The 144179-nt window shown below is 39.4% G+C and overlaps 2 protein-coding genes across 2 annotated transcripts; both read left to right on the top strand.

Moving 5' to 3' along the window:
* Window positions 1–6145: 6145 nt before the first annotated feature.
* LOC128641645 (signal-regulatory protein beta-1-like) lies at window positions 6146–53687 on the top strand. Its single transcript, XM_053694180.1, is given in 6 exon segments — window positions 6146–6284; window positions 7278–7604; window positions 31016–31260; window positions 31262–31316; window positions 31718–32008; window positions 53545–53687. Coding segments are annotated over 6 exon segments (1200 nt in total).
* Window positions 53688–93334: 39647 nt separating this feature from the next.
* Window positions 93335–141637, top strand: LOC128641646 (uncharacterized). Its single transcript, XM_053694181.1, has 3 exons — window positions 93335–93626; window positions 127320–127652; window positions 141306–141637. The coding sequence occupies exons 1-3, from the start codon at window positions 93335–93337 to the stop codon at window positions 141635–141637; spliced, it is 957 nt and encodes a 318-aa protein (XP_053550156.1).
* The last annotated feature ends 2542 nt before the right edge of the window (window positions 141638–144179 follow it).

The following is a 144179-nucleotide window of genomic DNA, read 5'->3' on the forward strand; positions in this document are numbered from 1 at the left end:
TTACATAAAGTCTGTGCTACCTTGTTACACCTTCAAGATTGTGCTGCCTAATCTCTTAAAAGGAACAATAAAGTCAAAATTAAATTATCTTTATTGAGATGGATCATGTCATTTAGAAAACTTTCCAATTTATCTAATTTGCTTAATTCTCTGGGTATCCTTTGTTGAAAAGCATAGCTATGTAGACTAAGGAGCAGAAATGCACTTCTTGGAGCTAACTGGTGATATTTGTCTCACTCTGTCCCCTATACCACCATAACCCCCAATGCAAACACTCCCTAACCTATTAACTCCTATACCGCCATAACCCCCAACGCAAACACCCCCTAACCTATTGACTCCTATAATGCCATAACCCCCAACGCAAACACCCTCTAACCTATTGACTCTTATACCGCCATAGCCCCCAATGCAAGCACCCCCTAACCTATTAACTCCTATATAACCCCCCAACGCAGACACCCCCTAACCTATTAACTCCTATACCGCCATAACCCCCAATGCAGACACCCCCTAACCTATTAACTCCTATATAACCCCCCAACGCAGACACCCCCTAACCTATTAACTCCTATACCGCCATAACCCCCAATGCAGACACCCCCTAACCTATTAACTCCTATACCGCCATAACCCCCAACACAAACACCCTCTAACCTATTAACTCCTATACCGCCATAACCCCCAACGCAAACACCCCCTAACCTATTGACTCCTATAATGCCATAACCCCCAACGCAAACACCCCCTAACCTATTGACTCCTATACCGCCATAACCCCCAACGCAAACACCCCCTAACCTATTGACTCCTATAATGCCATAACCCCCAACGCAAAAAAACCCTAACCTATTAACTCCTATACCGCCATAACCCCCAACGCAAACACCCCCTAACCTATTGACTCCTATACCACCATAACCCCCAACACAAACACCCCCTAACCTATTGACTCCTATAATGCCATAACCCCCAACGCAAACACCCTCTAACCTATTGACTCCTATAATGCCATAACCCCCAATGCAAACACCCCCTAACCTATTGACTCCTATAATGCCATAACCCCCAATGCAAACACCCTCTAACCTATGAACTCCTATACCGCCATAACCACCTAATGCAGACACCCCCTAACCTATTAACTCATATACCGCCATAACCCCCCAACGCAAACACCCCAGATTAGGGTTTAATAGGTTAGGGGTCTTATTGCAATTGGGGTTATGGAAGATTAGGAGTTAATAGTTTAGGGGGTTGTTAGGTATTTAGGTTATGGCAGATTAGGGGTTAATAGTTTAGGTTTCGTGTATAATGCATATTATTTTAAATATTATATATAATTTATAATGTAGTTATTTTTGCATGTTTATTGTATTACTTTAATCATAAAAAATATAATTTAAATGATATATTTGTGTTTCAAATAATAAAATAAAAAAGCAAAAATAACTACATTTTAAATTTTGTACAATACTTAAATAACATGCACTATACATGACAACGTGTACCATTTTAACATTGTATATAAATGTGGCAACATAGTTCCTATAGTTATAAAAGGGAGGTATATTTTTGTATACTTTATTAGTGAGGTAGATTGCTGACATGACGTAGGTGTAGGCGCTCTGTGGTAGTTAGCTGAACGTTCCAGGCGAGTATAGCTAAAACATGAAGTAGGTGTAGGCGTTCTGTGGTAGTTAGCTGAACGTTCCAGGCGAGTATAGCTAAAACATGACGTAGGTGTAGGCGTTCTGTGGTAATTAGCTGAACGTTCCAGGCGAGTATAGGTAAAACATGAAGTAGGTGTAGGCGTTCTGTGGTAGTTAGCTGAACGTTCCAGGCGAGTATAGCTAAAACATGACGTAGGTGTAGGTGCTCTGTGGTAGTTAGCTGAATGTTCCAGGCGAGTATAGCTAAAACATGAAGTAGGTGTAGGCGCTCTGTGGTAGTTAGCTGAACGTTCCAGGATAGTATAGCTAAAACATGACGTAGGTGTAGGCGCTCTGTGGTAGTTAGCTGAACGTACCAGGCGAGTATAGCTAAAACATGAAGTAGGTGTAGGCGCTCTGTGGTAGTTAGCTGAACGTTCCAGGCGAGTATAGCTAAAACATGAAGTAGGTGTAGGCGCTCTGTGGTAGTTAGCTGAATGTTCCAGGGGAGTATAGCTAAAACATGACGTAGGTGTAGGTGCTCTGTGGTAGTTAGCTGAACGTTCCAGGCGAGTATAGATAAAACATGACGTAGGTGTAGGTGCTCTGTGGTAGTTAGCTGAACGTTCCAGGCGAGTATAGCTAAAACATGAAGTAGGTGTAGGCGCTCTGTGGTAGTTAGCTGAACGTTCCAGGCGAGTATAGCTAAAACATGACGTAGGTGTAGGCGCTCTGTGGTAGTTAGCTGAACGTTCCAGGCGAGTATAGCTAAAACATGAAGTAGGTGTAAGCGCTCTGTGGTAGTTAGCTGAACGTTCCAGGCGAGTATAGCTAAAACATGAAGTAGGTGTAGGCGCTCTGTGGTAGTTAGCTGAACGTTCCAGGGGAGTATATCTAAAAGATGACGTAGGTGTAGGCGTTCTGTGGTAGTTAGCTGAACGTTCCAGGCGAGTATAGCTAAAACATGACATAGGTGTAGGCGCTCTGTGGTAGTTAGCTAAATGTTCTAGGCGAGTATAGCTAAAACATGATGTAGGTGTAGGCGCTCTGTGATAGTTAGCTGAACGTTCCAGATGAGTATAGCTAAAACATGAAGAAGGTGGTGTAGGCGTTCTGTGGTAGTTAGCTGAAAGTTCCAGGCGAGTATAGCTAAAACATGACGTAGGTGTAGGCGCTCTGTGGTAGTTAGCTAAATGTTCTAGGCGAGTATAGCTAAAACATGATGTAGGTGTAGGCGCTCTGTGATAGTTAGCTGAACGTTCCAGATGAGTATAGCTAAAACATGAAGAAGGGGTAGGCGTTCTGTGGTAGTTAGCTGAATTTTCCAGACAAGTATAGGTAAAACATGAAGAAGGTATAGGCGCTCTGTGGTAGTTAGTTGAACGTTCCAGACGAGTATAGGTAAAACATGAAGTAGGTGTAGGCGTTCTGTGGTAGTTAGCTGAACGTCCCAGGCGAGTATAGCTAAAACATAACATAGGTGTAGGCGCTCTCTGGTAGTTAGCTGAACGTTTCAGGTGAGTATAGCAAAAACATGACGTAGGTGTAGGCGCTCTGTGGTAGTTAGCTGAATGTTCCAGGGGAGTATAGCTAAAACATGGAGTAGGTGTAGGCGTTCTGTGGTAGTTAGCTGAACGTTCCAGGCGAGTATAGCTAAAACATGACGTAGGTGTAGGCGCTCTGTGGTAGTTAGCTGAATGTCCCAGGCGAGTATAGCTAAAACATGATGTAGGTGTAGGCGCTCTGTGATAGTTAGCTAAATGTTCCAGACGAGTATAGCTAAAACATGACGTAGGTGTAGGCGTTCTGTGGTAGTTAGCTGAACGTTCCAGGCGAGTATAGCTAAAACATGAAGTAGGTGTAGGCGTTCTGTGGTAGTTAGTTGAACGTTCCAGGCGAGTATAGCTAAAACATGAAGTAGGTGTAGGCGTTCTGTGGTAGTTAGCTGAACGTTCCAGGCGAGTATAGCTAAAACATGAAGTAGGTGTAGGCGTTCTGTGGTAGTTAGCTGAACGTTCCAGGCGAGTATAGCTAAAACATAACGTAGGTGTAGGCGTTCTGTGGTAGTTAGCTGAACGTTCCAGGCGAGTATAGCTAAAACATAACGTAGGTGTAGGCGTTCTGTGGTAGTTAGCTGAACATTCCAGGCGAGTATAGCTAAAACATAACGTAGGTGTAGACACTCTGTGGTAGTTAGCTGAACGTTCCAGGCAAGTATAGCTAAAACATGACGTAGGTGTAGGCGGTATTAGGGAGTTAGCTGAACGTTCCAGGCGAGTATAGCTAAAACATAACATAGGTGTAGGCGCTCTGTGGTAGTTATCTGAACGTTCCAGGCGAGTATAGCTAAAACATGACGTAGGTGTAGGCAGTATTAGGGAGTTAGCTGAACGTTCCAGGCTAGTATAGCTAAAACATGACGTAGGTGTAGGCGCTCTGTGGTAGTTAGCTGAACGTTCCAGGGCTAGTATAGCTAAAACTAACAACCTATCCTGTAATCTATGCCTGTCTGTTGCCTGTATTTAGCCATGATTTAACAGCAATACACGGAAACTAACGCAAGTAAGCCAGAGTCCTGTCTTTTATTCCTTCTACTTTGCCTATGACAGTTGCCGGGTGCATGGAATGTTGCTAAACTAGTATAGCTAAAACATGACGTAGGTGTAGGCGCTCTGTGGTAGTTAGCTAAACGTTCCAGGCGAGTATAGCTAAAACATGACATAGGTGTAGGCGCTCTGTGATAGTTAGCTAAACGTTCCAGTCGAGTATAGCTAAAACATGAAGTAGGTGGTGTAGGCGTTCTGTGGTAGTTAGCTGAACGTTCCAGGCGAGTATAGCTAAAACATGACGTAGGTGTAGGCGCTCTGTGATAGCTGAACGTTCCAGACGAGTATAGCTAAAACATGAAGAAGGGGTAGGGGTTCTGTGGTAGTTAGCTGAATTTTCCATACGAGTATAGGTAAAACATGAAGAAGGTATAGGCGCTCTGTGGTAGTTAGCTGAACGTTCCAGACGAGTATAGGTAAAACATGAAGTAGGTGTAGGCGTTCTGTGGTAGTTAGCTGAACGTCCCAGGCGAGTATAGCTAAAACATAACGTAGGTGTAGGCGCTCTGTGGTAGTTAGCTGAACGTTTCAGGTGAGTATAGCAAAAACATGACGTAGGTGTAGGCACTCTGTAGTAGTTAGCTGAACGTTCCAGGTGAGTATAGCTAAAACATGACGTAGGTATAGGCGCTCTGTGGTAGTTAGCTGAACGTCCCAGGCGAGTATAGCTAAAACATGATGTAGGTGTAGGCGCTCTGTGATAGTTAGCTAAATGTTTCAGACGAGTATAGCTAAAACATGACGTAGGTGTAGGCGTTCTGTGGTAGTTAGCTGAACGTTCCAGGCGAGTATAGCTAAAACATGAAGTAGGTGTAGGCGTTCTGTGGTAGTTAGTTGAACGTTCCAGGCGAGTATAGCTAAAACATGAAGTAGGTGTAGGCGTTCTGTGGTAGTTAGCTGAACGTTCCAGTCGAGTATAGCTAAAACATGAAGTAGGTGTAGGCGTTCTGTGGTAGTTAGCTGAACGTTCCAGGCGAGTATAGCTAAAACATAACGTAGGTGTAGGCGTTCTGTGGTAGTTAGCTGAATGTTCCAGACGAGTGTAGCTAAAACATGACATAGGTATAGGCGCTCTGTGGTAGTTAGCTGAACATTCCAGGCGAGTATAGCTAAAACATGACGTAGGTGTAGGTGGTATTAGTGAGTTAGCTGAACGTTCCATGCGAGTATAGCTAAAACATAACATAGGTATAGGCGCTCTGTGGTAGTTATCTGAACGTTCCAGGCGAGTATAGCTAAAACATGACGTAGGTGTAGGCGGTATTAGGGAGTTAGCTGAGCATTCCAGGGGCTTATAGCTTAAAGGGATAGTATAGTCAAAATTAAACTTTCATGATTCAGATAGCGCATGCAATTTTAAGCAACTTTCTAATTGACTCCTATTATCATTTTTTCTTTGCTCCCTTGGTATTTTTATTTGAAAAAAGCTGGAATGTGACCTTTGGAGCTGGTCCATTTTTGATTCAGCACCCTGGTAGCGCTTGCTGATTGGTGGCTACATTTAGACACCAATCAGCAAGCGCTACCCAGGTGCTGAACTGAAAATGGGCTGGTTCCCAGTAGTGCACTAAAAGAGGATTATTAATGAGGTCATCCTAACACTTTACTATGCTTCTTGACCTTTTGCTTCCTGCCTGTTCTACCTGACTTTAGTATCAATCAGGTCTATGCTACCGGGTTTCACATATAAAGTCTGTGATCTCTGGATTCGTTATCATGCAGGTTTGTTCTTCATGACATTCTTTAGTTAACCTGTATAACTTTACCTCCAGGAATGGACTGAAATCTATCAGGGCGCCCAGGCAAGCTCATTTGACTGTTAGCAAAAGCAGTGCACCAGGAGCAGCTTTTGGGTGACTGGGGGGCCACAAAGAGAAACACAACATTATGTTGGAGGGGCAGGTGTGCTCACTGGGTGACACCACTGGTGGGGGCCCTAACTGCTGGGTCCAGGGCCAAATTGCTCAACTGCTCAGTCCATCCCTGCTTGCCCTTAGGATAAAGCAAATCTACCTAGTCCTCTACAGTGAGCCCAGGTTGTCTTGACATCAAAAGCTACCACTAGTTGGGCTTCTAGAGCAAGGCTGACTTCAGTAACACACCAATCTGCATTACCTGGTCTTCTACACTGTGTTTCCTTATTTCTGTAAAATCTGTTTCCTGCTTGTTCCTCTGCAGCTTGTCTGTGCTACTTGGCTTCAATAACAAGTTTTTTCTATCTGTCTTGTTACAGACTTGTCCTTCCTGTGCTGGCTACAACATAATCTGTTCTGCTTTACCTCTAACCTGTGGTTCTGCTAGGTTGACCACTATCCTCTACTTACTGCTTATCATTTGCAGTGTATTCATAGAATCCTCTGGACTCTTGGTAAATAGCTTTTACTTATGCTAAGAAGCTTTCACATATTTATTGTTTGTCTCAATATTACTTTTGCCTTTTATACTAAATCCTTTAGATTTTATGGGGACGATTTATTAAGCCCCGTATAAGCCCCAATGCCTCTGTTTCTGCCGAGTCTTAAGGCCACTGCTCCTTAACTGGTCCCCACCTCTGAGGCGGCGGACAGCAATCCTCCCAATTGCATACGATAGGGTTGATTGACACCCCTGCTAGCGGCCGATTGGCCGCAAATGTGCAGGGGGCGGCATTGCACAAGCATTTCTAGTGAAATGTTTGTGCAATGATAAATGCCGACAGCGTATGCTGTCAGCATTTTTTGATGTGCGGCGGACATGATCCGCTACAGTGGATCATGTCCGTCCGCCATCCGCACATTGTTAATTTGGCCCCTATATCTCCATGCAAGTTTATTTTATTGGATTTTTCTGCAAGGTCAAGAAAGACCAGAATTGTTTTTACAGATCCACTTGTGTTTTGTTTGTCTACAACTCCAACTAATGTGAAAATAATACAACCAAGATACAGATCTAGAAAAGCCTTTGACTCTGTTCAAAATATCTTTTATATTTTCAAAAAACAGTATATCCTGTGTGTATTCATCTTGTCTACTTCCTATAGGTGCAGTTCTGGAGCCAACGGAATATTCACAGAGTGCAATACTGGGAGCCAATACCATTATCCCTTGCACATTCCATGTGGGAAACCTCCCTTTAAAAACTGAATTTTTGGCTATAATTTGGTACTTTCAAGGAAAGGAGATTTTGAACTCTGATGATATTGTTAGAACATCACATCCTAGGGCGTCCTTAAACATAAATAAGTTAACAGATGGAATTGCGTCTTTGTTGCTTACCAATGTAACAATATCGGACAGTGGAACCTACAAATGTTCAGTGATTTATAGTCCAGAAAAAAAGGAGGAGGAAGTTATCCTCAATGTTTACGGTAAGATTGTAAACCTTTTTTTATAGTTTATATTGCAAAATAGGCCTTTTATGAGTACCTGGAAAAAATGGTAAATAGTTAAAGGGCCATAATACCCAAATGTTTAAACACTTGAAAGTGATGCAGCATAGCTGTAAAAAGCTGACTAGAAAATATCTCCTGAACATCTCTATGTAAAAAAGAAAGATATTTTACCTCAAAAGTTCCTCAGTACCCACCTCCCATTGTAAAGGATTTCTAAGCAGCATTTTAGTGTGTCTGTCCTGGGACATCTGAAAGGATGAGCCTCGTGCACTCTCATATTGTTTCACCAATCAGGTAAAGGAAGCTTACTATGAAATCTCATAAGAGTTAAGTCAAATCTCATGAGATCACAGTAAGAGTTCATGACCTCAGCACTGCTGATGCTGATTGGCTGCTGTTCATTTCTTCATTTTTTTTATTTTTACCTGCAGCTGGGAGCAGGTGAAGTATAACTTTTTACACAGAACTTACTCTGCTGAGCTGAGGAAGTTGTGAGGTAAAATATCTTCCTTTTTTACATAGAGATGCTCAGGTGATAGTTTCCTGTCAGCTTTTTATAGTTATACTGCATCAGTTTCAAGTGATTTAGCATATGAGTATTATGTCCCTTTAAAGGGACACAATACCCAACATGTTTCTTTCATGATTCAGATAGAACATCAAATTTTAAACAACATTCTAATTTACTTTTATTATCAAATTGTCTTTGGTCTTTTGGTATCTTCTGTTGAAAAGCAAGGATGTAAGCTCAGGAGAGTGCACGTGTTTGAAACACTCTGGGGCCTATTTATTATGGTGTGGGAGGACATGATCCGATATAGCAGATCGTGTCCACTGCACATATGCTGTCGGCCCTTATCATTGCACCAGCAGTTCTTGTAAACTGCTGGTGCAATGTCACCCCTTGTGGATTCACGGCCAACCAGCCGCTAGCAGGGGTGTCAAGCAACCCGATCGTATTCGATCGGGTTGATTTCTGTCCGCCGCTTCAGAGCAGGCTGACAAGTTATGGAGCAGTGGTCTCTAGACCGCTGCATCATAACTTCTGTTTCCAGCGAGCCTAAAGGCCTGCTGGAAACAAGGGGCCTAAATCTCCATACAGAGCTTGATAAATATGCCTCTATGTGTTAGCAGTTTTGCAAGAATATTATCCATTTGCAAGAGCACTAGATGGCAGCACTGTTTCCTGTCATGTAGTTCTCCAGATGCCTAACTAGGTATCTCTTTTAACACAGAATATCATGGGAACAAAACAAATTTGATAATTTAAGTAAAATGGAAACTTTTTTTAATTGTTTACTCTACCTGAATCACAAAGACATTTTGTTTGGGTTTCATATCCTTTAAAAACAAACAAGTAGAATTGTTTACAAGTAATTCCATTACGCTTATATTGGCATTTGAAATAGTTGATTTAGCCTGTTGTAGCCCCACCCATCCCGAAAGTTTTTGCCCTCAAGGCCAAGCTGCGTTAACACAGCTAGTAGAAGAAATTACACTCCCAGTGGGTTACAGAAGAGATAGGGTAATACAATGTTAATTTTCCATTGTTCTTTCCAAGTATTGGTGATTGGTTTATGGAGACATATAAGATAAAGAAGCAGGTATATGTACACAATGTGGTAATGTAATTATTATTATTAATATTGGTTATTTGTAGAGCGCCAACAGATTCCGCAATTAGATCTGATTATACCTACAGATATAAGATAAAGAAGCAGGTATATGTACACAATGTGATACAGTAATGAGATCTGATTATACCTACAGATATAAGATAAAGACACATGTACTGTATATGTACACAATGTGATAAAGTAATGAGATCTGATTATACCTACAGATATAAGATACAGACACATGTATTTGTACACAATGTGATAAAGTAATGAGATCTGATTATACCTACAGATATAAAATAAAGAAGCATGTATATGTACACAATGTGATAAAGTAATGAGATCTAATTATACCTACAGATATAAAATAAAGAAGCATGTATATGTACACAATGTGATAAAGTAATGAGATCTGATTATACCTACAGATATAAGATAAAGACACATGTATATGTACACAATGTGATACAGTAATGAGATCTGATTATACCTACAGATATAAGATAAAGAAGCAGGTATATGTACACAATGTGATAAAGTAATGAGATCTGATTATACCTACAGATATAAGATACAGACACATGTATTTGTACACAATGTGATAAAGTAATGAGATCTGATTATACCTACAGATATAAGATAAAGACACATGTATATGTACACAATGTGATACAGTAATGAGATCTGATAATACCTACAGATATAAGATAAAGAAGCAGGTGTATGTACACAATGTGATAAAGTAATGAGATCTGATTAAACCTACAGATATAAGATACAGACACATGTATTTGTACACAATGTGATAAAGTAATGAGATCTGATTATACCTACAGATATAAGATACAGACACATGTATTTGTACACAATGTGATAAAGTAATGAGATCTGATTATACTTACAGATATAAGATAAAGACACATGTATATGTACACTATGTGATAAAGTAATGAGATCTAATTATACCTACAGATATAAGATAAAGAAGCAGGTGTATGTACACAATGTGATAAAGTAATGAGATCTGATTAAACCTACAGATATAAGATACAGACACATGTATTTGTACACAATGTGATAAAGTAATGAGATCTGATTATACCTACAGATATAAAATAAAGAAACATGTATATGTACACAATGTGATAAAGTAATGAGATCTAATTATACCTACAGATATAAAATAAAGAAGCATGTATATGTACACAATGTGATAAAGTAATGAGATCTGATTATACCTACAGATATAAGATACAGACACATGTATATGTACACAATGTGATAAAGTAATGAGATCTGATTATACCTACAGATATAAAATACAGACCCGTGTATATGTACACAATATGATAAAGTAATGAGATCTGATTATACCTACAGATATAAGATACAGACACATGTATATGTACACAATGTGATACAGTAATGAGATCTGATTATACCTACAGATATAAGATAAAGACACATGTATATGTACACAATGTGATAAAGTAATGAGATCTGATTATACCTACAGATATAAGATAAAGACACATGTATTTGTACACAATGTGATAAAGTAATGAGATCTGATTATACCTACAGATATAAGATAAAGACACATGTTTATGTACACAATGTGATAAAGTAATGAGATCTGATTATACCTACAGATATAAGATAAAGACACATGTATATCTACACAGTGTGATAAAGTAATGAGATCTGATTATATCTACAGATATAAGATAAAGAAGCATGTATATGTACACAATGTGATAAAGTAATGAGATCTGATTATACCTACAGATATAAGATAAAGACACATGTATATGTACACAATGTGATAAAGTAATGAGATCTGATTATACCTACAGATATAATATACAGACACATGTATATGTACACAATGTGATACAGTACTGAGATCTGATTATACCTACAGATATAAGATAAAGAAGCATGTATATGTACACAATGTGATAAAGTAATGAGACATGATTATACTTACAGATATAAGATAAAGACACATGTATATGTACACTATGTGATAAAGTAATGAGATCTAATTATACCTACAGATATAAGATAAAGAAGCAGGTGTATGTACACAATGTGATAAAGTAATGAGATCTGATTATACCTACAGATATAAGATAAAGACACATGTATATGTACACAATGTGATAAAGTAATGAGATCTGATTATACCTACAGATATAAGATAAAGACACATGTATATGTACCGAATGTGATAAAGTAATTATATCTGATAATACCTACAGATATAAGATAAAGAAGCATGTATATGTACACAATGTGATAAAGTAATGAGATCTGATTATACCTACAGATATAAGATACAGACACATGTATATGTACACAATGTGATACAGTAATGAGATCTGATTATACCTACAGATATAAGATAAAGAAGCATGTATATGTACACAATGTGATAAAGTAATGAGACATGATTATACTTACAGATATAAGATAAAGACACATGTATATGTACACTATGTGATAAAGTAATGAGATCTAATTATACCTACAGATATAAAATAAAGAAGCATGTATATGTACACAATGTGATAAAGTAATGATATCTGATTATACCTACAGATATAAGATAAAGAAGCAGGTGTATGTACACAATGTGATAAAGTAATGAGATCTGATTATATCTACAGATATAAGATAAAGACACATGTATATGTACACAATGTGATAAAATAATGAGATCTGATTATACCTACAGATATAAGATAAAGACACATGTATATGTACCGAATGTGATAAAGTAATTATATCTGATAATACCTACAGATATAAGATAAAGAAGCATGTATATGTACACAATGTGATAAAGTAATTAGATCTGATTATACCTACAAGCTCAACCAATTTTATTAGGTTGTGGCTTCAAAACACAAAATCAGCTAATTCATATACAAAAATAAACCTTAAAAAGTAAATTCTCATACATTTTATACTCTGCAGCTGGTAAAAAAAGTAATTGGCAACACATTAAAGGGACATGAAACCCAATTTTTTTCTTCCATGATTTAGAAAGAGCATACAATTATAAACAACTTTCTAATTTACTTCTATTATCTAATTTGCTTCATTCTCTTGATATTCTTTGCTGAAAAGCATATCTAGATATGCTTAGTAGCTGCTGATTGGTAGCTGCACATAGATGCCTCCTGTGATTGGCTCGCCATGTGCATTGCTATTTCTTAATTAAAGGATATCTAAAGAATGAAGCAAATTAGATAATAGAAGTAAATTGGAATGTTGTTTAAAACTGTATTCTCTACCTTAATTATGAAATATTTTTTTGGGGTATAGTGTCCCTTTAAGGTAAAAACTATTTTACAGTATACTGTCCCTTTAACTCATTCGCCACCTCTGAGGTTGGCCGCGAATCTGCAGGGAGTGGTATGCATTTATTGATGTGCGGTGGACATGATCAGCTATATCGGATCATGTCCATCCGTACATTAATAAATGGACCCCTATGACCGAAAATACACTATAGTTTTAAGAAGAGAAGAGAATAAATAAACTTGGTAAAGTATATACAATGGGGCTGATTTATCAAGGGCCCCCTTAACAGCAGTTAAGAAACAGTGGTCTTAGGACCGCTGCTCCTTAACTGGTCCGCCTGCTCTGAGCAGACAGCAATCAACCAGATCGAATACTAGATTACAAGTGGAGCGCTAACTACCGCTTGTGCTAGAGTGATAATTGTGCTAGCAGTAAACCATTTTCACGAGTCGTGTTTCACTGGTATTACAAGTTGAAAGTTAAAATGTTTTGCTCTAGTACAAACCCGACTCGTGAAAAATGTTTACTGCTAGCTCGATCACCTACTGCTCCTACTTGTGCTAACCCAAATCACTATAAGCATGCAAATAATTGCAGGCACTACTCAGTTAGTGAAAAATAAAAATACAAAATGTATTTGTTCCAGTTAAAACATAAAGGGTTCCCAGACAGGGGGCAACACAAAAGTGAGGTCTTACGCGTTTCATGCCCCCTAGTGGCGCTTAATCATAGACTATAGGTGCAGGAGAGGGGCTGCCATTTTATGCAAAAAGCCACAAAGAATTAACCCCTAACTGACCACAAAGAAGTTAAAAACATGCTCAATACAGAATTACAAAATAAAAAAGAAACATTGCTTAAACTATATAACAGTGATATAGTGAAGGGCAAAAAAGTGTGCATAAATATACAATATTATTAAATTATCTTCAATTGATATTCATAATGAATTTATATTTTGCACTTTACCCTTAAATAATGGCAAGAACAGGAAAGGATCATGATAATATTAGTGATCACAACATACTAATCTATTAGTCATAGGTTCAAATGCTGAAAGTAGAAATCTAATACTAATAAGAAAAATTATATTTCTGTGTTGATAGCAAAATAGGTATTAATCATCAATGAAATAACTGATGTCAAATTCTCTATTCATACCTAAAGGTGTTTTAGTTTGTAGTTTCAAAATCCAAAATAATTCTTTTTTATCAAGGATTACCATTAAAATAGCTAGCAACTGCGGAGTCCTTAACATACGGCTAGATTACGAGTTTTGCGTTATGAGTGAAAAAGCAGCGTTATGGCTCTTTTTCACTACCGCTGGTATTACAAGTCTTGCAGGTATATCTGTACCGCACACTTTTTTGGCTGTAACACAATGTAACTACCGCAGCTTTCATTGGGACTTCCACAGCGCCGGTATTATGAGTTTGCCTGGCAGGCCAAAAAGTGAGCGGTACAGTCTATACCGTCAAGATCCGTACCGTAAACTGAAACTCAGTAGTTATGGCTTTTACGCTACAAAGCTGTAGCATAAAACTCAAAACTAAAGTGCTAAAAAGTACACTAACACCCATAAACTACCTATTAACCCATAAACCGAGGCCCTCCCACATTGCAAACACTAAAATAAAATTATTAACCCCTATTCTGCCGCTCCCAACATCGCGGCCACTATAATAAACATATTAACCCCTAAACCGCCGTAATCCAGCATCGCAAACAATAGTTAAATATTATCAACCCCTAATCTGCTTGCTGCCCCCAAAATCGCTGCAACCTACATTACTGTTATTAACCCCTAATCTGCTGCCCCCAAAATCGCTGCCACTATACTAAAGCTATAAACCTCTAAACCTAACCCTAAGTCTAACCCTAACACCCACTAACTTTAATATAATTAAAATAAATCTAAATAGAAATTACTATTATAACCTAAATAATTCCTATTTAAAGCTAAGTACTTACTTGTAAAATAAACCCTAAGATAGCTACAATATAACTAATAATTACATTGTAGCTAGCTTAGGTTTTATTTTTATTTTTCAGGCAAGTTTGTATAGTTAGTAAATAGTTATTAACTATTTACTAGCTACCTAGTTAAAATAAATACAAATTAATTTACCTGTAAAATAAAACCTAACCAGTCTTACTCTAACACCTAACCTTACACTATAATTAAATACATTACATTAATTAAATACAATTAACTAAATTAAAAAAACAAACAAACACTAAATTACACAAAATACAAAAGAAATCAAATATTTAAAGTGAATGTCAATTTTGATGCTAAAGTGCCCGGTTTTTTAAAAAATTTGATTCAAAACAGGTGCACTTTAATTCATCAAAATTTACATTTCACTCCTGTTGAGAAAAAAAAACTTACCTTTTAATCTTCACAGCAGCTCCAGCTTCCTCCACCCGTCGCAAAGCCTCTTCCTGGGTCTAAAATGAGAAATCCGGCTTCCTCCAATCACGGCGTTGAATCAGACAATGATTCCCCCAGGGAGGAAGCCGTGATTGGAGGATGACCTGTCCATCATTTTTGACGTCAGACATGCTTGCAACGACCGGAGGAAGCTGGAGCTGCTGTGAAGATTAAAAGATAAGTTTTTTTTTTCACAACTGGAGTGAAATGTACATTTTGATGAATTAAAGTGCCCCTGTTTTTAATCAAATTTTTAGAAACTGGGCAATTTAGCATCAAAATTGACATTCACTTTAAACTAATTACACCTAATCTAATAGCCCTATCAAAATAAAAAACCCACCCCCAAAATAAAAAAAAACCCTAGCAGAAACTAAACTACCAATAGCCCTTAAAAGGGCCTTTTGTGGGGCATTTCCCCAAAGAAATCAGCTCTTTTACCTGTAAAAAAAAAATACAAACAACCCCCCAACAGTAAAACCCACCACCCACACAACCAACCCCCCCAAATAAAATCCTATCTAAAAAACCTAAGCTCCCCATTGCCCTAAAAAGGGCATTTGGATGGCCATTGCTCTTAAAAGGGCATTTAGCTCTTTTTCAGCCCAAACCCTAAGCTAAAAATAAAACCCACCCAATAAACCCTTAAAAAAACCTAACACTAACCCCTGAAGATCCACTTACAGTTTTTGAAGACCGGACATCCATCCTCAACAAAGCCGGGAGAAGACTTCATCCAAGCAACAAGAAGTCGTCAACAAAGCCAGGAGAAGTCTTCATCCAAGCGGCAAGAAGTGGTCCTCCAGACGGGCAGAAGTCTTCATCCAGACGTCATCTTCTATCTTCATCGTTCCGACGTGGAGCGGCTCCGTCTTCAAGACATCCGGCACAGAGCATCCTCTTCTTTCCACGGCTACTGAAGAATGAAGGTTCCTTTAAGGGACATCATCAAAGATGGCGTCCCTTGAATTCCGATTGGTTGATAGAATTCAAAGTTGGGGGGGCCAATCGGAATTAAAGTTGAAAAAATCCTATTGACTGATTGGATCAGCCAATAGTATTGAGCTTCAATCCTATTGGCTGCTCCAATCAGCCAATAGGATTGAGCTTGCATTTTATTGGCTGTTCCAATCAGCCAATAGAATACAAGCTCAATCCTATTGGCTGATAGTAATTTTTATTTAGATTTATTTTACTTATATTAAAGTTAGTGGGTGTTAGGGTTAGACTTAGGGTTAGGTTTAGGGGTTAATAACTTTAGTATAGTGGCAACGACGTTGGGGTTAATAAGTGTAGGTAGATAGCGACGACATTGGGGGCAGCAGATTAGGGGTTAATAAGTGTAGGTAGGTAGCGACGACATTGGGGGCAGAAGATTAGGGGTTAATAAGTGTAATGCAGGTGGCGGCGATGTTAAGGGCGGCATATTAGGGGTTAATAAGTGTAATGTAGGTGTCGGCGATGTCAGGGCGGCAGTTTAGGGGTGTTTAGACTCAGGGTTTATGTTAGGGTGTTAGGTGTAAACATAACTTTTCTTTCCCCATAGGAATCAATGGAGCTTTACGCTCCTTTATTGCAGGTGTTAGGCTTTTTTTAGCCGGCTCTCCCCATAGATGTCTATGGGGAAAACGTGCACGAGCACATAAAACCAGCCCAAAGCAGTGCTGGTATTTGAGTGCGGTATGGAGCTCAATGGAGCTCAATGCTGACATATTGCCTGCTAACGGCGGGTTTATGAAAACCTGTAATAGCAGCGCTATAGGGAGGTGAGCGGTGGCAATAGCTTGCAAGTTGGCACTGAGCCGCTCATAACGCAAAACTCGTGATCTAGACATATGTTGTTTACATCTTCATTTTGCAAACAAAGCAGATATATCTGTACAAGTAATAGACCTAGCACGGGTACCTATCAGGGGGGGCAACAAACATAAAATCCTTGATAAAAAATAATTATTTTGGATTTTGAAACTACAAACTAAAACACCTTTAGGTATGAATAGAGAATTTTACATCAGTTATTTCATTGATGATTAATACCTATTTTGCTATCAACACATAAATATAATTTTTCGTATTGGTATTAGATTTCTATTTTCAGCATTTGAACCTATGACTAATAGATTAGTATGTTGTGATCACTAATATTATTATGATCCTTTCCTGTTCTTGACATTCTTTAAGGGTAAAGTGCAAAATATAAATTCATTATGCATATCAATTGAAGATAATTTAATAATATTGTATATTTATGCACACTTTTTTGCCCTTCACCATATCACTGTTATTATATAGTTTAGGCAATGTTGCTTTTTTATTTTTTTATTCTGTATTGAGCATGTTTTAACTTCTTTGTGGTCAGTTAGGGGTTAATCCTTTGTTGCTTTTTGCATAAAATGGTAGCCCCTCTCCTGCACCTACAGTCTATGATTAAGTGCCACTAGGGGGCGTGAAACGCGTAAGACCTCACTTTTGTGTTGTCCCCTGTCTGGGAACCCTTTATGTTTTAACTGGAATGAATACATTTTGTATTTTTATTTTTCACTAACTGAGTAGTGCCTGCAATTATTTGCATTCATGTTTTACCCTTTGGCCTGATCTGCCACTTGCTATAGCACTCCGGGTATGTTTAGGCTACAGTTGTTGCTAACTTTTATCCCACTGCATGATCTGGAGTCTTTGACCTTGCACCAGTACACCCCTCTTGTTCAAATCACTATAAGCCCCTACTGTAATAGCCCCTAAACGCCACTTAGCTCACCACAAAGTTCCCACTACACTAGTAACCCCTAAACCACCACACACCTCCATCGAAAAGTATCTGAATAAACTATTAACCCCTAAACCATGAGCCCCCAGCATCGCAAGCTACCTAAATAAAATATTAACCCCTAAACAGTCATCGCCCACATCGCAATGTACCTAAATAGACTATTAACCCTAAACCACCATCCCCTAACATTGCAAAGTAACTAAATAAACTATTAATCCCTAAAATTGTAGTGGGTCTTGGTACCCCAGACTGGGTATACCCGCTAAAGTCAGCTTCCTCCTACCAAATGCCAACCAATGAACCTCCACTGGAAACCTGCTGCTATTAGAATAATGGCCGCTGCATGTTGTTATAGCTACCCCTAAGAACATTAGCCGAGGCAAAATGCTTGAGGGTCAAAATAGGAACTGTTTTATTGCACAGAAAACACAGCTTTTATACATGTACAACAAAGGGGGTAGTCACACCATGATCAATAGACACAAATAGTATACAATGGGACAAACATTAGACAATGGTTAGTTAAACAAGACTATAATCACATGCTGACTTAGAAAAGGACAATTGGTGACTCACACAATAACAGAAAGACACTTCATACCTAGACTAGATAGACAGATGCATAACAGCAGGAGGTCCCAGCATTAGAGCAGGAGGTTGCAATCAGCTCAAACATTCTGAGTCTGGGGGAGGGGGGGGGGTTGGAGCAGGTAATGCTCGATTGGGCTGTCAACTTATACTACAATAAAACACAGGAACCTCAACTCTGTATCAGGGCCCTCCAGTTCTCAGAGTCTCTGGGAATTCATGGAAATGGTGTAAACTTGAGTCCAGGGTAAAAGTACTCCAAATGTACCCTGGGCACCCACTTCCCAAATCATAAAATCCCCTCAAGTTCCTGGTCCATAGTTGGTGGGGAGGAGGCTGGCCTGCAGTCCTCTCCAAGTATAAAAGTAAAAGAAGCTTCCGTTACATTTCTCCACCCCCCACCCCCCGGGGTAGACTAACCCGGTACCAAACCTCCCACTGGTTTGGACCTGAGTTAGTCGGATGGCCCAGCCCAAAACTCTCTTCCATTTATGTTTTTGGCCACTGCCACTGGGGAGCGAGAATGCTGACATTCTCTTCCTGGCACACGCTAAGCTACTGGGGAGAAAGGTCGGCTACCTCCTCTCCCTTGGACATGCTTTGTTGCTGGGGAGAGAGTCTGGCTACCTCCTCTCCCTGGAACTGGTTCTGCTGCTGGGGAGAGAGGTTGGGTACCTCCTCTCCCTGGAACTGGCTCTGCCACTGTGGAGAGAGGTTGGCTACCTCTTCTCCCTGGAAACCGCTCTGTTGCTGGGAAAGAGGTCAGCTACCTTCTCTGCCTGGAAACCGCTCTGCCACTGGGGAGATAGGTAAACTACCTCCTCTTCCTGTAACTGGCTCTGCAGTTGGGGAGAGAGGTTGGCTACCTCCTCTCCCTGGAAATTGCTCTGCCTCTTTGGAGAGAGGAAGGCTACCTCTTCTCCCTGTTACTGGTTCTACCGCTATGGAGAGAGGTCAACTACCTCCTCTCCTTGGAAACTGCACTGCCGCTGGGGAGAGAGGTCAGCTACCTCCTCTCCCTGGAACTGGCCCTGCTGCTGGGGAGAGAGGTCAGCTACCTCCTCTCCCTTGCTTCCCGGAGCTGCTGCAGGTGCTGGGCAGAGGCCAGCAGTGCTCTGCCCTGTTGCCATCTCTTCTGTTGGATGCTCACCAGTCTCTCCCTCCTCAGAGGAAAAGTCTATTAAATGATCATTCTCTGGAGCCTGTGGTTGTATAGAGAAATTGACTAACTCCTCTCCCTGGGACTCCAGAGATATCAAAGGTGCTTGGCAGAGGCCATTGGTCCTCTGCCCTGTTGCCAGGGCTTCTGCTGGTGTGGCAAGCTCAGGGACAGGCTGCTGATCATGGTCTAGCAGCTCATGGTAGCTCATTACCGGTTGCCACTCCCCTGAGGAAAAGTACAGTACTGTTTGCTGCACCATAGCCCTCTGCAGACTCGGAGGCAGGCTGCTGAATGAGATCTAACAGCCTTTTATATGCCTTTTGTAGCTCCCATTCTTGGGCAGTTAGGTTCTGTAAGGTTCAGCCTCAGATCTGAGTGTTCCAGTATGTCCTCCTGACGCCACTCTGCCGTACTCCCGCAGTTCGGGTCCTGTGTGAGACTTTCAAATAGCAATCCAGGGCCACTGAATTCATAGCACTCTGTAGTATCATCCGACTCCATCTCCAGACACACCTGGGTCGCATACCACAGCAGTGCCCGGTACCCTTCGTCCATCTCCATCTCTGTCTGGACCAACCCTTCCAATTTGGCCATCCATTCCTTCCAGGGATGCTTTCCCAGGAATGACATTCATAGATCCATCTGGAGCCAATATTGCTGCTCTGGAGTAGGAAGTGACTTCCCCTGGTAGACCAGTTCAAACTGTAGAGCCTCGTACCAGAGTTTGTCAAACCATATCCTTCCAGGCTAGTTCACCCTCTGCCAAGACAGGGCCATTGAACAGGGCCAGAGCTGCCTGCAATCTCCACTGAAATTCAGCCTCTATTTCCATCGAGGTCCCACTGGTGGTTTGAAACTGCTCCATAAGGAGGAAGCAGATCTCACCTCTGCCAGCCAATTGTAGTGGGTCTTGGTATACCAGACTGGGTATACCCGCTAAAGTCAGCTTCCTCCCATCAAATGTTAACCAATGAACCTCCACTGGATACCTGTCGCTATTAGAATAACGGCCGCTGCAAGTTGTTATAGCTACCCCCAAGAACATTAGCAGAGACTGAATACTTGAGGTTCAAAATAGGAACTGCTTTATTGCACAGAAAACACAGCTTTTATATATTTCCAACAAAGGGGGGTATTCACCACATGATTAATAGATACAAATATTATACAATGGGACAAACATCAGACATTGGTTAGTTAAAGGGACAGTATACTGTAAAATAGTTTTTCCCTTAATGTGTTTACAATTGCTTTTTTTACCAACTGCAGAGTAAAAAATACATGAAAATTAGATTTTAAGGCTTATTTGTGTATATTAAAGCTCTGATTTTGTGTTTTGAAGCCACAACCTAATAAAATGGGTTGAGCTTGTAGGTATAATCAGATCTCATTACTGTATCACATTGTGCACATATACCTGCTTCTTTATCTTATATCTGTCCTTAAAACAATCACCAGTACTTTGAGAGAACAATGGAAAATCAACATTGTATTAACTTATCTCTGCTATATCCGACTGGGAGTGTAATTTCTTCTGCTGGCTGTGTTTACAAAGCTTATCTATAGCTGGTACGCGCGGCCACAAACTTTCAGAATAGGTGGGGATACCACATGCTAAATCAACAATTTTAAATGCCAATATAAGGGTAAAGGAGCTACTTGTAAACAATTTAATACACCCCAGCAGGTAAAGTGGATCATTGGGAACAAATTAAAGGGGAGAAAATTTTTAAGTAAACTGTCCCTTTAAACAAGACTTTAATCACATTCTGACTTGCAAAAGGACAATGGATGACTCACACAATAACAGAAAGACACTTCACAAATAGGCTAGATATGCAGACGCATAACAGCAGGAGGTCCCAGCATTAGGGCAGGAGGTTGCAATCAGCTCAAACATTCTGAGTCTCTGAGTCTGGGGGGGGGGGGGGGGGTTGGAGCAGGCAATGCTGGATTGGGCTGTCACCTTATACTCCAACAAAACACAGGAACCCCAACTCTGTATCAGGGCCCTCCAGTTCTCAGAGTCTCTGGAAATTCATGGAAAAGGGGTAAACCTGAATCCAGGGTAAAAGTACTCCAAATGTACCCTGGGCACCCACCTCTAAAATCATAGAATCCCCTCAAGTTCCTGGGTCCATAGTGGGTGAGGAGGAGGCTGACCTGCAGTCCTCTCCAAGTACAAAAGTAACAGAAACTTCTGTTACACCGACATATCCCCACATCGCAAAGTAATAAACTATCATTTAAACCCCCTAACCTAACACCCCAAACTTAACCAAAATACCCCTAAATTTACAAAAAAAAATCCTAACTACCTTAAAAATAAATTAAAAAAATGACGTGTAAAATTAAATAAAAACCTAATCTTACCTTAAAAAACCGTAACATTACAAAAATAACATTATTATTATTATTGATTATTTGTAGAGCACCAACAGATTCCACAGCGCTATAAATATATAGGCAGTATACAACGTAACATTTAAAGGGATAAATGGGTAGATAGCCCTGTCGAGAGTCGCACTTTTGCAGTCAGCTCTTATGAAGCTGATCTGCAAGCAGGTGGACTCTTAGGCTTACATGCTAAGGGGGTTCTTGGCGTATTGTAATGGAGAGGAAACTGATATTAGGAGAGGTTAGTATAGGTTGTATGCATCCCTGAACAGTAGAGGCTTTAGGAAATGGGAGTAAGTCTGGAGAAGTCCTGTAAACGGGAATAAGAGGCGGTAACAAGAGAGGAGGAGAGGAGGAGATTGTGAGCAGAGTGAAGGGGAAGGGTATGAGGAGACCAGGTCTGAGATATAGGGGGGAGCAGTGCATTTGAGGGTCTTGTATGTCAGAGTGAGAATTTTGTGTTTAATCCTGGAGGCAAAATAAAAAAGTAATTACCAATTATTATTTTTTTAAATACTATTTTAATACCCCAAAAAATAAAAAACACCCTATTCTAAAATTGCCACCTGGATGAGGGCTTTTGGTAGTTTAATTTTAGAATTTTCTGCATTGGGTGTACCAGCTTGAAGGTCTTGCAACCTATGAGACAGAGTGTTTGGAATATTGGCCTATCAAAGTGAAGTGAGTGAAAAGATTACCACTCCTACCTTCAACGTCACATCATTGAACCGGAACGGAACGGGGAAAAGAAGGTGAATGGCGGATGTGTTACAACTCGCTCCTTTGAGTTAAGAGGTATCTTATGCTTGCAAGCTACTGCTATCCTCTGGGGACTGTGTGAGTAATTTGACCTTGAGTGCAGCCACTTGGCTGCGGTTGCTCCTCCTGAGGACTTTTGTGCAATATTCTGTGCCCATATAATGCAATAGGGTTAGTTTTCTATTGGTCTTGCTTTTTAGTTTTATTTAGTCGTGTGCTATAAGTTGCTTTTTTTGTTCTTTTCAGGATTACTGAAAAATGTGATCGATAGTTTTCTAAAATAAATAAATACATTGTATTAAGTATATCTTGTATGCAATTGCCCCTTTCTTTAAAGTGACAGTACCTTATGTCACTTTGTTCTTTCTTTTTCTTGGTGATATATAACTTTTTAAAGGGATGCACCTGATTTAAATTCTAAGTAGTATTAACTCCTTCCTCCTCTCTTTTATAAGTATATTTAGGTACTTTGTGATGTAGGGTGGAGGCGGTTTAGGGGTGATTAGTGTAGTTTAGTGTAACTGTTTCTTCTAGACAAACATTTTACGCAACCTTTAAAGTCCCATGCAATAGTGCTCGTGTGATTGCATTTACTTTCAACTTGTAATAAAAGCACAAATTAGCTGTTTAGCTGTTTACGCACCCCATAGAAAATATGGGGAGTGCAAATTACCGCGAGTTCACTCAAACGAATTTGCTGTAATTTATATTGCGCTGCGCTTGTAATATGGATTTGAGCGTAAAGAACACTGCAGCCTCGCGATCATGTTTACGCTCCTAGCACTAAAAATAGTGCTCCACTTGTAATCTAACCTTATATGTGTCAAAATGCATCAATTTGCAGTCATAACTTTAATTCAAGTGAGGTGAGTTATATATTTGAAAGATAAGAACACAAAGCACATCCCAGATTTAAGGTAAAATGTTTTCAACTTTATTTGTGCACACAATCTATTGCACTTATAAGAGATCCATTTAAAAATGCCTTATAAAATGTCTTATACGATAGTCTCTCCACTCCACACGATTCAGCAGGTAGTGACCTCTGCTCCTCTTGTGGCTCTGTACATTCACGGACTCAGTCCAATAAAATTAAATATATAAAAAATTCAGCTTAAAAGTTCAGCTTAAAAGAAATCTCTTCTTAAATGTAGAGTCTTGGAGTTAAAAATAGACCATCCTGTCTACGCGTTTCGTTTGTCCTCTGCAAACTTTCTCAAGACAATGGATGTACACATTTACATGAGAATCCCCATGTTAAATAGAGCTTTACCTGCTCCACCTCTTCCTGTTGCTACGGAGACTAGAAACAAACCAAACCCGCCCACTAGCCATGTGCTGCTACGGCATATATGCTGCCATATAAAGCTGTATAAAACAAAAATAAAGTACATATACCAGAACAGCGTATATAAAATAAAATATATGTTACACTACTTCGCACACCCCCTAACACATACGGTTTAATGAGCAGGTATCTTTTAATAATCAACACAAATTGCCTCTATCTCTTTCTAAGTAACAGCACGGCATGTATCTTGATAGGCCCACCTCACCTTTACATGATTAACTACGTAACCGGGCATTCATAAGGCCATAATAAGAATGTCAAGCTATCCGCCTTTCCTATTGCGTATATATTTACACAGCTTTTGAATCGCTATCTTCCTTTTCCTATATATTACCTCATCATCTGTCGTGGACATTATTCCTTTTCTGCTGCCAATGACTACCTGAATGGCTAACTTCATGTATATAACCAGGACCCTATTGAGCGGCGATACTAGCTTTTGTTTACTACGCTCCTCTCTCTACGTAACTGATTACGCAGAGTGTAAACACTAGACGCACATTTTCCAGCCAATGGCTATTATTTACTTACTATGTCTGTGTTTTATTAACCCTTTATAATGAGGTGAATTATATATTTATTAATAAAATATTTGGAAAAATAATCTCAAAATTTATAAATTTGTATATAATGCCTATCCCGTTTAAAATATGCTATAAAAAACACAATTGAACTATATGTACAAATGAAAGGTTTACCTTTAGGGACAGATTTATCAAAGTAAGCAGATCATGTCCGCCGCACATCGATAAATGCCGACAGCATACGCTGTTGGCATTTATCATTGCACAAACATTTATAGTGAAATGCTTGTGCAATGCCGCCCCCGGCAGATTTGTGGCCAATTGGCATGCACTCACACACACACACCACACACATACACACACACTAATGCACACACACCACACACATACGCACGCACACATGCACTCACACACACACACATAAGCACACACCATGCAAACACATGCGCACACACACATGCACTAACACACACATAAGCATACACCACGTGCACACATGCACTCACACACACACATAAGCACACACCACACACATAGAGGGATATTTATCAAGCCGTCAACCGCAAATACGCTGGAATTCCGCAGCATAATTGTGGCAAGGCTGATTCGACCCATTTATCAAAGCCTACAGACCGTCAAAAATTGAAATTTGTGACATAACATACGATCCGTCGGTCTCTATCCGACACAGAACGATGCTTACGTCATTACAGATGTTCCGAATACAAATTCAGCACTATCTGACAACTTTTGCAAGTTATCACATTTCTAACAGGTACGCTCGCCACTATTCCGGCCCAGTGTACCTAGTTTTATATCCGCCACCCTGGAGGCTGCGGATTCCATAGGAATCAATGGGAGTCGGAAAGCAGCAAAAGTTTATGTTCGCTGCTGCCCGATATCCCATTGATTTCTATGCTAGAAAACTAGTAAAGTTTACATCTAACACCCTAACATAAGCCCCGAGTCTAAACACCCCTAATCTGCTGCCCAGACATCGGCGCAACCTACATAAAATATATTAACCCCTATCCCGCCGCTCCCGGAGCCCACCACAACTAAATAAAAGTATTAACCCATATCCCACCGCTCCCGGACCCCACCACAACTAAATAAAAGTATTAACCCCTATCCCACTGCTCTCGGACCCCACCGCAACTACATAAAAGTATTAATCATTATCCCACCGCGGAGCCCACCGCAACTAAATAAATGTATTAACCTCTATCCCGCCACTCCCGGACCCCGACGCAACTGTAATAAAATTATTAACCCCTAAACCCCCGGCCTCCCACATCACTACCACTAACTAAACCTATTAACCCCTAAACCACCAGCCCTAACAACCCGCTAACTTTACATTAAATATTAACTCATCCCTATCTTATAATAAATAAAAACTTATCTTTAGAATTAAAATAAACTATATTAAACTATTAAATAACCTACCCTAACTAGTATACTAAAATTACATTAAACTATATTAAACTATTAATTAACCTACCTTAACTATTATTCTAAAATTACATTAAACTAACAATTAAATTAACTATATTACATATTTAAAAACCTAACCTTACTCAAGTTATTTAAATATACTATTAAAAATGACTAAGTTACAAAAAATAAAAAAACACTAAGTTACAAAAAATAAAAAACACTTAGTTACAAAAAATAAAAAACCACAGTATCAAAAATAAAAAAGAAATACACCTAATCTAAGAGCCCTAACAAAATAAAAAAGACCCCCAAAATAGAAAAAAAACCTAGCCTACAATAAACTACCAATGACCCTTAAAAATAATCAGCTCTTTTACCTGTAAAATAAAAATACAAACACCCCCCAATAGTAAAACCCATCACCCACACAACCAACAACCCCCCCAAAAAAAACTAAGCTCCCCATTGCCCTGAAAAGGGCATTTATATGGACATTGCTCTTAAAAAGGGCATTTAGCTCTTTGACTGCCCAAAGTCCCTAATCTAAAATTAAAACCCACCCAATAAACCCTTAAAAAAAGCTAACACTAACCACCGACGATCCACTTACAGTTTTCGAAGACCGGACATCCATCCTCATAGGTTTTTTTAGATAGGGTTTTATTTGAGGGTGTTGGTTGTGTGGGTGGTGGGTTTTACTGTTGGGGGGGTGTTTGTATTTATATTTTACAGGTAAAATAGCTAATTTATTTGGGGCAATGGCCCACAAAAGGTCCTTTTAAGGGCCATTGGTAGCTTAGTGTAGGCTAGGGGTTTGTTTTTTTTGATAAGGCTCTTAGATTATGTGTAATTCTTTTTTATTTTTGATACTGTGGTTTTTATTTTTGTAACTTAGTGTTTTTTTATTTTTTGTAACTTAGTTGTTATTTTTTTGTAATTTAGTAATTTTTAATAGTAGATTTAAATAATTTGAGTAGGGTTAGGTTTTTAAATATGTAATTTTAATATAATAGTTAGGGTAGGTTAAAGGGACATAATACTCATATGCTAAATCACTTGAAACTGATGCAGTATAACTGTAAAAAGCTGACAGGAAAATATCACCTGAGCATCTTTATGTAAAAAAGGAAGATATTTTACCTCACAATCTCCTCAGCTCAGCAGAGTAAGTTCTGTGTAAAAAGTTATACTTCACCTGCTCCCAACTGCAGGTAAAAAAAAAAAAAAAAGGAAGAAATGAACAGCAGCCAATCAGCATCAGCAGTGCTGAGGTCATGAACTTTTACTGTGATCTCATGAGATTTGACTTGACTCTCATGAGATTTCATTGTAAACTTCCTTTACCTGATTGGTGAAATAATATGAGAGTGCATGAGGCTCATCCCTTCAGCTGTCCTAGGACAGACATACTAATATGCTGCTTACAAATCCTTTACAATGGGATGTGGCTACTGAGGAACTTTTGAGGTAAAAAATCTTTCTTTTTTTACATAGAGATGTTCAGGAGATATTTTCTAGTCAGCTTTTTACAGCTTTGCTGCATCACTTTCAAGTGTTTAAACATTTGGGTATTATGGCCCTTTAATTAATAGTTTAATATAGTTTAATGAATTAACTCCATATATATCAGTGTGAGTTCTCCTATGTATTCCTGTTTAGAGTCTCCTGTGTGCTTTTATCTCTAGAGCTTGATGTGAAGCTCGGGAATATGTGAGTATATTACTTACCACTTGCCTCCCTTTTGAAGTTTCAACAGAACTTTACTATTTGCAGTACTTTGTCTTTTCCTTTGAGGTTCAACACTTGGATATCCACGGAGACCATCCCCTTCAATCCTGCACATTATAGTGTTTTGGGACTGATTATCCCCTTCTTATGCACATATCCTTTTTGCACTGAACACATTCACCAAGATTACAAGTTGTGCGCTAAACCGGGTGTGTAAATAACACAAAAAAATTAGCGGTATCACACTCTCCATAGCGCTGACTTTACAAGTTACTGAAAAACCTTCTTTTGTTGTGCGATATTGGTGAGATAAGCTCCATACCACACAAAAACCCAAGGCCTGACTTATAGGCCCCCTATAGACATCAATAGAGAGAAAGTGTTAGAAAAAAACTAACATCTGCATCTGCTATCGTGGAATGGCGATCGCCGTAACGCATTCCCCAATTGATGTATATGGGGAAAGAAAGTTATGTAAAAACCTAACACCCTAACATAATCCCCTAGTCTAAATACCCCTAATCCACAGCCCCCGACATCGCTGACACTAAATAAAGTTATTAACCCGGTAAACTGCCTCCCCCCTGCTTTGCTAACACCTAAATAAACCTATTAACCCCTAAACTGCCGGCCCCCATATCGCTACTACTATAATAAAACTATTAACCCCTAAAACACCGCCCCCCCCACATCGCAACACCTGTGAAATAAAAAAAAGAAAAGAAAAGAAACTAAAAATAAAAAAACTAAATTACAAAATTAAAAATAACTAACATTACCAAAAAAAAAAAAACAAATAATAAAATTACAAAAAATAAAAAAACATTAAGATTACAAAAAACAATAAAGGAAGTATCCAAAATAATAGAAATTAAACCTAATCTAATAGCACTATAAAAACAAAAAAAGCCTCCCCAAAATAAAAACACAACCTAACAATAAACTACCAATAGCCCTTAAAAGGGCATTTTGTAGGGCATTGCCCTAAGTTAAACAGCTCTTTTTACCTACAACAATTACAATTTCCCCCATAAAAGTAAAACCTCCCACCCAACCAACCCCCCAAAATAAAAAACCTAAGTCTAAAAAAAACTAAGCTACCCATTGCCCCTAAAGGGGCATTTGTATGGGCATTGCCCTTAAAAGGGCATTCAGCTCTTTTGTGCCCATTAAAATAAAAAAGCCATACAAAGGCCCTTTTAAGGGTTATTGGTAGTTTATTGTTAGCTTAGGGGGGTGTTTTTATTTTGGGGTGGCTTTTTTGTTTTTATAGGGGTATTAGATTAGGTTTAATTTCTATTATTTTTTTATAATTTCCTTTATTATTTTTTGTAATCTTAGTGTTTTTTTGTAATGTTAGATTTTTTTATGTTTTGTAGTGTTAGGATTTTTTAATATTGTAATTTTTTTTTTTTAGTTTATTTTATTATTTTTATTTTTTTTAAATAGTTATTTTAGGTTAATTTATAGTTTAATCTAAGGTTTTTTTTTATTTCGCAGGTAAGTTTTTATTTATTTGAAGGTAGTTCATATTGTAAGTTTAATTAGGGGGTTGTTAGATTTAGGGGTTAATAGTTTAATTTAGTGTGCTGCGATGTGGGGGGCCAGCGGTTTAGGGGTTAGTAGTTTAAGTTTCATATTAGCGATGTGGGGTGCTGCTGGTTTAGGGGGTTAATAGTATTAGTTTAGTATTAAGCGATGTGGGGGACAGACGGTGTAGGGGTTAATAGGTTTATTAAAGTAGTAGCAATGTGGGGGACCGGCGGTTTAGGGGTTAATAGGTTTATTATAATATTTGCGATGCGAAGGGATGGCAGTTTAGGGGTTAATACTTTATTTTAGTGTTGGTGATGCGGGGGATGGCGATTTAGGGGTTAATAATGTAGTTTATAGGTGTTAGTGTACTTTGTAACATTTTTTGTTAGGAGTTTTTGTGTGAAACATTTTTGTTTTGCAAAATCCATAACTACTGGTCTCAGATAGCGGAATGGACCGCGGGTGGTATAAGCTATAATGCCAGCGTTATAGCCAGACCGCATAACCTGTAATACAGGCGCAATTAAAATCCTGCGCTCAAAAGCCATTTTTTTGAGTGCGGAATGGAGAGTTGCATAAAGGCTAAAATGCTAGAGGTATAGCCGTATGGCTGCAACTTGTAATACGGGGAGACCTGCATATTCCACGCGCAATGGCCAATTTTTCAGCGGTATAGCTGTAACCGCAAAACTTATAATCTTGCTGATTTTTGTCAAACAGTATATCTAGGATATTCATATTTTCATGTCGGATTAGCTCACTTGAAAATATGCGATCGGGGGTTTGCGTGCGATTATGGGTGTTAGTTTTATTCTTTTTTTGCTCCATTGATTTTTTATCAGAGAATACGTTAATGCGTGTGCAATATCCAAAGTTCACCTTTTTATGCATGTCGGGTTTGCAATTGTGCAAAAACTGTTTACTTTTAACTTGTAATATGAGCGCTACCCAACGGATGCAAAACGCTTACTTCTAACAGAGTTAGCGTACGAACGGGAGCGTTAAATACCACTCCACTTGTAATCTGGCCCTTATTGTTCTAAACAAGTTAGAAAAACTGCCATTTTGACAAAACACTGACCATGTAATAACCAGAAACAGTCCTCTTTCCAATAAAGCGGTCACATTTCTTTTTATTGAGCCTATTTTTTATTGCTAATCATTAAGACCATACTATAGACAAAGAAATGTAGATTTTGATGGCAGGTATGAATCATAGGCCCCAACAAGTCTGCCCAAAATTTCATTTAAAAATTAACTAGTTTGTAAGGTAGCCTTTTTCTTATCTCATGCATTCTAGAAGTCCCTCACAGTGTTTGTCCTTATGATTGCTAAAGAAAGTTTATTCCATGAATCAACCACCCTTTCTGTGAAGTGCTTCCATAAATTACTCCTGAACCTATTACCCTTCAACTTGAGATTATTTACACCTTGTTCTTGAATAGCCCTTTTTGTGGGTAGTACTTATTTATTAACCCCCTAAATATACTTGAAAGTTTCTACCATGAATTCAAGTAAGGACATTTGTCCTCTAATGGGAAGACCCATTTTCTATAACCTCAAATTTTGCCACCTGAATTCCACCTAAACCTTGTACAGCCTAGGATGATGCTCTATAAGTGGGTGTCAATAGCCATTTAATTCACTTATTGACATTAGTAATGGAAAAACTGTTGATACTGAGAAAATCAATAAGTCAAAACTGCCAATTTTACTACCTACAGTGTAGAAAAATAAAAACAAATTTGTTCCTATTATTTCCAACAGCTATTCCAACGATCATAATCACAAATAAAGTTGTTGTAAAGAATAAGGAGAGCTTTCTCAACAGCACAATCACTGGATTCTACCCCATTGACATTGACATTAAATGGCTCAGAGGCAATGAGGTCCTGGAATCTGTTACTCATTACCCACCTCAGAGACATTCTGATGGGACATACTCAGTGAAAAGCTCTGTCAAAGTAACACCCACTAAAGAAAATGAAAAACAGACCTTCTCAATCAGGGTCCTACAACGCATCTCTACATGAACCTCTCCAGAAAGATTTCCAACTTGTCTATGGAGGTAATAATCTTTATCTTATGTTATCAAACAAAAGTATAAAAGTTATTCAAATTGAACAAGTTCAATGAACAAGGTAAATTGAACAAGGTCAATTTAAATTGAACAAGTCAATGACACTAACATTTCTGTAGCTTTAAAGAGGATTTTATAAAGGGGGGATAAGGGTATTGGAAGTCTGGTGGTTAAGAGGTGATGCTAGGAATGGGGTTATGGGGTAACTACAGAAGCACATGATTATGTATAGACAGAAGAAAACAAGTTCAATGCACTGGTCACCACTTTCTACAAGAAATATAGTCCATTGTGAGAGCCAGAAAAAGAAAGTGGTTTTAGGGTCCGCAGGGGATATCAATGACTTCTTTATTTCATATTTATAATATTTGTTTTATGTCTTCTCACAGATTCTCCAAGGATGAGAATTTCTAATGAGGTAACCAATGGGAATGACAATATATTGCGCTGCTTAGCCACTGGATTCTATCCAGATGACATTAATATTACTTGGATTAGAGATGGAGAAATCCTCCAGAAGTCACTATTGGGTAAACTTGAACAGAATCAGAATGGTACATACAATGTGGAAAGTTCAGTGACAGTGACAAAGGGCCCTAAGGAACAGACATTGTCCTGCAAAGTCCAACACGCATCCCTTAAAGAGCCTCTTCAAGAAAACTTCATACTGATGAAAAGAGGTAAATATCCATAAGTATCAGTCATTTTATTAGTAATAACTAGCTAGAGAATATAAATGTAATATTATTTATTGTATGTTATTCATTGAAATATTTCCAACTGAGGAAATAAATGTGCACAGAGCCAGTTAAACACACTTATTTGTCACTTGCTACAAAAAACCATAGACATTCACCCATTTCTTCTCTCCTCTGCTTCCATGACTATAGACATTGATCAGAAACTTTGATAATTAAAAAACATGCTATGCTCAAACTTAAATTCCTTTACAACAAAAGTTCAGGTTTACACTATTCGGTAGGAAAGGTTTCAGAAGTTCAAATTTACACTATTTAATTTACTATAACCATCAGTTTCCTGTGTCAGCCAACAAGTATGTAAGCTTCACCAATCCTGACCACATCAAAAATACATTTCTGCTCCTGGCTTGCAGCAGTAGCACTAAATACCATGTTAACTTTATTTAAGTTTAAGCTTCTGTTTCGCTGCTCCTCTGCCTCCACCGACATTCTCCATAAGAAAAAAGGAATAAAACAAATTTCCATTAGTGAATGAATAAAGTTTTCATAATTTAGTAAAGCCAAATGTCCCCAGGAAACTAATCTTCTTCATCACTAGTACTAGTCCTATTCTCAATCACGATTTGAAAGTAATTGGTTTAATAGTTTTTTATCTTTCAGAAAAAGCTATATATATATTTTTAATTCCTTATGGTACTAGGTGTTGTTTTGTGTTTATAATGGTACACATAAAAACTGGCTTAATAGTTGTGTTTGAGATTTGACATGGAGATGGGTTTACGTGCTTAATTTTTGCATCCTGTATATGTTTATAACCGAGCAGTTTTTTCATTTTTTTATTTCTGAAAGTCCAATTTTTTACGAAAAATATCTCATACAGATTGACAAATTAGTTGATAATAAACGTTATTCTGCAAATCCATAGATGAGTCAAGGAAACCTTGCGTTATAAAAAGGCTTTATAAAAACTTGTACTGTAACAAAAGTATCTGAAATGTTGTAGTTGCATTTGATTTGGTAAAAAATATCTTCTGAAGGGTTAGCATGCGATTAGCAGAGCCAGCACAGAGTAATAAAAATTAATAAAACCCATGTGAAAATGGGTTTAATAATGTATAAAACGTTTTGGAAAGCAAAATTTGTAAAGCTCTTTAATGGATTGAAATGCACCCCATAGGTTACAGTGCATTAAAATTGTCTGTACAAAACTTTGAACTCAACTTTGACCTTTTGCACGGATTCTTTGGTTTCCAATCCATTAAAGTTATAGTTGTTATAATAAGCAATGAGGGTTGAATTAGATCTACAATATTTGATGTTTATCTGGGAGTAATTTGGTTCAAATTGGGTAAATGCATACTTATTGTGTAATTAATAAAGTTTTCAGGCTTTTTGTTGACCTTCATTGTGTGTTTATATGTTGTAAAGTAGTGTTCTGATTGTATTCTAACCACCTCTACACTGCGAAAATTTAGTACAGTTAATTACACTGGAAAACAAGAACTTTGCATTAAAATGCATAAGGACTCACCCTAAGGGGCCGAATTATCAAGGGCCGAATGGGCCCTGATGCCCCTGTTTAAGGCTCGCCGGGAACAGCAGTTAAAAAGCAGCAATCAACCCATTGAATACGATCGGAATGATTGACACCCCTGCTAGCGGCCAATCTGGAGGGGGTGGCATTGCATAAGCAGTTGCGTATGCTGTCGGCATTCAGCAATGTCTGTCGGACATAATCCGCTGAGCAGATCATGACAGACAAACCGATGATAAATCGGCCCCTAAATCTTCTAATTTTAATACTTTTGGTTGTGTTATGTTCACGTTGTTACAGTTTTGTTATTGAATTTGTCTTTTAAAAACAAGGAAAATATAAGTTAAAGGATGGGAAAGTCAAAATTAACTTGCATGATTCAGATAGAGCCGGTCATTTTAAGACACTTTTAAATTCACTTCTATTTTCAAATGTACTCTTGGTATTCCTTGTTGAAAAAGAATATGCACATATCCTACACTAGTGGGAGCTGCTGCTAATTGGTGCCTGCACACAATTGTCTCTTGTGATTGGCTAACTAGATTTTGGGGATTTCTATCCCTTTAAAGGGACAGTCTAGTCAAAATTAAACTTTCATGATTCAGATAGGAAAAATCAATTGCAAACTGCAATTGAAAGAGTGTACTGGTAGCACTCAACAGCAAAACACTGGTGAATTGGCCTGATATGCCTAGGTACTCGGCCCCAGACAAGACGATTTAAAACTTAACTTTTATTAGTTTTATGATAAAAAAGAAAAAGGGGTGTTAAAATTCCAACTAGTGTTAAAAATGGGAGAATGTGACTCCTAGGGAGAATATTCTGGCAAATAGGTGATATGCTCTCCAGGTTGTGTTTACTTGAAGGGGAGGAAGAGATAATTACACATATAATAATTCCCAAAATTATAGGATGGTATTTCTTCCTTGTAGCTACCCCCCTCTTTTAGGTAGATTCCTCACACAATACAGGGGTGAGTGAGACCACAAAATAGGGAACCCCTAATTATAGTTTCCGAATGGAATATACTTGTATAGGAGTCACGGTTGTGGATATTGTACTTTGAAATATCATGCAATAGTCCCCATGCACCACAACAGGTATTTAATTCGAAATAACAAATAAACTGAAATTGCTCTAATATGTATCCCCCTTAAAAGGGCACTGTATTTACAGTTCTTTACTGTTGAATGGACTCAAATAGCGGTGTCCTATCGGCTGTTCTAACTTATAATCATACCACCAGTGAATCAGAGTCAGCTCTCACTCTGTGAGAGTGTAACAAATATCTTCAATCCTAGATTCTGGTTACGTTTTAATATTGCACTATATTTGTGCTTAACTTGTCTGTATTGATGATCTTAGATAGACAACGCGTTACCATATTTCCTAATAGGGAGCTATTGGTAGAATTCTAAAGGTAGTGTGAAGGTTACGTTAAAGTTATTAAGCCTAGGGGAAACCCCTTTTAAAGATACCACCGGTTATATAGAACCCGCTATTTTTATATTATTATCAAAGTAGTTTACTTGAGTATACAATGTTAGAGCAGTTCTAATAAACAGTAGAATTCGTGTCTGTTCAGTGTGTTTGGTGCACTATATAAATCTCGAGATAAATTGTTACTCCAGGGTATTTATTGCTTGTATATTTGCAGTGGAGTCGTTGTACCGTTTGTAAATGACTCTCCGGTATTGTAATCAGTGTATTCCAGAATACCGGTGTTAGTATTAGCAGGGTCTCTATGTATTAGAGGCTTAATGTAGTTTAAGCTGAATCGACTCACGGCTTGGGTCTAAAGTACTTCGTATGCGGTTATGCACTATATATTTAAAGACCAAATGTAGTTTAAGCTGAGTCGGCTCACCGTTTCTGTCTAAGGTGCCTGTTTGTTATTGGACACCGTTCGGTAATTACATTAAAGAAGGAATTCCTTCATTAGTAAGGCTACATAGAACTGAAGCGGCTCTTTTTTCTAGGTCTCACTCACACGCAGGCATACCATTTAAGTTAAATTCTAATAAAACATTCTGCTACCATTCCACACAGTTGTTTAAGTTTAAAAAAGGAGAATAGTCTCCAGCTTCCCTGACATGTTTCGCCACTAAAGGCTTTGTCAAAGGGGCGGCCCGCCTTTCTGAGGGTCTTTTATTGGCTGGCAATTGAAAGGCTGGACTCTATCTTCGTTTCTGATTGGTTACCTTCTTGCAATGTTATTGCTGGAAGAAGGAGGTGTGTTTGCCTGCCGTGATCTGATAGGCATCTGTCACTTGTATCCATTGTTTGCTATCATGTAGCTGAGTAGATGAAAATCTATCTATGTATATTTTGGAATGAGAACCGGGGAGAAAAAAGGGGGCACAAAGCTTGGAAAGTCAGCATTTATGGAGTTTACCGGGTCATGAATGCAGGACACCGATGGTGGGGAAAATTACATAAGGCATCGAAAATAATAATGATACTAATAACGTGGTGGTATAAATATTATAGCAAAATCAACTGGGTGAAATAAGGTGCAATTTTCGCTAAATAACGGTCATCCTTCTAATTTGAATAGTGATTGGTTGCTGGATGCATGAACAAGTGCCCTAGTGTGAATGAGGAGAAAACGAAAAATCGGTGAAAAATAAATAGATGAAAATAAAACTATAAACACAAACTGTGCTTTCTTAATTCAATTTCTAAGTGTTGAATGGTGCTAGTTATGACAGGTATTTTGTGAATAGAAGTATTTTACTATGTTTAAATTTACCGTGTACAGTAACGTGAAGGGGGAGGAAAAATGTTTGAATGATATATTTCCAATTCAATTTAATTGCTAAGCATATGTGGAATGTGCTGATGTGCTTGGTCCCTATGGGCTGTGTCTGGGTGCTAATGTACTAAGGTGTCAAAGTGAACGTTGTGCAAGCCTTGACCTACAGTAAAAAATAATAATAAATACAATGAAAGTAATCTTATACGTGCTAGTGATCAACACTATGGGGAAAGAAAATCCCAAAAATAGAAGAAGGGGGTGTATGTGATTTGATCAACCATGAAAGGTTAGTTGAATTTGCTTTGTAGATTTATTAATCTACACCCACGTGCATAGGTGTTCTACTACTATGTATTGGTAAATATATTTTTTCTACTTTCCAATTCCCAAAACTCCGGTCAGGTTTTGAAATTTTATAGAAAACAATAATAATTGTTTTGTTCATTTAACCCCCTTGGATGTACACTGTCCAAGAGGTAGATCCACCTGCACTCAGCTCTTAGTAGTGCTTGTTCTGTATTCCCTCCTCTTATGCTAGAGATATTTTTTCTACTCCTTGGCATTTCAGCTCTCTCGGATTAGCATGGTGATTAGTTAGAAAATGGGATGCCACTGAAGTTATCATTTTTCCGTCATCCAAATCTTTAGGGGCATTTTTGATGTTTCTTACATGCTCCTGTAATCTGACTCTGAGTTGTCGGCTAGTCATCCCTACATAGAACTTGCGGCAGCTGCAGGATAGTACATATATTATGTTTCAGATGTGCAGCTGATATAATTCTTCAGTTTGTGTGTACAGCCAAACCGATCTTGAATCATGTCTTTTTTACAGATATATTTACACGTTGAGCAAGTTCCGCAAGGGAAACATCCCGACTGTCTAGCAGTCCGTGTTCTCCCCACTTGGTAGTGGCTGCGAGAAACCATGTCCTTGATATTCTGAGTTCTTCTGTATCCTATTTGTATCTTATCTCCAATGATGGGCTTAAGATCTTGATCCAAAGTGAGAATATGCCAGTGCTTGTTCAATATATTGTTAATTAATTGTACTTGTGGATTGTAGGTCAGGATCAGTCTGGTTTGTTCATCTTTCCTTTTAAACTTTTTACAGAGTAATTCTGATCGATTAGTTTGGATTGCTCTATTTCTGGCTTTTTAATGGTCCTTTTTACTGTACCCTCTGTCTTGCAGTCGTTTCTCCAGTAGTTTGGCTTGTTCATTGAAGAGAGATGTATTACTGCAATTTCTTTTTATCCTTAGAAATTCACCAACTGGTAGTGATTTCGTTGTTCCGGGTGCATGAGAACTGGTATTGTGTAGTATGCTGTTGGTGGCTGTTCCTTTCCGGTAAAGATTGGTCTGGATATGTCCCTTCCTGATCTTTGAATATCTTAAGATCCAGGAAGTCAATTTCTGTTTGACTCATTGTGTATGTTAATTTTATATTCAGATCATTCTGGTTTAATTCCTGAAGGAAAGTTTCTAGTTCATTCCTTAGTTCCTTCCCACATAAACAGAATGTCATCTATGTACCTTATCCAGAAAGAAACTTTACCGGAAAGAAACAGCCACCAACAGCATACTACACAATACCAGTTCTCATGCACCCGGAACAACGAAATCACTACCAGTTGGGTGAATTTCTAAGGATAAAAAAGAAATTGCAGTAATACATCTCTCTTCAATGAACAAGCAAACTACTGGAGAAATGACTGCAAGACAGAGGGTACAGTAAAAGGACCATTAAAAAAGCCAGAAATAGAGCAATCCAAACTAATCGATCAGAATTACTCTGTAAAAAGTTTTAAAAGGAAAGATGAACAAACCAGACTGATCCTGACCTACAATCCACAAGTACAATTAATTAACAATATATTGAACAAGCACTGGCATATTCTCACTTTGGATCAATATCTTAAGCCCAATCATTGGAGATAAGATACAAATAGGATACAGAAGAACTCAGAATATCAAGGACATGGTTTCTCGCAGCCACTACCAAGTGGGGAGAACACGGACTGCTAGACAGTCGGGATGTTTCCCTTGCGGAACTTGCTCAACGTGTAAATATATCTGTAAAAAAGACATGATTCAAGATCAGTTTGGCTGTACACCACAAACTGAAGAATTATATCAGCTGCACATCTGAAAACATAATATATGTACTATCCTGCAGCTGCCGCAGTTCTATGTAGGGATGACTAGCCGACAACTCAGAGTCAGATTACAGGAGCATGTAAGAAACATCAAAAATGCCCCTAAAGATTTGGATGACGGAAAAATGATAACTTCAGTGGCATCCCATTTTCTAAACTAATCACCATGCTAATCCGAGAGAGCTGAAATGCCAAGGAGTAGAAAAAATATCTCTAGGCATAAGAGGAGGGAATACAGAACAAGCACTACTAAGAGCTGAGTGCAGGTGGATCTACCTCTTGGACAGTGTACATCCAAGGGGTTAAATGAACAAAACAATTATTATTGTTTTCTATAAAATTTCAAAACCTGACCGGAGTTTTTGGGAATTGGAAAGTAGAAAAAAAAAATATACCAATACATAGTAGTAGAACACCTATGCACGTGGGTGTAGATTAATAAATCTACAAAGCAAATTCAACTAACCTTTCATGGTTGATCAAATCACATACACCCCTTCTTCTATTTTTGGGATTTTCTTTCCCATAGTGTTGATCACTAGCACGTATAAGATTACTTTCATTGTATTTATTATTATTTTTTACTGTAGGTCAAGCGTAGCACAACGTTCACTTTGACACCTTAGTACATTAGCACCCAGACACAGCCCATAGGGACCAGCACATCAGCACATTCCACATATGCTTAGCAATTAAATTGAATTGGAATATATCATTCAAACATTTTTCCTCCCCCTTCACGTTACTGTACACGGTAAATTTAAACATAGTAAAATACTTCTATTCACAAAATACCTGTCATAACTAGCACCATTCAACACTTAGAAATTGAATTAAGAAGCACAGTTTGTGTTTATAGTTTTATTTTCATCTATTTATTTTTCACGATTTTTCGTTTTCTCCTCATTCACACTAGGGCCACTTGTTCATGCATCCAGCAACAATCACTATTCAAATTAGAAGGATGACCGTTATTTAGCGAAAATTGCACCTTATTTCACCCAGTTGTTTTGCTATAATATTTATACCACCACGTTATTAGTATCATTATTATTTTCGATGCCTTTTGTAATTTTCCCCACCATCGGTGTCCTGCATTCATGACCCGGTAAACTCCATAAATGCTGACTTTCCAAGCTTTGTGCCCCCTTTTTTCTCCCCGGTTCTCATTCCAAAATATACATAGATAGATTTTCATCTACTCAGCTACATGATAGTAAACAATGGATACAAGTGACAGATGCCTATCAGATCACGGCAGGCAAACACACCTCCTTCTTCCAGCAATAACATTGCAAGGAAGGTAACCAATCAGAAACGAAGATAGAGTCCAGCCTTTCAATTGCCAGCCAATAAAAGTCCCTCAGAAAGGCGGGGCGCCCCACCTTTGACAAAGCCTTTAGTGGCGAAACATGTCAGGGAAGCTGGATACTATTCTCCTTTTTTAAACTTAAACAACTGTGTGGAATGGTAGCAGAATGTTTTATTAGAATTTAACTTAAATGGTATGCCTGCGTGTGAGTGAGACCTAGAAAAAAGAGCCGCTTCAGTTCTATGTAGCCTTACTAATGAAGGAATTCCTTCTTTAATGTAATTACCGAACGGTGTCCAATAACAAACAGGCACCTTAGACAGAACGGTGAGCCGACTCAGCTTAAACTACATTTGGTCTTTAAATATATAGTGCATAACCGCATACGAAGTACTTTAGACCCAAGCCGTGAGTCGATTCAGCTTAAACTACATTAAGCCTCTAATACATAGAGACCCTGCTAATACTAACACCAGGTATTCTGGAATACACTGATTACAATACCGGAGAGTCATTTACAAACGGTACAACGACTCCACTGCAAATATACAAGCAATAAATACCCTGGAGTAACAATTTATCTCGAGATTTATATAGTGCACCAAACACACTGAACAGACACGAATCTACTGTTTATTAGAACTGCTCTAACATTGTATACTCAAGTAAACTACTTTGATAATAATATAAAATAGCGGGTTCTATATAACCGGTGGTATCTTAAAAGGGGTTTCCCTAGGCTTAATAACTTTAACGTAACCTTCACACTACCTTTAGAATTCTACCAATAGCTCCCTATTAGGACATATGGTAACGCGTTGTCTATCTAAGATCATCAATACAGACAAGTTAAGCACAAATATAGTGCAATATTATAACGTAACCAGGAATCTAGGATTGAAGATATTTGTTACACTCTCACAGAGTGAGAGCTGACTCTGATTCACTGGTGGTATGATTATAAGTTAGAACAGCCGATAGGACACCGCTATTTGAGTCCATTCAACAGTAAAGAACTGTAAATACAGTGCCCTTTTAAGGGGATACATATTAGAGCAATTTCAGTTTATTTGTTATTTCGAATTAAATACCTGTTGTTGGTGCATGGGGACTATTGCATGATATTTCAAAGTACAATATCCACAACCGTGGACTCCTATACAAGTATATTCCATTCGGAACTATAATTAGGGTTCCTATTTTGGTGGTCTCACTCACCCCTGTATTGTGTGAGGAATCTACCTAAAAGAGGGGGGTAGCTACAAGGAGAAATACCATCCTATAATTTTGGGAATTATTATATGTGTAATTATCTCTTCCTCCCCTTCAAGTAAACACAACCTGGAGAGCATATCACCTATTTGCCAGAATATTCTCCCTAGGAGTCACATTCTCCCATTTTAACACTAGTTGGAATTTTAACACCCCTTTTTCTTTTTATCATAAAACTAATAAAAGTTAAGTTTTAAATCGTCTTGTCTGGGGCCGAGTACCTAGGCATATTCAGGCCAATTCACCAGTGTGTTTTGCTGTTGAGGCTACCAGTACACTCTTTCAATTGCAGTTTGCAATTGATTTTTCCAGTTTGCCTCTTTTAGTGTACAGCACCTAAGTCCCCACATATATTGATTTTGTGTTATTTCTCAAATTCCAGGAGAATACAACATACTGAGGGACACAGCTAATGTAGTGCCGTTGTTGTTTTTCTTTTTTGTCCTTTCAATGATTCAGATAGGGCCTGCAATTCTAAACAACTTTCCGATTTACTTTTATCATCAAATTTACTTTGTTCTCTTTGGTATTCTTTTTTGAAAGCTAAACCTTAGCTTAGCTCTTATCTCAGTGCATTTTGACAGTTTTCACAGTTAGAGAGTGCTAGTTCACGTGTGTCATATAGATAACATTGTGCTCACTCCCATGGAGTTATTTAGGAGTGAGCACTGACTTGGCTAAAATGCAAGTCTGTCAAAAGCGCTTGAAAATAAGGTGTCAGTCTGCAGAGGCTTAGATACAAGGTAATCACAGAGGAAAAACGTATATTAATATAACTGTGTTGGTTATGCAAAACTGGGGAATGGGTAATAAAGGATTATCTAACTTTTAAACAATAACAATTTTCAAGTAGATTGTCCCTTTTAAGAAAAGAAGAAAAAACATGGACAATAATGCCAAGGTTTAAAAGAAAGGGACATTAAAGTTAATGTTTTATTTATGCATCAGAAATTATTCACTATGTTCAAAAAGTTCAAAATAATTGTTTTTCAAGAATTTCAAATTCTCACTTTTTTTTAACAAAAATATATACTTGTTTTCAGGGCCTAGAATATTGTTTATATTGTTTTCTTTGCTGCAGCCAATTAGGGAGAGATATTAACAAGCCCCATCACAGTAGCAACCAATTGCTGTGCAGTTTCTGAGTATCAAGGTACTGCCTTACATAGAATGAAACTCCAGCCTCTCAAGAGGAGTGTAGAGCAGTTAAACACACAGTACTGCAGGGTTGATTGTGCTACTATTACATGCTGTAACAGGTTAGAGCATGTCATTTTTTTTCTAATGTAATGACCCTTATGTCGACCCGTAAGTTCAACACGCAAATCCGGTGTATTCACATATACGGCAAATGATAAACTGCCGTAAGTCAAATAAACTGGCGAATGTACAGAAATGCAAGGAAATAGACATTTCTGGAGTCGCCAGTGACTTACAGCAGTTTATCATATGTCGGCGCCTAAGTAAAAAACAAAAAAGTTAAATCATCCGTAAAAGTCTAACCCGCCTCCCAAAAATAAACCCAACATGTCAAAACCCCTATATCCGCCACCCCCCACATCATAATCTACCTAATACAGTTATTAACCACTAAACCACCAAACCCCCACATCGCAATCTACCTAATTAAAGTGATTAACCCCTAATCCGCTATTCATCCACAATGCAAAATAAGATAATTAAAGTATTAACCCCCTAACCACCAACCCCCACATCGCAATCTACCTAATACACAGTTATTAACCACTAAATCTCCCTCAAAAAAAGAATTAGCAAAATAAAAATATTCTAACTTCCTATTAAAATAAAAAAACTAACATTACAGAAAAATAAAAAAAATAAATCTAAGATTTACATAAAAAAAAAGAAAAATCTAATATTACCAAAAATAAAAAAGGTTTTTTTTTTATTTATTTTGGATAATTTGGTTTAATATTTTTTATAATCTTAGATTTTTTTATTTTTGGTAATATTAAATTTTCTTATTTTATGTTATTTAGGTTATCTTTTTTTATTTTTACTGTAATGTTAGATTGTTTTATTTTAATAGGAAGTTAGGATATTTTTAGTTTGCTATTATTTTGTTTAGGGAGGATAGTCTTTTTTTATTTTGATAATGGTAGTTTATTTGGGGTTAAGTTAGGGTTGTTAGGTTAGGGGGCTTAGTGATTAGATTGATACTTTGCATTGTGGGGGGTTGGCGGTTTAGGGGGTTAACACTTTAATTAGCTTATTTGCGTTGAGGGTGAATGGTGGATTAGGGGTTAATCACTTTATTAGTTAGATTGCGATGTAGGTGAATGGCAGATTAGGGGTAATCACTTTCACCTAGATTACAAGTTTTGCACTATTGGGGGGGGAAACGAACGCAAACAAAAGTTGCGTTATTTAACCCTTCATAGCGCTGCCATTACGAGGTTTGGAAAAGCCGCCTTGTGCGTGCAATATGGTTGCGTTAAGTTTCCATACCGCACAAAATACAAGCACTGCTTTGACCTGCTTATCCACGCTATTCCCATAGACATCAATGGGGAGAAGAGTGTTAAGAAAAAACCCTAACACCTGCGATTGCAAAATAAAAAGCTCCATAATGCAACCCCATTGATGTCTATGGGAAAAAAAAAGTTACGTTTAACCTAACACCCTAACATAAACCCCACGTCTAAACACCCCTATTCTGCTGCCCCTGACATCACCGACACCTAAATAAAGTTATTAACCCCTAATCTGCCGCTCCCGACATCGCCACCACCAAAATACATTTATTAACCCCTAATCTGCTGCTCCCGATATCGCCGCCACTATACTAAAAGGGGACAACTGAACCCAAAATTTTTTTTTTGTTGATTCAGATAGAGCATGCAATTTTAAGCAACTTTCTAATTTACTCCTATTAATGAATGTTTCTTCTTTCTCTTGCTATCTTTATTTGAAAAAGAATGCATCTAAGCTGTTTTCTTGGTTCAGGACTCTGGACAGCAGTTTTTGATTGGTGGATGAATTTATCCACCAATCAGCAAGGACAACCTAGGTTGTTCACCAAAAATGTTCCGGCATCTAAATAAACATTCTTGCCTTTTAAATAAAGATACCAAGAGAATAAAGAACATTTGATAATAGGAGTAAATTAGACAGTTGCTTAAAATTTCATGCTCTATCTGAATCACAAAAGAAAAAAATTGCGTTCAGTGTCCCTTAAAGTTATTAACCCCTATTCCCCCGCACCCCAAACATCGCCCACACTATAATAAAGATATTAACCCCTATTCCGCCGCTCCCCGACATCGCTACTCACTAAATAAAGTTATTCACCACTAAACATCTGGCCTCCCACATCACTGCCACTAAATAAACTTATTAACCCCTAAACCACCAACCCCCCCACATCGCAAAACACTAAATTAAAGTAAATGTTTATGGGAATTGTCCCTTAAAAGGGCATTCAACTCTTTTTCATTGCCCTTAAAAGGGCATTTAGCTCTTTACAAAAGCCCAAAACCCTAATCTAAAATAAAAAATACACCCAAAAAAAGTTTAAAAAAACCTAACACTAACCCCCGACGATCCATTTACAGTTTTTGAAGTCCGGACATCCATCCTCATCCAGGTAGCGAGGTCCTCCTTCATCCATCCAGGCGGCATCTTCTATCTTCATCCCGGGGGGCGCGGAGCGGCTCCATCCTGAAGACATCAGGCGCTGAGCATCCTCTTCATACGGTCGCCGCCATACACTGAATCTTCAATGCAAGGGAGCCTTTTCAAAATGCCGTCCATTGTATTCCTATTGGCTGATTTGGATTTTTGAAATTCAAATCATCCAATAGGATGAGAGCTACTGAAATCCTATTGGCTGTTCAATCAGCCAATAGGATGAGAATCTACGGAAATTCTATTGGCTATTCAATTAAAAGCAAAAACTCGTAATATACCTGTTTATTAGTTAGATTGTGATGTGGGTGAATGGTGGATTAGGGGTTAATACTTTTATTTAGTTATGCTGTGGGGGATGGCGGGTTGAGAGGTACATATTGGGCAGCGTTAGGTGTTTGTTAAAACTCCAAGGATTTACGGTGCACCACATATTCAGTGCAAGGCTTTGCTGCATCTGCTTATGTGTGGCGAGGTGAAAATGGAATAAAATTTCTCCATTTTCGGCCGCGTAAGTCCTTGTGCTGAATATGTAATACGACTTGCTATGCCAGTTCTATGTAGTTTTATGGGAGTAAAAATTGTGGCGACAGGTGAAAATATATGTGCCACATTTATATGCGTTGCCGTATATGTGATAGCTTTTGCGGGCGATGCTGCATATGTAATTCTTGTCCATTGTCTGAATAATTAAAGTGTTGCATTGAATTTTAATAAACTGTGTCTGACTTACTTAACTCTTATGATACCATTTAACTCAGTCAAAAAGTGGTTAAAGAGGGAAGTGAAACAAGAATGATTCATCCAATCACCAGATTGTGTGAGGGGTTATAGTTGGGTAAACTTTTCTTTGCAAAATATGCAGTTTTGCAGTCCATAGACACCTACCTTGAAAAGCTTCTTAAATGTTGTTTAAAGGGACATTTGTAGTGTTAAAATTAAAATGCTTTAATTTGGTTAGGATATAATTTTAATGACTTTGTAATGGGGTCAAACACATTATTTAAAGTACAGTACAGGAACCTCAGATAATTGCTGGTTCTGAGCAGTCAACTCATTTTGTTGTAGAACATTGATTGGTTAAGTACAACAAAGTTGTTATAGTCTAGGAGGATATATATCTCAAGAAAGGGTCTGTATAACCCTCTGAATACAACCATATGAGTCAGAAATTGTGGTGACTGGGTGTAAACATACTGCACTATTAGTGTGTGTTTTTTTTTTCTTCACATGTTTAAAGGGATAGCAAAGTCTAAATAAAAACTTGCATGATTCAGATAGAGCATGTCATTTTAGGACACTTTTAAATCCACTTCTATTTTTAAACGTTTCTTTGGTATCCTTTGTTGAAACAGTATACACACATATCCTACACTAGGTGGGTGCTAGCTGCTGATTGGTGCCTGCACACATTGTCTCTTGTGATTTGCTAACTAGATGAGTTCAGCTAACTGCCAGTAGTGCAATGCTGATCCTTCAGAAAAGGATAAAAAGAGAATGAAGTAAATTTCATAATCAAAGTAAATTGGAATTTTGTTTTAAAATTGTTTGTTCTATCCAAAGCCTAAAAGAAAATGTTGAGGTTTCTGTCCCTTTAAGAAGTTTTTCCTGTTTTTTTTTTTTTTTTAATTGTTTGGTAAGCATTTATATCTCTGCTCCTGTGAACTTGGGACTGCTGTAAAAATATATTTTTCTTATGATTATCTCCCAGGAAACTATCAAACAGACATCACACAGTGGACTATATCCTCTAATTGTACTTAATTTGAATGTTCTATTATGTGCAAATTATAATTTATTTCATTGTCTTGTATAAAATTATTAGCTGGATTTTGCAAGTGTTATAGTGGTAATTTGACTTTTGTACACTGGAATAGGTAAATTTTTTTGGTTGAGTGTGGCCTGGAACCCGAAAAGTTTCTTTCGTGTTTTAGTAGAGCACAATTTTACTACTTCTATTATTACATTTGAAAAAAAAAAGGCTACAGGTCAGCACAATAATTTTGCAAACAACAAATATGTGTCTGTAATTATTTTTTAATACGTAAAAAATATTAACAAACGTTGGACTAATGTTTCAATGTCATTTTGACAATATAGACTGAAAGATGTTTTTTGCAGTTTGTTTTATCCAATATATCTAATAACATTTCTGCTATATAATTGTTTATCAAAATTAAACAAAAAATATAAGATATAAATATTTAATAAAAAGAAAGATGAAGTTGTACTAAACAATTTAATATGTGTGGGGGCAACATAAAGAGAGTATAATGTCTATATATATATAATAATAGTAAAGAAGCCAAGTACTTGCAATACCTAAATTGCTTAAACAATAAAGAGACTTCTCTGTTGACAATCAAATCTAGTGGTTTAACATTTTAAAAGAAAGATTAAAATCATTATAAAATATAAAAAAATAAATAAAATAAAAAAACAACTTCAAATAGGAGCTACAAACACTTGCCTGTCCAGACCGGGTATTGTTTCCCCAACACGTTTCAGGGACACAATATCGGTCTGGCCAGGCAAATGTTTGTAGTTCCTATTGTAAGTTTTTTTTCATTGTTTTTAATTATTTTTATTTTCTTAAAATGTATGCAAAATTATTGTGCTGTACTGGTAGCGGCTCTTGTTTGTTCTTTCATTACTAGTACTAATAGAATTATAGCATCATCAGCCCAACTTTAGACTTGTCTGTGGTTATTTTAAAAGTGAAATAGGGCCGATTAGCAACAATTCACCTTACAGGCTTTACAGCCTGAATAATGACATTTAAAATTATCCTTTGAGTGAAGCCAAGAAGAGGACCTGTGTTCCAAAATCATGCTTGGTGGTAATTCAGACCCAAAGTAATATTTTTTTGGTTTATACAAATTTACTATTTTTTTCCATTTGTACCAATGGCTGAATCATTCCCAATTAGATATAAATGTTTCTTTAAAATTGTGACATTTTGTTAAATTGTGGTAGAAATTGGGGGCAAAAAAAAAAAGGTATTCTTCTCTCAAGGTGCCGTTTAATACATCTAAAGGAAAATGTAGATGCTCATGAGCTGTTATGTGAGGTTGGTAAGTTCAGGGGTCTGAAGAATCCTGTTCTGCAGGAAGCAAAATTCACTTTTAATTTTTTTAATATTAGTTTGGAGTTTTGTTACCCTTGGTCATCTCCTCTAGAGTATCTTCTGTTTTGGTCTTTGTGAATACCTGGATCTTCTATAAAGTTGCCAGGTATATAACTTATTTGAGTCATGGGGACCATATTTATCAAGCTCCATACGGAGCATGAAGGCCGTGTTCTCTGGCGAGTCTGAAGACTCGCCAGAAACACAAGTTATGTAAGCAGCGGTCTAAAGACCGCTGCTCCATAACCCTGTCCCGCCTGCTCTGAGCAGGCGGACAGGAATCACCAGAAATCACCCGATCGAATACGATTGGGTTTGATTGACACCTCCCTGCTGGAGGCCGATTGGCCGCGAGTCAGCAGGGGGTGGCGTTGCACCAGCAGCTCTTGTGAGCTGCTGGTGCAATGTTAAATGCGGACGAGCGTATTGCCTCTCCGCATTTAGGCGAGGGTCTTTGCGGACCTGAGCCACAGTGTCGGATTAGGTCCGCAAGACCTTTAGATAATTGGGACCATAATCTTGGTGAGTCCTTTTCATATTTTGATCCTTTCTTTTCTTTTATCCTTTTTACGTTGTGTTATCTTTGTACTGATATTCTCATAAGAGTTTGTGAGCATGTAGTTTAATGCCTCACTTACATTTCTTCTATGACAGTGTTTTCCCAAACCCAGTCCTTCAGGACCCTTACTCAGGGCCAGATATTCATTATATCTTAACTGGAGCACAGGTGAAACAATTAGCTGATGTGTGAGCTGTTTATTTTTACCTGTGCTCTAGTTAAGATATAATGAGAAATATCTGTCCGGAGTAAGGGTCCTGAGCACTGGGTTTGGCAAACACTGTTTTATCAGGGTAGGATATTTGTTTAAACAAAGTCCCCTTGGGATTCTATTGGGACCTCCAAATAATAACCAAAAGTAAGTAAATCCCACATTAATCATCTGAGATCAGAAACTAATAGCTTCCCCAAGAGCTATAAATTTAGATTTTAAATCTGTCCCATGTTCAGGAAGTATAATCCTTTGGAGCTAAAAATTGTATTAAAATATGCCTTCCTCCTCTTACTAAGTTTGAAACACTATACTCTTCACCCAGACCACAAAAAGGTTTGATCTCTCTTTTATTCATAATGCTCCAGTCAGCTGTTCTTCCCCAAACACCATATCAAGGCACGGAATAGGGGACTTCCCAGATTTAATAAACACTAAACAATGAAAAAAAATGTGTGATTCCACAGCTAAACTCAGTTTCAGCATTAGAATCTAAACTGTAAAATACTTATACGATGGTACCATACTCCCCACAAAATTATGCATTTTTCCCTAATTCCTCAGACAAATGCTGGAACACATGTCCTACTAAGGCGATAGTTACATTTTTAATCGTCTTCCTTGTCACATATTTCGGTGGCCTTCCTGTGGTTACTCTCCTGTATTTACTTAATAAGTCTTGCAACTCTCGCTACTTCCCTTGTGTACTTGGTCTCAGTCATGTCAATCAAAAAACAACGTGAAGCTTTCTGGATCTTCACTCTACGTACTAGGGTGCCTCAGGCTTTAATATTGATGGGGATATAATAAACTTTTGGGAATAAATAAAATATAATTTAGATACTACTAGGGAGTTCTCCAACAGAACATATCTCTAGGCGTTCTAATATAGCATTGCCCATATATATATTTGTTTATATTGTGATTATTTACTTATATAATCTTTGCTAATAATATTTAATATTAGGTTTATTTTGGTGACTATCTATAATGTAACCCTATAGGAATACTGACGTCTTCTAATTTGTTATGATGACTTGTATTGTTCCTCTTTATTTATTATGTATTGCTAAGTTTGGACTTTGTATAGGCTTTGACATGCTTTAAGCTATGTGTCCCTTTAAGAGGGGTTGATTACTTTTAGACACTATGTGGAGGGGAGGAAAAAGTTGTAATTATAGCTTATAAATATGCACATGTGAGAGTGGAGGACTAGGGGGTCTTATGAGGTAAGGCATAGCTGAAACACGTAAGACCTTGTTCCTCCACTCTATTCTTGTTTTATGGATGTCCTCTGATTTGAATAGATGAATCTGCATTCACTTGCTGTATCCGTGCCGGCTATTGTTGTTCATGGAATAGGGGCTTCCCAGATTTAATAAACACTAAACAATGGAAAACAATTTGTGATTTCTCAGCTAAACTCAGTTTGATGCATTAGAAACTAACTGTAAAATACTTATACGATGGTACCATACTCCCCACAAAATTATGCACTTTTTCCCTAATGTCTTAGACAAATGCTGGAGGGTAAATGTCCTACAAAGGAGATATTTAAATTTTTAATCGTCTTCCTTTGTCTCATATTTCATTGCCGTCCTATGGTCACTTCTCCTGTATTTAATTAATAAGTCTCTCGCTACTTCCTTGTGTACTTGGTTTCAGTCTTGTCAATCAAATTTTTATGTTTACCTCCCAACCCCCGCTCCTTTTGCACAGTGTGGATCTAGTCTCTCCCATCCCCCTATCAGTCAAGGTCTCCTCATTTCCATTGTTATGGCAGAAGCAGGTTAAATCAGTAACAGTCAGTCAGTTCTCTCCTGGCTCCCTCTCCCTGTAAAGTTGTGCTGTGCAGGGTCTGCTCCAGGGATGGACTGAACGATTTTTTAGAGAGAGGAGAGACATGGATTTGTGTGATAGCAGAGATACATACTAGGGAGCTGTGTGTAATTAGGGTGTGGGGGGTAGGGTAGATGAATGTGTAAGAAAGCTCATTCAGTGTACAGCTTGCCATCATGTTTGCATCCAGGGCCGCCATCAGGGGGGGGGTGACAGGGGTGACTCCTGTCAGGGGCCCAATGAGCCAGGGGGGGCCCCATGAGGCAAAAAACTAAAAAAAAAAAAAAAAAATTTTTTTTTTTAAATTTTGGCAGCCACCAGTGGGTACTACAAGGAGAGTGCTAATTGAGCATAGCTGGGAAATTTTATTACAAGGAGTAATAGTATTAGCATTTGAAAGGATTTATTGTGATGGGTGGTGCACTAAACCACTATGCTCAGTGTGAGAAAGACTTGGCACTTTGTACAGTGTGAGTCAGACGGCAGATCACTTTTTTTTTCTTTCTTTGTGCAAATTTGGATTGTAACTTCAGTGTGGTAGTAGTTGTATGGTGGGGCTAGGGGTCCATAAAAACACATTTTTTTAGCAGCAGTGTATTTATGATTATTTGTCAGGTTTCACCTTTCTACTCCACCTCTCCAGTACGCTCACTCTCTCCTGATTGGATAACTCTCCTTTAAGACACCTGTGCAGCACTCAACCTGTGCTTAGTATTGTTTGTTTATAGGATACTAGCTCTGAAGTTACTCTAACGTTCCCCAGAGGTTTCCAGAAGCCTAATTCTTTCTTTTGAGACTAATTTCTACTCTCACCGGACTTATCTAACAGTGGTGTTCAGGAGAATACCTTGCAACTGCAAAAGCCTCTCTCAGTGCGGTAATATACTTTCAACCACTTTATTGAAGTCCATTCACTTACCGTCTTCTTACAGCACTTCTGCCTTCTCTCCCCTAAACGCTGCCTGTCAGCACTACACAACTCTGCTGCAGCGTGACGTCACTTCCGGTTTCTCCGGCACCAGCTTCAGATCACTGACAAACAGCTCCGGACCAAGTCGCACAAGCCTGCCACTAATACAAGTTTCAGGTACCTTTAACTGTATTACAATACCGGACAGTATACATTCTGTTCTCTTACTTGCTACATTGCCTAAGCTGCTGCTTAATACGAACTGTGCCTGTGTTTAATCCACTTTGTGCGGCTGCTTCCTCCTACTGTGCTTCTATGAACTTTTGCTACTCAGTTTAATATGTTTGGCTTGTTTGCTATTAACTTGGAACATCTGTGATAACATCACCTAAAACTCTCCTACAGATTATACTGTGAGGTTTGTTAATTTCAACAATCTGAGCATTATCACATTGACTGAGGAATATCCTTTTCACTCATAGAGGATTATATCAGTTAAGGTGAGACATTCCACATATTTTTAGGTACTGCAGTTGCGTTCCAATCCTGATTCTAAATAGTTACCTTATATAATACTAAGCCATTAAAAAAAAAATGGAACCAGCAGACCTACGCCAGATTGTTTACAATTTAACTCAAAAAGTAGATCAATTAGCTCAGGGATTACATGACCACCAAATTGAAAATGCATCCTTAAGAAGTATCATAAAAGACTCTTTAGCATTAAATGCTACTCAGACTGAAGCGATTATTGAACCACAGATTCCTTTCCCTGACTTATTTCTCTGGAAACCGTAAAAATTATAGGCAGTTTAAAAATGCCTGCTACCTCCTCTTCACCCATGAGACCTAAAACATATCCCACTGAGAGAGTGAAAGTTATGACTACTATCTCCTTCCTCAGGGGGGACCCCAGAACATGGGCTGACAAATTCCTAGAGACCCAAGATCCAAATTTAGGCTCCTTAGAAGATTTCATTTCTGCTATGGACGAGTTATTTCAAGACACTGATATACAGCTCACTGCTGAAACAAGCCTCAGAAATCTCAACAGGGGTAAGAGACCGGTTGAAGAGTACATTTCGGATTTTAAACAATACGCCACTGATTCTTTATGGAATCCAGTTGCTCTGAGGAACCAATTCCGTTTGGGACTGTCTGAACAATTAAAAGACGAGTTTGCCCGATTGAATTGCCAAAAACTCTTGATCTCTTTATGAAAACCGCTATACAAATTGATCGTCGCTTACGCGAACGTAAGGCAGAAAAGTATGCCATGGATTCTAAGGCAAAGCTCTCCTATATACCCTCAACCCTCTCCACCAGCTCAAGTACCAAGGTTCATGCTGAACCCATGGAGATTGGTTCTTGAGGGGGTCCACTCACACCTGAAGAAAAACAACGTAGAAGGCTTAAAAACCTCTGTATGTACTGTGCAAGCTCCTCCCATTCCGTCCAGGAGTGCTCACTTTTGTCTAAAAACAAGAAATGTAAGTCTGATTCTCTAATGTCTTCCTTACAACAACAAATGAAACCTTCTCATTACACTATCTCTCTCTCTCTACAGCTGGAGCAAAGCCTGCAGATGATTGACGATGCAATAATAGATTCTGGGGCTTCTGCGAATTATATGGATCAAGTATTCTGTGAAAAGAACAAATCCCTCTGATCCTGAAGAAGACTCCTATACCCATCAAAGTTATTGATGGCTCATTTATGTTTTCTGGTCCCATTACACATGAGACTGTTCCTTTATTAGTTAATATTTCTGGTCATATAGAAAAATTGTCCTTTGATGTTTTACCCTCCCCCCATTTTTCTGTTGTTTTGGGATTAAAATGGTTACAAATCCATAACCCAAGTATTCTTTGGTTTCCCTTTCAAATAAAATTTGATTCTGTTTACTGCAAAGACACGTGTTTCCCTACTTCTTTTTTGCTGCAATCAACCTCAGTGCTTGACACGTTACCAACAGAGTATCATGATTTTACTGATGTTTTCAGTAAAACGGAGGCTGAAAACCTCCCTCCACATAGGGGCATACGATTGCCCTATCGACCTTCAACCAGGTGCTCGGATCCCTTATGGACACCTTTATCCGTTAAGCAATCCAGAACTCGAGCACCTTAAACTCTATTTAGAAGAAAATCTAAAAAAAGGTTTCATTAGACCTTCCTCTTCCCCTGCAGGGGCAGGTTTCTTCTTTGTACGAAATAAAGACTCCACTCTTAGACCGATTATTGACTACCGTGAGCTCAATAAGTGCACTATCAAAAACCGTTATCCTCTGCCTTTGATCCCAGAGATGATTGAAAGGACTCTCAGAGGCTAGGATTTTTTACTAAGCTTGATTTAAGAGGGGCGTATAATCTGATCAGGATTAAGCAGGGGCATGAGTGGCTGACGGCATTCAGGACCAGATACGGTCTCTTCGAGTATCTGGTAATGCCGTTCGGTCTCTGCAATGCCCCTGCCACCTTTCAGTTTTTCATCAATGATGTATTCCGAGATTTATTAGACGTTTGTCTAGTAATATACCTCGACGACATCCTAATATACTCAAAGACTCAACAAGAACATGTCAGACATGTTCGTCTAGTTCTTTCCAGACTTAGAGCACACAAGCTATACGCAAAACTTGAAAAATGTAAATTCCATACTGACCAAGTTTCTTTTCTCGGTTATGATATCTCACCCCTCTGGTATAAAAATGCAAAAGGAAAAGGTGGATGCAGTTCTTCATTGGCCACAACCTAACTCTAGAAAGGATTTACAACGCTTTCTAGGATTTTCAATTATTATAGGAAATTTATTAAAGACTTTTCTAAGATCGTCAGACCTCTAACAGCCCTCACTGGTTCCACATCTTCATTCTCCTGGGACCTGATGCCGATAAAGCTTTCCAATACCTGAAATCCAGATTTACTACAGCTCCGATTTTACAATTTCCTAACCCTCTCTATCAATATACCCCTAGAAGTAGACTCTTCTGATTTTGCTATTGGCGCTGTGCTCTCACAACAAAAATCCCTCACAGAACCTTTACATCCAATATCTTTTTATTCTAAAGTTATGTCTCCTGCGGAAAGGAATTATGCTATTGGGGATAAGGAGTTGCTGGCTATTCGTCGCTCTCTAGAACACTGGAGACACCTCTTGGAGGGTGCCAATATACCCATTAACATATACACTGATCACAAAAACCTCCAATACCTTCAATCTAACAAAACTCTTTCTGCTAGACAGGTCCGTTGGAGCCTCTATTTTGACCGTTTCAACTTTAACATTATTTACAGACCAGCTCACAAGAATGCTAAAGCCGATGCATTATCCCGTTTGCCAGAGAGACCGATTCCTACCCTCTTAGGAGGGAAATTGTTTCCCCTGACTGTTTTATTGGCCTCACTACTCCATGCTAACGGACTTACGAAACTACTGTAAACAACAAACTAGTCCACCTTTACCTAACCTCATAAAAAATTCTGGAATTTTCTATCATGGCAAGAAGATTTTTCTACCAACCTGAGATGAGAGTCCCCTTGATACAGAATTACCATGACTCTCCGTTGGCTGGTCACCCTGGGGTTCGTCGGACTCTTGATTTGCTTAGCAGGACCTTCTGGTGGCCAAGGATGAAAACCTCAATATATGATTATATCACCACTTGCAGAACCTGTGCCACTTGCAAACCTGAGCGGAAACCACCTTTTGCTTATTGATGTCTTTACCAGTTCCCACCAAACCCTGGCACCACGTCTCAATGGATTCATAGTTGACCTACCTCCATCTAATTCTCAAACTACCATTCTTGTTGTCATCGATCTTTTCACAAAAATGGCCCATTTTGTTCCATTCCACAAATTGCCTACTTCCTCTGAAACTGCTACTCTCTTCATTGATCACATCATTAAGCTACATGGCATACCACCCATGCTAACTACAGATAGAGGAACACAATTTACCTCTAAGTTCTGGTCTAAACTCTGTGAACTAACTCAGATTGATCATCGCTTCTCCACTGCTTTTCACCCTCAAACTAACGGGCAAGCAGAAAGGTTGAATCCAGTGGCTCGAACACTACTTGAGATGTTATTGCTCCTACCATCAGACTGACTGGGTCAAATACCTCTCCATGGCTGAGTACGCTTACAATAACTCTATCCATTCTTCCACCAAGATGACACCATTTTTTTGCAAACTACGCCTACCACCCAGATTTCATACTATCATCTCTTGGCTCTGTGGACTCCCCTACACTTGATGAGCTTCATGATTCACTTCAACACAACTTTGAGACAATTCGACAAAACATCCTGCAAGCTCAAAAATCTCAGAAACACTACTATGATCTCAGAAGAAGGAAACCTCCTCGATACACTATTGGTGATCTTGTATGCTCTCCACTAAGAACTTGAGATTACAGATTCCATCAAAAAAGATGGCCAGCCTTTTTATTGGACCTTTCCCAGTAGAGAAGGTCATAAATGATAATGCTGTTAGGCTAACACTCCCTCATACTCTCAAAATCCACCCAACGTTTCACGTTTCGCTTTTGAAACCCTATATCACGCACGAGGAACGATCAGCTACTGTTACCACCTCTTCCTACTACCCTTGCGGACAATGAGTATGAGGTTGATTCGATCTTAGACTCTAGATACTCTAATGGTGTCTTACAGTATTTAGTTAGGTGGAAGAACTACTCCAGTGATGAGGCTTCCTGGGAGCCGCTTTCTAATCTCAACTCTCCCGGCTCTTGTCTTTGTATTCACCGACGCCATCCTGATCGTCCTGGTCCTGTCGCTGTGGGACAGCTCCCTTGTTGAGGGGGTACTGTCAGGTTTCACCTTTCTACTCCACCTCTCCAGTACGCTCACTCTCTCCTGATTGGATAACTCTCCTTTAAGACACCTGTGCAGCACTCAACCTGTGCTTAGTATTGTTTGTTTATAGGATACTAGCTCTGAAGTTACTCTAAACGTTCCCAGAGGTTTCCAAGAAGGCTTAATTCTTTCTTTTGAGACTAATTTCTACTCTCACCGGACTTATCTAACAGTGGTGTTCAGGAGAATACCTTGCAACTGCAAAAGCCTCTCTCAGTGCGGTAATATACTTTCAACCACTTTATTGAAGTCCATTCACTTACCGTCTTCTTACAGCACTTCTGCCTTCTCTCCCCTAAACGCTGCCTGTCAGCACTACACAACTCTGCTGCAGCGTGACGTCACTTCCGTTTCTCCGGCACCAGCTTCAGATCACTGACAAACAGCTCCGGACCAAGTCGCACAGCCTGCCACTAATACAAGTTTCAGGTACCTTTAACTGTATTACCAATACCGGACAGTATACATTCTGTTCTCTTACTTGCTACATTGCCTAAGCTGCTGCTTAATACGAACTGTGCCTGTGATTATCCACTTTGTGCGGCTGCTTCCTCCTACTGTGCTTCTATGAACTTTTGCTACTCAGTTTAATATGTTTGGCTTGTTTGCTATTAACTTGGAACATCTGTGATAACATCACCTAAAACTCTCCTACAGATTATACTGTGAGGTTTGTTAATTTCAACAATCTGAGCATTATCACATTGACTGAGGAATATCCTTTTCACTCATAGAGGATTATATCAGTTAAGTGAGACATTCCACATATTTTTAGGTACTGCAGTTGCGTTCCAATCCTGATTCTAAATAGTTACCTTATAATTTGACAATAGCTGTAGAAATTCTTTATTTAAAACCATGCAGAAATGTTTCCTCCTCAATACACAAATGGTAGATGCCCTTTTGGGCAGATATGCATTATATATATATATATATATATATATTTACATTCAGTTTACTGCCCCTTTATGCAAGGACTTTCCAGATGCAAGGAGGGCATTTTATCTAAGATTTTTACATCTGCATAAAATGTTATACTCTCAGACTAAGATTGCTCAGTGTTTGAAATGAGACAGTTACTTAAAACTGTTCAGTTTACACTACAGCTGACTTAGTTTTGAAAATACATACCAACAAGCCTAAATCCTGCATTTAACCAGATCTAATGTTTATGAGTACCACAGCTTATGGTCCCACCAAGACCAGTATAGAGTACAGCATTTTCAAAATCCATAAGTACAAGCTGACAGATGGGAACATTTGTACACTATATTTGAAGGTGGTGCTCTTGGTTGGGGAAAATGGGGAAAAAAACAAACAAACATATGTCAACCTTTTAAAGGTACTTTTCTTCATCTAGCCATCTACCCAGCTCATAATGTACAATTTTGAATTCACAGAATTATTTTTTGTTTGCACATTTACAAATAGATTCTTTAAAAAGTGATCTCTTAATTTCTGCATTTTTTTTTTATCATGCATGTCCCACACTGTTGATTAGGGGATGCAAGGTGCATAAAATGTTCCTCCTTTGAGTGTTTCTGTGGTGTGCATGTGTTTATGTCTTTGTGCTTTGTTTGTGTCTCTATGTGTATGTATTTTTATCTTTGGGTCACTCTGTGAGGGTGGGTGTGTATGGTCTTTGTGCATTTTCTGTGGATGTCTGTGAGGGTGTGTGCATATGTCTTTGAGCTTTTTCTATGGGTGTTTCTGTGAGGGTGTGTGTGTGTAATGTATGTATGTATGTATGTCTGTGTTTTCTGTGGGTGTCTCTGTGAGGGTGTGTGTTATGTCTTTGTGTGTTTTCTGTGGATGTCCTCAGTGAGGGTATGTGTATGTATGTCTTTCTGTGTTTTTCATGTGGTTGTCTCTCTCTCTGTGTGTGTGTGTATATCTTTGTGTGTTTTCTGTGGGTGTCTCTGTCGGTGTTTCCTTGGGTGTATGTGCAAGTTTGAGTTTGTGTGTGTGTTCCATTGTCTGTTCATTTTTAGGACATTTTGACCTTACCACTAATTATTCACATCTTTCTACAGACTTTGAGACTAACAAGACCTTTCCGGAAGTAACCACTCCACCATTTAACCTTTAAATTATTGTTTAGGCAGTTCAGGGCCCTTTCCTTTCAGCCACTGCATGCTGTTGTCATCATTTAGTTGGCATCTTCCTTTACAAAAAGATCATCAGAACTCATATTTTGTTTTCTAAATCTCCTTTTTTTACAAAACTGTAGTCTACCTCATTACTTGTCAGGTCAATGTAAACAAGTGCTGAGTGTCTGTTTGGGTGTCTGTGTCTGAGTGTGTTTCTTTGCGTGTCTGCTAGAGTGTCTATATGTGAATCCTTATGTGTGTGTGTGTGTTTCAGTATATGAGTGTGTCTGTGTGTTTGTATGTTACTACCTTTACAACATTTCCAAGTTTAAATAGACAAATTAAGAATAAAGTGCATATACGTTTATAGTCACTTGGTCAAAAATTGCACATATCAAAGGGGGGGGGGGGCCCTGATCAATAGTTGAGTCAGGGGCCCCAAAATTTCTAGTGGCGGCCCTGTTTGCATCACTGAGCATCCACTTCAGGGATCATATGTCTGTGGCAAGTGTGGAACATATTGTCTCTTTACAAACTCATATTAGAGTTCCGGAGGAATGAATTGCAATACTGCGTGATATTCAGACACTGGAAAGGGAAATGGATATGAGACTGAGCAGGTTGTTCATGGTTCTAGCAGGATTCATATGGGGAAACTCTGGGAAGTAGCTGGGTCACAGTTAGAAGGGGAATTAAGTAAGCAGAAGTGACAGGCCGATTCTGAGCTGGTACACCCCAACAGATTTGCCAGATTGGTGAAGATGTTGGGGATATCAATTCAGGGGGTAGCAATGTCAGACGGGGCTGTTCTGCCTAGTATAGTGAACAGTCCTTCAGTCATGGTAGAGGAAAATACTATTGTGAGCAGTACTTCATGACTTCAGGAAGTTAGGTAGCAAGCTTAAAGCAAGGACCTCCAAGGTAATATTTCCGGAGATATTACCAGTGACAGGTGTTTACCCAGTAAGGCAGAAGGATCTAACGCCTGGTTAAAAACATGGTTATAAAGATGAGGGGTTTGACTTTTAGAGCACTGGTCTGACTTTTCACTTGGGTATAATTTTTACAGTAAGGATGGATTGCACGCCGAATTACATGGGAGCAGGTGTGTTGGGGAAATAATGGTAGCACACTTAGAGAATCTTTTAATCTAGGCAAAGGGGGGGGGGAGTCATTCCAAGTATAATAGAACAGACAGATCTTAAAAAACAAACTAACATTACTTTAAAAAAATAAATAAATAAATAACATTACTTAAAAAAAAAAAACTATCATTACAAAAACAACAAATTATCAAAAATAACAGTGAGCTATGCTATTCTAAAACCCACCCTAAAATAAAAAGCCTATATTAACAATATACTACAGATACAGCACTTAAAGAGCCTTTTGTGAGACATTGCCCTGAAAAGGGCTATTTGGTAGGCATATCAATTAAAATGGCATTTGAGTCTTTTGTTGCCCAGGAAAAAATAAATAAAAAAACCTAATCTTACACTAAACCCCAAAGATGGTACTCACCAAAGATGAATCCAGGCTGCGTTGCTCCATCTTCATCCTGGTGGCGGCCCATCTTCTTATCTTCATCCCGGCGGAGATCTTCATCCATCTTCTTATCTTTATCCCTGTGGCAATTTTCTTATCTTACACCACGGCGACAATCTTCAGCCACCTTCTTATGTTCCATCCCCAACATCCTCTTCATGTTATCACCAGCTAACCACACACTAAATTTTAAATGAGAGATACCCTCTTTATATAGGGGTTCCCTTGCATTCCTATTGGATGATTTTCAATTTAAAATTCAAATCAGCCAATAGAAAAGCTTTAAATCTATTGGCTGATTTGAATTTTAAATTGAAAATCAGCCAATAAGAACTGCAAGGGTATCCCTTTATAAAAGGGGTACTTCGCATTCAAAATTCAGTGTGCCGCTGGTGATCGCATGAACAGGACGTTGGGGATGGAAGATAAGAAGATGGATGAAGACTGCCATCTGAATGAAGATAAGAAGATAACCCCGGGATGAAGATAAGAAGATGGATGAAGATTGCTGCTGGGGTGAAGATAAGAAGATGGACGGCCCCCGGGATGAAGATGGAGCGCCGCTGCCCAGATTCATCTTCGGTGAACGTTATCCTTCATCGCTTAGTGTAGAAGTGTAGTGTGCAAAGCACCTAAAACAAAGGTAGATGTTGCTTAGGTCCCTAAACTGGATGAAGTAAATCTCTGAGGAGCTAATTGTGGTCTAACTAAAAAATGATATTTAATACAGTAAAAGATCACAGTAAAAATACAATAAAAACACAATAAAAAACAATAAAAACTGATGATAAACACGGGGAGATCACAATTAGTTACAATTATGGATCCAAAATATCTATGTCAAAGGTTGACAAAAAATAAACAATGGTGATACAGTAGGATATCCTTTATACGTGTGTAAGTAAAAATGATGATAGTGGTGACAAAATCCAACAATAGTGATTTAAGTTAGTGTCGAAATAAATCGATCAATCAATCAAAAAGCCAATCTTGTGTGGAGCAAAAAAAAATTAAAAAATGAAAAAAATTAAAAAATTGAAAATAAAAACTCCAGTGTGTGTACACAGTGATACAAAATGATAAAAATGGAATAAAAGTGTGATGAAAAAGTCTGAAAAAATCTGAAAAAATGTGTATGACAAGCCAAAAAGAAAAAAGTGTTGGGAAGTGACAATTTCTGAGTGGCAAAATTGATGAAAGTGGTCCTCCAATAGGATCCTAGTGATACTTTATATCCTCCTATATGATTCTGATTGTCCTATAAAAATTAAAAATCATAGTGTAGATTGTACAAACAAAGTGGATTATATAGGAATGTGCTTACGAGCTGTGTCAATGCATTTCGGCCGTATACAAGGCCTTTTTATACACTATTATTTAATTTTTTTTAATTTTTTACTTTTGCTCCACACAAGATTGGCTTTTTGAATGATTGATCGATTTATTTGGACACTAACTTAAATCACCTTTTACCTGGACACTATTGCTGGGCTTTGTCATGGCTATCATCATTTTTACTTACACACGTATAAAGGATATCCTACTGTATCACCCATTGTTTATTTTTTGTCAAACCTTTGAACATAGATATTATGGATCCATAATTGTAACTAATTGTGATCTTCCCGTGTTTATCATCTGTTTTTATTATTTTTATTGTGTTTTATTGTATTTTTACTGTGGTCTTTTACTGTATTAAACATCATTTTTTAGTTAGACCTCATTAGCTCCTCAGAGATTCACTTCATCCAGTTTAGGGACCTTAGCAACCTCAGCCTTTGTTTTAGGCGCTTTGCACACTACACTACTATTCTTATTTTCCATTTGGCCGGCTAGGAGGCCTTTGTATAAAGCTAGAGGTTACATTTGGGGAGCTTAGTCTAATTATTATTTTTGTAGCTTAATGTTAAGGTTTATAAAGTTTAGGATTTTTAAAATGTTTTTCCTGAGCAGCAAAAGAGCTAAATGCCATTTTAAGGGCAATGCCCAGACCAAATGCCATGACACTTTTTAGAGTAGTTTATTTTTAGATAGAGTTTTTCTGGGGGGTATATTGTAGAGGTTTGTGGGGGGGGGGGTCACAAAAAGAACTGACACTTTAGGGCAATTCCCATCAAAAGGCCCTTTAAATGACTATTGCTGGTGCAATGATAAATTGCTGAGAGCATTTGGACATTGATCCACAATATCGGATCATGTCTGCTCGCACAATGATAATTCGGCCCCTATAGCTGCAGTTTAGTGTTAGTATAGGTTTTTTATTTTGGGGTAGGTTTTTTTCAAAGGGGTTTTTGAATATTCATAACTATTTTTTTTTGATAATTTTGGTTGATGTTTTTTTGTAATGGTAGGCTTTTTATTTTTTGTAATTATAGGTTTTATATATTTTTTTAAATGTTACGGTTTTTTAAGTAATGTTAGGTTGTTGTTTTTTAAAGGTTAAGGTTAGGTTTTTTACTTTCTCAGGTAAGTTTTTTTTAAAGGATAGCTAGGTTTTTGTTTTTAAAGGTAAGGTTAATCGGTTTTGGGGTAACAGGGGTATTAGTTTGGGGGGGTTAAGATTTTAGTGGATTACTTTGCAATGGATGTTTGTGGCGGTTTTTAAGGTTAATAGTGTAGTGGGTTTGTTTTGTGATGGGGTTGTGGTGGTTTAGGGGTTAATAGTGTAGTGCAGACTTTGGGATAGGCTATGCAATGGTTTAGGGGTTATTAGAGTAGGGGCTTATGGTGATTTGGGTTAGTGGGGCGGGTATGTGTGTTTTCCCCCCTACTTTTTTCTCTCCACTGAAGTCAATGAGAGAGTACGTTAAGTCGGTCACAATATTCTAACTTCTGCTCTTTGTGCACGTTGGATTAGCACACAAGCGAAAAATATTTACTTTCAACTTGTAATACACATGCTACCTGACTTGGGCAAAGAGCAAAAGTTGAGCGGAGTTAGCGTTATTACCTCTCTACCCATAGTCTAGCCATTGGTCTCTTAATTTCACAGTCTCAAAGGTTGAACCTCTCTTGCTGGTGTAGACCCTTTCAATAACCAAACATCTTCCATTCCAATATATATATATACTGTATATATAACTGTATATATATATATATATATATATATATATATATATATATATATGAAAAGAAAAAATCTGAAGCACTCCAAATTTCTTTTAGTGGTTTATTGTCAAGCTACAAACATAGGCGACGTTTAGGGCTATGCCCTTTCTCAAGCCAATATATATATATATATATATATATATATATATATATATATATATATATATATAAACAGGGCTCAAAATTTTCACTCGCCAGCTCACCATTGGCAAATAGAATTTGAACTGGGGCGATCGAAAGATAGTGAGTGAATGTTGAATTACTCACTATTGAAGTCTAACAGCTTGTAAGAGTAACAGCGTTGAAGCAGTAAAAATTGAGCACCACCTTGAAGGTGGAGCGCTGCAGCTTCGCTGGAGTGACTGAGAAGAAGCGTAGGCAATGTGTAGGTAAGTATTACTTGGTATACAGCTTGAAGGTTCACAGTAGCTCTTTACTAGTATGATCTCTGTAGGCTCAGTGTGGCCTCCACTCCTTTCTATCGGACCTCCTGACTGTGAAGCTTCCTAAATGGCTAAGCCATTCAGGATCCTTAGTTGAGTCCTTACATTCCTTAGCCCTTGAACCTTCTTGCGGGACAGCAGGTCTCTTTACACTGGTTTTCAGGTGGTCGGCTTCAACTACATCCATGCCATGCCGCTTAACCTGAGACCCTGCAGAAACAACTCCCACGGTATTAACCTTTCTTCCTCTGGGATCCTGCAAGTCACTGGAAAAAGTAAGTACCAGTTACTAGGGCCCCAAAGCACTGCCATCTTTATATCATAAAGTAGTAAGACCAGCTTGGAGAGTAGTAGTGGGAGAACGAGCAGTGGATGGGTTTAAATGTGTCTCTCAGTGTCTCTGCAAAAGCCGCTTGTAGATGCTGAGCATATTATGTAAATAATTTAAAAGGTTTATATGTAGTCAACCATAGTCCACATTTGTAGCCAGTGAAGGAGCCTAATATGTAGAGCAATAAAGCAGCACACTGTATTATATGTACAGCTTGAAGGTTAACCATAGCTCCTTACTAGTATGATCTCTGTAGGTTCAGTGCAGTTTCCCATCCTTTCTTCCAGACCTCCTGACTGTGAAGCTTGTGCCTCTGTTCTTCTTACTGAGGGTAAGCGCAAAAGAAGAGGTCCGGTAGAGAGGAGGGAAGGCCACATTGAGCCTTTTAGGATTATTAGATGTAGAGCTTGATATTTTCATGTGCCTCCAAAATTATGCTCTGCGTCTAAATTCCTGGAGTCTCGAACCCCCAACCACATTGTACCACTGCCGATTAAAAACCCCTTTGCAGTTGTAAGTGCAGCAATTAGCTCTATGTTGCACTCCCTGTGGGCTGCATGGAGTGTGCTCTGGCTGTCCCCCATACAGTATAGAATTAAAGTCTGTGTGCCGTTGTGCCCCCTGTGTTGGGTTGGTGTTGCAGCAGCTTAATGACTGTGCTGCTAGTTCCCTCTCTTATGGCCTGTGGGTTGGCGAAATAGAGTTTTAAAGATTTATCTTCTGTTTTTGATTACTGAATAAATATTTGTTATTGTGATGTAATGTGTGTGCAGTTTAATGGGATCAGTGAGGCACTCAATGATGAATTATGTTTGTGATATCACCCATAAGGTATTGCAATGATATTGATGGAGATCAGGGTGTGGCAGAAATGACTGCACAAACCACAAAATGTAGCACTTCAAGCTAAAATTTTACTGTACTTAGACCTCATGCAGGGCCAGCTCAACCATGGGACCAAGTGGGTCCAACGGACCCAACCCAGGCAGAACTTGACAAGGGGCAGTACTCCGTGACTGTTAGGCTCAGACCACTGCTATCCTCTGTCACAATGGCCGAAGTTGCAGGCTCCAGGCATCATAAACCCTCACCATCGCACAAAGGCACAGAGCCAGTCAGGGGTGCAACATTAAGGTGTCTCTTACCTAACTTAAACCAAAGGAGCTTATTCACAGTTCAGTAGCTGCCTCTTTTCATCCAGCTGGTGTCTTCCCCAGAACCCCTAGTTGACTTAGCTGTTATGCACTTTTTTCTTTGTTAATTACTGTATGTATCATCATTAAATTTTTTATGGTATAAAATAAAACAAGTTATCACAATAGCTTACTCCTAAGCCATACAGGGTGTAGTGGGGTGTGATGTGGGTGCGGAATGGGTGAGATCAGAAGTGGAGAGTAACATTTTGGCCTCGCTAGTAGCTTAGGACTTGAAATTTTGAACCCTGTGTGTATATATAAATATATACGTACATATACAGCTATATATATATATATATATATAATATATATATATATATATAATATATATAGAATTTTACTATAATAAATAGATAGATGATAGATAGATAGATAGATAGATAGATACTGATTACTTTTTGAACAATGATCAGAACTTACTTTAGTATATGCTGTATTATAAATGCCTATATTTCATACAACCACACTATTGTGGCGTATTTCTTCATTGTTGTCTGTCTATGTAGATTAAAAACTACTGCATACATTAACATATTATTTTTCACTTGTATTGCTATTATTATTATTGAAATATTTAAAAGAAGTCTAATGTTTTAATACCTCTTTTATATAAAATGTGTGGTAGTAAACAAATGAAAATAACTGAGTATTACAAGACAATTTTCATTAATTCCTATAGATGATAAACCTATTATTATTGGTGGTGTGCCGGCATCCTTGGGGCTGTGGTTCTAGCTGGAGCTGTGATGCTATGGATTAAACATCACCAGAAAAAAAAAGGTAATTGTGAACGTATTATTAAATTATCTTTATGTTCTTAAAAAACAAAAATCCAACTTTAATATTGAAATCAAGAGATAATCAAGTGCACAACAATAATATGACACAGTGCTTAATGAGTCATTATTTAACGCCTTGTTTGCCAGAGAAATGCTAGAAAATTATAGATTAGGTTCTTTACATTTTCCTCAGCACCTAAGCATTAGTTACCCATCTGTCTGCAACAGTATAAACAGTATCAGTGGGTACAGTTATACCCTCACAGGCACAGTATAAACCATATCAGTGAGGGTACAGTTCTTCCCTCCACAGGCACAGTATGAACCATATCAGTGAGTTACAGCTTATACCTCACAGGCACAGTATGAACCATATCAGTGAGGTACAGTTATACCCTCACAGTCACAGTATGAACCATATCATTGAGGTACAGTTATACCCTCACAGGCACAGCATGAAACCATATCAGTGAGGTACAGTTATACCCTCACAGGCACAGTATAAACCATATCAGTTGAGGTACAGTTATAACCCTCACAGGCACAGTATGAACAATATCAGTGAGGTAACAGTTATACCCTCACATGCACAGTATGAACCATATCAGTGAGGGTACAGTTATACCCTCACAGGCACAGTATGAACCATATCAGTGAGGTACAGACAGTTATACCCTCACAGGCACAGTATGAACCAAATAAGTGAGGTACAGTTATTCCCTCACAGGCACAGTATAAACATATCAGTGAGGTACAGTTATACCCTCACAAGGCACAGTATGAACCTTATCAGTAAGGTACAGTTATACCCTCACAGGCACAGTATGAACCATATCAGTAAGGTACAGTTATACCCTCACAGGCACAGTAGGAACCATATCTGTGAGGTACAGTTATTCCATCACAGGCACAGTATGAACCATATCAGTGAGGTACAGTTATACCCTCACAAGGCACAGTATAAACCATATCAGTGAGGTACAGTTATACCCTCACAGGCACCAGTATGAAATATATCAGTGAGGTACAGTTATATCCTTACAGGCCACAGTAATAGACCATAATCAGTGAGGTACAGTTATACCCTCACAGGCACAGTATGAACCATATCAGTAAGGTACAGTTATACCCTCACAGGCACAGTAGGAACCATATCTGTGAGGTACAGTTATTCCCTCACAGGCACAGTATGTACCATATCAGTGAGGTACAGTTATACCCTCACAGGCACAGTATGAACCATATCAGTGAGGTACAGACAGTATACCTCCACAGGCACAGTATGAACCATATAAGTGAGGTACAGTTATACCCTCACAGGCACAGTACGAACCATATCAGTGAGGTACAGTTATACCCTCACAGGCACAGTATAGACCATATCAGTGAGGTACAGTTATACCTCACAGGCACAGTATGAACTATATCAGTGAGGTACAGTTATACCCTCACAGGCACTGTATAGACCATATCAGTGAGGTACAGTTATACCCTCACAGGCACAGTATGAAACCATACAGTGAGGGTACAGTTATACCCTCACCAGGCACAGTATGAACTATATCAGTGAGGTACAGCTATACCCTCACAGGCACAGTATAGACCATATCAGTGAGGTACAGCTATACCCTCACAGGCACAGTATGAACCATATTAGTGAGGTATAGTTATACCCTCTCAGGCACAGTATAAAACCATATCAGTGAGGTACAGTTATACCCTCACAGGCACAGTATGAACCCATATCAGTAAGGTACAGTTATACCCTACAGGTACAGTATGAATCATATCAGTGAGATACAGTTATACCCTCACAGGCACAGTATGACCATATCAGTAAGGTACAGTTATACCTCACAGGCACAGTATGAACCATATTAGTGAGGTATAGTTTAATAACCCTCACAGGCACAGTATGAACATATCAGTGAGGTACAGTTATACCCTCACAGGCACCAGTATGAACCATATCAGTGAGGTACAGTTATACCCTCACAGGCACAGCTTCTAATCTATATCAGTGAGGTACAGTTATACCCCTCACAGGCACAGTATGAACCATATCAGTGAGGTACAGTTATACCCTCACAGGCACAGTATAAACCATATCAGTGAGGTACAGTTATTCCCTCACAGGCACAGTATGAACAATATCAGTGAGATACAGTTTATAACTCACAGGCACAGTATGAACCATATCAGTGAGGTACAGTTATACCCTCACAGGCACAGTATGAACCATATCAGTGAGGTACAGTTATAACCTCACAGGCACACAGTATGAACCATATCAGTGAGGTACAGTTATCAACCCTCACAGCGCACAGTATGAACCATACAGTGAGGTACAGTTATACCCTCACAGGCACAGTATGAACCATATCAGTGAGGTACAGTTATTCCCTCACAGGCACAGTATGAACCATATCAGTGAGGTACAGTTATACCCTCACAGGCACAGTATGAACCATATCAGTGAGGTACAGTTATACCCTCACATGCACAGTATGAACCATATCAGTGGAGGTACAGTTATTTCCCTCACAGGCACAGTAAGAACCATATCAGTGAGGTACAGTTATACCTCACAGGCACAGTATCGAACCATATCAGTGAGGTACAGTTATTCCCTCACAGGCACAGTATGAACCATATCAGTGAGGTACCGTTATACCCTCACAGGCACAGTTATGAACCCATATCAGTGAGGTACAGTTATACCCTCACATGCACAAGTATGAACCATATCGTGAGGTACAGTTACCTACACCTCACAGGCACAGTATGAACTATATCAGTGAGGCACAGTTATACCCTCACAGGCACAGTATGAACCCATATCAGTGAGGTACAGTTATACCTTCTCAGGCACAGTATGAACAATATCAGTGAGGTACAGTTATTCCCTCACAGGCACAGTATGAACCGCATATCGTGAGGTACAGTTATACCCTCACAGGCACAGTATAAACCATATCAGTGAGGTACAGTTATACCTCAAAGGCACAGTATGAACCATATCAGTGAGGTACAGTTATACCCCTCACAGGCACAGTATGAACATATCAGTGAGGTACAGTTATACCCTCACGTGCACAGTATGAACCATATCAGTGAGGTACAGTTATACCCCTCACAGGCACAGTATGAACTATATCAGTGAGGCACAGTTATACCCTCACAGGCACAGTCATGAACCATATCAGTGAGGTACAGTAATACCCTCACAGGCACAGTATAAACTAAATCAGTGAGGTTACAGACAGTTATCTCCCTGACAGGCACAGTATGAACCATATCAGTGAGGTACAGTTATACTCTCACATGCACAGTATAGACATATCAGTGAGGTACAGTTATACCCTCACAGGCACAGTATGAAACCATATAAGTGAGGTACAGTTATACCCTCACAGGCACAGTATAAACCATATCAGGAGGTACAGTTATACCCTCCACAGGCACAGTAAAAACCATATCAGTGAGGTTCAGTTATACTCTCACATGCACAGTATAGACATATCAGTGAGGTACAGTTATTCCCTCACAGGCACAGTATGAACCATATCAGTGAGGTACAGTTATACCCTCACAGGGCCACAGTATGAACCATATCAGTGAGGTACAGTTATACTCTCACAGGCACAGTATAGACATATCAGTATGGTACAGTTATAACCCTCACAGGCACAGTATGAACCATATCAGTGAGTTACAGTTATACCCTCACAGGCACAGTATGAACCATATCAGTGAGGTACAGTTATACCCTCACAGGCACAGTATGAACCATATCAGTGAGGTACAGTTATACCCTCACAGGCACAGTATGAACCATATCAGTGAGGTACAGTTATACCCTCACAGGCACAGTATGAAGCATATCAGTGAGGTACAGTTATATCCTTACAGGAACAGTATGAACTATATCAGTGAGGTACAGTTATACCCTCACAGGAACAGTATGAAGCATATCAGTGAGGTACAGTTATACCCTCACAGGCACAGTATGAAGCATATCAGTGAGGTACAGTTTATACCCTTATAGGCACAGTATTAAGTAAATCAGTGAGTACAGTTATATCCTTACAGGACACAGTATAGACCATATCAGTGAGGTACAGTTATTACCCTCACAGGCACAGTATAGACCATATCAGTGAGTACAGTTATTACCCTCCACAGGCACAGTTATAGACCATATCAGTGAGGTACAGACAGTTATACCTTCACAGGCACAGTGGGTGAGTGTTATATTTGTTTACATCTGAGCATCGTTGATTCTTTGTTATTCTCATATATACAACTGTCAGTTTGTCAGCCTCAGGGTAATAGAGGAATCCAGACTCCAAGTAGCCTGTAGAGAGAGAGCAGCACATCCTCCAAGTGTTTCAATTACATTGCTTTACAAATATATCAGAACCCTTCCTACACCAGCTTATACAAAGATTCAGTATATTATTTATTCTAATTTATAGTTTAGCATCACTGTTGGTTTGAAACAAAGCTGTTGTGTCTCTGTATCACATGATAATTATGTCATAAAAAAAACTATAATATTAAGTGAAATGTTTAAGAGTTAATATACAGGTAGTGAGGGTTTGTGCTTGATATCACATAAGCAGGTGATTGGCAGTTCATGTATAGATTTGTAAAACAAGATATAAAGATTGTTGTCATGTTGTGTTATTATTTTTATCATGACTCAGTTTACATGTTACTGATTGGTAATGATATTGACTGATAATGCTATCTGTTATATCTCCACCAGCATTAAAAGGTTTCACAGTGAGTGATCATTGAAGCACCTCAGAAGCTGATTGAGGGAGAAGAGGTGACTCTGTGCTGTACTGGGGCCAGCTGCACTGGGAACATGCGAGTAATATGGTTTAGAGGTCAGAAATGGCAGTGGCTGTGAGATCCGCACACTCAGTCACAAGATAAAGAAGAATCAGAGAAATTTGCTGGGAAGCCATTATCAGGTCACATCAAACATGAAGAACTTAACCCTCTCATCGTCACTAAGGGTTTATACGTCTGTAGAAAAACACAGACACGTGACTTTCATTTGTAGGTTTATATTGGTGACAAAGTCAAAGAGAAGCAGTTTATTTGTAATACTATATATTGGTAAGTAAATGTATTTAACTTTAAAATGGATATAATTTTTCTTTTAAGGTTGGGCTTTATTTAAAACATTTTTGTTTTATTTAATTCTATATAAGAGACACTCATGTCTATCACCACAAAGCACATTGTATATACTGTATGACTTATTAGATAGTATTAGTGATAAGTACTAAATACATATGGCTTCTAAAGGGACACTGAACCCAATTTTCTTTCTTTCATGATTCAGATATAGCACAGACATTTTAAGCAACTTCTTATTTACTCCTATTATCACATTTTCTTTGTTCACTTGCTATCTTTCGGCTAGATTTAGAGTTCTGCGACCAAAGGGGTGCGTTAGCTACACATGCTTTTTTTTTCCCCGCACCTTTTAAATACCGCTGGTATTTAGAGTTCACAGAAGGGCTGCGTTAGGCTCCAAAAAAGGAGCGTATAGCATATTTACCGCAACTGCAACTCTCAATACCAGCGGTGCTTACGGACGCGGCCAGCTTCAAAAACGTGCTCGTGCACGATTCCCCCATAGGAAACAATGGGGACAGTTTGAGCTGAAAAAAAACCTAACACCTGCAAAAAGCAGCGTTCAGCTCCTAACGCAGCCCCCATTGTTTCCTTTGGGGAAACACTTCCTAAGTCTGCACTTAACACCCTAACATGTACCCCGAGTCTAAACACCCCTAACCTTACACTTATTTAACCCCTATTCTGCGCCGCCGCTATCGCTGACACCTGCATTTTATTATTAACCCCTAATCTGCCACTCCGTACACCGCCGCAACCTACGTTATCCCTATGTACCCCTAATCTGCTGCCCCTAACACCGCGACCCCTATATTATATTTATTAACCCCTAATCTGCCCCCCACAACGTCGCCGCCAGCTACCTACAATAATTAACCCTAATCTGCCGACCGGATCTCGCCGCTAATTTTCAAATCAGGAATGTAAATCTTAGCAGCCAGCCCATTTTCGGTTTAGCACCATGGATAGCGCTTGCTTTTGGAGACTTCATTTACCCACCAATAAAGCAAGCATAACCCAGGTTCTCAGACACAAAAAGGGCCAGCTCCTATGCATTCCAACATTCCTGCTTTTTAAATAAAGATAGCAAGAGAACGAAGAAAATTTGATAATAGGAGGTAAATTAGAAAGTTGCTTAAAATGTCATGCTTCTATCTGATTCATGAAAGAAAAAATGGGTTCAGTATCCCTTTATCAAGTGATAGAAGACATATGTAATTAGTACTTATCACTAAATGCAAGCTATTTTTGGGTTTAGTGTCCCCTTAATATGGAATGGGTTATCCCAATAAATAGCTGGATTTTGTAACCAAGTAACAAAAACAAATTAATATACTGTTTGCACATTATTTTCTTTTGCATTTCCTTTTTTGGATGCTACCTTTTTATGATGCAGACAGGCTTTAGCCAATAAAAAAAAAACTAGGAAGAAGCAGTGGATAGATCAACAGGTTCTATCGCCCTGTCAGTGGAATCTTGTGTCATTTTCTGCCCATTTAGCATTCTAAAGGGGAGGGACTGAAGTCAAAGAGGGAATTTAAGCTCTATTTTCAGCATTAGAACAGTGTGTATCAGGATGCTAGCAGTACCTGTGTGTATTATTGTGTATCAGTGTGCTAACAGTAACTGTGTGTATCAGTGTGCTAACAGTACCTGTGTGTATCAGTGTGTATCAGTATGCTAGCAGTACCTGTGTGTATTAGTGTGTATCAGTGTGCTAGCAGTACCTGTGTGTATCAGTGTGGTAATCAGTATGCTAGCAGTACCTGTGTGTATCAGTGTGTATCAGTGTGCTAGCAGTACCTGTGTGTATCAGTGTGCTAACAGTAGCCTGTGTGTATCAGTGTGTATCAGTATGCTAGCAGTACCTGTGCGTATCAGTGTGTATCAGTGTGCTAGCAGTACCTGTGTGTATCCATGTGTGCTAACAGTACCTGTGTGCATCAGTGGTGTATCAGTATGCCTAGCAGTACCTGTGTGTATCAGTGTGCTAACAGTACCTGTGTGTATCAGTGTGTATCAGTATGCTAGCAGTACCTGTGCGTATCAGTGTGTATCAGTGTGCTAGCAGTACCAGTGTGTATCAGTGTGCTCGCAGTACCAGTGTGTATCAGTATGCTAGCAGTACCAGTGTGTATCAGTGTGTATCATTGTGCTAGCAGCACCTGTGTGTATCATTGTGCTAGCAGTACCTGTGTGTATCAGTGTGTATCCATGTGCTAGCAGTACCTGTGTGTATCAGTGTGCTAGCAGTACCAGTGTGTATCAGTGTGCTAGCAGTACCAGTGTGTATCAGTGTGTGTAACAGTGTGCTAGCAGTACCTGTGTGTATCAGTGTGTATCCATGTGCTAGCAGTACCTGTGTGTATCAGTGTGCTAGCAGTACCTGTGTGTATCAGTGTGCTAGAAGTACCTGTGTGTATCAGTGTGTATCAGTGTGCTAGCAGTACCTGTGTGTATCAGTGAGTATCAGTGTGCTAGCAGTACCTGTGTGTATCAGTGTGCTAACAGTACCTGTGTGTTTCAGTGTGTATCAGTGTGCTAGCAGTACCTGTGTGTATCAGTGTGCTATCAGTACCTGTGAATATTAGTGTGCTAGCAGTACCTGTGTGTATCAGTGTGCTAGCAGTACCTGTGTGTATTAGTGTGCTAGCAGTACCTTTGTGTATCAGTGTGCTAGCAGTACCTGTGTGTATCAGTGTGCTAGCAGTACCTGTGTGTATCAGTGTGTATCCAGTGTGCTACAGTACCTGTGTGTAGTCAGGTAGGTATCAGTGTTGCTAGCAGTACTTGTGTGTATCAGTGTGCTAGCAGTACCTGTGTGTATCAAGTGTGCTAGCAGTACCTGTGTGTATCAGTATGTATCAGTGTGCTAGCAATTACCCTGTGTGTATCAGTGTGCTAGCAGGTACCTGTGTGTATCGGTGTGCTAGCAGTTACCTTTGTGTATCAGTGTGCTAGCAGTACCTGTGTGTATCTAGTATGCTAGCAGTACCTGTGGTGCTATCAGTATGTATCAGTATGCTAGCAGTACCTGTGTGTATCAGTGTGCTAGCAGTTACCAGTGTGTATCAGTGTGCTATCAGTACCTGTGTGTATTAGTGTGCTAGCAGTACTGTTGTGTATCAGTGTGCTAGCAGTACCAGTGTGTAATTGTGTGCTAACAGTACCAGTGTGTATCAGTGTGCTAGCAGTACCTGTGTGTATTAGTGTGCTAGCAGTACCTGTGTGGTATCAGTGTGCTAGCAGTACCTGTGTGTATCAGTGTGTATCAGTGTGCTAACAGTACCTGTGTGTATCAGTAGGTATCAGTGTGCTAGCAAGTACTTGTGTGTATCAGTGTGCTAGCAGTACCTGTGTGTATCAGTGTGCTAGCAGTACCTGTGTGTATCAGTATGTATCAGTGTGCTAGCAATACCTGTGTGTATCAGTATGCTAGCAGTACCTGTGTGTATCAGTGTGCTAGCAGTACCTGTGTGTATCTCAGTATGCTAGCAGTACCTGTGTGTAATCAGTAATGTATCAGTATGCTAGCAGTACCTGTGTGTATCAGGTGTGTATCAGTTGTGCTAGCAGTACCAGTGTGTATCAGTGTGCTAGCAGTACCTGTGTGTATTAGTGTGCTAGCAGGAACCTGTGTGTATCAGTGTGCTAGCAGTTACCTTTGTGTATCAGTGTGCTAGCAGTACCTGTGTGTATCAGTGTGCTAGCAGTACCTGTGTGTATCAGTATGTATCAGTGTGCTAGCAATACCTGTGTGTATCAGTGTGCTAGCAGTCACCTGTGTGTATCAGTGTGCTAGCAGTACCTGTGTGTATCAGTATGCTAGCAGTAACCTGTGTGTATCAGTATGCTAGCAGTACCTGTGTGTATCAGTGTGTATCCATGTGCTAGCAGTACCTGTGTGTATCAGTGTGCTAGCAGTACCAGTGTGTATCAGTGTGCTAGCAGGTACCAGTGTGTATCAGTGTGTAACAGTGTGCTAGCAGTGCCTGCTGTGTATCAGTGTGTAATCCATTGTGCTAGCAGTACCTGTGTGTATCAGTGTGCTAGCAGTACCTGCCTGTGTATTGTGTGATAGCAGGTACTGTGTGTATCAGTGTGCTAGCAGTACCTGTGTGTATTATGTGCTAGCGGTACCAGTGTGTATCAGTGTGCTAGCAGTACCTGTGTGTATCAGTGTGCTAGCAGTACCTGTGTGTATCAGTAGGTATCAGTGTGCTAGCAGTACTTGTGTGTATCAGTGTGCTATGCAGTACCTGTGTGTATCAGTGTGCTAGCAGTACCCTGTGTTTTCAGTGTGCTAGCAACAGTACCTGTGTGTATCAGTATGTATCAGTGTGCTAGCAGTACCTGTGTGTATCAGTGTGCTAGCAGTACCCTGTGTGTATCAGGTATGTATCAATATGCTAGCAGTACCTGTGGTGTATCAGTTGTGCTAGCAGTACCTGTGTGTATTAGTGTGCTAGCAGTACCTGTGTGTTCAGTGTGCAAGCAGTACTGTGTGTATCAGTGTGCTAGCAGTACCTGTGTGTATCAGTGTTCTAGCAGTTACCTGTGTGTATCAGTATGTATTCAGTGTGCTAGCAATACTGTGTGTATCAGTGTGCTAGCAGTACCTGTGTGTATCAGTGTGCTAGCAGGTACCTGTGGGTATCAGATTGCTAGCAGTACCTGTGTGTTATCAGTGTGGTATCACTAATGCTAACAGTACCTGTGTGTATCAGTGTGTATCAGTGTGCTAGCATTTCCTGTGTGTATTAGTGTGCTAGCAGTACCTGTGTGTTATCAGTGTGCTAGCAGTACCTGTGTGTATCAGTGTGCTAGCAGTACCTGTGTGTATCAGTGTGCTAGCAGTAACTTGTGTGTATCAGTATGTAATCAGTGTGCTAGCAATAACCTGCGTGTATCAGTGTGCTAGCGAGTACCTGTGTGTATCAGTGTGCTAGCACAGTACCTGTGTGTATCAGTGTGCTAGCAGTAACTGTGTGTATCAGTATGTATCAGTGTGCTAGCAAATACCCTGCCGTGTATCAGTGTGCTAGCAGTACCTGTGTGTATCAGTGTGCTAGCAGTGCCTGTGTGTATCAGTGTGCTAACAGTACCTGTGTGTATCAGTATGCTAGCAGTACCTGTTTGTATCAGGTGTGCTAGTAGTATCTGTGTGTATTAGTGTGCTAGCAGTACCTGTGTGTATCAGTGTGCTAGCAGTACCTGTGTGTATCAGTTTGCTAGCAGTACCTGTGTGTATCAGTATGTATCAGTGTGCTAGCAATACCTGTATGTATCAGTGTGCTAGCAGTACCTGTGTGTATCAGTGTGCTAGCAGTACCTGTGTGTATCAGTGTGCTAGCAGGACCTGTGCGTATCAGTATGCTAGCAGTACCTGTGTGTATCAGTGTGTATCAGTATGCTAGCAGTACCTGTGTGTATCAGTGTGTATCAGTGTGCTAGCAGTACCAGTGTGTATCAGTGTGCTAGCCCAGTACCTGTGTGTTATCAGTGTGCTAGCAGTACCCTGTGTGTATCAGTATGTAATCAGTGTGCTAGCAATACCTGGTGTGTATCAGTGTGCTAGCAGTACCTGTGTGTATCAGTGTGCTAGCAGTACCTGTGTGTATCAGTATGCTAGCAGTACCTGTGTGTATCCGTGTGCGAGCAGTACCTGTGTGTATCAGTGTGCTAGCAGTACCTGTGTGTATCAGTTTGCTAGCAGTACCTGTGTGTATCAGTGTGCTAGCAGTACCTGTGGTGTATCAGTGTGCTAGCAGCACATGTGTGTATCAGTGTGCTAGCAGTACCTGTGTGTATCAGTGTGCTAGCAGTATCTGGTGTGTATCAGTGTGCTAGCAGTAACTGTGTGTATCAGTATGTATCAGTGTGCTAGCAATACCTGTGTGTATCAGGTGTGCTAGCTAGTACCTGTGTGTATCAGTGTGCTAGCAGTACCTGTGTGTATTCAGTATGCTAGCAGTACCCTGTGTGTATCAGTGTGCTGAGCAGTACTTGTGTGTATCAGTGTGCTAGCAGTACTTGTGTGTATCAGTGTGCCTAGCAGTACCTGTGTGTATCAGTGTGCTAGCAGTACCTGTGTGTATCAGTATGCTAGCAGTACCTGTGTGTATCAGTGTGCTAGCAGTAACTGTGTGTATCAGTGTGCTAGCAGTACCTGTGTGTATCAGTGTGCTAGCAGTACCTGTGTGTATCAGTGTGCTAGCCAGTACCTGTGTGTATCAGTGTGCTAGTAGTACCTGTGTGTATCCGTGTGCTAGCAGTACCTGTGTGTATCAGTGTGCTTGCAGTACCTGTGTGTATCAGTGTGCTTGCAGTACCTGTGTGTATCAGTGTGCTAGCAGCACATGTGTGTATCAGTGTGCTAGGCAGTACCTGTGTGTATCAGTATGTATCAGCGTGCTGCCCGTGCTAGCAATACCTGTGTGTATCAGTGTGCTAGCAGTACCAGTGTGTATCAGTGTGCTAGCAGTACAGTGTGTATCAGTGTAGTTAGCAGTATCTGTGTTGTATCAGTATGTATCAGGTGTGCTAGCAATACCTGATGTTATCAGTGTGCTAGCAGTACCCAGTGTGTATCAGTGTGCTAGCAGTACCTGTGTGTATCAGTGTGCTAGCAGTACCTGTGTGTATCAGTATGTATCAGTGTGCTAGCAGTACCTGTGTGTATCAGTGTGTATCAGTGGGCTAGCCAGTACCTGTTTGTATTAGTGTGCTAGCAGTACTGTGTGTATCAGTGTGCTAGCAGTACCTGTGTGTATCAGTGTGCTAGCAGTACCTGTGTGTATCAGTGTGCTAGAAGTACCTGTGTGTATCAGTGTGCTAGCAGTACCTGTGTGTATCAGTGTGCTAGCAGTACCTGTGTGTATTAGTGTGCTAGCCAGTACCTGTGTGTATCAGTGTGCTAGCTAGTACCTGTGTGTATCAGTGTGCTAGCAGTACCTGTGTGTATCAGTGTTTATCAGTGTGCTAGCATGTATCAGTGTGTATCAGTGTGGTAGCAGTACCTGTGTGCATTAGTGTGTATCAGTGTGCTAGCCAGTATCTGTGTGCATTAGTGTTTATCAGTGTGCTAGCTTTACATGTGTGTCTGTTTATCAGAGTGTATCACGTTGAGCTAGCAGTACCTGTGTGTATCAGTGTGCTGAGCAGTACCTGTGTATATCAGTGTGTTTCAGTGAGCTAGCAGTACCTGTGTATTAGTGTGTATCAGTGTGCTAGCATTACCTGTGTATATCATTGTGTATCAGTGTGCTAGCAGTACCAGTGTGTATTAGTGTGCATCAGTGTGCTAGCAGTACCTGTGTGTATCAGTGTGCTAGCAGTACCAGTGTGTATCAGTGTGCTAGCAGTACCTGTGTGTATTAGTGTTGTATCGGTGTGCTAGCAGTTACCTGTGTGTATTAGTGTGTATCAGTGTGCTAGCAGTACCTGTGTGTATCCGTGTGTATCAGTGTGCTAGCAGTACCTGTGTGTATAAGTTTGCTAGCAGTACCCTGTGTGTATCAGTGTGCTAGCAGTACCTGTGTGTATCAGTGTGTATCAGTGTGCTAGCAGTACCTGTGTGTATCAGTGTGCTAGCAGTACTTGTGTATATCAGTGTGTATCAGTGTGTATCAGTGTGCTAGCAGTACCTGTGTGTATCAGTTTGCTAGCAGTACCTGTGTGTATCAGTGTGCTAGCAGTACCTGTGTGTATCAGTGTGCTAGCAGTACCTGTGTGTATCAGTGTGCTAGCAGTACCTGTGTGTATCAGTGTGCTAGCAGTACCTGTGTGTATCAGTGTGCTTGCAGTACCCTGTGTGGTATCAGTGTGCTTGCAGTACCTGTGTCTGCTGTGGTCCCCACACTGAGAGACAATTGCTATTTTTTGCTAATATATAATATACTAATGCTTGTGCCACTGCCTGCTTTAAACAGAGATTAGATTACAAGATTATAATATATATACTAAATTAAATGAAGGATTACTGTGGCAAACCTCGCCACTTATGAACTATGCAGGAATTGTTATTTAGGCTAATGGTTAAAATGTATGTTAAACTGTATGTTACTGTTTAAACACCCTGCTGGTTTCAGTTGGGAAACCCCTTGTAGGGGAGGACTGTTTTTAAAAAGTGTTTGTTTTTCCTGTTGAAAAAAAAAAGTCGTTGTTGACTCCAAGCTATGTGTCGTCTAGTTCTTGGTGGAAAGGGGTTATTATTTACAATTACCAAGAGTAGTTATTTGCTTGTCTCTGCTTACCAAAAATATATTACAGATCCCTACTGCCTCTCTGCTACAATTACCAAGAGTAGTTACTTGCTTGTCTCTGCCTACCCAAAAGATATTACAGATCATACTGCCTCTCTGCTACAAATGGTGGCAAGCGACGGGATTCAAACCGCACAGCAAGTCGTATAGGACATGTGATGTATATGAACGGACGGTGAATGGGGACAGATTATACCAGACTAAAGAGAACTGCATTGAAGGAATTACTGGAGGCGAGATGAATTATTGTCAGCAATTAAAACCAAGCAAGGCTGATTGCAGAGCTCATGGGAGGGAGACCGGGGGTAGCAGGTACGGCCGTACCCCATGGCGAACAACGAAACCGAATTCCAAAAAGAGATGCGGACCCGGTTGGCTTTTTTTTCCGCTACCCCATTCAGAGAAGCTCCTGACACGGACATCAGCAGACTGGTACAGGAATACTTGATGGTGGACCCGACAAACCACCCCGAGACCTGGAGAGGGGCTACCAGTACACTCCAGTGCTTGTACAGGGAAAGCTAAGAATTCCCTACCACGCATTCAAGGATCATACCGACACGGAGGATATCGATGGGTACCTACAGGACTTTGAGCGATTATGCCAACTGCATAATATTAGTACGCTGACCAATGTTCCCCTACTGGCTGGCAAGTTATCCGGGCGGCCTGCTGAAGCCTACCGCACCCATACCAGATGAGGACAGCAGGGACTACCAGAAGGTAAAACAGGCCATCCTGACTAGGTAAGCTATTACCCCGGAGGCATACCGACAGCGGTTCCGAGACCTGAAGAAGCTGGAGAAAGATACCCACACCGATGTGGGCGCATTGGCTAACCAGGGCCGCTAAAAGGCTGGTTGCAGGCAGCCCAAGTCACCCAGTTGGAAGACCTTTTACAACTCCCTGTTGATGGAGCAATTCTTCCAAGGGGGTGTCCACTGAATTGCAAAACTGGCTGAGAGATTGAAAACCGTGCACGGTACATACCGCAGCGACCTTGGCATACGTATACCAAGACGCTCGGAGAGCTCAACGAACACAGCAATGCTCCAGTAATGGGGGCTCACCCCAAACCCCACTGCAGCTCCCACACCTCTGCTACCCGTCCTGGAGGGGGGAATCCACCCTCCCTGATACCAGACTCGATCAGCTATCCGTTGCCATCTTTGTAACAACAAGGGCACATTCAGAGAGACTGTCCCAGGAACAAGAACCGATCCACCTGGAACAACCAGAACAACCGGGCAACTGTACACTGCTACCAGAACGAGCCCCGACTACAGACCCAACCCACAGTCTTCCACGAGGAACCCTGGGCATCTTTCACACGAGGTTAAACCCAGTACAGGACGCTCCGGACAACCCCTACAAAGCCACCGCCTTGGTGGTCTATATAGAGGGCCGAAGTTGTCCAAGGGCCTGCGTGGACTCTGGGGCCACCATAACCTTGCTCCGGGCAACATTTTAGTTTCCCACCCAAATCAACTCACCGGAGACTTTGTAGCTGTCGGGTGGCCGGGGGCGAGCATTTACAAGATTCCCACGGCAAAGTACCCACTTGATTGGGGAGAGCAGGGTCGGGGAACGTAGAAGTGGACCTTATGCCAAAATTTGCCCCGCAGACGTTATTTTGGGCAACGACTCTAGGGGAGCTGACTTCAGCATTTGCACCCCCGAACCTCCCCACCAAGCAGCATGCCCGTGGTTACCCCGACCCAAAGGCCCACACCCAAACACACTGACTGATCACTCTGAGACTCAGGGTAAGCAATCACCCCCCAATGTCTCTTGGGCCCCTCCACTAGAGTTTGGTAGCGAAGTGGCCACTGGACCCCTTGTTGCAAGTATATAGGGATAAGGTAGACCAGAATAGGTGGGGGTTGGAAGGAGAGAGGTACGGTTGGACAAGGGGGTTTACTGTAAGGTATGCAGAAGAAGATAGTGGCTGGATCTATTCCCCTGTCCGTTCAGCAGTTAATAGCTACCTCTGAGGTATAGACGAGAATCTGCCCACGATATTCCACCTTTCAGGCACCTAGGAGTTCGTCCAGACGAAGCACCCGCCTAACTCAGAATTTCTTTTGGCCAGGGATCCACCAAAGATATTAGGCAGTATTTGCCAGACGTGTGACACCCTGCCAACGAAGTAGGGTAAAAGAGGAGACCGAATATAAGGGCCAAAAAGCTACACTCCCTCCCCATAATAGAGGAGCCTTTTAGTCGAGTGGCGGTGGACCTCAATTGGCCCCCTAAGCCAAGCCTAAGCCCCTCGGGGAAGAGGTATATACTCACGGTCGGTGGATTATGCCACCCGATATCCCGAGGCAGCGGTGGCTATGGCTAATATTCATGCCGAGACCGCTGGACGGATGCCCTCATCAAAATCTTTCTCCCGCATGGGATTTCCCCCGGGAGATTATTTCCGGACCGGGGGGCACCCCAGTTTACGGCTGAGATTACCCACCAGTTGTGGAGAGCATGAGGGGTGAAACCCATTGTAAAATTCCGCTATCAACCCCCAGTCTAATGGGCTCCTCTGTGAACGGTTTAATGGAACACTGAAAACAGATGCCTCCGCCACGTTCAAGATACCCAGAAGAAACTGGGAGCGGTTTCTACCCCCATTTGCTTTTCGCCCTACGAGAGGTACCTCTGGAGTCCACGGGGTTCTCTCCCTTTGAATTATTTTTCGGAAGGAGGGTACGGGGTCCCCCTAGACTTAATCCGAGAGCCATTGGGAGGGGGAAAGTCCACTAGTGACGGTACTCCTATCGTACCATACGGCTGGAGTTTAGGGAGGCCCTGGAGGCCATGACCTCGGGACTGTCCGACTCCAACCTTCAGGCGGCTCAAACCCTCATCAGCGCCGTTTGATTATGATAGGGCGGCAGCAGGGACCGCAGTTTTCACGAACTGGGCAGAAGGTGCCTAATCTTAAACCGAGTTTCAAAATGATAAACTGCAGGGCCACTCCTGGCCAGGGCCCATACAAGGTGGTGGAACAAATCTGTGACCACCACTATGTGATCGGCCATGTACTGGAGCAGGCGGGTAGACGCATGCTCCATGTAAATATGTTGAAGCATACCATGAACGCGCAGAGGAGGGTGGAATGCTATTTGCGCCCATGCCGCGGACGACACAGACAGTTTACCTCTTCCCGACCTCCTAGGAATGAAGACCGGAACGAAGGTCTGGGAGAGGTACAATTGGGGTGAGCGGTTAAGTCCTCGGGAACGAGCTCAAATAGCAGAGCTACTGCAGGAAAAGAGAGACACGTTCTCCAACGTGCCTGGATATACTAGACTGGCCACCCATAGGGTAGAAACCCCAGGTCACCTCCCCATGCGTCAACCTCCTTACCGCATACCAGAATCGGTGAGAGAGAACATATGCGGAAGGAGATTGACGAGATGCTACAGTTAGGAGTGATTGAGCACTCGGACAGCCCCTGGGCCTCGCCGGTATTTCTAGTGCCGAAGTGGGACGGCACGACCCGCTTCTGCGTAGACTACCGGAAACTTAATGATAAAACCGTCTCTGACGCCTACCCTTTTCCCCGGATAGATGAGCTCCTGGATAAAATGGCTCGAGGCCAGTACCTCACCACCATAGATCTGTGTAAGGGGTACTGGCAGATCCCACTAGCCGAGGATGCCATCCCCAAATCAGCGTTTGTCCACCCCATTTGGCCTTTACCAAGTCAAGGCCATTCGGGATGAAGAACGCTCCGGCTACTTTCCATGCGAATGGGTAGATCGGCTACTGGATGGGTCCCAAGAGTACGCATGCGCCTATTTAGACGACATAGCTATATTTAGCAGCTCCTGGGACGAGCATTTGAACCATATAGGGGCGATCCTAGATCGCATTAGGGAGCAGGATTAACACTTAAGCCTAGCAAATTGTCCATATAGGGATGGCAGAGGTCCAGTTACCTAGGGGCACCGAATAGGTAGCGGGCAGCAGAAGCCGAACCGGCCAAGGGAGAGGCCGTAGCCAAGTGGCCCACTCCCCATACCAAGACCCAAGTGCTAGCCTTTCTAGGTACTGCAGGCTATTATAGGAAGTTCGTACCTAATTATAGTACCCTAGCCAAACCCCTCACCGACCTCAACCCGTAAAAACCTTCCTAAGATTGTTACCTGGAGCCCAGAGTGTGAACAAGCATTCCAAGAACTGAAAAACGCTCTCGTAAATGCCCCTATCCTTGCTGCCCCGGATCCAACTAAACGCTTTCTCGTTCATACAGATGCCTTCTATGTTTGGATTGGGAGCCGTGTTGAGCAAATTCGGGGCTGATGGCGGCGAACATCCTGTGGCCTACCTAAGCAGGAAACTGTTACCCGAGAAGTTAGCTATGCCGCCATCGAAAAGGAATGCCTGGCCGTGGTGTGGGCCCTCAAGAAACTTCAGCCATATCTATATGGACAACAATTTTCCCTGCTCACAGATCACAACACGTTGGTGTGGCTGAACAGGGTATCCGGAGACAATGCCCGGCTGTTGCACTGGAGTTGGCGCTGCAGCCGTTTGACCTTAACAATCCATTACCGACCCTGGGAAGCAAAACGGCAACGCCGACGGGTTGTCCTGACAAACTGAACTTGAACCTTGATCTGTGAACACTCCTCCGGACCTCCCCAAGCCAATCTGTTGGGATCAGACTGGGTATGCCGGTTTGGTTCTGGGGGAGCATTGTGGCAAACCTCACCACTTATGAACTATGCAGGAATTGTTATTTAGGCTAATGGTTAAAATGTATGTTAAACTGTATGTTACTGTTTAAACTCCCTGCTGTTTCAGTGGGAAAACCCTTGTAGGGGAGACTGTTTTTAAAAGTGTTTGTTTTTTTCCTGTTGAAAAAAAAAAGTCGTTGTTGACTCCCAAGCTATGTGTCGTCTAGTTCTTGGTGGAAAGGGGTTATTATTACAATTACCAAGAGTAGTTAATTTGCTTGTCTCTGATTACCCAAAAATATATTACAGATCCTACTGCCTCTCTGCTACAATTACCAAGAGTAGTTACTTGCTTGTCTCTGCCTACCCAAAAGATATTACAGATCATACTGCCTCTCTGCTACAATTACTGTATTTTTTTAATGTGTCGAACGATGCAAGTAACATATTAAAAATGAACTTTATATTTTCATCCTGACCTTATTCCTCGCCAAACCCATTAATATGGGCTGTACTATCGTCGCCTTCATTCATCCAATGTGCGGCCATTTGGATGAATACAATAAACAGACGCTTAGATTACGAGTCTTGCGTTAGGTTTAAAAAGCAGCGTTGAGAGGTCCCAACGATGCTTTTTAACGCCCGCTGGTATTACGAGTCTAGAAATGACAGGCTCACCGCTCACTTTTTTGGTGTGTGACTCGAAATACCGCAAATCCACTTACGTCAATTGCGTATCATCGGCTAGATTACGAGTTTTGTCGGTAATGGTGTGTGCGGTTGCTAAACGAGCAGTTTATGCTCACCGCTCACCTACAGACAGCGCTGGTATTACGGGTTTTTACAAACCCGGCGTTAGCTGCAGAAAAGTGAGAGGAGAGCAAAATTTAGCTCTGCATCTCACTGTAATACCAGCTCTGCTTACGTTAGCGGTGAGCTGGCTAAACGTGCTCATGCACAATTTCCCCATAGGAATCAATGGGGGAGAGCCGGCTGAAAAAAAAATCTAACACCTGCAAAAAAGCAGCATTCCGCTCCCTAACGCAGCCCCATTGATTCCTATGGGAAAATACATTTATGTCTACACCTAACACCCTAACATGAACCCCGAGTCTAAAACACCCCTAATCTTACACTTATTAACCCTAATCTTCCGTTCCCCTGACATCGCTGACACCCTACATTATATTATTAACCCCCTATTCTGCCGCTCCGGACACCACCACGGAACCCCTAATCTGCTGCCCTTAACATCGCCGACACCTACATTATATTTATTAACCCCTAATCTGCCACCCCCAATGTCGCCGCAAACCTACCGACACTTATTAACCCCTAATCTGCCGCCCCCCAACGTCGCCGCCACTATAATAAAGTTATTAACCTCTAAACCTAAGTCTAACCCTAAACACCCCCCCCTAACTTAAATATAATTTAAATAAAACTAAATAAATTTACTGTCATTAACTAAATTATTCCTATTTAAAAACTAAAAACTTACCTATAAAATAAACCCCTAAGCTAGCTACAATATAACTAATAGTTACATTGTAGCTAGCTAACAGCTAGATTTGGAGTTTGGCGGCCAAGGGGGGTGCGTTAGCTACGCTGGGCTTTTTTCTGGCCGAACCATAAAAAATAACTCTGGTATCGAGAGTCCAAAAAAAATGCTGCGTTAGGCTCCAAAAAAGGAGCGTAGAGCATTTTTTAACGCGACTTCAACTCTCGATACCAGAGTTGCTTACGGACGCGGCCAGCCTCAAAAAACGTGCTCGTGCACGATTCCCCCATAGGAAACAATGGGGCTGTTTGAGCTGAAAAAAAACCTAACACCTGCAAAAAAGCCGCGTTCAGCTCCTAACGCAGCCCCATTGTTTCCTATGGGGGAAACACTTCCTACGTCTGCACCTAACACCCTAACATGAACCCCGAGTTCTAAACACCCCTAACCTTACACTTATTAACCCCTAATCTGCCGCCCCCCGCTATCGCTGACCCCTGCATTATATTATTAACCCCTAATCTGCCCGCTCCGTAAACCGCCGCAATTTACATTATCCCTATGTACCCCTAATCTGCTGCCCCTAACACCGCCGACCCCTATATTATATTTATTAACCCCCTAATCTGCCCCCCTCAACGTCGCCGACACCTGCCTACACTTATTAACCCCTAATCTGCCGAGCGGACCTGAGCGCTACTATAATAAAGTTATTAACCCCTAATCCGCCTCACTAACCCTATCATAAATAGTATTAACCCCTAATCTGCCCTCCCTAACATCGCCGACACCTAACTTCAATTATTAACCCCTAATCTGCCGACCGGAGCTCACCGCTACTATAATAAATGGATTAACCCCTAAAGCTAAGTCTAACCCTAACACTAACACCCCCCTAACTTAAATATAATTTACATCTAACGAAATTAATTATCTCTTATTAAATAAATTATTCCTATTTAAAGCTAAATACTTACCTGTAAAAGAAATCCTAATATAGCTACAATATAAATTTATAATTATATTGTAGCTATTTTAGGATTAATATTTATTTTACAGGCAACTTTGTATTTATTTTAACCAGGTACAATAGCTATTAAATAGTTAAGAACTATTTAATAGTTACCTAGTTAAAATAATAACAAAATTACCTGTAAAATAAATCCTAACCTAAGTTATAATTAATCCTAACACTACCCTATCAATAAATTAATTAAATAAAATACCTACAATTACCTACAATAAAACCTAACACTACACTATCAATAAATAAATTAAATACAAATTCCTACAAATAACTACAATGAAATAAACTAACTAAAGTACAAAAAATAAAAAAGAACTAAGTTACAAAAAATATAAAAAATATTTACAAACATCAGAAAAATATTACAACAATTTTAAACTAATTACACCTTCTCTAAGCCCCCTAATAAAATAACAAAGACCCCCAAAATAAAAAAATGCCCTACCCTATTCTAAATTAATAAAGTTAAAAGCTCTTTTACCTTAACCAGCCCTGAACAGGGCCCTTTGCGGGGCATGCCCCAAGAAAATCAGCTCTTTGCCTGTAAAAAAAAACATACAATACCCCCCCCCCAACATTACAACCCACCACCCACATACCCCTAATCTAACCCAAACCCCCCTTAAATAAACCTAACACTAAGCCCCTGAAGATCTTCCTACCTTGTCTTCACCTCAACAGGTATCACCGATCAGTCCTGGCATCCGGTGCTGAAGAGGTCCAGAAGAGGCTCCAAAGTCTTCCCTCCTATCCGGCAAGAAGAGGACATCCGGACCGGCAAACATCTTCATCCAAGCGGCATCTTCTATCTTCTTCCATCCGGTGCGGAGCGGGTCCATCTTGAAGCAGCCGACGCGGATCCATCTCTTCTTTCGGCGTCTCCCGACGAATGACGGTTCCTTTAAGGGACGTCATCCAAGATGGCGTCCCTCGAATTCCGATTGGCTGATAGGGATTCTATCAGCCAATCGGAATTAAGGTAAGAATATTCTGATTGGCTGATGGAATCAGCCAATCAGAATCAAAGTTCAATCCGATTGGCTGATCCAATCAGCCAATCAGATTGAGCTCGCATTCTATTGGCTGTTCGATCAAGCCAATAGAATGCGAGCTCAATCTGATTGGCTGATTGGATCAGCCAATCGGATTGAACTTGATTCTGATTGGCTGATTCCATCAGCCAATCAGAATATTCTTACCTTAATTCCCGATTGGCTGATAGAATCCTATCAGCCAATCGGAATTCGAGGGACGCCATCTTGGATGACGTCCCTTAAAGGAACCGTCATTCGTCGGGAGACGCCGAAAGAAGAGGATGGATCCGCGTCGGCTGCTTCAAGATGGACCCGCTCCGCACCGGATGGAAGAAGATAGAAGATGCCGCTTGGATGAAGATGTTTGCCGGTCCGGATGTCCTCTTCTTGCGGATAGGAGGAAGACTTTGGAGCCTCTTCTGGACCCTCTTCAGCACCGGATGCCAGGACGGATCGGTGATACCTGTTGAGGTGAAAACAAGGTAGGAAGATCTTCAGGGGCTTTAGTGTTAGGTTTATTTAAGGGCGGGGTTTGGGTTAGATTAGGGGTATGTGGGTGGTGGGTTGTAATGTTGGGGGGGGGGGTATTGTATGTTTTTTTTTACAGGCAAAAGAGCTGATTTTCTTGGGGCATGCCCCGCAAAGGGCCCTGTTCAGGGCTGGTAAGGTAAAGAGCTTTTAACTCTATTAATTTAGAATAGGGTAGGGCATTTTTTTATTTTGGGGGGTCTTTGTTATTTTATTAGGGGGCTTAGAGTAGGTGTAAATTAGTTTAAAATTGTTGTAATATTTTTATGATGTTTGTAAATATTTTTTTATTTTTTGTAACTTAGTTCTTTTTTATTTTTTTGTACTTTAGTTAGTTTATTTCATTGTAGTTATTTGTAGGAATTGTATTTAATTTATTTATTGATAGTGTAGTGTTTGGTTTTATTGTTGTTAATTGTTGGTATTTTATTTAATTAATTTATTGATAGTGTAGTGTTAGGTTTAATTGTAACTTAGGTTAGGATTTATTTTACAGGTAATTTTGTACTTATTTTAACTAGGTAACTATTAAATAGTTCTTAACTATTTAATAGCTATTGTACCTGGTTAAAATAAATACAAAGTTGCCTGTAAAATAAATATTAATCCTAAAATAGCTACAATGTAATTATAATTTATATTGTAGCTATATTAGGATTTCTTTTACAGGTAAGTATTTAGCTTTAAATAGGATTAATTTATTTAATAAGAGTTAATTAATTTCGTTAGATTTAAATTATATTTAAGTTAGGGGGTGTTAGTGTTAGGGTTAGACTTAGCTTTAGGGGTTAATCCATTTATTATAGTAGCGGTGAGCTCCGGTCGGCAGATTAGGGGTTAATAATTGAAGTTAGGTGTCGGCGATGTTAGGGAGGGCAGATAGGGGTTAATACTATTTATGATAGGGTTAGTGAGGCGGATTAGGGGTTAATAACTTTATTATAGTAGCGGTGCGGTCCGCTCGGCAGATTAGGGGTTAATCAGTGTAGGCAGGTGGATGGCGACGTTGAGGGGGGCAGATTAGGGGTTAATAAATATAATACAGGGGTCGGCGGTGTTAGGGGGAGCAGATTAGGGGTACATAGCTATAATGTTGGTGGCGGCGCTTTGCGGTCGGCAGATTAGGGGTTAATTATTGTAAGTAGCTGGCGGCGAGGTTGTGGGGGGCAGGTTCGGGGTTAATAAATATAATACAGGGGTCGGCGGGGTTAGGGGCAAGCAGATTAGGGGTACATAGGGATAACTTAGCTGGCGGCGCTTTTGCGGTCGGCAGATTAGGGGTTAAAAATTTTTTTTTGAGTGGCGGCGATGTGGGGGGACCTCGGTTTAGGGGTGCATAGGTAGTTTATGGGTGTTAGTGTACTTTAGGGTACAGTAGTTAAGAGCTTTATGAACCGGCGTTAGCCCAGAAAGCTCTTAACTCCTGCTTTTTTTCTGCGGCTGGAGTTTTTGTCGTTAGAGCTCTAACGCTCACTTCAGAAACGACTCTAAATACCGGAGTTAGGAAGATCCCATTGAAAAGATAGGATACGTAATTTACGTAAGGGGATCTGCGGTTATGGAAAAGTCGCGGCTGAAAAGTGAGCGTTAGACCCTATTTTCAGTGACCTCCAAATACCGGCGGTAGCCTAAAACCAGCGTTAGGAGCCTCTAACGCTGGTTTTCACGGCTACCGCCAAACTCTAAATCTAGGCCTTAGGGTTTATTTTTATTTCACAGGCAAGTTTGTATTTATTTTAACTAGGTACAATAGTTATTAAATAGTTATTAACTATTTAATAGCCACCTAGTTAAAATAAAGACAAATTTACCTTTAAAATAAAATCTAACCTAAGTTACAATTACACCTAACACTACACTATAATTAAATTAATTACCTAAATTAAATTAATTATAATTAAATAAAATAAACTAAAGTACAAAACCCCCCCACTAAATTACAGAAAATAAACTAATTAAACTAATTTTTTAAACTAATTACACCTAATCTAATCCCCCAAATAAAATAAAAAAGTCCCCCAAAATAAAAAAAAAAACCCTACCCTATACTAAATTACAAATAGCCCTTAAAAGGGCTTTTTGTGGGGCATTGCCTCAAAGTAATCAGCTCTTTTACCTGTAAAAAAAAGTACAATACCCCCCCAACATTAAAACCCACCACCCACACACCCAACCCCTACTCTAAAACACACCAATCCCCCCTTAATAAAACCTAACACTAACCCCTTGAAGATCACCCTACCTTGAGAAGTCTTCACCCAAAGGGGCCAAAGTCCTCAATGAAGCCAGGCGAAGTGGTCCTCCAGACGGGCAGAAGTCTTCATTGAAGCTGGGCAGAAGAGGTCCTCCAGACGGGCAGAAGTCTTCATCCAGACGGCATCTTCTATCTTCATCCATTAGGCGCGGAGCGGGTCCATCTTCATGACATCCGACGCGGAGCATCCTTCCTGGCCGACGACTAACTACGAATGAAGGTTCCTTTAAATAATGTCATCCAAGATGGCATCCCTTGAATTCTGATTGGCTGATGGAATTCTATCAGCCAATCAGAATTAAGGTAGGAAAAATCCTATTAGCTGATGCAATCAGCCAATAGGATAGAAGTTCAATCCTATTGGCTGATCCAATCAGCCAATAGTATTGAGCTTGCATTCTATTGGCTGTTCCAATCAGTCAATAGAATGCGAGCTCAATCTTATTGGCTGATTGCATCAGCCAATAGGATTTTTCCTACCTTAATTCCGATTGGCTGATAGAATTCCATCATATATTATATTTAATAACTATTGTACCTAGTTAAAATAAATACAAAGTTGCCTGTAAAATAAAAATAAACCCTAAGATAGATACAATGTAACTATTAGTTATATTGTAGCTATCTTAGGGTTTATTTTATAGGTAAGTATTTAGTTTTAAATATGAATAATTTAGTTAATGATAGTAATTTTATTTAGATTTATTTAAATTATATTTAAGTTAGGGGGTGTTAGGGTTAGGGTTAGACTTAGGTTTAGGGGTTAATAATTTTATTATAGTGGCGGCGACGTTGGGGGGCGGCAGATTAGGGGTTAATAAGTGTCGGTAGGTTGCGGCGACATTGGGGGTGGCAGATTAGGGGATAATAAATATAATGTAGATGTCGGCGATGTTAAGGGCAGCAGATTAGGGGTTCATACATATAATGTAGGTGGCGGCGGTGTCCGGAGCGGCAGAATAGGGGTTAATAATATAATGTAGGTGTCGGCGATGTCGGGGGCGGAAGATTAGGGGTTAATAAGTGTAAGATTATGGGTGTTTAGACTCGGGGTTCATGTTAGGGTGTTAGGTGTAGACATAAATGTATTTCCCCATAGGAATCAATGGGGCTGCGTTAGGAGCTGAACGCTGCTTTTTTGCAGGTGTTAGGTTTTTTTTCAGCCGGCTCTCCCCCCATTGATTCCTATGGGGAAATCGTGCATGAGCATTTTTAGCCAGCTCACCGCTAACGTAAGCAGCTCTGGTATTACAGTGAGATGCAGAGCTAAATTTTGCTCTCCACTCACTTTTCTGCAGCTAACGCCGGGTTTGTAATAACCCGTAATGCCAGCGCTGTCTGTAGGTGAGCGGTGAGCATAAACTGCTCGTTAGCACCACACACCATTACCGACAAAACTTATAATCTAGCCGAGATTATTTAGTTGTGCAGCGCCGATGCTGCCATAATCTAAACACTGGAATAAATAGATTCAATAGAGACATCCAGTGAGTGAAACATTCATTGAAGTCCGTGAAGCTTGTGCAGGTGCATCGTGGCATTTAGCTTTATTTATACCTGAGTTGTCAGCCAGGATAGGACACCTTGAAACAGTACCCACTGAGTGGGTTTGGAAAATAACAAAAGCTTTAAAAACAATTGAAATGGTAACTATTTAAAATTAAGAGTACATTGACAAGTGTATTGTTTCACATTGTTTATTTGATTAATTCCCACTTTTTTTTTTTAGTTCAGTCTCCCTTTAATTTAAGGCTAGCAGTTCTCATTTTATTTTACTTAGTTATATTACTTGTAAGTTCTTCTTACATTGCTGCTAGGCTGCTGGTGGACTGGTTTTGTCCCTGAAAGGGACATATTTGTCAGTACTAAGTTAATATTTAAAAAAAAAAAGTTCAAATTTTTAGTGTTTTTTTTAATAAAGTTAATTACTTACTAAGGGCTAGATTATAAGTGGAGCACAAAACATTGGTTTTGCGAAAGCCATATTTGAGCTCCACATGCAATAGCAGTTATCACATTGCTGGAATCTTGAGGGCTCACTAGAGCTTGCTAACAAAGGCTCCCATGGGAGCCTCGTTCTCATGTCGTGAGCCACAACACCATCATTGGCATCCCCACTACAGCCACAGCCACAAATGCAATATAGGTGCGACCCTCTGCCACTGCAACCATCAGTAGTGCTAGAGGCAGAGGTGGATGATGTGGGACCAGCAGTGTTGGCGGTGGCCCCCCACCACACAGAAAATGTTGCTATTTCTTCCTTTCTTGAATCTCAGCCACCAGCTGAGGCAACAACTAGTAGTGTAACAGCTGGCAGAGTATATGGAATGTTTGGGTCACAACCTGCAGCCAGTGTTACATATAAATTATTTACTACTGAGTCTGACCTACTTAAAAAAGTAACATTGCAAGTACCACCAGCATCGCTACTGTGACTAAACCACCGGAAGCGTCTATAGCCTCCTCCACTCCCTCCCCCCGCGCCTTCAGTACCACAGTCAGCAGCAGTCATTAAGTAATTATTTTAGTTTTACCAAAAGTGCTGTGCACAAAAATTCAATGTATAAATATAAAAATAAGTTTCAAAAGTACATAGAATGACTAAACTAAAGGTAATAAAGCTCATTACAGCTTGAAAATTGGCAAAATGTGGACTGTAGTGTAAAACAAAAGTTGTAGTTAAAACGAAATTAAAACGAAATTCATCTGAAATGAATGCGACCATAAATGAACATAAACAAAAAACTTTTTTTTTTTAAAAGAAACGAAAATTTCGGATGGAACTAAAATTTTTCCTGTGCACATCCCTTTACGTCATAGCTCTTGTGATAAAAAAAAGTTAGTTTTTTTTACGTGCATCAGGTTAATACATGTACGAAAACAGTTAAGTTTCAATTTGTACTCTAAGTGCTACCCAAGCGCACAAAAAACGTACTTCTAGTGGAATTTGCGCTCGAGCTGGAGCATTAAATACTGCTCCACTTGTAATCTTGCCCAAAATGTCCAGATTATTTGTGATTCATACAGTTACTTCTCCTGTTGACTATAGAAAAGATTTTTAAAGTATTTTGGAGTTAAGTAATTATAGAAATGTATTTATTTAAATATGTTATTTATCTCTCTCATACATGGATGGTTTTTTTTTTCAGTAAAACCTCAGATGATAGAACCAGTAAAATCCTCTCTTTGTCCTGGGGAGATTCTCTATTCCTTGAATCTACAGAGGTTTTATCCGAAAGAAATAAACATCAGCTGGACATATAGAGTGGGAGATGATAATAAAACAATATCAGCCCTAGAGACATTTAAAGAAAACCCTGATGGAACGTTTAATGTTTGTTCTGAAGTCAGAATTCCAGAGAATCACATGAAAGGTCCATCATTTTCTGTGCAGGCAACCTGGGAACATGAGTCTTTAGATAAACCTGGGAGCAAAACACTGGATATAAAAGGTGAGGCGATGCAATACTGACTGTGTATGGTTAGTCTAATTTATTATGGGGTTTTTTACAGTACACAAGACATAAAAAAGCATTTTCTATTTAAACAGTTGGAAATTGGAAATGCCCTTTTTACTGATGAATAGTTGATGTGTGGCAGTAATATCATAGTCATCAATTTAACTTGCTAACCTGGGAGTATATCATAATACTTTAGAAAAAACATAATTTATGCTTACCTGATAAATTCCTTTCTTCTGTAGTGAGATCAGTCCACGAGTCATCATTACTTCTGGGATATTAACTGCTCCCCTACAGGAAGTGCAAGAGGATTCACCCAGCAGAGCTGCATATAGCTCCTCCCCTCTACGTCACTCCCAGTCATTCGACCAAGGACCAACGAGAAAGGAAAAGCCAAGGGTGAAGTGGTGACTGGAGTATAAATTAAAAAATATTTACCTGCCTTAAAAACAGGGCGGGCCGTGGACTGATCACACTACAGAAGAAAGGAATTTATCAGGTAAGCATAAATTATGTTTTCTTCTGTTAAGTGTGATCAGTCCACGGGTCATCATTACTTCTGGGATACCAATACCAAAGCAAAAGTACACGGATGACGGGAGGGATAGGCAGACTCTTTATACAGAAGGAACCACTGCCTGAAGAACCTTTCTCCCAAAAATAGCCTCCGATGAAGCAAAGGTGTCAAATTTGTAAAATTTGGAAAAAGTATGAAGCGAAGACCAAGTTGCAGCCTTGCAAATCTGTTCAACAGAGGCCTCATTCTTGAAGGCCCAAGTGGAAGCCACAGCTCTAGTAGAATGAGCTGTAATTCTTTCAGGGGGCTGCTGTCCAGCAGTCTCATAAGCTAAACGAATTATGCTACGAAGCCAAAAAGAAAGAGAGGTAGCGGAAGCTTTTTGACCTCTCCTCTGCCCAGAGTAAATGACAAACAGAGAAGACGTTTGTCGGAATTCCTTAGTTGCCTGCAAGTAAAATTTTAGAGCCCGGACTACATCCAGGTTGTGCAGTAGACGTTCCTTCTTTGAAGAAGGATTTGGGCATAAAGAAGGAACAACAATCTCTTGATTGATATTCCTGTTAGTAACTACCTTAGGTAAGAACCCAGGTTTAGTACGCAGGACTACCTTATCCGAATGAAAAATCAAATAAGGAGAATCACAATGTAAGGCTGATAATTCAGAGACTCTTCGAGCCGAGGAAATAGCCATTAAAAATAGAACTTTCCAAGATAACAACTTTATATCAATGGAATGAAGGGGTTCAAACGGAACGCCCTGTAAAACATTAAGAACAAGGTTTAAACTCCATGGTGGAGCAACAGTTTTAAACACAGGCTTAATCCTGGCCAAAGCCTGACAAAAAGCCTGGACGTCAGGAACTTCTGACAGACGTTTGTGTAACAGAATGGACAGAGCTGAGATCTGTCCCTTTAATGAACTAGCAGATAAACCCTTTTCTAAACCTTCTTGTAGAAAAGACAATATCCTAGGAATCCTAACCTTACTCCAAGAGTAACCTTTGGATTCACACCAATGTAGGTATTTACGCCATATCTTATGGTAAATCTTTCTGGTAACAGGTTTCCTAGCCTGTATTAAGGTACTAATAACTGACTCAGAAAACCCACGTCTTGATAAAATCAAGCGTTCAATTTCCAAGCAGTCAGCTTCAGAGAAGTTAGATTTTGATGTTTGAAGGGACCCTGTATCAGAAGGTCCTGTTTCAGAGGTAGAGACCAAGGCGGACAGGATGACATGTCCACCAGGTCTGCATACCAAGTCCTGCGTGGCCACGCAGGTGCTATTAGAATCACTGATGCTCTCTCTTGTTTGATTCTGGCTATCAATCGAGAAAGCAATGGGAAGGGTGGAAACACGTAAGCCATCCTGAAGTCCCAAGGTGCTGTCAGAGCATCTATCAGGACTGCTCCTGGATCCCTGGATCTGGACCCGTAACGAGGAAGCTTGGCGTTCTGTCGAGACGCCATGAGATCTATCTCTGGTTTGCCCCAACGTCGAAGTATTTGGGCAAAGACCTCCGGATGAAGTTCCCACTCCCCCGGATGAAAAGTCTGACGACTTAAGAAATCCGCCTCCCAGTTCTCCACTCCCGGGATGTGGATTGCTGACAGGTGGCAAGAGTGAGACTCTGCCCAGCGAATTATCTTTGATACTTCCATCATAGCTAGGGAGCTTCTTGTCCCTCCCTGATGGTTGATGTAAGCTACAGTCGTGATGTTGTCCGACTGAAACCTGATGAACCCCCGAGTTGTCAACTGGGGCCAAGCCAGGAGGGCATTGAGAACTGCTCTCAATTCCAGAATGTTTATTGGCAGGAGACTCTCCTCCTGACTCCATAGTCCCTGAGCCTTCAGGGAATTCCAGACGGCACCCCAACCTAGAAGGCTGGCGTCTGTTGTTACAATTGTCCAGTCTGGTCTGCTGAATGGCATCCCCCTGGACAGGTGTGGCCGAGAAAGCCACCATAGAAGAGAATTTCTGGTCTCTTGATCCAGATTCAGAGAAGGGGATAAGTCTGAGTAATCCCCATTCCACTGACCTAGCATGCACAGTTGCAGTGGTCTGAGGTGTAAGCGTGCAAAGGGTACTATGTCCATTGCCGCTACCATTAAGCCGATTACCTCCATACATTGAATGGAATGAAGAGTGCGGCAAGCACTTTGAAGTCTTGTTAGCCTGTCCTCTGTCAGGTAAATCTTCATTTCTACAGAATCTATAAGAGTCCCCAGGAAGGGAACTCTTGTGAGTGGAACGAGTGAACTTTTCTTTTCGTTCACCTTCCATCCATGTGACCTTAGAAATGCCAGCACTAACTCTGTATGAGATTTGGCAGTTTGAAAGCTTGAAGCTTGTATCAGAATGTCGTCTAGGTATGGAGCTACCGAGATTCCCCGCGGTCTTAGTACCGCCAGAAGAGCACCCAGAACCTTTGTGAAGATTCTTGGCGCTGTAGCCAATCCGAATGGAAGAGCCACAAACTGGTAATGCCTGTCTAGGAAGGCAAACCTTAGGTACCGGTAATGATCTTTGTGAATCGGTATGTGCAGGTAAGCATCTTTTAAATCTACAGTGGTCATGTACTGACCCTCTTGGATCATAGGTAAAATTGTCCGAATAGTCTCCATCTTGAACGATGGAACTCTTAGGAATTTGTTTAGGATCTTTAAGTCCAGGATTGGTCTGAAAGTTCCCTCTTTTTTGGGAACCACAAACAGATTTGAGTAAAACCCCTGTCCCTGTTCCGATCGTGGAACTGGATGGATTACTCCCATTAACAAGAGCTCTTGTACGCAGCGTAGAAAAGCCTCTTTCTTTGTCTGGATTGTTGACAATCTTGACAGATGAAATCTCTCTCTTGGAGGAGAGTATTTGAAGTCCAGAAGGTATCCCTGAGATATTATCTCTAGCGCCCAGGGATCCTGAACATCTCTTGCCCAAGCCTGGGCGAAGAGAGAAAGTCTGCCCCCCACTAGATCCGATCCCGGATCGGGGGCCCTCAATTCATGCTGTTTTGGGGGCAGCAGCAGGTTTCCTAGTCTGCTTGCCCTTGTTCCAGGACTGGTTAGGTTTCCAGCCTTGTCTGTAGCGAGCAACAGCTCCTTCCTGTTTTGGTGCAGAGGAAGTTGATGCTGCTCCTGCTTTGAAATTACGAAAGGAACGAAAACTAGACTGTCTAGTCTTGGCTTTGGCTTTGTCCTGAGGCAGGGCATGGCCTTTACCTCCTGTAATGTCAGCGATAATCTCTTTCAACCCGGGCCCGAATAAGGTCTGCCCTTTGAAAGGTATATTAAGCAATTTAGACTTAGAAGTAACATCAGCTGACCAGGATTTTAGCCACAGCGCCCTGCGTGCCTGAATGGCGAATCCTGAATTCTTCGCCGTAAGTTTAGTAAGATGTACTACGGCCTCCGAAATGAATGAATTAGCTAGTTTAAGGACTCTAAGCCTGTCCGTAATGTCGTCCAGAGTAGCTGAACCAATGTTCTCTTCCAGAGACTCAATCCAGAATGCCGCTGCAGCCGTGATCGGCGCAATGCATGCAAGGGGTTGCAATATAAAACCTTGTTGAACAAACATTTTCTTAAGGTAACCCTCTAACTTTTTATCCATTGGATCTGAAAAAGCACAGCTATCCTCCACCGGGATAGTGGTACGCTTAGCTAAAGTAGAAACTGCTCCCTCCACCTTAGGGACCGTTTGCCATAAGTCCCTTGTGGTGGCGTCTATTGGAAACATTTTTCTAAATATCGGAGGGGGTGAGAACGGCACACCGGGTCTATCCCACTCCTTAGTAACAATTTCAGTAAGTCTCTTAGGTATAGGAAAAACCTCAGTACTCGTCGGTACCGCAAAATATTTATCCAACCTACACATTTTCTCTGGTATTGCAACTGTGTTACAATCATTCAGAGCCGCTAACACCTCCCCTAGTAATACACGGAGGTTTTCCAGTTTAAATTTAAAATTTGAAATATCTGAATCCAGTCTGTTTGGATCAGAACCGTCACCCACAGAATGAAGTTCTCCGTCCTCATGTTCTGCCACCTGTGACGCAGTGTCTGACATGGCCCTAATATTATCAGCGCACTCTGTTCTCACCCCAGAGTGATCACGCTTACCTCTTAGTTCTGGTAATTTAGCCAAAACTTCAGTCATAACAGTAGCCATATCCTGTAATGTGATTTGTAATGGCCGCCCAGCTGTACTCGGCGCTACAATATCACGCACCTCCCTCTGAGCGGGAGATGTAGGTACTGACACGTGAGGCGAGTTAGTCGGCATAACTCTCCCCTCGTTGTTTGGTGAAATTTGTTCAATTTGTACAGATTGATTTTTATTTAAAGTAGCATCAATACAGTTAGTACATAAATTTCTATTGGGCTCCACTTTGGCATTGCAACAAATGACACAGGTATCATCTTCTGAATCAGACATGTTTAACACACTAGCAAATAAACTTGCAACTTGGAAATACAATTCAAATAGAATAATATTAAAAACGTACTGTGCCTTTAAGAAGCACAGAAGATCTATGACAGTTAAAAATTAATAAATTGAAACAGTTATAGCCTCAATCCTTGTAAACAACACAACTTTAGCAAAGGTTTAATCCCATTAGCAAAGATAACAATTTCTGAAAGCAGGAAACAAATTACAGAATAAAAGTTTTTATCTCAGTCAAACTATAATTCTCACAGCTCTGCTGAGAGAAATTACCTCCCTCAAAATAAGTTTTGAAGACCCCTGAGCTCTGTAGAGATGAACCGGATCATGCAGGGAATACAATGAGCTGCTGACTGAAATATTTGATGCATAGTAAAAGCGCCCCTCCCCCACACACACAGCAGTGAGGGAGAACAGAAACTGACAGAAAAAACAGATTTAAGCAACTGCCAAGTGGAAAAATAGTGCCCAAACATTTATTCACTCAGTACCTCAGTAAATGAAAACGATTTTACATTCCAGCAAAAACGTTAAACATAATCTCTAGTTATTAAACAGCTTTATGTCTTTCTTACAGTGTAATTCTAGTGAAGTACCATTCTCCCAGAATACTGAAGTGTAAAGTATACATACATGACATTATATCGGTATGGCAGGATTTTCTCATCAATTCCATTGTCAGAAAATAAAAACTGCTACATACCTCTATGCAGATTCATCTGCCCGCTGTCCCCTGAGATCTTGAAGCTTTACCTCACTCTCTAGATGGCGAGAACAGCAATATGATCTTAACTACTCAGGCTAAAATCATAGCAAAAACTCTGGTAGATTCTTCCTCAAACCTCTGCCAGAGAGTAAAAACACACTCCCGGTGCTATTTTAAAATAACAAACTTATTGATTGAAGATATAAACTAAGTATAATCACATAGTCCTCTACCACGACCTATCTAGTTGTGGGTGCAAGAGATGGACTGGGAGTGGACGTAGAGGGAGGAGCTATATGCAGCTCTGCTGGTGAATTCCTCTTGCACTTCCTGTAGGGGAGCAGATAATATCCCAGAAGTAATGATGACCCGTGGACTGATCACACTTAACAGAAGAAAACTTATGTTTTTTCTAGAGAACATCACAATTAATGTATATGTAGATTTTTGTAGTAAATCCTTTGATACATTTTTCTTAAAGGATTGTGATTTACTCCTTATTTTAAGTTATGACAATGTTTTCTTTATACTAGCATCAATTATTTCTAAAGCACAATTCAGGTTACACATAAGGCCCTAGATTACAAGTGGAGTGTAAAACATATTAACACCTATGGTGATTCTAAACATTTCTAGAGTGCAATCATTAGCGCTTCCATTTTTAATTCTATTTTAGCATTTTTTCCATTTGGCTGTTTGCTTGAGCATATAATAAAAAAAAACTAAAACTATATTTCAAATGTAATATATTAATATATGGAGTGGAAGGGCTCAATGGTGCTGGTGTATGTGTGTATATATATATATAACAATAACGTCCATTCTACAGGATTACCCTCCTAAGGACATCTGCCTGGGTGCACAAATGCATAAATATTCCACAAACAAAGTGCACTCTCAGGTCTTTGGAGAAAGATTCATATTTAATGAAACGTTTTCAGGGACAACTTCCCCTTTCATCAGCATAACAACAAATAGTCACAATCACACTTAAATAGGCATGTGAGAAAAACATGTAAATCACACACCTGTGAATGCCCCAGTAGCGCCAAAACTACCGTGTTTGGAACGCAAGCCATGCGCTCCAATAACAATCCCTATGCTCTTTTAGGCAATCTTTTGTCTGTTGTTTATGTAAACATTTTTTTTTATATATTTAAGTGTGAATGTTATATAGCTGTAGGTTTAAGTGAAATAGGACACAGCTTGCTATTCTTAAAACACAGCTACTAAGACGCATGGTTTTTGTAACTGAATTTTGAAAACATAACCAACAGTTCATTCACTGCTTTTTAGGATTGGAATAGAGTCACATACTTAGTGATAAATATAGGGCATCACACACTTAGTAGAGAGAGCGTTCACATACTAGCGCAATATATGGATAGACAAACACTGGCCTAGATTTGGAGGTTTGGCGGTAGATGGGCTGTTAACGCTCCGCGGGTTTTTTTCTGGCCGCACATAAAATTAACTCTGGTATCGAGAGTCCAAAAAAATGCTGCGTTAGGCTCCCAAAAAGGAGCGTAGAGCATTTTTACCGCAAATGCAACTCTCGATACCAGAGTTGCTTACGGACGCGGCCCAGCCTCAAAAACGTGCTCGTGCACGATTCTCCATAGGAAACAATGGGGCTGTTTGAGCTGAAAAAAAACCTAACACCTGCAAAAAAGCCGCGTTCAGCTCCTAACGCAGCCCCCATTGTTTCTATGGGAAAACACTTCCTACGTCTGCACCTAACACCCTAACATGTACCCCGAGTCTAAACACCCCCTAACCTTACACTTATTAACCCCTATTCTGCCGCCCCCCCGCTATCGCTGACCCCTGCATTACCACTTTTAACCCCTAATCTGCCCGCTCCGTAAAACCGCTGCCACCTACGTTATCCCTATGTACCCCTAATCTGCTGCCCTAACATCGCCGACCCCTATGTTATATTTATAAACCCCTAATCTGCCCCCCACAACGTCGCCGACACCTGCCTACACTTATTAACCCCTAATCTGCCGAGCGGACCTGAGCGCTACTATAATAAAGTTATTAACCCCTAATCGCCCTCACTAACCCTATCATAAATAGTATTAACCCCTAAATCTGCCCTCCCTAACATCGCCGACACCTACCTTCAATTATTAACCCCTAATCTTCCGATCGGAGCTCACCGCTATTCTAATAAATGTATTAAACCCCTAAAGCTAGTCTAACCCTAACCCTAACACCCCCCTAACTTAAATATATTTTACATCTAACGAAATAAATTAACTCTTATTAAATAAATTAATCCTATTTAAAGCTAAATACCTTACTGTAAAATAACCCTAATATAGCTACAATATAAATTATAATTATATTATAGCTATTTTAGGATTAATATTTATTTTACAGGCAACTTGGTATTTATTTTAACTAGGTACAATAGCTATTAAATAGTTAAGAACTATTTAATAGTTACCTAGTTAAAATATTTACAAAATTACCTGTAAATAAATCCTAACCTAAGATATAATTAAACCTAACACTACCCTATCAATAAAATAATTAAATAAACTACCTACAATTACCTACAATTAACCTAACACTACACTATCAATAAATTAAATAAACACAATTTCTACAAATAAATACAATTAAATAAACTAGCTAAAGTACAAAAAATAAAAAAGAACTAAGTTACAGAAAATAAAAAATATTTACAACATAAGAAAAATATTACAACAATTTTAAACTAATTACACCTACTCTAAGCCCCCTAATAAAATAACAAGCCCCCAAAATAAAAAATTCACTACCCTATTCTTTATAAAAAAAGTTACAAGCTCTTTTACCTTACCAGCCCTGAACAGGGCCCTTTGCGGGGCATGCCCAAGAAGTTCAGCTCTTTTGCCTGTAAAAAAAAACATACAATACCCCCCCCCCCCAACATTACAAACCCACCACCCACATACCCCTAATCTAACCAAACCCCCCTTAAATAAACCTAACACTAATCCCCTGAAGATCTTCCTACCTTGTCTTCACCATCCAGGTATCACCGATCGGTCCTGGCTCCGATATCTTCATCCAACCCAAGCGGGGGCTAGACATCCACTGAAGAAGTCCAGAAGAGGGTCCAAAGTCTTCCTCCTATCCGGCAAGAAGAGGACATCCGGACCGGCAAACATCTTCTCCAAGCGGCATCTTCTATCTTCTTCCATCCGGAGCGAAGCGGCAGGATCCTGAAGACCTCCAGCGCGGAACGTCCATCCGGCCCGACGACTGATCGACGAATGACTGTTCCTTTAAGGGACGTCATCCAAGATGGCGTCCCCTCGAATTCGATTGGCTGATAGAATGCGAGCTCAATCTGATTGGCTGATTGGATCAGCCAATCGGATTGAACTAGATTCTGATTGGCTGATTCCATCAGCCAATCAGAAAATTCCTACCTTAATTCCGATTGGCTGATAGAATCCTATCAGCCAATCGGAATACGAGGGACGCCATCTTGGATGACGTCCCTTAAAGGAACAGTCATTCGTCGATCAGTCGTCGGGCCGGATGGACGTTCCGCGCTGGAGGTCTTTCAGGATCCCTGCCGCTTCGCTCGGATGGAAGAAGAAGAAGATGCCGCTTGGAGAAGATGTTTGCCGGTCCGGATGTCCTCTTCTTGCCCGGATAGGAGGAAGACTTTGGACCCTCTTCTGGACTTCTTCAGTGGATGTCTAGCCCCCGCTTGGGTTGGATGAAGATATCGGAGCCAGGAAGCCGATCGGTGATACCTGGATGGTGAAGACAAGGTAGGAAGATCTTCAGGGGATTAGTGTTAGGTTTATTTAAGGGGGGTTTGGGTTAGATTAGGGGTATGTGGGTGGTGGGTTGTAATGTTGGGGGGGGGGTATTGTATGTTTTTTTTTTACAGGCAAAAGAGCTGAATTTCTTGGGGCATGCCCCCGCAAAGGGGCCCTGTTCAGGGCTGGTAAGGTAAAAGAGCTTGTAACTTTTTTTATTTAGAATAGGGTAGTGAATTTTTATTTTGGGGGGTCTTTGTTATTTTATTAGGGGGCTTAGAGTAGGTTGTAATTAGTTTTAAAATTGTTGTAATATTTTTCTTATGTTTGTAAATATTTTTTTATTTTCTGTAACTTAGTTCTTTTTTATTTTTTGTACTTTAGCTAGTTTATTTAATTGTATTTTATTTGTAGCAATTGTGTTTATTTAATTTATTGATAGTGTAGTGTTAGGTTAATTGTAGGTAATTGTAGGTAGTTTATTTAATTATTTTATTGATAGGGTAGTGTTAGGTTTAATTATATCTTAGGTTAGGATTTATTTTACAGGTAATTTTGTAAATATTTTAACTAGGTAACTATTAAATAGTTCTTAACTATTTAATAGCTATTGTACCTAGTTAAAATAAATACCAAGTTGCCTGTAAAATAAATATTAATCCTAAAATAGCTATAATATAATTATAATTTATATTGTAGCTATATTAGGGTTTATTTTACAGGTAAGTATTTAGCTTTAAATAGGAATTAATTTATTTAATAAGAGTTAATTAATTTCGTTAGATGTAAATTATATTTAAGTTAGGGGGGTGTTAGGGTTAGGGTTAGACTTAGCTTTAGGGGTTAATACATTTATTAGAATAGCGGTGAGCTCCGATCGGAAGATTAGGGGTTAATAATTGAAGTTAAGTGTCGGCGATGTTAGGGAGGGCAGATTAGGGGTTAATACTATTTATGATAGGGTTAGTGAGGCGGATTAGGGGTTAATAACTTTATTATAGTAGCGCTCAGGTCCGCTCGGCAGATTAGGGGTTAATAAGTGTAGGCAGGTGTCGGCGACGTTGAGGGGGGGCAGATTAGGGGTTAATAAATGTAATATAGGGGTCGGCGGGGGGGTTAGGGGCAGCAGATTAGGGGGTACATAGGGATAACGTAGGTGGCGGCGATTTGCGGTCGGAAGATTAGGTGGTTTAATTATTTTAAGTAGCTTGCGGCGACGTTTGTGGGGGGCAAGTTAGGGGTTAATAAATATAATATAGGGGTCGGCGGTGTTAGGGGCAGCAGATTAGGGGTACATAAGTATAACGTAGGTGGCGGTCGGCAGATTAGGGGTTAAAAATTGTAATCGAGTGGCGGCGATGTGGGGGGAGCTCGGGTTTAGGGGTACATAGGTAGTTTATGGGTGTTAGTGTAACTTTAGGGTACAGTAGTTAAGAGCTTTACAAACCGGCGTTAGCCAGAAAGCTCTTAACTCCTGCTTTTTTTCTGCGGCTGGAATCTTGTCGTTAGAGCTCTAACGCTCACTGCAGAAACGACTCTAAATACCGGAGTTAGGAAGATCCCATTGAAAAGATAGGATACGCAAATGGCGTAGGGGGATCTGCGGTATGGAAAAGTCGCGGCTGCAAAGTGAGCGTTAGACCCTTACCTACATGACTCTAAATACCGGCGGTAGCCTAAAACCAGCGTTAGAGGCTCCTAACGCTGGTTTTCACGGCTACCGCCGAACTCCAAATCTAGGTCACTGTGAGGCCTATTTATCAAAGGTCTTGCGGACCTGATCCGGCAGTGCAGATCAGGTCTGCAAGACCTTGCTGAATGTGGAGAGCAATACGCTCTCCGTATTCAGCATTGCACCAGCAGACTCGCGGCCAATTGGCCGCCAGCAGGGGGGGTGTCAATCAACCCGATCATACTCGATTGGGTTGAATTGTGGCGATTCCTGGGTTATGGAGCGGTGGTCTTTAGACTGCTGCTTCATAACTGCTGTTTCTGGCGAGTCTGAAGACTCGCCAGAAACACGGGCCCTCAAGCACCATACGGAGCTTTATAAATGGGCCTCATTGTTTTAGTGTAGTATTTTGCGATATATGGATCACTACCAAATTTATGTATATAGCGTATGCATTGGAGCCTGATGGGCGATGAGGGTTAAATCCCACACATACGGGCACCATAACACTACAAGTGTGGCCCGAAACCAGAAGTGATTGTAACACGCCATCCCCGGACAGTTCACAGGTTGGAACGCATCACATGCGTGACAACTATTTCACAAAGCAGTAAACACATTGGGCCAGAGCGTAGGTGGGTACTGCATAATGCGGTGAACGCCCGCCCACTTGGACATCACTGAATTCACTGACATGATTATTTCAACAGTTTATAGTTGTTCCATCTAGGCACAGTATAGTTATGCATATAAAGGTTTATTTGAATATGAATGATTTACACAGACACCATACCGGAAGTGACGGATTGTTTGATCACTTCTGTATAGAGATTGTTATTGTAACGCATGGCTTGCGTTCCAAACACGGTGGTTTTGGCGCTACTGGGTGCATTCACAGGTGTGTGATTTACATGTTTTCTCACTTGCCTATTTAAGTGTGATTGTGATTATTTGCTGTTATGCTGATGAAGGGGAAGTTGTCCCCGAAAACGTTTCATTAAAAATTAATCTTTACTTTGAATGCATCATTCTATCTAGCATTTTATTTAGTGTTTAAAGAGACATGAAACCCAACATTTTTCTTTCATGGTTCAGAAAGAGCAAGTGATTTTAAACAACTTTTCATTTTACTTCTATTGTTTAATTTGCTTCCTTCTCTTATTATCCTTTGCTGAAAGGTTTATCTAGGAAAGCTCAGGAGCAGCAAAGAACCTACAGTATACACCTTTGAGCCCTTCCCATTCCAACACCTTATCATATACAATATCCTTTTTAGTGTTGTGATTGAGCACAACACAAAATGTTGCTCTTTTAGAGACCTAAAATAAAGAGTTTAACACTTGAGAATATGATTAACAAAACACATGTAAAATCTATTCTAATAAAGTATTTTACAGATATTTATACATATTAAAGGTGTATCCTAATTTGTCTCTGCTTTTAATTTATTACTAATTATTAATTTTACCTGCTTAAGGCCTAGATTTGGAGTTTGGCGGTAGCCGTCAAAACCAGCGTTAGAGGCTACTAACGCTGGTTTTTACCACCCTCAGGTATTTGGAGTCAGTGATTAAAGGGTCTAACGCTCACTTTCCAGCCGCGACTTTTCCATACCGCAGATCCCCTTACGTCAATTGCGTATCCTATCTTTTCAATGGGATCTTTCTAACTCCGGTATTTAGAGTCGTGTCTGGAGTGAGCGTTAGAAATCTAATGACCAAACTCCAGCCGCAGAAAAAAGTCAGTAGTTAAGAGCTTTTTGGGCTAACGCCGGTTTATAAAGCTCTTAACTATTGTGCTCTAAAGTACACTAACACCCATAAACTACCTATGTACCCCTAAACCGAGGTCCCCCCCACATCGCCGCCAATCTAATAAATTTTTTTAACCCCTAATCTGCCGACCCCCACCTACGTTATCCTTATGTACCCCTAATCTGCTGCCCCTAACACCGCCGACCCCTATATTATATTTATTAACCTCTAATCTGCCCCCCACAACGTCGCCGCCAGCTACCTACAATAATTAACCCCTAATCTGCCGACCGCAAAGCGCCCGCCACCTACGTTATCCTTATGTACCCCTAATCTGCTGCCCCTAACACCGCCGACCCCTATATTATATTTATTAACCCCTAATCTGCCCCCCACAACGTCGCCGCCACCTGCCTACACTTATTAACCCCTAATCTGCCGACCGGAGCTCACCGCTATTCTAATACATTTTTTAACCCCTAAAGCTAATTCTAACCCTAACCCTAACACCCCCCCTAAATGAAATATAATTTTATTCTAACGAAATAAATTAACTCTTATTAAATAACTTATTCCTATTTAAAGATAAATACTTACCTGTAAAATAAACCCTAATATAGCTACAATATAAATTATAATTACATTGTAGCTATTTTAGGATTAATATTTATTTTACAGGCAACTTTGTAATTATTTTAACCAGGTACAATAGCTATTAAATAGTTAATAACTATTAATAGTTACCTAGTTAAAAAATAACAAAATCACCTGTAAAATAAATCCTAACCTAAGTTACAATTAAACCTAACACTACACTATCAATAAATTAATTAAATAAAATACCTACAATTACCTACAATTAACACCTAACACTACACTATCAATAAATTAATTAAATACAATATCTACAAATAAATACAATTAAATAAACTAACTAAAGTACAAAAAATAAAAAAGAACTAATTTACAAAAAATACAAAAATATTTACAAACATAAGAAAAATCTTACAACAATTTTAAACTAATTACACCTACTCTAAGCCCCCTAATAAAATAACAAAGCCCCCAAAAATAAAAAAATGCCCTACCCTATTCTAAATTACTAAAGTTCAAAGCTCTTTTACCTTACCAGCCCTGAACAGGGCCCTTTGCGGGGCATGCCCCAAGAAATTCAGCTCTTTTGCCTGTAAAAAAAACACATACAATACCCCCCCAACATTACAACCCACCCACCCACATACCCCTAATCTAACCCAAACCCCCCTTAAATAAACCTAACACTAAGCCCCTGAAGATCTTCCTACCTTATCTTCACCATACCAGGTTCACCGATAGGTCAGAGTCTTGATCCAAGCCCAAGCGGGGGGCTGAAGAGTGATGTCCATCCTCGGGCTGAAGTCTGGATCCAAGCGGCGGCTGAAGAAATCCATCATCGGGCTGAAGTCGGAAGTCCATCATCGGGATGAAGTCTTCTATCAAGCCGCATCTTCAATCTTCTTTCTTCTGGAGCAGAGCGGAGCCATCTTCTTCCAAGCTGACGTGGAACATCCTCTTCAAACGACGACTAGACGATGAATGACGGTTCCTTTAAGGGACGTCATCCAAGATGGTGTCCCTCGCATTCCGATTGGCTGATAGGATTCTATCAGCCAATAGAATGCAAGCTCAATCTGATTGGCTGATCGGATCAGCCAATAGGATTGAACTTGATTCTGATTGGCTGATTCCATCAGCCAATCAGAATATTCCTACCTTAATTCCGATTGGCTGATAGAATCCTATCAGCCAATCGGAATTCGAGGGACGCCATCTTGGATGACGTCCCTTAAAGGAACCGTCATTCGTCGTCTAGTCATCGGTTGAAGAGGATGTTCCGCGTCGGCTTGGAAGAAGATGGCTCCGCTCCGCTCCAGAAGAAAGAAGATTGAATATACGGCTTGATAGAAGACTTCATCCCAATGATGGACTTCCGACTTCAGCCCGATGATGGATTTCTTCAGCCGCCGCTTGGATCCAGACTTCAGCCCGAGGATGGACATCACTCTTCAGCCCCCGCTTGGGCTTGGATCAAGACTCTGGGACCGATCGGTGAACCTGGTATGGTGAAGATAAGGTAGGAAAATCTTCAGGGGCTTACTGTTAGGTTTATTTAAGGGGGGTTTGGGTTAGATTAGGGGTATGTGGGTGGTGGGTTGTAATGTTGGGGGGGGGGTATTGCATGTGTTTTTTTTACAGGCAAAAGAGCTGAATTTCTTGGGGCATGCCCCGCAAAGGGCCCTGTTCAGGGCTGGTAAGGTAAAAGAGCTTTGAACTTTAGTAATTTAGAATAGGGTAGGGCATTTTTTTTATTTTGGGGGGCTTTGTTATTTTATTAGGGGGCTTAGAGTAGGTGTAATTAGTTTAAAATTGTTGTAAGATTTTTCTTATGTTTGTAAATATTTTTGTATTTTTTGTAACTTAGTTCTTTTTTATTTTTTGTACTTTAGTTAGTTTATTTAATTGTATTTATTTGTAGATATTGTATTTAAATAATTTATTGATAGTGTAGTGTTAGGTTTACTTGTAGGTAATTGTAGGTATTTTATTTAATTAATTTATTGATAGTGTAGTGTTAGGTTTAATTGTAACTTAGGTTAGGATTTATTTTACAGGTGATTTTGTTATTATTTTAACTAGGTAACTATTAAATAGTTATTAACTATTTAATAGCTATTGTACCTGGTTAAAATAATTACAAAGTTGCCTGTAAAATAAATATTAATCCTAAAATAGCTACAATGTAATTATTAGTTATATTGTAGCTATATTAGGGTTTATTTTACAGGTAAGTATTTATCTTTAAATAGGAAAAAGTTATTTAATAAGAGTTAATTTATTCCGTTAGATTTAAATGATATTTAATTTAGGGGGTTGTTAGTGTTAGGGTTAGACTTAGCTTTAGGGGTTAATACATTTATTAGAATAGCGGTGAGCTCCGGTCGGCAGATTAGGGGTTAATGTTTGAAGTTAGGTGTCGGCGATGTTAGGGAGGGCAGATTAGGGGTTAATACTATTTATTATAGGGTTAGTGAGGCGGATTAGGGGTTAATAACTTTATTATAATAGCGGTGCGGTCTGCTCGGCAGATTAGGGGTTAATAAATATAATATAGGGGTCGGCGGTGTTAGGGGCAGCAGATTAGGGGTACATAGGGATAATGTAAGTAGCGGCGGTTTACGGAGCGGCAGATTAGGGGTTAATAATAATATGCAGGGGTCAGCGATAGCGGGGGCGGCAGAATAGGGGTTAATAAGTGTAAGGTTAAGGGTGTTTAGACTCGGGGTACATGTTAGGGTGTTAGGTGCAGACTTAGGAGGTGTTTCCCCATAGGAAACAATGGGGCTGCGTTAGGAGCTGAACGCGGCTTTTTTGCAGGTGTTAGTTTTTTTTTTAGCTCAAACAGCCCCATTGTTTTCTATGGGGGAATCGTGCACGAGCACGTTTTTGAAGCTGGCCGCGTCCGTAAGCAACTCTGGTATCGAGAGTTGCAGTGGCGTTAAATATGCCTGTACGCTCCCTTTTTGGAGCCTAACGCACTGAAAACCCAGCCATTCTGTAAACTCTCAATACCAGAGTTATTTAAAAGGTGCGGCCAGAAAAAAGCCTGCGTAGCTAACGCACCCCCTTGGTGCTTCAGGTCAAATTTTTTTTAATTTAAAATTCTTTTAAAAAATTTTTTTGTTTCCGACTTTCTGCCTGCCTGCTACGCATATCATGTGGTTGACACATGATTGATACCTAGTGGGTCACAGATCATCTTAACCTATTGGCGCAGCTTAGCGGGAACTGAAACTATTCACATTGGTGGCACATTTGCTCCTGACTAGGGTGACCATATTGCAGGTTTAAAAAGGGACACATATGAAAAATGCATATGTCAGGGCTGTTTGCAGTGCTGATTTCAGAAATATTTTGTATAAGAACCTGACATATGTGTCCCTTTTTAAAGCGGCGATATGGTCACCCTACTCCTGACTGCACGTGTAGTCTCCTCAATCGGCTCGTTACTGCACGTGTGTCAGTTAGTGGGACAGACAGCCGTGTGTCTGCAGTGCGAGCAGTAGTCAGTCGGACTCGCAGAGTTCTGAGGGCAGCAGCTTAAAGCTAAAGCTAAACTATTGGATCAGGTTCGCAAGACCTTTCATAATTCGGCCCCATAGCCCTTAAAAGGGCAATTTGTAGGGCATTGCCCTAAAGTGTCATTTTTTTTGTGAGAAAAAACTACAAACCTCTACAATTAATCAATTTGGGGGGTGGGAGTTAGTAAAGATTGATAAAAATGAATAATTAATGGAGATAAGGAGTTGTATATAAAGGAACATGAAGCACGTTGCATCTATAAACTTGATACAATGTATCCAAAGGGCATGAATAAAGAAATAGAGTGGAGTTTATTTTTGTAATTATTCTAATGCTTTATATTATAACAATAATTTCTAGTGTAATTTTTTAGTAATTTCAGAATTGCATGTAATTTAAATAATGGACACTAGGTGGTGACAATGTATGCTGAGATAGCAGTTAGCTAAGAAGGTGTTAATAATGATGCCAATTAAAGGGACAGTAAGCACCAGAATTGTTGTTGTTTAAAAAGAAAGATAATCCCTTTATTACCCATTCCCCAGTTTTGCATAACCAACACAGTTATATAAATACACTTTTTACCTCTGTGATTATCTTGTAAGCATCTGCTGATTGCCCCCTTATTTCAGTTCTTTTGACAGACATGCTTTTTAGCCAATCAGTGCTCACTCCTGGGTAACTTCACGTGCATGAGCTCAATGTTATCTATATGAAACACATGAACTAATGCCCTCTAGTGGTCAAAATGCATTCAGATTAGAGGCAGTCTTAAAGGTCTAAGAAATTAGCATATGAACCTCCTAGAATTAGCTTTCAACTAAGAATACCAAGAGAACAAAGCAAAATTGGTGATACAAGTAAATTGGAAAGATGTTTAAAATTACATTCCCTATTTAAATCATGAAAAAAAAATTGGACTTGACTGTCCCTTTAAGACACTAAGTGTGAGTTATAAATGTGTGCTGTACTGTAATATCCTGACAAGACATGATTAAGGGAGTGAGGTCCGACACGTGGTCTGTTTTTTATCCCCTGTGCTGAAATAAAGGATTACCTATTAGTCTCTATACCAGGGATGGGGAACCTTGGCCCTCCAGATGTTTTAGAACTACATTTCCCATGATGCTCATCTGGACTTCAGAGCATCATGGGTAATGTAGCTCTGAAACATCAGGAGGGTAAAGGTTCCCCATCCTTGCTCTATATAGTGATGGTGATTGTGTATATCTAGTTTACAAGTATGTCCTGGGATATGCCAGTAATATATTACATATTGTACAAATAGTTAAATTTCACAGACACAAGGTAGGTCTTTTTGTCTTTACTTTCTGAATAATTTGTGTTTTAAATATTTTTATAAAAACTCTTCGACCTAGATTTGGAGTTTGGCGTTAGCCGTGAAAACCAGCGTTAGAGGCTCCTAACGCTGGTTTTAGGCTACTGCCGGTATTTGGAGTCACTCAAAATAGGGTCTAACGCTCACTTTTCATCCGCGACTTTTCCATACCGCAGATCCCCTTACATTAATTGCGTATCCTATCTTTTCAATGGGATTTTTCTAACTCCGGTATTTAGAGTCGTGTCTGAAGTGAGCGTTAGACATCTAACGACAAAACTCCAGCCGCAGGAAAAAAGTCAGTAGTTAAGAGCTTTCTGGGCTAACGCCGGTTTATAAAGCTCTTAACTACTGTACTCTAAAGTACACTAACACCCATAAACTACCTATGTACCCCTAAACCGAGGTCCCCCCACATCGCCGACACTCGAATATTTTTTTTTAACCCCTAATCTGCCGACCGCCGCCTACGTTATCCTTATGTACCCCTAATCTGCTGCCCCTAACACCGCCGACCCCTGTATTATATTTATTAACCCCTAATCTGCCCCCCACAACGTCGCCTCCACCTACCTACAATAATTAACCCCTAATCTGCCGACCGCAAAGTGCCGCCACCTACGTTATCCTTATGTACCCCTAATCTGCTGCCCCTAACACAGCCGACCCCTATATTATATTTATTAACCCCTAATCTGCCCCCCTCAACGTCGCCTCCACCTGCCTACACTTATTAACCCCTAATCTGCCGAGCAGACCTGAGCGCTACTATAATAAAGTTATTAACCCCTAATCCGCCTCACTAACCCTATAATAAATAGTATTAACCCCTAATCTGCCCTCCCTAACATCGCCGACACCTAACTTCAATTATTAACCCCTAATCTGCCGACCGGAGCTCACCGCTATTCTAATAAATGTATTAACCCCTAAAGCTAAGTCTAACCCTAACACTAACACCCCCCTAAATTAAATATAATTTAAATCTAACGAAATAAATTAACTCTTATTAAATAAATTATTCCTATTTAAAGCTAAATACTTACCTGTAAAATAAATCCTAATATAGCTACAATATAAATTATATTTATATTATAGCTATTTTAGGATTTATATTTATTTTACAGGTAACTTTGTATTTATTTTAACCAGGTACAATAGCTATTAAATAGTTAAGAACTATTTAATAGCTAAAATAGTTAAAATAATTACAAATTTACCTGTAAAAGAAATCCTAACCTAAGTTACAATTAAAACTAACACTATACTATCAATAAATTAATTAAACTACCTACAATTAACCTAACACTACACTATCAATAAATTAATTAAATAAACTACCTACAATTAACCTAACACTACACTATCAATAAATTAATTAAATACAATTCCTACAAATAAATACAATTAAATAAACTTGCTAAAGTACAAAAAATAAAAAAGAACTAAGTTACAAAAAATAAAAAAATATTTACAAACATAAGAAAAATATTACAACAATTTTAAACTAATTACACCTACTCTAAGCCCCCTAATAAAATAACAAAGCCCCCCAAAATAACAAAATGCCCTACCCTATTCTAAATAACTAAAGTTCAAAGCTCTTTTACCTTACCAGCCCTGAACAGGGCCCTTTGCGGGGCATGCCCCAAGAAGTTCAGCTCTTTTGCCTGTAAAAAAAAAACATACAATACCCAAGCCCCCCAACATTACAACCCACCACCCACATACCCCTAATCTAACCCAAACCCCCCTTAAATAAACCTAACACTAAGCCCCTGAAGATCTTCCTACCTTGTCTTCACCATACCAGGTTCACCGATCCGTCCTGAAGAGCTCCTCCGATGTCCTAATCCAAGCCCAAGCGGGGGGCTGAAGAGGTCCATGATCCGGCTGAAGTCTTCATCCAAGCGGGAGCTGAAGAGGTCCATGATCCGGATGAAGTCTTCATCCAAGCGGGAGCTGAAGAGGTCCATGATCCGGATGAAGTCTTCATCCAAGCGGGAGCTGAAGAGGTCCATGATCCGGATGAAGTCTTCTATCAACGGCATCTTCAATCTTCTTTCTTCCGGATCCATCTTGCAGACCTCCGACGCGGAACATCCTGCTGGCCCGACGGACTAACGACGAATGACGGTTCCTTTAAGGGACGTCATCCAAGATGGCGTCCCTCGAATTCCGATTGGCTGATAGGATTCTATCAGCCAATCGGAATTAAGGTAGGAATATTCTGATTGGCTGATGGAATCAGCCAATCAGAATCAAGTTCAATCCGATTGGCTGATCCAATCAGCCAATCAGATTGAGCTCGCATTCTATTGGCTGATCAGAACAGCCAATAGATTGCGAGCTCAATCTGATTGGCTGATTGAATCAGCCAATCGGATTGAACTTGAATCTGATTGGCTGATTCCATCAGCCAATCAGAATTTTCCTACCTTAATTCCGATTGGCTGATCCTGGTATGGTGAAGACAAGGTAGGAAGATCTTCAGGGGCTTAGTGTTAGGTTTATTTAAGGGGGGTTTGGGTTAGATTAGGGGTATGTGGGTGGTGGGTTGTAATGTTGGGGGGCTTGGGTATTGTATGGTTTTTTTTACAGGCAAAAGAGCTGAACTTCTTGGGGCATGCCCCGCAAAGGGCCCTGTTCAGGGCTGGTAAGGTAAAAGAGCTTTGAACTTTAGTTATTTAGAATAGGGTAGGGCATTTTGTTATTTTGGGGGGCTTTGTTATTTTATTAGGGGGCTTAGAGTAGGTGTAATTAGTTTAAAATTGTTGTAATATTTTTCTTATGTTTGTAAATATTTTTTTATTTTTTGTAACTTAGTTCTTTTTTATTTTTTGTACTTTAGCAAGTTTATTTAATTGTATTTATTTGTAGGAATTGTATTTAATTAATTTATTGATAGTGTAGTGTTAGGTTAATTGTAGGTAGTTTATTTAATTAATTTATTGATAGTGTAGTGTTAGGTTAATTGTAGGTAGTTTATTTAATTAATTTATTGATAGTATAGTGTTAGTTTTAATTGTAACTTAGGTTAGGATTTCTTTTACAGGTAAATTTGTAATTATTTTAACTATTTTAGCTATTAAATAGTTCTTAACTATTTAATAGCTATTGTACCTGGTTAAAATAAATACAAAGTTACCTGTAAAATAAATATTAATCCTAAAATAGCTATAATATAATTATAATTTATATTGTAGCTATATTAGGATTTATTTTACAGGTAAGTATTTAGCTTTAAATAGGAATAATTTTTTTAATAAGAGATAATTAATTTCGTTAGATTAAAATTATATTTAATTTAGGGGGGTGTTAGTGTTAGGGTTAGACTTAGCTTTAGGGGTTAATACATTTATTAGAATAGCGGTGAGCTCTAGTCGGCAGATTAGGGGTTAATAATTGAAGTTAGGTGTCGGCGATGTTAGGGAGGGCATATTAGGGGTTAATACTATTTATTATAGGGTTAGTGAGGTGGATTAGGGGTTAATAACTTTATTATAGTAGCGCTCAGGTCCGGTCGGCAGATTAGGGGTTAATAAGTGTAGGCAGGTGGAGGCGACGTTGTGGGGGGCAGATTAGGGGTTAATAAATATAATATAGGGGTCGGCGATGTTAGGGAACCAGATTAGGGGTACATAGGGATAATGTAAGTAGCGGCGGTTTACGGAGCGGAAGATTAGGGGTTAATAATAATATGCAGGGGTCAGCGATAGCGGGGGCGGCAGATTAGGGGTTAATAAGTGTAAGGTTAGGGGTGTTTAGACTCGGGGTACATGTTAGAGTGTTAAGTGCAGACGTAGGAAGGGTTACCGCATAGCAAACAATGGGGCTGCGTTAGGAGCTGAACGCTGCTTTTTTGCAGGTGTTAGGTTTTTTTTCAGCTCAAACAGCCCCATTGTTTCCTATGGGGGAATCGTGCACGAGCACGTTTTTGAGGCTGGCCGCGTCCGTAAGCAACTCTGGTATCGAGAGTTGAAGCTGCGTTAAAAATGCTCTACGCTCCTTTTTTGGAGCTTAACGCAGCCATTCTGTGGACTCTCAATACCAGAGTTATTTTTATGGTGCGGCCAGAAAAAAGCCGGCGTTAGTTTTTCGGGTCGTTACCGACAAAACTCCAAATCTAGCCGACCCCTTTTTAACTGGTGTGAAAAAACAGTTAGAACTGTAGTGCCAAATGTTTATAGAATTAAGGGGACAGTCTACACCCAGTAAATTTTTTGTTTACTTATTGTTAAATGTCATTTAAACAATGTTTAACACGTCCCTCATCTCTCTGCTTCTATGAAGTGCAGGAAAACTTCAAATATCCATTGCCCGTTTGTAGTTAAAAATGGAAATTAAGCTCCGCCCACCACTTGGTGTATAGTTGGATATGCCTAGCTGTGGCCAATTAAGATCGACTCATAAATAATTTTTAATAATGCGCATGCTGACTTGTGCATGAACAGTTGATACAGATGAGTGCTGCTGTCTAATCATTCCTCAGAAACTGAATGTTAAAAATTTGTTCCGGCTTGTCTCAATAGCGGTATACTGGCATAGCGTTAAATGCAGTACTGCATCAGCTAGCTATGGATAGTGTGAGTAGAGGGAGGCTGCTCTGCTGCAGGTAGAAAATTATTAGTATGGGGTTAAATGTCCCGGGGAGTCAGGATGTTTGGCTTGTAGGCTCATGCTGTCTCACCCGTGTATCAGTTCATCAATCACTAGTAGAGAAGAGATGCAGCAGCTCTGCACATGTGGGCAGCAGGCTCAGTCTGGTTTTACCGGGAGTCTTAGTTTGTTCTGACTCCTCTAGCAACCCCTCCCTCGCTCCCCATCTCCTCCACTCCCTCCGGTGTCTGATTTGTTTTACCATTTGTTATGGGGCCAGGTGTTCTGAGGAGAAGACTAAGGGCTAGATTTATTAAAGCCCTACGGCTGCAAGTTCTCATAAGCACTTGCTCGCTGCAATTTATCAAGCAGCGGTCACCAGGCCGCTGCTTCCCTAACCTCTTCGCCCCCTCTAAGGTGGCAAAATTAAATCTCCTCGGTCTAGTCCGACCGAGGAGATTGACAGCTCCTGCCCGCGCGTGATTGGCTGTGCGCGGGCAGGGGGCGGAATTGCACGCGAGAGCAAAATTGCGCTCATGTGCAATGGCAAATACCTACGGGTAATTTTGCCCCGCCACAGTCGAGCTGAGGCGTACAGGGGTGCGTATACGCGCCCCTGTATGCCTCAGCTTTAATAAATCTAGCCCTAAGTGGTGGCACTGACTCTGGATGCTTAAAGGGACATGACACCCACATTTTTTCTTTCATGATTTAGAAAGAGAATGCAATTTTAAACATCTTTCTAATTTACTTATATTATCTAGTTTGTTTTATTCTCTTGATATTCTTTGCTGAAAAGCATATCTAGATATGCTCAGCAGCTGCATATTCGTTGCTGCACATAGAAGCCCCGTGTGATTGGCTCACCATGTGCATTGCTTTTTCTTCAATTAAGGATATCTAAAAAATGAAGCAAAATAAATAATAGAAGTAAATTGTAATGTTGTTTAAATTTCTATTCTCCATCTGAATCATGAAAGAAAGATTTTGGGTTTAGTGGCCCTTTAATCTAAATAAAATGATGCACTGCATTGATTCAATAAATATATTTATGCAGCATATTTAATTTAGATTAAGTTTAGCTTCACCTTTACCCACATAGAATTTGTCAGGCTGTAGGTAAAGGGAGGAGTTTAAACAGACCGTAGTTATTGAGTGGAGCAGCAAGGGGCATGTGAGTTTAACACCTTCCAGCATATCTGTAAGCAGTTTTCAGCACTGTACATACCTCCCAACATTTCAAAATTCAAAAGAGGGACACCGCCCCCGCTCCTGCCCACCACATTTCAAATTTGGGGGGGGGGGGTGTCCCTCTTTTGAATTTTGAAAAATTTAAAAAATCATAAGGCCAAAGTAATATAAATAAAATTCTAAATAAATTCATATCTTTTAATACTCTTAGGCCTAGATTTGGAGTTCGGCGGTAAAAGGGCTGTTAACGCTCCGCGGGTTTTTTTCTGGCCGCACCATAAAATTAACTCTGGTATCGAGAGTCCAAAAAAATGCTGCGTTAGGCTCCAAAAAAGGAGCGTAGAGCATTTTTACCGCAAATGCAACTCTCGATACCAGAGTTGCTTACGGACGCGGCCAGCCTCAAAAACGTGCTCGTGCACGATTCTCCCATAGGAAACAATGGGGCTGTTTGAGCTGAAAAAAAACCTAACACCTGCAAAAAAGCCGCGTTCAGCTCCTAACGCAGCCCCATTGTTTCCTATGGGGAAACACTTCCTACCTCTGCACCTAACACTCTAACATGTACCCCGAGTCTAAACACCCCTAACCTTACACTTATTAACCCCTATTCTGCCGCCCCCGCTATCGCTGACCCCTGCATTACACTTTTAACCCCTAATCTGCCGCTCCGTAAACCGCCGCCACCTACGTTATCCCTATGTACCCCTAATCTGCTGCCCTAACATCGCCGACCCCTATGTTATATTTATTAACCCCTAATCTGCCCCCCACAACGTCGCCGACACCTACCTACACTTATTAACCCCTAATCTGCCGAGCGGACCTGAGCGCTACTATAATAAATGTATTAACCCCTAATCCGCCTCACTAACCCTATCATAAATAGTATTAACCCCTAATCTGCCCTCCCTAACATCGCCGACACCTACCTTCAATTATTAACCCCTAATCTGCCGACCGGAGCTCACCGCTATTCTAATAAATGGATTAACCCCTAAAGCTAAGTCTAACCCTAACACTAACACCCCCCTAACTTAAATATAATTTACATCTAACGAAATAAATTAACTCTTATTAAATAAATGATTCCTATTTAAAGCTAAATACTTACCTGTAAAATAAATCATAATATAGCTACAATATAAATTACATTTATATTATAGCTATTTTAGGATTAATATTTATTTTACAGGCAACTTTGTAATTATTTTAACCAGGTACAATAGCTATTAAATAGTTAAGAACTATTTAATAGTTACCTAGTTAAAATAATAACAAATTTACCTGTAAAATAAATCCTAACCTAAGTTATAATTAAACCTAACACTACCCTATCAATAAAATAATTAAATAAACTACCTACAATTACCTACAATTAACCTAACACTACACTATCAATAAATTAAATAAACACAATTGCTACAAATAAATTCAATTAAATAAACTATCTAAAGTACAAAAAATAAAAAAGAACTAAGTTACAGAAAATAAAAAAATATTTACAAACATAAGAAAAATATTACAACAATTTTAAACTAATTACACCTACTCTAAGCCCCCTAATAAAATAACAAAGCCCCCCAAAATAAAAAATTCCCTACCCTATTCTAAAATACAAAAATTACAAGCTCTTTTACCTTACCAGCCCTGAACAGGGCCCTTTGCGGGGCATGCCCCAAGAAGTTCAGCTCTTTTGCCTGTAAAAAAAAACATACAATACCCCCCCCCAACATTACAACCCACCACCCACATACCCCTAATCTAACCCAAACCCCCCTTAAATAAACCTAACACTAAGCCCCTGAAGATCTTCCTACCTTGTCTTCACCATCCAGGTATCACCGATCCGTCCTGGCTCCAAGATCTTCATCCAACCCAAGCGGGGGTTGGCGATCCATAATCCGGTGCTCCAAAGTCTTCCTCCTATCCGGCAAGAAGAGGACATCCGGACCGGCAAACATCTTCTCCAAGCGGCATCTTCTATGTTCTTCCATCCGATGACGACCGGCTCCATCTTGAAGACCTCCAGCGCGGATCCATCCTCTTCTTCCGACGACTATACGACGAATGACGGTTCCTTTAAGGATTGAGCTCGCATTCTATTGGCTGATCGGAACAGCCAATAGAATGCGAGCTCAATCTGATTGGATGATTGGATCAGCCAATCGGATTGAACTTGATTCTGATTGGCTGATTCCATCAGCCAATCAGAAAATTCCTACCTTAATTCCGATTGGCTGATAGAATCCTATCAGCCAATCGGAATTCGAGGGACGCCATCTTGGATGACGTCCCTTAAAGGAACCGTCATTCGTCGTCTAGTCGTCGGAAGAAGAGGATGGATCCGCGCTGGAGGTCTTCAAGATGGAGCCGGTCGTCATCGGATGGAAGAACATAGAAGATGCCGCTTGGAGAAGATGTTTGCCGGTCCGGATGTCCTCTTCTTGCCGGATAGGAGGAAGACTTTGGAGCACCGGATTATGGATCGCCAACCCCCGCTTGGGTTGGATGAAGATCTTGGAGCCAGGACGGATCGGTGATACCTGGTGAGGTGAAGACAAGGTAGGAAGATCTTCAGGGGCTTAGTGTTAGGTTTATTTAAGGGGGGTTTGGGTTAGATTAGGGGTATGTGGGTGGTGGGTTGTAATGTTGGGGGGGGGGGTATTGTATGTTTTTTTTTACAGGCAAAAGAGCTGAACTTCTTGGGGCATGCCCCGCAAAGGGCCCTGTTCAGGGCTGGTAAGGTAAAAGAGCTTGTAATTTTTGTATTTTAGAATAGGGTAGGGAATTTTTTATTTTGGGGGGCTTTGTTATTTTATTAGGGGGCTTAGAGTAGGTGTAATTAGTTTAAAATTGTTGTAATATTTTTCTTATGTTTGTAAATATTTTTTTATTTTCTGTAACTTAGTTCTTTTTTATTTTTTGTACTTTAGATAGTTTATTTAATTGAATTTATTTGTAGCAATTGTGTTTATTTAATTTATTGATAGTGTAGTGTTAGGTTAATTGTAGGTAATTGTAGGTAGTTTATTTAATTATTTTATTGATAGGGTAGTGTTAGGTTTAATTATAACTTAGGTTAGGATTTATTTTACAGGTAAATTTGTTATTATTTTAACTAGGTAACTATTAAATAGTTCTTAACTATTTAATAGCTATTGTACCTGGTTAAAATAATTACAAAGTTGCCTGTAAAATAAATATTAATCCTAAAATAGCTATAATATAAATGTAATTTATATTGTAGCTATATTATGATTTATTTTACAGGTAAGTATTTAGCTTTAAATAGGAATCATTTATTTAATAAGAGTTAATTTATTTCGTTAGATGTAAATTATATTTAAGTTAGGGGGGTGTTAGTGTTAGGGTTAGACTTAGCTTTAGGGGTTAATCCATTTATTAGAATAGCGGTGAGCTCCGGTCGGCAGATTAGGGGTTAATAATTGAAGGTAGGTGTCGGCGATGTTAGGGAGGGCAGATTAGGGGTTAATACTATTTATGATAGGGTTAGTGAGGCGGATTAGGGGTTAATACATTTATTATAGTAGCGCTCAGGTCCGCTCGGCAGATTAGGGGTTAATAAGTGTAGGTAGGTGTCGGCGACGTTGTGGGGGGCAGATTAGGGGTTAATAAATATAACATAGGGGTCGGCGATGTTAGGGGCAGCAGATTAGGGGTACATAGGGATAACGTAGGTGGCGGCGATTTGCGGTCGGAAGATTAGGGGTTAATTATTTTAAGTAGCTTGCGGCGACGTTGTGGGGGGCAAGTTAGGGGTTAATAAATATAATATAGGGGTCGGCGGTGTTAGGGGCAGCAGATTAGGGGTACATAAGTATAACGTAGGTGGCGGTCGGCAGATTAGGGGTTAAAAATTTTAATCGAGTGGCGGCGATGTGGGGGGAGCTCGGTTTAGGGGTACATAGGTAGTTTATGGGTGTTAGTGTACTTTAGGGTACAGTAGTTAAGAGCTTTATAAACCGGCGTTAGCCAGAAAGCTCTTAACTCCTGCTTTTTTTCTGCGGCTGGAGTTTTGTCGTTAGAGCTCTAACGCTCACTGCAGAAACGACTCTAAATACCGGAGTTAGGAAGATCCCATTGAAAAGATAGGATACGCAAATGGCGTAGGGGGATCTGCGGTATGGAAAAGTCGCGGCTGAAAAGTGAGCGTTAGACCCTTACCTACATGACTCTAAATACCGGCGGTAGCCTAAAACCAGCGTTAGGAGCCTCTAACGCTGGTTTTCACGGCTACCGCCGAACTCCAAATCTAGGTCTTAGGCAGCAAATCAAACACAAGCTCAAACCAGTGGTATAGCTATGTGAGCTCTGTATTTATTTAACCTTTGCAGAGACAGTGCTAAATATTTTTATCTTAATTGTACATTTAATAATAGATACTTTAAAACTGCTCTCTGCTTTCCTCATTAATATTCTAGATTCTGGCCTTTAAGTTAGCAAAAATGCACAGTAACACACTACATAGGATACACTTACACATACACACACTACATACCATACACTTAGATGATAGAAAGTCCAGTATAATTTCTGGTGTATAAATTCTGTAGAACTCTACAGAATTTATACACCAGAAATTATACTGGACTTTCTATCATCTTGGTTGTTCTCCATCCATGTTTGGGGACTCTGGTATAAAGTGGTGTATGTATATTTACATTGCTATGTTGTAATATATAGAATCTGCTGATTTTTGCAGGTGTTTATATCTTTATATATATATTCATATATGTTTGTGTATGTATATATATGTGTATGTACCTAATATTTGCATTGTAATTTTGAAATACAGTTGTGAAGTACATTTCATATACAATAGCGCCCCCTATTGGGTTTATCACCCTGGTTATTGTTATACCATACACTTACACATGCAGATACACACACAATACAATGCATACACTTACACATGCAGACACAGACTACATATCATACACTTATACAGGAAGATACACACACTACATAGCATACACTTATAAATGCAGATACACACACACACACACACTACATAGTATACACTTATACATTCAGATGCACACACACACACACTACATAGCATACACTTATACATTCAGATGCACACACACACACACTACATAGCTTACAATTATACATGCAGATACACACACACACACTACATAGTATACATTTACACATGCAGATACACACACACACTACATAGTATACACTTACACATGCAGATACACACACACACACTGCATAGCATACACTTGCACATGCAGATACACACACACTACATAGTATACACTTACACATGCAGATACACACACACACTACATAGTATACACTTACACATGCAGATGCACACACACTACATAGCTTACACTTATACATGCAGATACACACACTACATAGTATACACTTACACATGCAGATACACACACTTCATAGCTTACACTTATACATGCAGATACACACTTATACATGCAGACACACACACTATATAGCATATACTTATACATACAGATACACACACACAAACACTACAAAGCTTACACTTATACATGCAGATACACACTTATAGATACAGATAGACACACACACTACCTCATGTATGGGTATCTGTAACTCATTGTATGGGGTCCTGGGGTTGGCAAGCACATTAGCTGGCAGTCTGAGGCTGCCACTGTTCGTTACCCTGGTGTAAGCACTGCTCATCATATAAAACTGAAGGCATGCTAGTATTATCACCAGGGGTAGACATCATCAGTCACTACCAGGGGTTAGAGGTCATCATTACCTGAGGTCAGAGGGTATACAGCCTTCCTACTCCTGCTTAACCCACACACTATTACTTATCCACAAGGAATCAAACAGGTATATAACCCTGGGAGAGAAAAGCCAGCTGCTTCTGAGTATGTGCCCAATAGAATTTCTTTCCAAATCAGACAGTGTGATTGTCTGGATTTGTTTCCACATTTTGTCTCTCATAGTTGAGGTATACCTATGATGAAAATTACAGGCCTCTCTCATCTTCTTAAGTGGGAGAACTTGCACAATTGGTGGCTGACTAAATGACTAAATACTTTTTTGCCCCACTGTATATGTATATGATTATATACATATATATTTATGTGTTTAATATGTGAATATACACATATTAACACATAGATATATATGTATATAAGCATTATACATATATATTTAATGGGGATACATACTGTAGTTCCCATAGGTCGCAATGTAAAGGCACTTTTAGCTATGTATGCATGCACAGACAGGGAAATTGGGAAAATATTTATTTTTAATAAAATTCATAAATAATGAGGAGTTAAACTTCATTAGACTTTATTAACAATAACAAATAATTGAAAAAAATACTTTTTCTTCCCACAAGAATATAAAGTTTATTTATATAATAATCACACACAATATAAAAAATTCACAAGTAACAAGCAAACAGAACTGTCAATAACTATTGCTAGTTGTAGGAACTGATGCCGGTCCGCCTGCAATAAATGTTCCCTGCATTTCCAGCTGAGGCAACAAACTGAACATGCACAATTTGAAATAGCTAACTGAAAAATATTAAACGTGCACTGCTAAACTGTCACACAAGACCAGGGCTAAACTGTCACACAAGACCAGGGCTAAACTGTCACACAAGACCAGGGCTAAACTGTCACACAAGACCAGGGCTAAACTGTCACACAAGACAAGGGCTAAACTGTCACACAAGACCAGGGCTAAACTGTCACACAAGACCAGGGCTAAACTGTCACACAAGACAAGGGCTAAACTGTCACACAAGACCAGGGCTAAACTGTCACACAAGACCAGGGCTAAACTGTCACACAAGACAAGGGCTAAACTGTCACACAAGACAAGGGCTAAACTGTCACACAAGACCAGGGCTAAACTGTCACACAAGACCAGGGCTAAACTGTCACACAAGACCAGGGCTAAACTGTCACACAAGACCAGGGCTAAACTGTCACACAAGACCAGGGCTAAACTGTCACACAAGACCAGGGCTAAACTGTCACACAAGACCAGGGCTAAACTGTCACACAAGACCAGGGCTAAACTGTCACACAAGACCAGGGCTAAATTGGACAAGAAGAAAGCAGTGTGCGGAGCTTGGGGGCCATTTTCGGTTGCTAACAAACAATCATTATTTAAAAGTTTCATGTACTTCTTACAAGCTTATAGATGTTGAAACTATTGGAAGATGCTTGTCTGGTATGTAACAATAAGTAGTAAAGGATACATATTGGGTCTAGACTGTCCCTTTAAGCAGGAATTTGAGAAAAAATTTCATATACGCCCATGGAACCCTTATGTTCAGCCCATTTTACAAAAAAAACACAATTATGTTTTGTATTTTGTACGTTCAAATTCTTTGCTTTATTTTTTTGCACATCCAATGTATTTAAATTATAATTTACGCTGTGCATAGTTAATATGATTTATTCCTGTGTAATTGACCTTCAAATTTTACATTTTCGATAAAATACGATTTTTGGTGAACAATTTTGTTATGAATTTTGATGCAACTTAACAATACAATTGTTCTTGCGTATTTTTGTGTGAATGGTTCAATTATTCATTTTTGTAACATTTTTATAATATGAATTTTATTGTGCACTTTTGTAATGTATGCATATCCTTCGCATATGAAATGCAGTATAAGCCCCTTTGCGAGACACACTGTTTTCATGGCAAAAAGGGGCTTTAGATCATTCCACCAGGAAAATAGAAGGGCTGGCAGGCATTCTTATAGAACTAGCTATTTAATATACAAAAATAAACAAAAATAAGCACATTATCATACATTTTATACTCTGCAGCTGGTATAAGTCATTGGAAACACATTAATGGAAAAACAATTTTAGAGTACACTGTCCCTTTAGATGTAAATTAAGGTTTATTAAAAATGATTTAGTGGTTACTTAAAGGGATACGGTCTATCCTCAGGTGCTGGACTGTGAAGGGCTCAAATCTGTATATTTATGTGTTTACATTATTGTAGATATATGTGTATATATATGTATGTGTGTGTGCATATGTATGTATATTTCAATACAAAACAGCAGTTTAAACGTAACATAGTAGATGAGGTTGAAAAAAGACAGAAGTCCATCGAGTTCAACCTATAATATTCTTAATTTATTTACCATAAAGCTCCAGTTAAGTTTAAATTAAACCCATTAAAAAGGTGACCCATTTAACACAAGCAATCATATCCCTGAATTCTGTTTCTAGCCAGAAATGTATTTAAACATTTTAAAATGTATCAAAGGTATTGGCATTTACTACCTCCTCAGGTAAAAGTAAGTTCAGAACCCTCTATTTGACCTTCGGTTTAGTGCTCGAGCCTAGGGATAGTGTACATGGGATTATTAGTGTATCCCCATAGAAGTCTATTATGTGACAGATTTGCTGCATCTGTGAAAGCCGTCATGCAGTTGTTAGTGCATCCTAGACTTTCACTTGAGCACTAAAGTATAACTTTCACCTTGTGATATGAGAACACATATAAATAAATAATTATCGAGTGTGCTCAAGCAATGTTAGCTCTCAATAGCATTAATATGTTTGTTGCTCCATTTGTAATCTGGGCTTGATTGCTTAGCTTCACTGCATATAAGTCTATAAATAATTATTGTTACAACGAGGGTGCACAAGACGTGCTCAGTTAATGCAAATTTAAAGAGACAGTCAAGTTCAAAATAAACTTTCATGATTCAGATAGGGCATGTAATTTTAAACAACTTTCCGATTTTCTTTTATCACCAATGTTGCTTTGTTCTTTTTGTATTCTTAGTTGAAAGCTAAACCTAGGAGGGTCATATGCTAATTTCTTAGACCTTGAAGGCTGCCTCTAATATAAATGCATTTTGACAGTTGTTCACCACTAGAGGGCGTTAGTTCATGTGTTTCATATAGATAGCATTGAGCTCACGCACGTGAAGTTACCTAGAAGTCAGCACTGATTGGCTAAAATGCAAGTCTGTCAAAAGAACTTTAATAAGGTGGCAGTCGGCAGAGGCTTAGATACAAGGTAATCACAGAGGTAAAACGTGTAATAATATAACTGTGCCTGTTATGCAAAACTGAGGAATGGGTAATAAAGGGATTATCTATCTTTTTAAACAACAAAAATTCTGGTGTTGACTGTCACTTTAATGTAAAAATACTTCCATTCAAAACTGTAATACACTTATGCACATTTCAACTTTGACTATTATACCCCTTTAACTAGAAACTAACAGATCAGTATACATGTATACTTCATACTAATGCTTATTGGTTGATAAGGACAACTCCCTGTGTGGGTGGAGAGGGGCACTTTTTTTAAAACAGGAACACGCATTTCACGCAAAACACCAACAAAGCGGTAATACGTTTTAAAACACTGTTGTTTATAGAAAATTGTGATATTTCTCTTTAAACTGCCAAATATGTAATTTGTTAGTCTCTGTCAATCTGTTGTGTTAATTTGTTTGATAACTTGTTTGTAATGTGAACTTGTGAGCATATACAGCACAATCTCATCTTTGTTTATTTCTCTGGTAGATTTAATTTGGGAACCAATAGTGGAAGAAATACTGACACCTCTAATGCTTCATGAGACACCGGTCACCCTGCAATGTAACATCTCACAGTATTTCCCAGATGCACTGACTGTGAGATGGCTGAGAAGAGAAGAAGGAAGCCAGAAATTAACTGCAATGGCCAAGCCTGATATAAAGTCACAGAGAGATCAGGATAACACCTACAGCTGCACAACCAGCCTGACTGTCACCCCAACACTAAGTACAGACCAAGGCGCAGAATATATCTGCAGGGTGCTACATCCTACACGGGAGCAGCCAATAGAGAGAAGCACAGGGAAGCTTATTGTAATGGGTAAGTTTATCATTAGAGTTACAGGGGAACTTACTGTAATGGGTAAGTTTATCATTAGAGTTACAGGGAAACTTACTGTAATGGGTAAGTTTATCATTAGAGTTACAGGGAAACTTACTGTAATGGGTAAGTTTATCATTAGAGTTACAGGGGAACTTACTGTAATGGGTAAGTTTATTATTAGCGTTACTGGGAAACTTATTGTAATGGGTAAGTTTATCATTAGAGTTACAGGGAAACTTACTGTAATGGGTAAGTTTATCATTAGAGTTACAGGGAAACTTACTGTAATGGGTAAGTTTATAATTAGAGTTACAGGGAAACTTACTGTAATGGGTAAGTTTATCATTAGAGTTACAGAGAAACTTACTGTAATGGGTAAGTTTATCATTAGAGTTACAGGAAAACTTATTGTAATGGGTAAGTTTATTATTAGAGTTACAGGGAAACTTATTGTAATGGGTAAGTTTATTATTAGAGTTACAGGGAAACTTATTGTAATGGGTAAGTTTATTATTAGAGTTACAGGGAAACTTACTGTAATGGGTAAGTTTATAATTAGAGTTACAGGGAAACTTATTGTAATGGGTAAGTTTATCATTAGAGTTACAGGGAAACTTACTGTAATGGGTAATTTTATCATTAGAGTTACAGGGAAACTTACTGTAATGGGTAAGTTTATTATTAGAGTTACAGGGAAACTAACTGTAATAAGTAAGTTTATCATTAGAGTTACAGGGAAACTTATTGTAATGGGTAAGTTTATCATTAGAGTTACAGGGAAACTTATTGTAATGGGTAAGATTATAATTAGAGTTACAGGGAAACTTACTGTAATGGGTAAGTTTATCATTAGAGTTACAGGGAAACTTATTGTAATGGGTAAGTTTATAATTAGAGTTACAGGGAAACTTACTGTAATGGGTAAGTTTATCATTAGAGTTACAGGGACACTTACTGTAATGGGTAAGTTTATCATTAGAGTTACAGGGAAACTTACTGTAATAGGTAAGTTTATTATTATAGTTACAGGTAAACTTACTGTAATGGGTAAGTTTATCATTAGAGTTACAGGGAACTTACTGTCATGGGTAAGTTTATCATTAGAGTTACAGGGGAACTTACTGTAATGGGTAAGTTTATTATTAGAGTTACAGGGAAACTTACTGTAATGGGTAAATTTATCATTAGAGTTACAGGGAACTTACTGTCATGGGTAAGTTTATCATTAGAGTTACAGGGGAACTTACTGTAATGGGTAAGTTTATCATTAGAGTTACAGAGAAACTTACTGTAATGGGTAATTTTATCATTAGAGTTACAGGGAAACTTATTGTAATGGGTAAGTTTATCATTAGAGTTACAGCGAAACTTACTGTAATTAGTACGTTTATTATTAGAGTTACAGGAATCTTACTGTAATGGGTACGTTTATCATTAGAATTACAGGGAAACTTACTGTAATGGGTAAGTTTATCATTAGAGTTACAGGGAAACTTACTGTAATGGGTAAGTTTATCATTAGAGTTACAGGGAAACTTATTGTAATGGGTAAGTTTATCATTAGATTTACAGGGGAACTTACTGTAATGTGTAAGTTTATCATTAGAGTTACTTGGAAACTTATTGTAATAGGTAAGTTTATCTATAGAGTTACAGGGAAATTTATTGTAATGGGTAAGTTTATCATTAGAGTTACAGGGAAACTTACTGTAATGGGTAAGTTTATAATTAGAGTTACAGGGAAACTTACTGTAATGGGTAAGTTTATCATTAGAGTTACAGAGAAACTTACTGTAATGGGTAAGTTTATCATTAGAGTTACAGGAAAACTTACTGTAATGGGTAAGTTTATTATTAGCGTTACTGGGAAACTTATTGTAATGGGTAAGTTTATCATTAGAGTTACAGGGAAACTTACTGTAATGGGTAAGTTTATCATTAGAGTTACAGGGAAACTTGAGACTGTCACCCCAACACTAAGTACAGACCAAGGCGCAGAATATATCTGCAGGGTGCTACATCCTACACGGGAGCAGCCAATAGAGAGAAGCACAGGGAAGCTTATTGTAATGGGTAAGTTTATCATTAGAGTTACAGGGGAACTTACTGTAATGGGTAAGTTTATCATTAGAGTTACAGGGAAACTTACTGTAATGGGTAAGTTTATCATTAGAGTTACAGGGAAACTTACTGTAATGGGTAAGTTTATCATTAGAGTTACAGGGGAAACTTACTGTAATGGGTAAGTTTATTATTAGCGTTACTGGGAAACTTATTGTAATGGGTAAGTTTATCATTAGAGTTACAGGGAAACTTACTGTAATGGGTAAGTTTATCATTAGAGTTACAGGGAAACTTACTGTAATGGGTAAGTTTATCATTAGAGTTACAGGGAAACTTACTGTAATGGGTAAGTTTATCATTAGAGTTACAGAGAAACTTACTGTAATGGGTAAGTTTATCATTAGAGTTACAGGAAAACTTATTGTAATGGGTAAGTTTATTATTAGAGTTACAGGGAAACTTATTGTAATGGGTAAGTTTATCATTAGAGTTACAGGGAAACTTATTGTAATGGGTAAGTTTATTATTAGAGTTACAGGGAAACTTACTGTAATGGGTAAGTTTATTATTAGAGTTACAGGGAAACTTATTGTAATGGGTAAGTTTATCATTAGAGTTACAGGGAAACTTACTGTAATGGGTAATTTTATCATTAGAGTTACAGGGAAACTTACTGTAATGGGTAAGTTTATCATTAGAGTTACAGGGAAACTTACTGTAATAGGTAAGTTTATCATTAGAGTTACAGGGAAACTTATTGTAATGGGTAAGTTTATCATTAGAGTTACAGGGAAACTTATTGTAATGGGTAAGTTTATTATTAGAGTTACAGGGAAACTTACTGTAATGGGTAAGTTTATCATTAGAGTTACAGGGAAACTTATTGTAATGGGTAAGTTTATCATTAGAGTTACAGGGAAACTTACTGTAATGGGTAAGTTTATCATTAGAGTTACAGGGAAACTTACTGTAATGGGTAAGTTTATCATTAGAGTTACAGGGAAACTTACTGTAATGGGTAAGTTTATCATTAGAGTTACAGGTAAACTTACTGTAATGGGTAAGTTTATCATTAGAGTTACAGGGAACTTACTGTCATGGGTAAGTTTATCATTAGAGTTACAGGGGAACTTACTGTAATGGGTAAGTTTATTATTAGAGTTACAGGGAAACTTACTGTAATGGGTAAATTTATCATTAGAGTTACAGGGAACTTACTGTCATGGGTAAGTTTATCATTAGAGTTACAGGGGAACTTACTGTAATGGGTAAGTTTATCATTAGAGTTACAGAGAAACTTACTGTAATGGGTAATTTTATCATTAGAGTTACAGGGAAACTTATTGTAATGGGTAAGTTTATCATTAGAGTTACAGCGAAACTTACTGTAATTAGTACGTTTATTATTAGAGTTACAGGAATCTTACTGTAATGGGTACGTTTATCATTAGAATTACAGGGAAACTTACTGTAATGGGTAAGTTTATCATTAGAGTTACAGGGAAACTTACTGTAATGGGTAAGTTTATCATTAGAGTTACAGGGAAACTTATTGTAATGGGTAAGTTTATCATTAGAGTTACAGGGGAACTTACTGTAATGTGTAAGTTTATCATTAGAGTTACTTGGAAACTTATTGTAATAGGTAAGTTTATCTATAGAGTTACAGGGAAACTTATTGTAATGGGTAAGTTTATCATTAGAGTTACAGGGAAACTTACTGTAATGGGTAAGTTTATCATTAGAGTTAAAGGGAAACTTATTGTAATGGGTAAGTTTATCATTAGAGTTAAAGGGAAACTTACTGTAATGGGTAAGTTTATCATTAGAGTTACAGCGAAACTTACTGTAATGGGTAAGTTTATTATTAGAGTTACAGGAAACTTACTGTAATGGGTAACTTTATCATTAGAGTTACAGGGAATCTTATTGTAATGGGTAAGTTTATCATTAGAGTTACTGGGGAACTTACTGTAATGGGCAAGTTTATCATTAGAGTTACAGGGAAACTTACTGTAATGGGTACGTTTATCATTAAAGTTACAGGGAAACTTACTGTAATGGGTAAGTTTACTATTAGAGTTACAGGGAAACTTACTGTAATGGGTAAGTTTATCATTAGAGTTACAGGGAAACTTACTGTAATGGGTAAGTTTATCATTAGAGTTACAGGGAAACTTACTGTAATGGGTAAGTTTATTATTAGAGTTACAGGGAAACTTACTGTAATGGGTAAGTTTATTATTAGAGTTACAGGAAACTTACTGTAATGGGTAAGTTTATCATTAGAGTTACAGGGAAACTTATTGTTATGGGTAAGTTTATCATTAGAGTTACAGGGAAACTTACTGTAATGGGTATGTTTATCATTAGAGTTACAGGGAAACTTACTGTAATGGGTAAGTTTATCATTAGAGTTACAGCGAAACTTACTGTAATGGGTAAGTTTATCTATAGAGTTACAGGGAAACTTACTGTAATGGGTAAGTTTATTATTAGAGTTACAGGGAGACTTACTGTAATGGGTAAGTTTATCATTAGAGTTACAGCGAAACTTACTGTAATGGGTACGTTTATTATTAGAGTTACAGGAATCTTACTGTAATGGGTGCGTTTATCATTAGAGTTACAGGGAAACTTACTGTAATGGGTAAGTTTATCATTAGAGTTACAGGGAAACTTACTGTAATGGGTAAGTTTATCATTAGAGTTACAGGGAAACTTATTGTAATGGGTAAGTTTATCATTAGAGTTACAGGGGAACTTACTGTAATGTGTAAGTTTATCATTAGAGTTACTTGGAAATTTATTGTAATAGGTAAGTTTATCTATAGAGTTACAGGGAAACTTATTGTAATGGGTAAGTTTATCTATAGAGTTACAGGGAAACTTATTGTAATGGGTAAGTTTATCATTAGAGTTACAGGGAAACTTACTGTAATGGGTAAGTTTATCATTAGAGTTAAAGGGAAACTTATTGTAATGGGTAAGTTTATTATTAGAGTTAAAGGGAAACTTACTGTAATGGGTAAGTTTATCATTAGAGTTACAGGGAAACTTACTGTAATGGGTAAGTTTATCATTAGAGTTACAGTGAAACTTATTGTAATGTGTAAGTTTATCATTAGAGTTACAGGGAAACTTATTGTAATGGGTAAGTTTATTATTAGAGTTACAGGGAAACTTATTGTAATGGGTAAGTTTATCATTAGAGTTAAAGGGAAACTTACTGTAATGGGTAAGTTTATCATTAGAGTTACAGGGAAACTTACTGTAATGGGTAAGTTTATCATTAGAGTTACAGGGAAACTTATTGTAATGGGTAAGTTTATCATTAGAGTTACAGGGAAACTTACTGTAATGGGTAAGTTTATTATTAGAGTTACAGGAAACTTACTGTAATGAGTAACTTTATCATTAGAGTTACTGGGGAACTTACTGTAATGGGCAAGTTTATCATTAGAGTTACAGGGAAACTTACTGTAATGGGTACGTTTATCATTAAAGGGACATTATACACTCATTTTTTCTTTGCATAAATGTTTTGTAGATAATCTATTTATATAGCCCATAAAGTTTTTTTTTTAAATTAATGTATAGTTTTGCTTATTTTTAAATAACATTGCTCTGATTTTCAGACTCCTAACCAAGCCCCAAAGTTTTATGTGAATACGCTCGACTACCTACTCCAGCTTGCTCCTGTTTGTGTAAAGGGTCTTTTCATATGCAAAAGAAGGGGGAGGGGGGGAGTGTCTTATTTGCCACTTGCAATGGGCTTTCCAGCTACCTTTTCAACACAGCCAAAGTGACAGCTTCTAAGTAAGTTTTTAAACAGTTTTATACTGGATTTTTATATCAGTATCTGTGCATATTATTCTTTATAGTAGTGTCTATTACATGCAGTTATATGAAAATGAGTGTATACTGTCCCTTTAAAGTTACAGGGAAACTTACTGTAATGGGTAAGTTTACTATTAGAGTTACAGGGAAACTTACTGTAATGGGTAAGTTTATCATTAGAGTTACAGGGAAACTTACTGTAATGGGCAAGTTTATCATTAGAGTTACAGGGAAACTTACTGTAATGGGTAAGTTTATCATTAGAGTTACAGGGAAACTTACTGTAATGGGTAAGTTTATCATTAGAGTTACAGGGAAACTTACTGTAATGGGTAAGTTTATCATTAGAGTTACAGGGAAACTTACTGTAATGGGTAAGTTTATCATTAGAGTTACAGGGAAACTTACTGTAATGGGTAAGTTTATTATTAGAGTTACAGGGAAACTTACTGTAATGGGTAAGTTTATTATTAGAGTTACAGGAAACTTACTGTAATGGGTAAGTTTATCATTAGAGTTACAGGGAAACTTACTGTAATGGGTAAGTTTATCATTAGAGTTACAGGGAAACTTACTGTAATGGGTAAGTTTATCATTAGAGTTACAGGGAAACTTACTGTAATGGGTAAGTTTATCATTAGAGTTACAGGGAAACTTACTGTAATGGGTAAGTTTATCATTAGAGTTACAGGGAAACTTACTGTAATGGGTAAGTTTATCATTAGAGTTACAGGGAAACTTACTGTAATGGGTAAGTTTATCATTAGAGTTACAGGGAAACTTACTGTAATGGGTAAGTTTATCATTAGAGTTACAGGGAAACTTACTGTAATGGGTAAGTTTATCATTAGAGTTACAGGGAAACTTACTGTAATGGGTAAGTTTATCATTAGAGTTACAGGGAAACTTACTGTAATGGGTAAGTTTATCATTAGAGTTACAGGGAAACTTACTGTAATGGGTAAGTTTATCATTAGAGTTACAGGGAAACTTACTGTAATGGGTAAGTTTATCTATAGAGTTACAGGGAAACTTACTGTAATGGGTAAGTTTATCATTAGAGTTACAGGAAACTTACTGTAATGGGTAAGTTTATCATTAGAGTTACAGGGAAACTTACTGTAATGGGTAAGTTTATCATTAGAGTTACAGGGAAACTTACTGTAATGGGTAAGTTTATCATTAGAGTTACAGGGAAACTTACTGTAATGGGTACGTTTATCATTAGAGTTACAGGGAAACTTACTGTAATGGGTAAGTTTATCAATAGAGTTACAGGGAAACTTACTGTAATGGGTAAGTTTATCATTAGAGTTACAGGGAAACTTATTGTAATGGGTAAGTTTATCATTAGAGTTACAGGGAAACTTACTGTAATGGGTAAGTTTATCATTAGAGTTACAGGGAAACTTACTGTAATGGGTATGTTTATCATTATAGTTACAGGGAAACTTATTGTAATGGGTAAGTTTATCATTATAGTTACAGGGAACTTACTGTAATGGGTAAGTTTATCATTAGAGTTACAGGGAAACTTACTGTAATGGGTAAGTTTATCATTAGAGTTACAAGGAAACTTATTGTAATGGGTAAGTTTATCATTAAAGTTACAGGGAAACTTACTGTAATTGGTAAGTTTATCATTATAGTTACAGGGAACTTATTGTAATGGGTAAGTTTATCATTAGATTTAAAGAGAAACTTACTGTAATGGGTAAGTTTATAATTAGATTTAAAGGGAAACTTACTGGTGCGGTGCCAGTGGGGGTGTGGTCAGGGGCGTGGTCAAGGGGGGCGTGGTGATTACCGACCGGGACTAATTTTCCAGAGAGGTTTGCTATACAGAGAATGATATGGTAAATAACCCTATAATTAGTAATTAACCTTTGTGATCACTGCCTATCATAAAGGGCAGCTTTTGCTAAGCAGTTCCCCAGAATGCATTCTTTCTGCACAAGGTCATTATTACACAGCATTGTACCATATATAATGCCAGGCGGGTAATGTCCCCATTACAGAGCAGCACCTTTTGCACAAATTAAAGAGGTAATGCATAACTTACAACAGGCACTTACCTAGCACACAGACTCTGCACACGTGTGAACACTTAACCCGGAAATGATCTGCTAAGGCAAAGGTCATTATTATTATTATACTTTATTTATGAAGCGCCAACATATTCCGCAGCGCTGTCCATGGATACAATTCATATAAATAAAACCGTACAAGACTTGTAAGAGACAGGACAAAATTTACAAAGACAGACAGGATTGATTGAGGGCCCTATTCCCATGGGAACTTACAATCTAGAAGTGCTCTGTCACTGTTGCTATGGAAACGACTAAGCATACAGTGGAAATTATTTCTAATATTCACATAGCTTTATTGTAAACATAACACACCGTGCACTGTACACACCGGATAAATAACATTACATATATAGCAATTTACACAGTGTCTGCTACTGAGTTCATGTAGCTGCGGCTATAGCAATGCCTACTCAGTGACCAGCATTAGCCCTTGTCTTGCAGCCTGATGCTCATTATGTGACCGCAAAGCCAGGTGTGCCAGGAGAATACCTTGCCCTAGTCACTGGCACTGTTGGGGTTAAAGTATCACCCGGGGTGGACTGTTAGCATCTTGCTACCATGGCAACTGCATGTCCCATAATGCTTTGTACATCACATGCTGCCTACCCTCACATTGGCCGCACATCTGTGACTGACGTCACTCACTTCTGTGCTATTCAGCGCATTGCTACTTAGTTTCACAGTGCTACTGACTGTAAACAAAGGTTGTCAGGCAGTCAGTAAGGCACATGGACAGAATGGACCCAAAAATGTCTGTTTTTTTAAAAAAGACAGCAAACAGAAATGCCGGACTGTCCGGTCAAATAGCAGACACCTGGGAAACTGGGACAGAATGAACAATCGGGACAGCACATCCAAACAGGGACAATCCCAGTCAAACTGGGACGTCTGGTAAGCCTAACTCTGTTCATCTCAATTTGAGATAAGCCCTACCAATGTAGTGTCATCTGCAAACTTTAATAACTTCACAGATTCACTTCCAGAAGTACAGTCGTTGGTGTAAAGAGCATAAAGCAAAGGAGAAAAAACGCATCCTTCCCGAACACCAGTATTGAGATAAACAGGGTCAGATGTCAACCTGTTCACTTAAAAAAAATGTTTCTTGTTAGTTAACGATCTAAGAAGCCACTGGCAATTCAGGAACAATCGAATTAAAAGCAGAGATAAATTCCACAAATAGAACTTATAGTGGATCATGAAAAGCATCAGTCAAAGCTTTTAAATAGCACATGAGTCTTTTAAAACATTTCCTAATAACAGATGTTATCTAGCATTGGGATTTGTGATTTTATGATTATATAGATGTGAATACTCACAGGTGTTATAACAGGAGTTATAGGGCTGGTCTGGTGACACCTGGTAGTGTTTGTTTCTTAGTGCAACATTTACACAGGATTTAGGAAAGTTAGTTATGCACCTCCAGAGATAAATTATAGATAGTCCTGCCTGCAGTGTACATTGTCAGAGTGATCAGTTATAGATAGTCCTGCCTGCAGTGTACAGTGTCGTAGTGATCAGTTATAGATAGTCCTGCCTGCCGTGTACATTGTCAGTGATCTGTTATAGATAGTCCTGCCTGCCGTGTACATTGTCAGTGATCTGTTATAGATAGTTCTGCCTGCAGTGTACATTGTCAGTGATCTGTTATAGATAGTCCTGCCTGCAGTGTACATTGTCAGAGTGATCAGTTATAGATAGTCCTGCCTGCCGTGTACATTGTCAGTGATCTGTTATAGATAGTTCTGCCTGCAGTGTACATTGTCAGTGATCTGTTATAGATAGTCCTGCCTGCAGTGCACATTGTCAGTGATCCTTATAGATAGTCCTGCCTGCAGTGTACATTGTCAGTGATCTGTTATAGATAGTCTTGCCTGCAGTGTACATTGTCAGAGTGATCAGTTATAGATAGTCCCGCCTGCAGTGTACATTGTCAGTGATCTGTTATATATAGTCCTGCCTGCAGTGTACATTGCCTGTGATCTGTTATAGATAGTCCTGTCTGCAGTGTACATTGTCACAGTGATCAGTTATAGATAGTCCTACCTGCAGTGTACATTGTTGCAGTGATCTGTTATAGATAGTCCTGCCTGCAGCAGTGCAGTGTACATTGTCAGTAATCTGTTATAGATAGTCCTGCCTGCAGTGTACATTGTCACGGTGATCTGTTATAGATAGTCCTGCCTGCAGTGTACATTGTCATCATGATCTGTTATAGATAGCCCTGTCTGCAGTGTACATTGTCACTGTGATCTGTTATAGATAGTTCTGCCTGCAGTGTACATTGTCACTGTGATCTGTTATAGATAGTCCTGTCTGCAGTGTACATTGTCACTGTGATCTGTTATAGATAGTTCTGCCTGCAGTGTACATTGTCACTGTGATCTGTTATAGATAGTCCTGCCTGCAGTGTACATTGTCACTGTGATCTGTTATAGATAGTTCTGCCTGCAGTGTACATTGTCACAGTGATCTGTTATAGATAGTCCTGCCTGCAGTGTACATTGTCAGTGATCTGTTATAGATAGTCTTGCCTGCAGTGTACATTGTCAGAGTGATCAGTTATAGATAGTCCTGCCTGCAGTGTAAATTGTCAGTGATCTGTTATATATATATATATATATATATATATATATATATATATATATATATATATATATATATATATATATATATATATATATATATATATATATATATATATATATATTCCTGCCTGCAGTGTACATTGCCTGTGATCTGTTATAGATAGTCCTACCTGCAGTGTACATTGTCACAGTGATCAGTTATAGATAGTCCTACCTGCAGTGTACATTGTCACAGTGATCTGTTATAGATAGTCCTGCCTGCAGTGTACATTGTCAGTGATCTGTTATAGATAGTCCTGCCTGCAGTGTACATTGTCACAGTGATCAGTTATAGATAGTCCTACCTGCAGTGTACATTGTCACAGTGATCTGTTATAGATAGTCCTGCCTGCAGTGTACATTGTCAGTAATGTGTTATAGATAGTCCTGCCTGCAGTGTACATTGTCACAGTGATCTGTTATAGATAGTCCTGTCTGCAGTGTACATTGTCACTGTGCTCTGTTATAGATAGTTCTGCCTGCAGTGTACATTGTCACCGTGATCTGTTATAGATAGTCCTGTCTGCAGTGTACATTGTCACTGTGATCTGTTATAGATAGTTCTGCCTACAGTGTACATTGTCACTGTGATCTGTTATAGATAGTCCTGTCTGCAGTGTACATTGTCACAGTGATCTGTTATAGATAGTCCTGTCTGCAGTGTACATTGTCACAGTGATCTGTTATAGATAGTCCTGCCTGCAGTGTACATTGCCACTGTGATCTGTTATAGATAGTCCTGCCTGCAGTGTACATTGCCACTGTGATCTGTTATAGATAGTCCTGCCTGCAGTGTACATTGTCACAGTGATCTGTTATAGATAGTCCTGTCTGCAGTGTACATTGTCACTGTGATCTGTTATAGATAGTTCTGCCTGCAGTGTACATTGTCACTGTGATCTGTTATAGATAGTTCTGCCTGCAGTGTACATTGTCACTGTGATCTGTTATAGATAGTCCTGCCTGCAGTGTACATTGTCAGTGATCTGTTATAGATAGTCCTGTCTGCAGTGTAAATTGTCAGTGATCTGTTATATATATATATATATATATTCCTGCCTGCAGTGTACATTGCCTGTGATCTGTTATAGATAGTCCTGCCTGCATTGTACATTGTCACAGTGATCAGTTATAGATAGTCCTACCTGCAGTGTACATTGTCACAGTGATCTGTTATAGATAGTCCTGCCTGCAGTGTACATTGTCAGTAATCTGTTATAGATAGTCCTGCCTGCAGTGTACATTGTCACTGTGATCTGTTATAGATAGTTCTGCCTGCAGTGTACATTGTCACCGTGATCTGTTATAGATAGTCCTGTCTGCAGTGTACATTGTCACTGTGATCTGTTATAGATAGCTCTGCCTACAGTGTACATTGTCACTGTGATCTGTTATAGATAGTTCTGCCTGCAGTGTACATTGTCACTGTGATCTTTTATAGATGAATTTGCCTGCAGTGTACATTGTCACAGTGATCTGTTATAGATGAATTTGCCTGCAGTGTACATTGTCACTGTGATCTTTTATAGATGAATTTGCCTGCAGTGTACATTGTCACAGTGATCTGTTATAGATAGTCCTGTCTGCAGTGTACATTGTCACAGTGATCTGTTATAGATAGTCCTGCCTGCAGTGTACATTGGCACTGTGATCTGTTATAGATAGTCTTGCCTGCAGTGTACATTGCCACTGTGATCTGTTATAGATAGTCCTGCCTGCAGTGTACATTGTCACAGTGATCTGTTATAGATAGTCCTGCCTGCAGTGTACATTGTCACAGTGATCTGTTATAGATAGTCCTGTCTGCAGTGTACATTGTCACAGTGATCTGTTATAGATAGTTCTGCCTGCAGTGTACATTGTCACTGTGATCCGTTATAGATAGTTCTGCCTGCAGTGTACATTGTCACAGTGATCTGTTATAGATAGTTCTGCCTGCAGTGTACATTGTCACTGTGATCTGTTATAGCCCTGCCTGCAGTGTACATTGTCACTGATCTGTTATAGATAATCGTGCCTGCAGTGTACATTGTCACTGTGATCTGTTATAGAGAGTTCTGCCTGCAGTGTGCATTGTCACTGTGATCTGTTATAGAGTCCTGCCTGCAGTGTACATTATCACAGTGATCAGTTATAGATAGTCCTGCCTGCAGTGTACATTATCACAGTGATCAGTTATAGATAGTCCTGCCTGCAGTGTACATTATCACAGTGATCAGTTATAGATAGTCCTGCCTGCAGTGTACATTGCCACAGTGGTCAGTTTTAGAGAGTCCTGCCTGCAGTGTACATTGTCACAGTGATATGTTATAGATAGTCCTGCCTGCAGTGTACATTGTCACAGTGATATGTTATAGATAGTCCTGCCTGCAGTGTACATTGTCACTGTGATCGGTTATAGAGAGTCCTACCTACAGTGTACATTGTCACTGTGATCTGTTATAGATAGTCCTGCCTGCAGTGTATATTGTCACAGTGGTCAGTTATAGATAGCCCTGCCTGCAGTGTATATTGTCACAGTGGTCAGTTATAGAGAGTCTTGCCTGCAGTGTACATTGTCAGAGTATTTACAGCTACTACTACACACAGATAAGTGCTGGCTGACAATGCAGGTTATGCATTCGCTAATATGAAGAGATATGAGTAAGAGATATATGCAGAAATAATAATGATGTTTGTGTGCAAAAAAGGTGACACGGCAGTCAAACACCAGAATATCAGCACAAAAATAAAAATCTGCAGGGGCGGCATTGCACCAGCAGTTCACAAGAACTGCTTGTGCAATTGTAAATACCGACAGCGTATGCTGTCGGCATTTATCGATGAGCGGCGGACATGATACGCTACATCGTTTCATGTCCGCTCGCAATATGATAAATTGGCCCCGAAATGGTGACACGCCAACACAGCTTACATGTTTCAGAAATAAGCTGTGATCATAGCTGCTGCCCTGACTTTACACTTTCTATTACCTTTGGTTATTTAAGATTTTTGCTGTTAAAATTATTAATATGTGGGATTTTGTTTTTCAGTAAAACCTCAGATTTTAGAGCCTGTAAAACCCATTCTCTGTGACTCTGGGGAGATTCTGTATCGCTTGAAGCTACAGAGGTTTTATCCTAAAGATATAAACATCATCTGGACAAGTGGAGCTGGAGATTTACATAAAACAAAATCATCTGAAATATTTGAACAAAACCCTGATACAACATTTAATGTTTGTTCGGAAGTCAGAATTCCAGGAGATCACTTCAGAGAAAAATCATTTTCTGTGCTTGTGACTTGGGGACATAAATCCCTGGATAAACCTGAGACCAAGAAACTAAGTACAAAAGATTCAGGTGAGATGGTTGTGATACTGTGAGTGTGAGTCTGATGTACTTGTTTGTACAGGGGACAGAGACATTAAAATGTATCAGTAAAGCCTAAGATAACGTCACTACATTATTTCCTTTTTTATTTTTGCTTCAATATTCAGGTATTTGTTTATCCTTTTATTTCTACTTACTTGACATAGCTACATTATTTTACACTGTATTAGAAATGTAGTACATTCCATATTTATTTGTATTATTATATATATATATATATATATATATATATATATATATATATATATATAATTTATTTATTTATAATTTTATTTATATATTTATTTAGTAACATTACAGTTTACAAGATACATTTTCTCCAACATTGGTGTGTCCGGTCCACGGCGTCATCCTTACTTGTGGGATATTCTCTTCCCCAACAGGAAATGGCAAAGAGTCCCAGCAAAGCTGGTCACATGATCCCTCCTAGGCTCCGCCCACCCCAGTCATTCTCTTTGCCGTTGCACAGGCAACATCTCCACGGAGATGGTTAAGAGTTTTTTTGGTGTTTAAATGTAGTTTTTATTCTTCTATCAAGTGTTTGTTATTTTAAAATAGTGCTGGTATGTACTATTTACTCTGAAACAGAAAAAGGATGAAGATTTCTGTTTGTAAGAGGAAGATGATTTTAGCAGACAGTTACTAAAATCGATTGCTGTTTCCACACAGGACTGTTGAGATGAAGTAACTTCAGTTGGGGGAAACAGTTAGCAGACCTTTCTGCTTAAGGTATGACTAGCCATATTTCTAACAAGACCATGTAATGCTGGAAGGCTGTCATTTCCCCTCATGGGGACCGGTAAGCCATTTTTCTTAGTTAAACATAAAAGAATAAAGGGCTTCAAAAAGGGCTTAAAAAACTGGTAGACATTTTTCTGGGCTAAAACGATTGCTTTACTAGGCATATTATGCAGATTCTAACTAATAATGGTTATTATAATCTTGGGGATTGTTTAGAAAAACGGCAGGCACTGTGTTGGACACCTTTTTCAGATGGGGGCCTTTTCTAGTTATATAGCTGGGACTGTATAGGGGTTAAATGTAAAAACGGCTCCGGTTTCGTTATTTTAAGGGTTAAAGCTCTGAAATTTGGTGTGCAATACTTTTAATGCTTTAAGACACTGTGGTGAAATTTTGGTGAATTTTGAACAATTCCTTCATACTTTTTCACATATTCAGTAATAAAGTGTTTTCAGTTTGAAATTTAAAGTGACAGTAACGGTTTTATTTTAAAACGTTTTTTGTGCTTTGTTGACAAGTTTAAGCCTGTTTAACATGTCTGTACCATCAAATAAGCTATGTTCTATATGTATGAAAGCCAATGTGTCTCCCCATTTAAATTTATGTGATAATTGTGCCATAGTGTCCAAACAAAGTAAGGACAGTAATGCCACAGATAATGATATTGCCCAAGATGATTCCTCAAATGAGGGGAGTAAACATGATACTACATCATCCCCTACTGTGTCTACACCAGTTATGCCCACACAGGAGGCCCCTAGTACATCTAGTGCGCCAATACTTATTACCATGCAACAATTAACGGCTGTAATGGATAACTCTATAGCAACTCTTTTATCCAAAATGCCTACTTATCAGAGAAAGCGCGATTGCTCTGTTTTAAACACTGAAGAGCAAGAGGACGCTGATGATAATTGTTCTGTCATACCCTCACACCAATCTGAAGGGGCCATGAGGGAGGTTTTGTCTGAGGGAGAAATTTCAGATTCAGGAAAGATTTCTCATCAAGCTGAACCTGATGTTGTGACATTTAAATTTAAATTAGAACATCTCCGCGCACTGCTTAAGGAGGTATTATCTACTCTGGATGATTGTGACAATTTGGTCATTCCAGAGAAGTTATGTAAGATGGACAAGTTCCTAGAGGTTCCGGTGCCCCCCGACGCTTTTCCTATACCCAAGCGGGTAGCGGACATAGTAAATAAAGAGTGGGAAAGGCCCGGCATACCTTTTGTCCCCCCCCCTATATTTAAGAAATTATTTCCTATAGTCGACCCCAGAAAGGACTTATGGCAGACAGTCCCCAAGGTCGAGGGGGCGGTTTCTACTCTAAACAAACGCACTACTATTCCTATCGAAGATAGTTGTGCTTTCAAAGATCCTATGGATAAAAAATTAGAGGGTTTGCTTAAAAAGATTTTTGTTCAGCAAGGTTTCCTTCTACAACCAATTTCATGCATTGTTCCTGTCACTACGGCAGCGTGTTTCTGGTTCGAGGAACTAGAAAAGTCGCTCAATAAAGAATCTTCGTATGAGGAGGTTATGGACAGAGTTCAAGCACTTAAATTGGCTAACTCTTTTATTTTAGATGCCGCTTTGCAATTAGCTAGATTAGCGGCGAAAAATTCAGGGTTTGCTATTGTGGCGCGCAGAGCACTTTGGCTAAAGTCTTGGTCAGCGGATGTGTCTTCCAAGACAAAATTGCTTAACATTCCTTTCAAGGGTAAAACATTATTTGGACCTGATTTGAAAGAGATTATTTCAGACATCACTGGGGGAAAGGGCCACACCCTC

Source organism: Bombina bombina, chromosome 11 (assembly GCF_027579735.1).
Source record: "Bombina bombina isolate aBomBom1 chromosome 11, aBomBom1.pri, whole genome shotgun sequence".
In the NCBI taxonomy this organism is placed as follows: Eukaryota; Metazoa; Chordata; class Amphibia; order Anura; family Bombinatoridae; genus Bombina; species Bombina bombina.

Coding starts and splice junctions, on each gene's coding strand:
- LOC128641646 (XM_053694181.1), top strand. CDS start 93,335: ATGATAGAACCAGTAAAATCCTCTCTTTGTCCTGGGGAGATTCTCTAT. Junction 93,627..127,319: donor CAAAACACTGGATATAAAAG/GTGAGGCGATGC, acceptor TTTCTCTGGTAG/ATTTAATTTGGGAACCAATA. Junction 127,653..141,305: donor AGGGAAGCTTATTGTAATGG/GTAAGTTTATCA, acceptor TTTGTTTTTCAG/TAAAACCTCAGATTTTAGAG.